This window comes from Lepisma saccharinum, chromosome 1 (genome assembly GCF_977018435.1).
Source record: "Lepisma saccharinum chromosome 1, izLepSacc3.1, whole genome shotgun sequence".
In the NCBI taxonomy this organism is placed as follows: domain Eukaryota; kingdom Metazoa; phylum Arthropoda; class Insecta; order Zygentoma; family Lepismatidae; genus Lepisma; species Lepisma saccharinum.
Window position 1 is genome coordinate 569839 of NC_139229.1, and position 144179 is coordinate 714017.

The 144179-nt window shown below is 37.8% G+C and overlaps 2 protein-coding genes across 5 annotated transcripts in view; both read left to right on the forward strand.

Annotated features, from left to right (window-relative positions):
* The first annotated feature begins 11940 nt into the window (after nucleotides 1-11940).
* Nucleotides 11941-109458, forward strand: LOC145992041 (uncharacterized). Of its 2 annotated transcripts, XM_083128166.1 has the most exons (35): nucleotides 11941-12318; nucleotides 14928-15008; nucleotides 29688-29741; nucleotides 31052-31180; nucleotides 41939-42028; nucleotides 46976-47013; nucleotides 50475-50534; nucleotides 50850-50963; nucleotides 51843-51972; nucleotides 53517-53641; nucleotides 56435-56641; nucleotides 58485-58583; nucleotides 60312-60420; nucleotides 61837-62024; nucleotides 64831-65047; nucleotides 65663-65751; nucleotides 67879-68040; nucleotides 71344-71505; nucleotides 72737-72934; nucleotides 74233-74286; nucleotides 75090-75180; nucleotides 78470-78630; nucleotides 79518-79617; nucleotides 80497-80630; nucleotides 84738-84882; nucleotides 86078-86202; nucleotides 87071-87286; nucleotides 88478-88567; nucleotides 89771-89896; nucleotides 90515-90587; nucleotides 95374-95570; nucleotides 104494-104695; nucleotides 105518-105690; nucleotides 106032-106253; nucleotides 108849-109458. In XM_083128166.1, the coding sequence occupies exons 1-35, from the start codon at nucleotides 12129-12131 to the stop codon at nucleotides 108993-108995; spliced, it is 4698 nt and encodes a 1565-aa protein (XP_082984292.1). In that variant the 5' UTR covers nucleotides 11941-12128; the 3' UTR covers nucleotides 108996-109458. The 2 variants fall into 2 exon arrangements, with proteins under 2 accessions (XP_082984292.1, XP_082984301.1); XM_083128175.1 differs by lacking the exon at nucleotides 29688-29741.
* A 32735-nt stretch (nucleotides 109459-142193) lies between these two features.
* Hrb87F (Heterogeneous nuclear ribonucleoprotein at 87F) overlaps nucleotides 142194-144179 on the forward strand; it is a 53844-nt gene continuing 51858 nt past the window's right edge. For all 3 annotated transcript variants that reach the window (XM_083128145.1, XM_083128134.1, XM_083128155.1), the window contains exon 1: nucleotides 142194-142319. In XM_083128145.1, coding sequence (XP_082984271.1) covers nucleotides 142299-142319 — 21 coding nt within the window. In that variant the 5' untranslated portion in view covers nucleotides 142194-142298. The remainder of the gene's footprint in view (nucleotides 142320-144179) is intronic.

Sequence of the window (144179 nt, forward strand, 5' to 3'; positions counted from 1 at the left end):
GATCTCCTATCGTTATGAGACCTCCTGTCCTTTTGAGACCTCCTGTCCTTTCGACACTTCCTGTCCTTTTGAGACCTCATGTCCTTTTGAGACGTTCTGTCCTTTTGAGACCTTCTGTTCATTTTTAGACATGCTGTCTTTTTGAGACTTCCTGTCCTTTTCAGACCTGTCCTTTTGAGACCTTCTGTCCTTTGAGAACTTCTGTTTTTGTGGCCTCTTGTCCGTTTGAAATCTACTGTCCCTTTGCTACCTCCTGTCATTTTGACCCCTCGTGTCCTCTTGAGACATTCTGTCTTTTTGAGCCCTTCTTTCGTTTTGTGACCTCGGTTACTTCGAGACTTTATGTCCTTTTCAGACCTCCTGTCCTTTTGATACCTCCTGTAATTTTGAGCCCTCGTGTCCTTTTCTGACATTCTGTTCTATTGAGACATCCCGTCCTTTTGAGACCTTCTGTCCTTTTTGGGCCCTCTGTTCTTTTGAGACCTCTTGTCCTTTTGACAACTCCTGTGCTTTTGATGAGGCCTGTCCTCTTGAGACCTCCTATCCTTATGACACCTCCTGTGTGTTTGAGACCTTCTGTCCCTTTGATACCTCCTGTCATTTTGTGACCTCCTGTGTATTTGAGAACTCCTGTCCTTTTGAGATGTCCTCTCCTTTTTCAAATCTTCTGTACTTTAGACTGGTCCTGTCGTTTTGAGACATCCTGTCCTTATCATAGCTCACGTTCTTTTGAGACCTCCTGCCGTTATGAAACCTCGTCTCCCTTTGAGATCTGATATCATTTCGAGACCTGTCTTTCCGAGACCTTCTATCCTTTCGAGACCTCCTGTCCCTTTGAGACCTCCTGTCTTTTTGAGACCTCCTGTCCTTTTGAGACCTTCTGTCCTTTTGAGATCACTCCTACTTAGATGTAGCTAACATACATAGACATTGTAGAAATTTTATGTACTTACTCTTTTCCGTTGACACAGATGAAAAGAAAACTTAGCTTTCAAGAAATGTGGCTGTCTTTTTGAGACCTTTTGTCCTTTTGTGACCTGTCCTCTTGATTCCTCCTGCCCTTGATGAGACCTTCTGATCTTTTGAGACCTTTTGTCTTTTGAGACCTCCTGTTCTTTTGAGACGACCTGTACTCTTGAGACCTTCTGTTCTTTTGACACCTCCCGTACTTTTGAGACCTTCTGTCATCTTGAGGCCTCCTTTCATTTGAGATGTTCTGTCCCTCTTGACTTCCTGTCATTTGAGACCTTTTGTTCTTTTAAGACTTGTCCTTTTGAGGCCTTCTATTTTTAGACCTTCTGTGCTTTTGAGGCTTTTTGTCATTTTGAGGCCTTTCTTCTTTTAGAGACTTTTCCTGCTTGAGACATTGTGTTCTTATAGACCTCCTGTTCTTTTGAGACCTAATTTTTTATTGAGAACTTCTGTCCTTTTGAAACCTCCTGTCCATTTGAGACCTCCTGTCCTTTTGAGACCTCCTGTTTTCCGACACATTCTGTCCTTTTGTGGCCTTCTGTTCTTTTGAGACCTCCTCTCCTTTTTTGACCTTCTGTCCTTTTCAGACCTCCTATCTTTTTGAGACCTCCTATCCTTTTGAGACATCGTTTTTTTAGACATCCTTTTCTTTTGATAGCTTCTTTTCTTTTGAATCCTCCTATTTCTTTTGAGACCTCCTGTTCTTTTGATACCTAATGTCGTTTTGAGACCTTATGTCTTTTTGAGACCTTGTGTTCATTTTAGACCTATTGTCCTTGAAACCTTGTATCCTTTTGAGACCAATTGGTCTTTGAAATCTTCTATCCTTTTGAAACCACGTGTCCTTTTGAGACCTTCTTTCCTTTTGAGACCTCCTGTCCTTTTGAGACCTTTGGTCATTTGAGACCTTCTCACTTTATGACCTCGTTTTCTATTGAGACGTGTTGTTTTGAAACTTCGTGTTCTTTTGAGACCTCCGGTACTTTTGAGGCCGTCTCTCTTTTTAGGACCTCTTGTCCTTTTGAGACCTCCTGTCCTTTTGAGACCTCCTGTTTTCTGAAACATTCTGTTTTTTTTGTGGCCTTCTGTCCTTTTGATACCTCCTGTCCTTTTAATACCTCTTGTCCTTTTGAGCCCTCGTGTTCTTTTGAGACCTTCTGTCCTTTTGAAACCTCCTGTCCATTTGAGACCTCTTGTCCTTTTGAGACCTCCTTTTCTTTTGAGGCCTCTTTTCTTTTGAGACCTTCTGTCCTTTTTGAGACTTTCTGTACTTTTTGAGACCTTCTGTTCTTTTCAGGCCTCCTGTCCTTTTAATATCTCCTTCCTTTAGAGCCCTCGTCTTACTTTGAGACCTTCTGTCCTTTTGAAACCTCCTGCCCATTTGAGACCTCCTGTCCTTTTGAGACCTTTTCTCTTTTGAGACCTCCTGTTCTTTTGAGGCCTCTTTTCTTTTGACACCTTCTGTCCTTGAGACCTACTGTCCTTTTGAGATTTCGTGTCCCTTTGAGACATTCTCTATTGAGACCTGTCTCTTTATATCACGTGTCCTTGTGTGATTTTCTGTCCCTGCGAAACCTTATGTCGTTTTGGGACCTTCTGTCCTTTTTGAGACGTCCTGTTGGTTTGAGACCTTCTGTTCTTTTGAGGCCTCCTGTCCTTTTTTTGCCTCCTCTCCTACTGAGACCTCCTGTCCTTTTTGACACCTTCTGTCATTTCGAGACCTCCTGTACTTTAGAGATCTTCTGTCCTTTTGAGACCTCCTATCCTTTTGAGACCTCCTGTTGTTTTGAGACCTACTGTCCTTTTGAGATTTCGTGTCCCTTTGAGACATTCTCTATTGATACCTGTCTCTTTGATATCACGTGTCCTTATGAGATTTTCTGTCCCTTCAAAAACCTTATGTCGTTTTGGGACCTTATGTTCTTTTTGAGACCTCCTGTTGCTTTGAGACCTTCTGTTCTTTTAAGGCCTACTGTCCTTTTGTTGCCTCCTCTCCTACTGAAACCTCTTGTCCTTTTTGACACCTTATGTCCTTTTGAGATCTTCTGTCCTTTTGAGACCTGTCCTTTTGTGACCTTCTGTCCTTTGGAGATCTTCTGTCCTTTGGATATCTTCTGTCCTTTTGAGACCGCTTGTTGTTTCGAGACCTCTTGCTCTTTTGAGACCTCTGTCCTTTTTAGACCTTTCGTCCTTTTGATACCTTCTGTCCTTTATAGCCGTCGTGTCTTTTTGAGGCATTCTGTTCTTTTGAAATATCGTATCTTTTTCAGTCCTAGTTTATTTTTAAGACCTTCTGTACCTTTGAGACGTCGTGCCCTTTTGATACGTCCTGTCCTTACAAGCCCTCGTGTATTTTTGAGACCTTCTGTCCTTTTGAGACTTCGTGTTATTTTCAGACCTCCTGACATTTGAGACCTCCTGTCGGTTTGCGACCTCCAGTCAATTTCTTTTGAGACCTTTTGTCATTTTGAGACCTTCTGTCCTTTGGATATCTTCTGTCCTTTTGAGACCTACTGTCCTTTAGAGACCGCTTGTTCTTTCGAGACGTCTTGCTCTTTTGAGACCTCTGTCCGTTTGAGACTTTTTGTCCTTTTGATGCCTCCTGTCCTTTTGAGCCCTCGTGTTCTTTGGAGACATTCTTTTCTTTTGAAACCTCGTGTCTTTTTTAGACATTGTGTCTTCTGGTGACCTTCTGTCCTTTTTGGACTTCGTGTGCTTTTGAGACCTCCTGTTCTTTTGAGACCTCCTGACCCTTTGAGATCTCCTGACACTTTGAGATCTTCTGTCCTTTGGAGATTTTCTGTCCTTTTGAGACCTCTTGTTGTTTTGAGACCTTCTATACTTTTGAGATCTCCTGCCCTTTTAGAGATTTGTCCGTTTGAAACCTCCTGTTGTTTGAGACCTTCTGTCATTTTGAGACCTCCTGTCCTTATGCTACCTCCTAACCTTATGCTACCGTCTCTCCTTTTTCTACCTCCTGTCCTAATACGAATTCCTATCCTTTAATGTTACCTCCTGTTTTATGCTTCCTCATGTCTTTATTCTACCCCCTGTTCTTATGGTACCTCCTGTCCTTATCCTACTTCCTGTCCTTATCCTACTTCCTGTCCTTATGCTTCATCTTGTCCATGTGCTTTCTCCTGTCCTTATGCTACCTCTTTACCTTATACTTCCTATTGTCCTAATGCTACCTCCTATTCATTTTCTACCTCTTGTCTGTATGCTTTCTATGCTACCTTCTTTCCTTATGCTATCTCTTGTCCTTACGCTACCTCCTGTCCTTTTTCTACGTGCTGTTCCTATTGTTCGTACTCTCCTTATGCTATTTCCTATCCTTATACTACCACTTGTCCTTATATTAACTCCTGCTTTATTTCTACGTCCTGTCCTTATGCTAACTTCTGCTCTTATACTACTTCCTGTTCTTATGCTACTTCCTGTCCTTGTGTTACATCTTGATCTTATGCTACCTCCTGTTCTTGTGCTTCCTACTGTCCTTATTTCCTTATGCTAGCTCTTAACCTTATATTATTACTTGTCCTTATGCTACCTCCTGTCCTTATGCTTCCCCTGTCCTTATGCTACCTCCTAACCTTATGCTACCGTCTCTCCTTTTTCTACCTCCTGTCTTAATACGAATTCCTATCCTTATGCTATTTCCTGTCTTTATGGTACCTCCTATCCTTATGCAACCTCGTGTCCTTAAACTACTTCCTGCCCTTTTTCTACCTTGAATCCTTTGCTAGTTCTTGTCGTTACGCTACCTCCTGTCCCCTGTGGTTTGTCCTTAGATGTGCTGATCGCCTCCTTACAGCCTCAGCCTTTAACTAGGTAAGGAGATTTTTAGTATGCAGGAAAAGCCATAGATTTTCCATTTTACTGAATCGGCACAAGTTTTCAGTTTTGCGAGAGATGCTACAAATCAGCTTGTAACGTTTGGAAATTGTATCAGAAACAGCCTCCATACTCTATTGTCCCATAAAGACATATTTTTGGCATTTTTTTTTTTCAAGACAATGGGACATGAGTATGTGTATTGTACAAAAGTCTTCAGCCCTCTATCCTTGGACACAATTTGTTTATCAGGAAGAAAAAGGTGACGAATTTTCTTTTAACAGGGACACTCTAACAGTGAGGGGACCGGTTCGGGTAACCTAGGATTCAGGAATTTGAATGCCAGAAAGAAAATGTTTCATGGAACCAAGGTGAATGACACAACCGTGAACTCCCGCAAGTTTAGTGAAATTCTTCTCCTTTGCACCAAGCATTTAGCCTAAATTCTACAGGTCTGTTTTTGTCAAGGCTATTGTAATTACGTTTCAAATTTTCTAAGCGACTTATTGAAATCAAACGCATACGCACACTTTGCATATAAAGCTAGAATTTTCATGTAAATGGGTGTGATTGCAAAAATTCCTTCATTATTATATTACCGCACTGTGCAGGCACATAATCCTGTATGAAAATATATTCGGTGAGGCAGTCAAACGGGACGATTTAAAAAAATCACAAAAAATAGAGAAAGCAATTATTAGTTAAGTTTTGAACATGAGTTGAAATTGCTAGTGTAACTGAAAAATGTTATTTTTTTTAATATGGTGTCAGTATGATGGGGTCCTTGATTTTGCCTACATTGTCGGAGTCTCAGAGTAAATCCTCCCATGACGGTATGCTGACATATTCGTAACCTTTTTCCTGTCTGTCCTCGATGACTATGTCCCAGATGAAGAAGCACTCTTCCAGCAAGATGGTGCAACTAGCCATACTGCCAGAGTGTCTATGTATGTGCTTAGACTCGCATTTCATGGTCGTCTCATCAGCACATTCGGCGATATTCCGTGGCCTGCCCTTTCACCCGTCTCCTGATTTTTTTCCTTTTGGGGTTACCTCAAATCCAAAGTATTCAAGGACAACCCTCCAAGAACCAGGTATGATTTGAAGGAGCGAATTCGGCAAGACATCCACAATATTCCGTTGGAGATGCTACGAAGCGTCATGGGCGGATTTATCTGAGACTCCGACAATGTGCGCAATACCTAGGACGCCATCTTACTGACACCATATTAAAAAAAATAACGTTTTACAGGTACACTAGTAATTTCAACTCATGTACAGTATACATTCATGTTCAAAAATTAACTAATATTTACTCTCTCTATTTTTTGTGATTTTTTTAAATCTTTCCGTTTGACTGCCTCACCCTATACATGTTTGCTTTCTCATTTCCACGTAGTCGTGTGGATAGACATGTGGACTGAAATTCAATAACTTAAGCACTAAATTTGCCGATACCTTCCTCTAAGTTTAAATCCATTCAGGTATCTTGCACTTTTTTCTTTTCCTTACTTTGAGCATTGACCCTTTCGAATGCCACCTGGTGCCAGAAAAAGCAACCATCCACTGTTTTTAGGGTGCTTAATGTCTGCCGAAGAGGCAAGTAATTTCACAGCATGTCTAATTACGGAGATGTCTGGCGCGTGTGCCCTCGATGATTCACGCAAAGTGCAAAGCGCATATTAACGTCAATTGCATGCAACTCGAGTGAAGTAATGAGTACAGCAGCCGCAGTAATTGCTTATGCAGAGAGGTAGCCGGTGCAGGATTAGGCCACGAAAAGAATTGCAGAGGTATTTGATCAGAACTGTCTGCATTGCCACAATAAAGCGAGTGAGACTATGGACAGCTAAGTATTATTTTTGAAACCTTAATAAATATTTACATATGTCTGTTGAAAGCCGCGCTACTTCAGTCGTTAGGGTGTCTGACTATACCATGCGAGAGACCCGGGTTCGATCCCTTGCGGGGGAGCTCCGGTGCCCACCCAGCGTCGTATAAAGTGGGTACCTGGAGGAAACTTTGGGTGGTAAAAGCGGCCAGGGCCGTGGTGTTCATCACATCACCCCCACCTTCGGCCGTGATCAAGAAAGTGTGCGCCCCTAACTCTACACCCCCTATACGCCTTCATGGCGTGGTGCAAAGCACAGGGGAGCACTTTACTTCTTTTTACTTTTTTATATCTGAACTCGAGGCGAGGTGTTACACGCATCGCATCGCAGGCCTCGGCAAGGGGGGTCGAATCGGTCCGTCGACCGCTCCTAGAAATTGTCATCGTTTATTTCAAGTTACAAAAAAGCCGAAAGCTTTCTATTTTTATAGTTAGCATAGGAAATAAAGTTCCACCAGTATTCAAACAGAATAACTAAAGCAAATAATGCTTTACATTAACAGAATGGAATATCCTATGATAACTATAAAAATAGTTTTTATTTGAATTAACGGTTCCACAGTTTACAAAATTTCAAAAAGTATAGTTTTTTATGAGAGGTCACAGAACTAAACCTTTATGAGTAAAAATTTTCCATAACTTTTGACGCGTTTTCTTGAACAAGATACGTAAATAGAATAACAATGCATTCAATATATTATTTTAACTCTATGAAATGTAAAAAGAAAAAAAAATGCTGGATCCACTCATCTGGTGGGTATAGTAGAAAAGTTTTTCCAGGGCAATAATAATAATAATAACGTAATAGTAATAAAAATTTGAAATACGATGGATGTTTTTATTAAAAGTTAGCTATTATTGTGTAATAATAACTATTAGTATTATTATTTCTACTATTCAAATTCCTGTTTTCATTTAAGGATCACTGGAGCACATCAGACACAGTCCGAAAACGCTAATTGTGTAATGATTTCCACAAGAAAACGAAGTTAGTGCATCAGGACATCGTACAACTTGAACCCACTCTAACTGGAAAATGGAATTTCCAATCACCGTAGAATGTAGTTGGGTACTCATCTGCTAGATTTCTTTGATTTGATTTCTGCCAGTGACCAGTCAGTTGAAATGGAGTAGAAAGGATCATTTCCAGTTCGTTGTCAGGTAGGGAATTTATATATCACACAATACTGTAGGGTCTATGTTTCAAAATTAGTATGGTGTGCTTAAAATATGAATTTAAAATTAAAATCAAATAGCTTTGAATAAATCTGTGAATAATGAAAGAAAAATGAGGAGAATAAATTTACACTTTTAATAATAATCGCAAGAAGCTGTAGATAGATAGATGCTCACTACTGCCATTTGCATTAGGTATTTTCCTTAAATTTTGTTATTTAACGTCTCTTGTCACTCCCTTCTTTAGTTAATAGCGGACATGTAAAATGAATGATAGGAACTGCTGCCTACCTAGAACTCGAACCCAGAATCATAATATTTAGAACAGGCTTGAGAGAGGAAAAAGGTCACACGATAATTATTTTTTGTCCCCTGAAGACTGGGCAGAAGAATCAGCTCCAGACTACGTTGATGAGTACCGTCTTGTCTGTCTGCGGTCCTTCTTCTCTTCCGATTTGCAAAGGCCGTCGTGATTCCGTGGGTGGTTTGGAGCAGAGCCAGCCCTCAAGGCAACGTCTTGTTCGATGCGAAACTCTCATTTGCCTGTTAACGAATCATTACACACAGAGTTTACATGTTTATGTGGTGTGGCTGTGTGCTTGTCAAGGCGAAAATATAACAAGCCTTCTGTGTTTTCTCGCGCGGAAGATACGCTATCATCACAATAAAGATGCCGACAACGTATCCTTGACTGGAACTTCTTGTGCCGAAAGGTCATAAAGCTATGCATCTGCCTCGTGGGGTCGTAAGATAACTGGTGTTATTGGCCGAGATGGGAGATATTCTAATAGATAGAATAACCCTCTAAGGCTCTGAAGTATGTGTATGCTTTTAAGTTCACTTTATGCACAGAAAGGCTAATCGGGCATGGACACATACTTTAACGTGGGTTCCGAATGCGTCCACCAGATACCGTACTCGTGACCCATTGATTACAAGGCAACTACGTTACCACTAAGGCATTGGAGAGGTTGAAATGCTGTGAAAGGTGTCCTTAAGCAATAGTCTTGAGTAGTACATATACGTAACAGAAACTATTGGGACTAGGTATTTGCATTTCTCTTGTTTTAACATCGCTTTTCCCTCTTTATTATAATCGTGACGATGATGATCATTCATAGAGATTCACCTGAACTCGTCACTCTGTGGCTGGGTCGTCAGTCTAGCACTTAAGAAAAAGTACAGCGGTAAATATCGTACACAGAATCATTTACTAATAACAAAAAGTTGCAGTGGGTAGATAGATTACAGTAGATTAGTTTACAGTAATGAGAGTTATGCCACTTTTAAAGAAGTAGGCACTGTATTGTGTCATATTTCTGAATTATGTATTTAGTATTTTCCCCCAGTAAATTTGAGACAAAGGTATTCATTCACCAATTCCCTTGGATAGAAGTTGTGATCGATTTATTTACATAAATGTATAAGCACTTTGCAAGTATTGAGGCGCGCCCTTTCATGAGAATATATCTACGAAGAATGAAATTACATGCTCACTCACTATGCCAGCCCCCGTGGCGGAGTGGTTAGCACACCGCCCTACGACGCCGGGTGTCCCGGGTTCGAATCTCGGCATGGGCATGGGTGTTTGCGAGTGTCCATTCGTCAATTTCATCATGTCGCCATCTTCGCAAATTAGCCAAAAGTGGCACGAAAATCGAAGTAAAATAAAGCAAATCAACCAATCAATCAATACATGCTCACTCCAAGTATAATTGCAACGTTCTAACTTGTGATTCCTTCTTCGGTTCCTTGTTGCCAATTATTCTTATTCCCATCTCAGTGAAGAAGCTTTTCTTAACTCGTATTTCATATTTTTTTCTACTTGAAGCATATCACCCAGTAGGATCCGAAACGTGCAGGCGTGGCTCGTGGAATTTCCGAGAATAAAATTTTCCCTTCGAATGCTCTGTCGTGTCCTTGCGTTACGTCGCTTGTAATAAACTGAAGATAGGAGGTGAACGTGCTCCAGTCAAGCAGATAAGAATTTACCCTTTGACACAAAATGTTGATTTGGTTAACTGAGGATAATATGAGTATTCACAATGGTGTAAAGTAATATGCACTTTTCATTCATTGCACATTTCGAGAATGTAGTTATATCATTATTATAATTAATGTAATTTTTGCTAACCGCGACGAATTATAAAAGGGATTATAGGCGGGTACCCTTGGCGTCGTAGTGGGCTGTGCTAACCACAACGGAGGTCGGATAGTTTGTTAAAGTAAATTATCTTGAATATATTCTTCTGTTTCTTTATCTGTGTTATTATTTTCCAGTTTCATTTTTCATAGTTCCACTGTATAGCATTTGAAATTCTCTCAATAAATAAGTAAGTAAAAGTTCAATGAGACTAAATCGGTAAATTGTAGAAAATGTGCATTTATTTTCAAGATGGGGTAGAGAGTTCTGTAAAACATTCAACAAATTGTACATGGGGCCTCCCCGATGGCGTAGTGGTAACAGCCTCGTCCTGTAATCAAAGGGCCATACCCGATGGAGGCACATTGGTGTGGCTCGGATCCCACCTTAAACTGTAAGTCCAGTCCCGATTAGCCTATGTGTGCATAAAGTGGACTTAAATCAACAATTTCATTCAAAAACAAATTGCATACTGTCGAAGTGTTATGGGTTTGTGGAATAACTGACACCATATCGAATCTCTACTCATTGAATCGACAATAACATCTGACTACCAGAGATCAATAAAGAAAAACCTCAAAAACAAATAAGTTGTCATCACGTCTTGAACACAGAAACACGTCCTCTTATCACCAAGGAATGAGAGACGGCAGATGCTAGCTTTTACGTAAGAGGCGTTTGATTCTTTCGGTGACAAAAACAAAACAACAACAAAAAAAGACCAACGGAAGTCTCCGTCTACCAAAGTTCTCTCAGTGAAATGACCCGGAGAGATGCTGGCTTATTTCAGCAGCAGAGGCGCTTGCATCTCTGCAACACTGGGCAGCGGCATCTCCCAGTAGAGGGAAAATCCCCGAAGGAGGGAAATTTTCATTGGAGTTGGTTTGAAGCCACATTGGGTAAAAGATCATGCTATTTTAAATGCAAAACCCCCCTTTTTTAACATTTTACTCATTTCCACTGTCTTTTAATCAAGAGGGCAATGAATGTTTGAAACGAAACTCAGTTTAAAACTAATTTCAAGATATAGATATTTATTCCTAGATGTTTGACTTAGTCGTAGAGAATAATGTTACATAAATTTCTAAAAGAATAGATGCATGCGTCTGAAATGTTTAATTTTTTAAACCATCTACTGTAAAGTAACATCGCCAATCCAGACTGAAAAATAATATTATTTTTATTTGCAATATAATATATTCATAATAGAAAGATGCACATTTATTACAGGAAAGAACTACTTAATATCAATACTATTCATTTAAAAAGAATTATAAATACGTATATCTAAAATGCTTAAAACATAGTGCCGAAACTAATGCGTAATTAAATATAGATGTGTACATTTTAAAAGTGGATATTAAACAGTTTTGTTTTAGACAAGCCTTCCTCGGTTTGAATTTTTCTTATGACTGAAAGGGCATTTTAAGGAAAATGCATTTTTTTAAAAAAAAAACACTACAGGTGCTGATCAAAGGAGTTTTATTATAAACTAAAACACTAAAAAAAAGTTAGTTTAGTTTAGTTCTCCGTCTGAAGAAAACCCTGATATAGGGTAGAAACATAACGTGTGAAGTGTTTTTAGTTTACGATAGAATTGCCTTGGTCAGCTCCTGTATGTAGAGTTTTCTTTTTTTGATGTAATTTTTTCTCGAAGTAAACTTGCCACTGAAGGCATTTTGGTGAGACATCGGGAAATTGTGTTCTCGGCGGGAATTTGTGGGAAATTTCCTTCCAGTAAGGGAAATTCTGTCAAACGATCCTACCATCACTGGCTTCCCTCCCCCTCCCCGCCCGTTTTACACCCACATCTCACCCCAAGTGTGTGTATGTGTGTATAAGATCCCCGAAGCCCCGCCCAAGCCTTCTTCCACACTCCATGTATATAAATTTTGGTTGAACTGCGGCGACCTCTTGTGTCAAATAGTGGCGCGCCGTGTCAAGAGCTTGATAAAGCCAGCAGCGGACGGCGGTAGCTAGGCTCCATCAGGCAGTAGCTACTGCAACCGCCGGGGTGCGCTGCCCCGGGTTGCGAGTTCTTTTCTGTGAGTGCGAGGAACCGGGAGGGGGTGCTCTGGTCATCGATGAGCCGATTGGCGTAACGGTGCCGCCATGTTGTTTCTGGACAGGAGACCCGGCGTCGAATCCTCGACGTGGCTTTCTAGGAACTTGTTGTTTGTGTTATTTGTGATAGGAACGCTATGCGCTTGTGCGCGTGCTCAAGATGAGGAAGGCGAGACGAACAACTATGACTATAACTATGAATACTATGACGAGTACGATGAAGACAATGGTGCGGAGGGTAAGTTGAAGGCTTCTCAAATTATAGTTCCCAGTGTGAAAACAGTTGGATCTGTGGTTATTGCTCCAGAAGTGTACTTGTGACGTGTTGCGACCACCTGTAGGCTCCAAAAGGTTTCGTCATTTTCTAGGGTTTCCGTGGGTGACTAGCGTTCTCACCATCGATGTAAACGGTCCCAGGATCGTTGCCCGAAAAAGATATCGAAGTGACTCACCTCACTGGGATGAATTGGAAGCGTTTGGAAGTGTATCATCCAGCAAAAGCCAGCTGTTGACTTGGCTCATAATGTATTTCGCGTCTAAATGTAGTGAGAATCAAATATAAAAATGAAAATAATTCCGTGTTTTCGTCAAAAAATATCGAAAAGAACTACGACCGTAACATATATTTCATCGCTGCAAGACATACAATTGAAAGCTGTTTATTTCATTACCTGCACAAGGTGAACTGGAAGAATTTTCTAATATTATATGAAAGGATGAGACAAACCATAAATTTTACATGTAGAACGAAGATAACAATAACTGTCAAGAGAAAGTGGAGAATACATATCGTTCCAATAAAATTCTCACAATTAGAAATTGTGAATGTGTGTTATTTCGATTATACATGGACGCCTAGCCAGAGAAGATTAACATTTTCATGTCATTTCTGAAGCACTAGAAAGAAATTTCAATGTACAATGCAGCTAACGATTTGCTCCACCAGAAGTCGTTATTTTTTCGAAGTAAATATTTATAATAAATGCTTTTTCATTTGTAATAAATTTGTATAAAGGACCGGTCAAAATTGTAATTTCTTTACACAACAAAAAATACTATCTCGCTCTTGGTCTCACCGCAAACCGGAACCGACCCTGGCTGATAGAAATAGTAAGAATAGTGGAACAATTAAAGGAGAAGATGTACGAATTACGTCACGAATCTTCGATTGTAATTTGTTATACTTATTTAAAATTCCATACGAATTTAACTGATAATAATATCCGCCATAGGATGTATATGTACTTCAGTTAATCGACATATTTGTGGGAGGAAGATAAAGGCCCTCCATCAAGTACCGATTCCAAACATTCGCAATTAGACAATGAAGGCCTCTGTGCAAAACCGGACAAGTCCAAGAATTAAACATTTTACAGGAGTAAAGAAAAGTTCCAAAAAATCAAATGTGCATTAATGGAAACTGGTGTTTGAGTACAACAATGAAGGTAATGTCAAGTAAATTTATGTAGTAATCAACGTTCTTTATTTCTAATGGAAGCACATTTCAATGGTGTGAAATCCACTTCAGACTGTAGGTCAAGTTCGGATTAGCCTTTCTTTCGAAGAGAGTGTACTTAGAAACAAAGTTTCCCCAAAACTTTTTCTCACCTGTCCTGCAGTCAGATCTCAACATATAATAATTTACACAAATAGTGCATAAATTGTGTGGCACAAGATATAAAGTGGATCAATTTCGACATGATTGATTAATTTTACTTCGCTTTTCTGCCACTTTTGGCTAATCGCGAAGATGAAGATGAGTGATGGTATGATGAAATTGATGAATGGACACTCACAAACATCCATGCCCAGGTAAAGTTTCGAATCCGGGATCATTCATGGGTAATCCTACTAGGAAGGGCGAAGTGCACAGCAATTGTAGGTTCAAATTCCGGATATAGGCTATCACATAAATCTTGCAAAGAAAGAGGACATTTAAATACTGAATGCAATTATATGAAACTGTTAAAAGATGAGAGAAGTCAAAATTAATAATAATACTACTAATAATAAATAATTATGAAAATAAGAAATTAGATTAACTCAAGGATGTTTTATTCTTCATATTGATGAAATGAGTATGTGATCTGACTCCCAGAAATCAAAAGACATTGGCGCCCGTTATATCACAGACCCCTCTCCCCCACCCTAAATAATTTGAATGTCAATACGTATGAGAAGAAGAGAGAAGTGAAATACAATACTAGTGTTAAAGTAAATACAATCTGTGTTGGCTTGATCTGGGAAAACGGAAATCAAAATAGTTCACTATTTTATTGTACAAAAATCGAAATATTTTGTTTTGCGAAACACTTTGATTCCATATAACTCATAAATTTGCTTTAGTGTAAATAAAAATATCAAATATTTATTGTTCATATATTTACTGTTATTACTATAATCAAAAGAAATACTTGCTTTTAAATATATTTTCCTTTGTTTTATCACATAATTTCCGAACTTCAACACATTCTTCATTCAACTTACAAACTACTCGTAAGTAGGTATTCGTCTTTTTTATAATGACCTGGGTTTCGGATATGACAAAATATATTCGGGAAAATATGCAGAAAAAAATTTGAACAAGTTTTGCACCAATGAGATACCCTCTTTCACACGCTAAAAATGTACTGGATTTCAAAAACTGTACTGTGCGAATTAAAATTTATACTTCAGCAATGTAAATTTTTAAAATGTTGGCAATTCTAATGTTAATATTAATGTTCTATAAAATTTAATGCCATATGAGAGGGCACTGTATTTTTGTACATTAGAGTTCACTCCTTGACTCTCGTGTCTCACTGATGTGTAATTTGTGTTCTTTCTTGTCTTTTTATGTTGCTGCAGAAGAGGAAGCAGCTCCATCCCCATCGCCGCCCCCAGTGGTTGCGCCGAGAAGGCCGGTAGTAGAGGAACCATCCAGACCTGGTAAGTACTTTACTCATTTTATGTAACTGAATTCTGTCGTAAGCTCGATCTGCACCACATATAAAAGAACTCGTTCTCCTGAAGACGAGAAAAGAGCATATTACGTATCACATAAGAAGCGGTGACAATCCTGGCAACTAATTTTATGTCCGTGTTCACTGGGGTCTGATAAACAGATGATCTGAGACGAAAAATCGAGTAGATTCAGGTCGGGTGACCTCGAAGGCCATGGAATATGACCTTTCCGTCGAGCGTTGGCTTTTCCAAACCTAAGTTATAATTGTTCAGTGTTGCATCGCCAATTTCCTTTTTATTTTCCTGTAGTTTACGGTTATTACAAGCATAAGAAAACAGTTTTTCTTTGTGACGTTTCAGGAGAACACACGCTCCTTTCATCAGACATTTATTTTCATTTTGACTAAAGATACAGTTATAACAATGGTTAGTAATTTTTTAAACAAAAAGAATCCGTTATATAATGGATGTTGTCAATGTTACATTGTTGTAATATAGCAACTTAACTGTGAAAAAAGCAGTCTGTTTTATTTTTATTTCAGATTTTTTTAAAATTATGAATCCCAAATATCATCAGGTAATTCAAATTCATCATTGTTTTCACAAAGTCTCTTGATGTTTTTTGTTACATTAAATTTTAAAGATGATGGCTTACTCCATTTGTGAAAGAGAAAACTCCATACTGGATCCATGTTACCATTTTCATTATTTAATTTATTCCAGTGTTCTTCTGCAATGAACGAAGCTTCCCAGACATTCAACTCTGTGTTTCCCGTTAATATTTTTAAAACCCTTCTCTTTTTAATCAAATGCTTCTCTTTGATGATATGAGTTGACAAACCTGTTCTTGGGTTTAGATTTATAATGTTGAAATCGTGTTCGTGCCATCTTATTGCCATTTTCCTTGCTGTTTGTCCCACATAATCCTTTTAACATGAACAACTTATATTATATATTCCTGTGGTTTCCACATCTGGTAGAGAGTTTCTCATTTTAAATTCATTAAATGTACATTCCAAACTTCTTGGTGATTTAAAACCAATTTTGAAATTAAAACTTCTAAAAAAAATTTGCAATTTTATGTGAGAATCCCTTGTGGAATGGAATGCACACAAATTTCTTTTCAACAGATTTTTTCATCTTTGTCTGTATTTCTCTTTTCCTTTAGTTTTCTTGCGACTTGTTTTTTTGATTTGGTTTATTCTGTTAGTGTGAAAGCCATTTTCTTTTGTTATATTAAAAAGCCTTTCTTCTTCATTTTTGATATCCTCATTATTAGAACATAGTCTTTGTGCTCTCAGGAAAAAAAATTAAAATATGTTATCCATTGTTATACGCGAATGTTCTGAATTGGCATGGATGTATTTTCCCCCTGCTAATTTTTTCCTATGGACTGATGTTTGAATTCTTGAGTCAGTTGTCTTAATTTGCAGATCAAGGAAAGAAATTACATTGTTATTCATGGGTTCGCAAGTGAATTTTATGCGACGATGTGATTCATTTAACAATTTAAATACGTCCATGATGGTGTTCTCATTTTTAGTAATAATTAGCACATCATCTACATATCTGATGTAGAGTTTGATATCCGCACCTATCGCATTAACAATTGAAGATTCTATGTAATGAAGGAAAATGCTGGAGATGATTCCGGATATTGGGTTTCCCATTGATAGACCATTACTTTGCAGATAGATTTTGCCATCAAATATAAAGTAATTGTAATTTGCACATACAGTAAACCATCAAACCATTTCCCATGATTCTACTGGGTTAACCTTCACCTCAATAAGCCATCTGTGTAATGCATCTGTGGCACCTTCTATTGGGACACTAGGATATTTGCATAACCGTAAACTACAGGAAAATAATTCTGTAATGCAAGCAATGCGTACATACAAGAAAAACCATTTCCTTTTTACGCGCTTTTACTGAACCTCCCTGTATATGTGTATGTACACATACTCACTCACTCACTCTCTCTTTCTCTCTCTCTCACACACACACACAAATTTTGGATTTACACTTGTTAGTGAGAGAATGCAAGACGATGTACTGCAGAAGATAATCTCGAAAATAAGGTAGTCAATGTTCTATTAGGGCCATTACCAAATTATTAGCATTTTTTATGAACGTTTAGGTGTGAAATAAATTGTTCATTAGAAATTTGGAATCATTAAATAATTGAATAACCAATCAGTGGCAACTTGGCTAATATTAACCCAGTAAAACAACTGCTAAATGGTGCAGAGTAAAATAAAGGACATCCCACAGCTGTAAACTCAATCAAACCAGTATCGGAAAATTTGAGCGTTAAGCTCAAAACTGAACGTTACATGAGTTCATGAGATAGCACAAAATACCTACCTTTCAATTTGCTATACTCGTATTTGTGGTTACTGCTCTTCTGCCACTTTTGCTTAATCGCGAAGATGAGGATGAGTGCCGATATTGATGAAAGGACACTCACAAAGAACACCTATACCCATGCTTGGATCCGAACCCGAGACCTTTGAACCGTAGCGCGTTGTTGCTAACCACTCCGCCACGGAGGTCGGCACATCCTCCTTTGCAAAACATAAGTTTTACTTATTTAACTTTTGTATTGCAGCAGCTATACATAACTACATAATCCCGCACCACCAAATTAAACTTACACAAATAAAGGCTGTCATTAATTGACAAAAACGCGTCATTACCTGTCAGCTCGTTAAGTGGCAAATTTGAGACTCGGCTAGATCTGTGGCCGGCGTCACGGAGGCAGTTTTCGAAATTTCATCTCCTTTCGAAAAAAAACGCTATGATATTCCAAATTCTGAATAATTGCATATGCTTAAAATTCCTTCTCTAGAGCATTCACATGAATCCTGTATGGTTTTGTTCCGCTGTTGCCTAGATACTTTCAACAGTTTAAGAGTATTACACAGCCACGTAACTATTGAGAATATCTAGGCAACAGCGGAAGCAAACCATACAGAAATTATGTGGATGCTTTAGAGACGGAATTTTAAGCATATACAATTTTTCAGAATTTGGAATATCATAGCGTTTTTTTCGAAAGGAGAGGAAAAGTTGGCGACGTCTCAGAGGGAGGGGCCGTTGTGGTTGGTGTCGAGCAGTGGCGTACACTTCATACACGCAGTGATAGCGCTCGCTACCCCTGTCTAAGGCTTTGTCCGAAGGTGCAATACCGTACTTGAAGCGAGCATCCTCCGAGTATGGTCTTGCAGAGCGGTCTTGAAAGTCTTTCGAATTGCACTTCGACTGCAGCGCCAAATACGATCAGTAGATAAAACGGAGGACACGTTGTTTTCCTCGCGTTTTAAACACTTGCTTTTCACCATAGAAATCACATAGCATTTTCAAATCTTCTTATACATACATTTCCACACATTAGATGAATTCCAATCACCAACTTGCTGGCCTATAACCAGTGGCGAAGCGTCCTAGGAGGCCTTGGAGGCCGGGCCTACCCTAATAAATTTGTCCATTACGGATTATTTTATTACTTATAATTTCATTAAACGACGCTTAATAAAAGAAAACTGAAATTCTAGGTCTTACAATAATTACCGCAACTTTCCAACCCTACCTGGAACTCTATCTGCGCATTCAGCGAGGTCCGCCTGAGAGTGCCTCAGCTGGTTCCATAACAACCTATGTGATTCGTACGGGAAAACATAATTTCAGGGACGCGTTCGCCTGTAATGTAAACTGTGAGGCCGGCCTCTTTTCTCTCTCTCACTCTATCTCCCTGACTTCCGAAGGGTGCCGATCGTGTACGAGCGCGTGACGAAGCAGGCACTGGACGTACAGAGCTTGTTGAAGCAGCGTTTCCATGGAAGATTCAGAGCTTTGTCGGGAGCGAGACACACCCAGCTGCTAACACGTCGCGAAAATATGTTGCTAACACCATAGGCGTGCGCAGACCCTATGATTAGGGGGGGGCAAAAGCCTTGAAAGTTCAGTCGGGGGAAAAAAACTTATTTTATCTTACTCTTTTAGCTTCATTGCATTGATGGGTATATGTGTATGTTGTTGTTGAGTTGAGTTGGTGTTTTAAGTCCACTTTATGCACAGTAAGGATAATTAGGACTTACAGTTTAAAGTGGGATCCGAACCACTATGTGCCTCCACCGGTAGGCTATATGTGCTTGTGTATGTGTGTGTGTGTATATATATATATATATATATATATATATATATATATATATATAACTCTCTAGCCTTCTTAAACCCGAAGGTTCATGGCTGCAGCAACACAGGCCTTCCAACTTTCCCTATCTTGAGCAAGATCTATATACTCTTTTCCATCCCTACCGATTTCCCTTAGGTCCATCTCAATGTTGTCCCTCCATCTTCGTCTTGGCCTCCCTACAGGTCTCTTACCATCAGGTTTCCCAACAAGAATCCTGTAAACTCCTCTTTCCTCTCCCATTCGTGCCACATGGCCTGCCCACCTAAGTCTTCTTGATTTAATTATTCTGATAATATCTGGACATGAATACAAATTATGTAGTTCTAAATTATGTAACCTTCTCCACTCACCTGTCTCCTCATCCCTTTTAGGTCCAAAGATTTTCCTAAGGATCTTATTTTCAAATACTCTCAATTTATGTTCCTCTTTCAATGTAAGGGACCAAGTTTCACATCCATATAATACTACAGGCAAAATTACGGTTTAGTATATTTTAACTTTTAGTTTCTTAGATATTAAACGAGAAGACAAAAGTTTATGAAGAGAGAAGTAACATGCATTTCCTGAATTAAGCCTACTTTTTATTTCCTCTTTAATATAATTTTCATTTGTTAATATTACTCCTAAGTATTTCAATTTGGAAACTGGTTCAAACGAGTTGTTATCAATAATTAGATTTTGATTATTACCTAACACTTGGTTTCGGCCTGTAAGCATATATTTAGTTGTCTCTTTGTTAACTTCCAAACCTATCTCTTTAGCAGTTTTGAAAAATATTTTAGCATTATTCTTAATTGTATTCACATCATCCCCCAGTAAGTCTACATCATCTGCATATGCTAACAACTGAGTCACACCATTTAATTTTAGTCCTTCTTTAGTTTCGTTTACCTTCCTAACAGCATATTCTAAGGCAAAATTAAAGAGCAATGGAGATAATGCATCTCCTTGTTTTAACCCATCATGAATTGTAAATTTGTCAGACATATTAATACCCACACGAATTTTACTTTCTGTTTCACTGGTGCATATTTTTATCATACTAACAAGCTTCTTAGGTATTCCAAACTCTACTAATATATTATATAATTTATCTCTTTTGACCGAATCATATGCTTTTTTGAAATCAATGAATAGCTGATGGACATTTTGATTATATTCCCACTTTTTTTCAAGTGTGTGTCTGATGTGAAAAATTTGATCTGTAGTTGATCTGTTGTGTTTAAATCCACATTGATAATCACCTATAATTTCATTAGCATATGGGGTTAGTCTTGTTAAAAGAATGTTAGATAATATTTTATATGTTGTTGAGAGTAGAGAAATTCCACGGTAATTATTGCAGTTCATTTTATCACCTTTTTTAAACACAGGAACAATTGTGGATTCTTTCCACTGTTGAGGGATTTCTTCTTTATTCCATATTAAACAAATTAATTTATGAATTTGACATATTAATGAATTTCCACCATATTTAATTAACTCAGCTGGTATTAAATCAATGCCAGGTGCTTTGTTATTCTTTAGCCTTTTAATAGCATCTTTAACTTCAGTCAAGTTAGGTTCTGGAACTAAAGGTTCTGCTGTGTGGACTCCATTTACTTCTGATTTATCTCCTACATGAACATTTAAAAGGTCATTAAAGTAGTTCTTCCATCTATTTAGAATATCGCTAGGGTCAGCTAGAAAATCACCCTCTTTATCTTTTATCAAGTTTACTTTAGGTTGCCACCCCTTTCTAAACTCATTTACACCTTTATATAAATCTCTGATATATTTATTTTTGCTGTTTGTTTCAATTTCGTTAATTTTGCTTTTCAAGTAATCTCTTTTTTTACTTCTAAACGTGCGGTTAACTTCTCGCTTTATTCTATTATAATTGTTTAGATTTGTATCATCAGAGTTATTTAACCACCTAAGTCTAGCCTGATTTCTTATTTCTATTAGATTATGACATTCATTATCAAACCATGGCTTACTTTTTCTCGGTTTATGGTATCCTATACTTTCTTTAGCTGCTGATTCTATTGCATTACGTATGTGCTCCCAATTCTTATTTACGTCTGTTTCATTTATATTTTCATCATCATTTGAATCCTGCAAAATATCAAATCTATTTGACAGTTTAATTTGGTAATCTTTCTTAATTCTTTCATCAGTAAACTTTCCTGTATCAAATTTTAGAACTTTTAGATTTTGTTGCTTATGATTTAACACTGAGAGTTTTTCTCTTAATTTAGCAATTACTAAATAATGGTCACTGGCACAGTCCGCACCTCTATGTGTACGAACGTCAATTATACTAGTATGTCTTCTCTTATCAATGAGAATATGATTTATCTGATTATGAGTTTTACCATCTGGAGAAGACCAGGTATATTTATGGATATCTTTATGTTTAAAAGTGGTACTTTTCACAATTAAATTTTTCGAGGTTGCAAAACTAATCAATCTTATACCATTATCATTACTTAATTCATGAAGACTTTCTTTACCAATCGTGGGTTTAAATGTCTCTTCTTTGCCAATCTGTGCATTACAGTCACCTAACAGAATTTTCATATCATACTGAGAAAATTTATCAAAGACCTGTTCTAACTCTGTATAAAAATCATCTTTAGTATTATCATCTTTATCTTCCGTTGGTGCATGTATGTTTATTAAAATAATTTTACACCACCTACCCTGTAAAACTGCATATGATATCCTATCATTAATAAATTCTACTGTTTTAAGAGCCGAGATAATTCTATTATTTATAAAAAAGCCTGTTCCAAAATTATGATTTTCAGTACCACCATAGAAAAAAGTATAATTTTTAGTTTTACAATTCCCTTCTCCTGGCCACCTAACTTCCTGGACAGCTACTACATCTAATTTATACTTAACTATCTCATTAACTGTACACTGAAATGCCCCAGGCCGGTAAAGGCTCAGAACATTCCAGGTGCCTAATTTAATATCCTTATTCCTAATGTAGATCTTATCCTTAGTCCAGGGACCTCCCAAAGTAGTCCCCACCCGGAGATCCGAACGGGGGACTATTTTATGTTATATATATATATATATATATATATATATATATATATATATATAACATATCGTAATAAATGACATAATGAATTCATCCGCCCCGTAACAAACCAACAGTAAAAATGATATAAAATGTCTCTGAAATGTGCGCGCTTCTTTTCCTCCAAACCAAACTGTTATTGCTGCAACTGTCTGAAGTACGCGAACTTAATTGTTCTTACTTCTCTCTGGTAATGTACACTGGCTTCAACGAGTACTCCGGCAGTTTGTTTCTTTATATAGCATATTTGCAGAAGATACAATTCAATCCACACGTGTATCAATATACGCTGTATAAAACACACCTTATTACTAACTTCGTTGTAACACGTTGGTATGAAGGATAAAATGTCTTGAGACGAGTGATAGTACCAAATATTTCATTATATTACAGTTAATTTACTTTAAATAACTTCTTCTCTATCCATAACAGGTGTCCTTCGATTGGTACGAGTAAACTTTCGATGTTAAGTACCTTGAGAATGAATTCTATCGACAAATGGTTCTAGATACGTGCTTGAACAAGTCGCTGTCATGGCCCAAGCATTATAGGCAGGTGCACAAAACTATATCAGGTGAGCTACTGTTCGGTGATCATGGCTCAAAGAATGGCTGCTACTTTAAGCAAGCATACAGCTAAATTAAATTTGTAGGTGACGCAAATAAGCACTTTATCTTGCAGGTTATTCGGCTAGGTAGGAGAGAAGGCTCACAATATATTATGATAGCGAAACCAGAGACCTGTTCATTTGTGACCTCTTCCTTTGCGACCTGTCATTTTGCGACTAGTCCTTTCGCGACCATATTTTGCAACGTGCCCTCGTGGGACCCTTTTGTGCAACTTGTTCTTTTGCGACCGATCTAAAGGCCGTATCACACGGAAATGGATTTCCAGTAGGAATGTCCTAGACTGGCTGTTACCCATCTGCTATAGTTTTCGCGTCACAAGATACTTGTTACCGAAATTGCGCAGAGCAGACAATCTAGCTGTTATTAAAAATTAAATAAGAAGAGTATGGACTAGAAATTGGGTCGAAAGAAAATGCATACTGAACAAGCTTTTTAATGAACTCGGGTATGCATATTCATACGTGAAATTCGCAGGATTCAATCATAAAAAAAATAGTATTTTAATCAACTAAATGTGTCAAACATTTAATACATTTGTAATAATAAGGATTTTCATTATCGGCTAATCATATTTGTCACTAACAAATCTCATCGCTTTTCATAAATACTGAAATATTAATGAACTGAATGCGAATGCACATCATCTTTATTATTATGTATTTTATCGAGAAGCGAACAAAACCAACCAGCACTCGGAAACCACAGACAAAAACTTTCCTTCGGCAAACTCACAGATTACCTTGACATGGCCAAACTTCGCTCTGATTGGCTGTTCCACAGAATCCAGACGAGAGAGCCAGTTGCAATTAGAAAATGGCCTAATCGTCAAAATCAGTAAAACAGTCAGCCCGGCGGTCATGATTTCCAGGTAGCCAGTTCAGCGACAATCAGGGCATTCCAACTGGAAATCCAGTTCCGTGTGATACGGCCTTAACTTTCAGGGGCTGTTAGCAGGGTTGCCAGTAGCGTGATAAAAACAGAATGAAATAAAGGTAATGTATCACGTTGCAACAATGTGAATATCAAGGCATATTTTTCTTCGAAGATGTGTCCCATCAAAGTCTTTGAAAGTCATGAGAGTCATCCAAATCCAGAAATTGTGGTGCCGCCACTAAGCTCATGTTTTGCCTGAAGTTCGAGCACAGCGACACAAATTACATACTATAAGCAGATCAATTCGAACAGAAGAAAAACGTTAGTGAATCGCAGCCAACCATCACCACAGTGATGCCTAACTGGGACTTGATCACAGTTACAGCACAATCACTTTATATCACGACGGGCATAACACGAAATTAAAACTGACTCTGTGCCTTATTTTTTCTTTTCTCTTGGCCGCAGCCATCAATTTGTGTCCGCGTGTCCTTCAAGGGGCCTTTGATCACAGGGTCCTTGACTCAAGAAGCGGCTGAATCAAAGGAAGCTCTGTTTACAAGAGCTGTTGACACGTGCGCCAATTCAACGCCGTGGCCGTCAAGGGTAGGCAGCATTAGTACATATGATACAAGAACATATCTAGAAATATGTTTGGGGGATCCGAATATCAATAACGATAATAATAATAATGATGTTTAAATTAAAATAATTATATTCAAATTAATACTAATTATGATATACATAGATGCATTAATATTATATTATTATTATTACGTGAATAGGTAAAAATACGGTATAAGAACAGAGATATAACAGCGCATATTCATTATCTAGCTTACCTGTAGTTAAGCTGGAATAATTTGTTTAAAAACAAGTGTCTTGGCAAATAAATTAATGTCAAATACTTATATGAAGAATTTAATATTTATTGAATAACACAAAGAATGTTAGATGCAGTTGGAGAAAGGTAAAGTTTGTAAATAATATTTTATTCATATATAATTATAAGTAGTAGTGTAGTCATTCACCTTGCCTTCCAATAAACAAGTATATTTTCATTATTTAATTTTAATACTTGGTAAGTCTTCCGGAGGAAGGGGGGGGATCCGGACTCCCTGGACACCTCCTTAAGACGTCCTTGCATATGAAGCATTTTCATGATCAAATGTAGAATGTTCCAAAATGTTGATATTGATCCAGTTACTGAAGGCACGGTAATGCTAAATCTGTTTATTTATGAGAGATTTCACAAATTGTTTGTGTGCGCGTTCTACTCTATTTGCTGACGTTCTGCACGCGGCGTCGATTTAACACACAGGCCAAGGACGTATTTAATTTACAGGGGGGATCCAGGGGTCCTGACCTCCCGAAAGATTTACAAAGTCCAAAATCAAATAAGCAAAATACTTGTTTCCTGTTGTATAATATGAAATTAATTAATTTCTGCATAACTTACAAAAAGGTAAGGAGTAGATTTATTTATTGATTTATTTATTTAGTGAGAAAATTTCAGATACAGCACGTAGCCATTTTACACTGAAATCAGTAACAGTGAAAGGAACAAAAATAAAAATAACAAAATAAGACACAATATTAATATATATATATAAGTCAAGATAGCACAATTAAATATTATTTAGCAACATATGTTCTGATGGTTGACCGAAAGGCATACTCTGTGGAAAATACATCAGGACTTGATGAGAGGTCGTTGTATTGAGTGGGAAGTCTGTGGAAGAGCGATCTTTTTTGAATTTCCAGTCTAGGCTTTTTGTGTAAAATAGATTTGTGTTGCGTGTTGAGCGCATAGGCACTTGAAAGTGGAATTTCTGGAGGAGCGTGTTGCAACGGATTGTGATTATACAGCTGTACTTTGACAGTGCCTGCTAAAAGTTATGAAGTGCACCCACACGTAGGCCTAAACAAAATGATCAAGGACCTTATTTCTAATCAGCTGGACCTAGCAACCTTTTTGGTATTCAATAAATAATTCATTTAAAACATTTTAGATATTAATTTTTGTGGTAGGACAGCTGTTTTGTACAAATTTTAGTAACCTTAACTAGGCATAACTATGAAGCGAATAAGATCCTAGAGTCTTCGTGTTGTTTGCATTCGCTGTTGTCTATAAATTATTATCAATAGTTAGCCATGAAACTAAGGTCATAAAAGAAGAATAAATTATATAATAATCGATTGTATGCAAAACAATTACGAAATTATACAGAAATATGTTTTATTACGAGAAAATTGAAGAAATATGTTGCAAAAACGCTAAATTGGTAAAATATGTCAAAATATGCCTTATCAAGTTCGTCTACTTCGCCTGATTTTCATCAGAAACGAAAATATCTCAATCCAGTATTCGATCCGATGTCAATAAATAAAAAATATGATTAGTGGTTAAGTCCCGGGCCCTAGTAATAAACCAATAACACTGTCAAACTTGCTACTTGAGGATCTCTAAAAGTACCACGCACATCTGTATTTTTTGTAATAAATGTAACCAACAAAATTAGAAATTCTTTTAATGCCGTTGTCAAAGTTATCCCCTTATCGTGCAGTGCTTCTCAGCGTATTTTAACCAACTGAATGTACCACTGTGTTATGTGACGGTTGAATAGCCTTTACGCCATTGGCGTAACCAGGCACAGGGCGTCGGTTCCCGCACTTCGCCAAACATTTTACCAAATCATTAGAAATATTGATCAATGCATTAAGAATGTTTACAAGATGAAGACTTATCTTCGCGGGTTAAGTAATTTTTGAAGTTTCGACAACTTCGTTGCCCTGCCTTCTAGTTCGTGTTGTGGCCTTATCGCCATGTCTTGGTTGTAATTCTTATTTTTGTCTCTTATATTTCTTTTCGCACGGCTGTTGTGTTTCTTGGGTATGGGAATCTTGAAACATTTCTGTTGCCACGTATTGCCTTTGGACCAGGAAATATGAAAAAGGTAAAGTGCTCCCCTGTGCATAGCACTACGCCATGAAGGCGTATAGGGGGTGTGGGGGTAACGCCCCACACTTTCTTGGTCCGGTCGTGAGTGGGGGTGATGTGATCAGCATCACGCCCCTGACCGCCTTTACCCCCCAGGGTTTCCCCTACGTACCCATGTTATTCGACGCTGGGTGGGTAATATGAACAATAGGCCTAATTTAATCTACTTTTAATTAACAGTAATTGAAATATTTTGATTTGGTAGAATAAACGGTCACCCCTCCAAGTGCTTTCCAGACATCACGCTGCTTGACTTCTCTTTTCATTGGATTACATTAATAAACTGGCATTTTAGATTTGTTTCTATTTTAAGTATAGGCATTTTGTGAATGCGTCTTCTTGAATCTCGTTCGCGTATGGTATTTATGGTTGGATTATGGTGGTGAGGTGGTTATGCACAGAATTTCAACCTTTCCCGTTGCATGAATTCAAAAAGCGTTTCTTGTTTTAATGCTTCTCTTATTTGAATGTTATGAACGTATCGTTGTTGCCCTGAGATTATTCTTAGCACATTATTCTTAGTAGAACGTCAAACTTCGTTTGTCTCTTTTTGGTTGTAAATGCTGAACTTTTTCCATATTGGATATAATTGCCCTGACGTGTGTTGCATTTGTCCGCAAGATTCTTAACGTGATATTTAAATGTGAGGCTGTCATCGAGTAGTATACCCAGGTAGGTTGGCTTTGAATTCTGGTGGGGGGTGTCATTACCTCCCATTCGGAGGTTTAGTGGATCACGTTTTCTCTTTTTTGCGAATAATACCGAGACGCTTTTATTCGCATTTACTCTTATTCTCCATGTTTTGAAAGTTCTTGGTAACGTTGCACGTCCGATATGTCAACAAATAGGGATGCTACGCTGTCAGTATAGGCAGATGACAAAGCTATTTTCACAAGTAGCACACATCTCCGTATGTTTGCAAAATATTTTGGCAAGAATTGACAAGTAACGTAAATGGGTTTTATACTCTCCACGACTGAATCGATATGGACGTATTTAGGAAAAGGACTTTACCTGCATCTCGTCCGGATGTAGGCTATTTCTACAGATCGTCCTCTCAATCATCTTCATTGTCGCCGTCACACATCTGACCATCCTGTCAGAACTCACGCTTCTCGCACCCTTGCGCTCTTCATCCCCGATCCTATCACCATTCCGTTCACTCGCCAACAGTCCACTCCCCCACTCTCCAGTCAGTCACCTCACTTTTGAGTCAAAATCCTTTCTCTGCTTCCTGTTATGTTCAGGATAATAGAAGACTTGTCACTTTTACCCAACGCCTTGGGTACGATACGATATACAATGTTGATCTTCAAAATCATGTTTTCATTATTTAGGTTCAAATTAAAGTTTCTAAGCAACCGAACAATGGAAAATAATCACTCGTTCAGTGGAACCAATGATTTTCACTAAATGAATGCACTACAACGCTTTGTTCTTACCGATCAGAGATATCGGATCTCCACTCTTCGGCGATTAAAGTTGCTGTGGAGAATAACGTAATGGCTAAAGAAGAGAAGTGTGGACAGAAACTTGCAGATCACAGCAGAGGAAGTGTTGAGTGTGTTGAAGTCAGGGAAATAATTTCGTAATCACAATTGAAAGATTATGCCCACTTCCATTTGGATTTTTATTATTTAATGTCAGTTTTTGGCTTCCCCGATGGCGCAATGGTAGCGTCGTCGCCTTGTAATCAAGGGGTCCCGGGTTCGATACCCGGTGGAGGCACATAGTGGTTCGGATTCTACTCTAAACTGTAGGTCCAATCCCAATTAGACTTACTGTGCATAAAGTGGACTTACAACACCATCTCAATCAGTCAATCCATGAATTCTTCAATAATTTCCCACATTTGTATCTCTGCTAACCTCCACGGCGGAGTGGTTAGCACAGCGCGCAACGACGCCGTGGGTTCAGGATTCGAATCCCGCTCTGGGAATGGGTGTTCTTTATGAGTGTACCTTCATCAGTTTCATCTTATCATCGCTCATCCTCAACTTCGCGATTAGCCAAAAGTGGGAGAAAAGCGAAATTAATAAAACAAATCAATGAATATCTACCTATCTCTATCTCCTATTCTCCGTCACTTCATGTATTTATTTTCTCCTTTTCTTGTCAATCTTTAGATTTTTTAATGTACACAGGACTTAGATTAAGTTCTAGATAATATTCCTTCTTTTATATTTATACAGGGTGTACATAAAGTCTGGTAACACTTTCAAAAATGTATTGTAAAGAAACTATTAACATTACTAAGTGATTAGTAATAGTAATGTTAGTTGAACATTAGTTGAACGAGTAAAGTCGTTAACTATTTTTTGTATTGCAGTTGTTTCCTCTAGTTCTATTTGTCGCCGCTAGATGGTGGCAAATTCAAGATTGCGCTTTCTGGAGCTGGAAGGAAAATTGTGTGTTACATTTTAATAAAACAAAAAGTGCTACAGAAATGTTCAAAGGAGATTTAGGAACAAACCCAGGAAATAAGCACCAAACAGTAAGGAAACTAGAGGAAACAACTGCAAAACAAAAACAAGTTTACTCGTTCAACTAATGTATTGTGCCAGTTAGTAATGTTAATATTTTATTTACAATAAATTTTTGAATGTGTTACCAGACTTTATTACACCCTGTAATAAAGGTTCTTGATTTGCCGGGAGTTATTTAAGAAAAGTTAAACCACAATCCGTATTATTGTTTGTCTCCTTCAACCATTTTATAATCTAGGTAATGGATAAAATTTTACACTCCAGTCCCTGAAATATTTCTGCCAACGCCCATACCTTGAATTCTCATTTTTTTAAAAAAGTATATATCGTTATAATTTGCATTATATTCCTTTTCTCACCATTATTATACCCTGAGTATTGATATTTAATATTTTAATTTGCAGCGGCTCCACCTCCTGCACCACCAGCGCCCCCGCCGGCGTCGGTCGTCGAACCAGGTAAGACATTCTGTGCGTTTTTATCCGGCTGGTTGCACGCTCTGAATGGATTTAATATTAGATAACGCCTAAATAATTCTTACTAGTTTACATGCTTTATCACATTCTTGGCTGTAGGTTCATTTGCTTTAACCATTAGCTATGATAATAAAATACTAAGCCCGTTAGGCGCACTTTTCTTTTTATCTCTGGCTGGGCAAATAAACTGGGCCTATAGTTTTTATACGAGATCAAATGCTGTGTCGATCAATCAGTTTGGATGTTCACACGAATTGGTTGTTGAGTTAGTGTTTTAAGTCCACTTAAGGCTAATCAGGACTGGACCTACAGTTTAAAGTGGGATCCGAATCACTATGTGCCTCCGGCCCGACCCTGTGGCCGAGTGGTTAGCACATCGCGCTGCGACGCCAAGGGTCCCGGGTTCGAATCCCGGTCGGGTATGGTTGTTTGTGAATGTCCATTTTCATCCATTTCATCACTCATCCCCATCTTCGCAAATTAGCCAAGAGGCACAAAACGCGAAGTAAAATAAACTAAATCAATCAATCAATCAACTATGTGCCTCCACCGGGAATCGAACACGGACCCCTTGATTACAAGGCGACGACGCTACCACTGCGCAATTGGGGAGACCCAGGCGAATTGATTTCCTCTTCCTATCTGTAGTCATGAGCGGTTCTGGATTGTAACGACACCATTGAAAATCAATGGTGTCGTTACAAGTCAGAAGTATGTGTTACTCTACGTATATCGATCCAGTTTACAGTGAATCAGGTTGTTTTTTTTTTGTTTGTTTTTTTAGTTCCCAAAGAAGTAGGAGATCCGCGGTGGTGTAGTCGGTAGGGCGTCTGACTACTATGTGGGAAATCCGGGTTCGATTCCCGGGGTGGTGATCTAAGGTCGAAATTTTCCAGGCCTTGTGTCTGCATAAAGCCTCAAATCAATGGGTACGTGGAGGCAACCCTGGGGGTAACGGTGGAGGGAGCGTGCTGCTGATCACATCACCTCCAAAAATGGCCGAGATGGAGAATGTGTGGGGCCCAGTTCCACATCTCCTAAATGTGCCTTCATGGTACGGTGCTATATGCACGGGGAACTTAAAAAAGGAAATGAGACGAAGTGGGAGGAAATAACAAAAACAGATTTCTAGGGATTTTGGCCTTCGTGAAGAGCCAATGGATGGATATGTGCAAATGCGCTCAGTCATTCTCATTGCATGATAGCTACGGAACTTTGGACGTAGACCTTAATACCTTGCATGCTTTCACAAGCTGCTTCTCAGCAAAGCTTTCTATTTGTATTCTTCACAGAACCACAACCACCTCTCACTTGTACCTTCGAAGGCAGAACATACGTAGATGGCGACACGTGGAATCCAGACTCCTGTACAACTTGCCGCTGCACGTTGGGACGAGTAGACTGTGCCCAAACATGTCCAGGTAGGCCAATCACTGCGATTCTAATTGCCTCATCACAATATTTAACAGCATTAGCTATTAAATTTAAAATTTAAAGCAGCTGATTACTATCATCATTATTATTTTCTACTGTTTTGTTATATTAGTATTCTTGTTGAAAGGTCTTATTACTATATAGGCACAATAAAAAGCAACGGAATATAAAAAAATTGGCTTATCAGAGACTGTCTTCAGGCGCGCTTGGTCTTTTGTGACGCCTTCCCGGTTCAAAGGTGTAGCAGAGTTAAGTCTGAATTACACTAGGTTACATTTCCTGCTAAATTTGCTGCTTGAACTTCGATTAGTGGTGACGTGTTTCACCCCTGCTAGTTTTCGCCTCAAGATACTCGTTGCCGTACTTGTTGGCAGACTTCTGATTCCACAAGGCATTGCGCAGAGCAGACAAGTTAAAAATGGAGGAGTGACTTGAGGAAGAAAGTTGTATAGTCGAGGCGCTAGCTACGTTAACGACCGGCTGGCTTTGGAGTCCATGGAGCGCGCCCACAAGCTGCAACAGTCACATTCAACCCACAGTGTTGCCACACATCTACTCTACGCCACCTTGTCCCTCCGTGCACCAGCACCTTCCCACGGTCTCCACATTGAAGTTGCAAAGTACGGCAACAGCGTATCCGCAGTCATGTGACTGAGACTCCACGTGGAGTAGACGAGCAGAATGACAGCTGCGCCCATTGGCTGACGGTTGAGTGTGATTGGACGAAAACAACTATTTATCCTCACCCAAGTTCGTGGCGGCGGCTTTCTTCAGTTCTTCGACGTTAACGAAGTAAACGCGTGGACTTTAGGAGAATATCTACTGCTGCTAATTTCTAACAATTGCCAAATTATAGGTTTGAGAAGAAAAATAAAAGCATGGGCTAGATAGACATTGGCTCGAAAGAAGAAATGGCAAACAAGGTACTCAAAATGCTTTTCAATGATCTCGGGTATATATTCAAACAAACATGAGATTCGCAGGATTTATTCATAAAGGGCGCCACAGGACTTTCTCTCTTTTGCTGATTCGGTGTCCTATTTATCTCGGCATCAGGGGCAACTGTACCCTTTGCAACCCATCCCCTCCTTAGCTATTATGAATGCCATTGAATCTGAGCATACATTTTTTATGCATTTTCCCCCGGATAAGAGCGTCAATACAGTATTTTTTATTTGATTTTTGTAGTTCAGCGTCGCTTTTGGTGACATGTTCGGCGTATATCGAAAGTTTTCATACAGATGGACGATGCGTTAGGTAGATGACCGATTTAGGGTTGAAGAGTGGCCAAGAATAAAGTACACTGCACCGGGTCAATTTCGCTCCGCTTAGTACTGTATGTGTGTGTGTGTTTGCATTCAGACCTAATCAGTTTTCTTCCTTGCGCTCATCCTTATTGCAAGCCGCATAACCAAGATAAATCTCTTGAGGATATTAGGCTCAGTACCACTTAACTCGCGATCTGTTCGCCATCCGGCCGATCCCACGGCTTTAGACACATTCGCGACGTGGTGGCAATGACCCATACCACTTCATAAATTCATTTGCGAAGACAACACACGAGGGACGTTGTGGGAAAGGGAACAACGATGGTGCACAAAAGCAACTGTGCATGCGACTACCATATTTTCACAGTGTGAAATCGGTACGGTTTTTCTATTTTGTTTTGTTTTAAAAACGGCTCAATTGTAGGGGTAGGGGTGTAATTCCAGCTCCGTAGCTAGATATTTTGGCGCCCTAGGCAAGATTGTGTTTTGGCGCCCCTTCCACGCACACATTTTATGTGCGTCCTTCGATATTTTCTTATTATGCCATGGTCTCTGATTTTTACATCCTACAAATTTTGAAATGAGAAAACAAAGAAAAACCTATTCAAAATAATATGGGTTACATTTATAGATTCGTACTTTGAAGTTATAATTTTTAAAATGTTTAGCATGTTTAGGAATATTTCAGTTACGTCTTAGTCTCTGAACATCTTTGGAAACGTACTATTGCTTCAACTTGTCCGTGCCTAGTCAGCCGCGCACAATCGTATAGTTAGGGAACGCGACAACAGATGGCAGCGCGAAGAAAAGCTGGGACGAATGTTGGTGGACAAAATAGGAGGATACGGAATAGTATGATATTGATTAAAACAAATTGGAAATAAATTAATATTGATTATAAAAATGTATATAGAGTATAAGAAACATAAATGTAAATAGAAATCACGATAGTTAAGGATATACCCATATGTTAAAGTTACAGCAAAGTTAAGAAGTTGAGACGCTAGTTCAAAACTGTGTTTCAATTCGATCATCGAATTGGTTTTTGATTACCTCTGGCGAGGAGTATATCGTCAGATTTTGGTTGTTTGGTCCTCGGTGGCGCTACAGTCAAGTTTAGACGCCCCAAAGCCCTACGGTTTGCGCTAGTTCCATTAGACGCGCTGGACCACAGGCAGGGGTTTATTCAGGATTTTTCCCTTGGGGGGGTGTAAGTTTGGGAATGTTAAGTGCACATTTTGGACCGTTTTAAAATGTTTGCCCTAATTCAATTTGTTCATAGATGTTTCCAGAGATTAACCCACCCCCCCTTTTCCCTTCACGTAACATTTCAGAAGAAAAGAAATGTCAAATGCTGGAAAAGATGGAAAATATATTTTTGTGACAATGTTAACATTTCAGTCTACAGTTCAGTACTTGATTTAATCAATCATCAGACAAACACAAGAGATGACATTGAAAAACACAAAATTTAAACATATTATTACTAGGGATCATTTCATGCAATTCTTAAGCTAGTTATAAAGAGATTAGGAACACTTGCGCAATAATTTTTTACTGTATTTGTATTGTTCTTATCGTAGGTGTAACTCAGATATTATCTCGGTGGGATGCCCAATTCATCGATGAAATATCGGTGAGAATGCATTGCATGGGTGCGTGCGCTCTTGCCTGTCTGAAGTAGTAGTAATAAGTACATGTATCTGCAAATATAATGACTCTTAAATAAATGAATAGAATGCGAGAGAAGCGAGCAAGAAAATTTTTAGAACTATTTATTTGCAAACTTATAATGCATATTATTAATTAAACATAGCAACAATACTTTCATTTCACAGTATCTTACAATCTTGCTTTGCTCGTTCGGTGTCCTCTTTACCTCAGCACATGCCCCCTTCCCCCTCCTGTTCTAGCTTCAGTTAGAAAATATGCATATACGTATATAATTTTGATAGTTCTATGTTGCGAGTGAATTCCAAATGCTGCTGGTGTTTCCAAATCTCTGTTTAAACAATGATTCACAAACTGAAATAAAATAATGAAACTCTATATAGAGCATGGCCATGAAGATTTTAAAATATAGTGGGAAGTTGAGATGCACGTTTGATAGACACCTGGGGCCTCCCACATGGCGCAGTGGTAGCGTTGTCGCCTTGTAATCAAGGGGTTCCAGGTTCGATACCCGGAGGATGCTCATAGTGGTTCTGATCCCACTTTAAACTGTAAGTCCATTCCCGATTAGCCTTACTGTGCATAAAGTGGACTTAAAACACGAACTCAATCTAGCAAGCAATTGATAGACACCTGGTATTGCTTTTGAATTAAATCGGTCAAGAAATTTCATATTGAAGTCTTTTTACCCTTACAAAACATTGGAAAATATGCTTGGCGATGTTGAGAGTTTATCTTTCAAATACTGAACGAGAGACTCTAGGGGATTGTGCCTCTTTGCCTTAAACGAAAACTAAATAACATGTGCAAATAAACGCATGGCATGTCAGCTGTAAAGGGAAGGCAAGGAATTTTCACTTCTAATTTGAGGTAATGCTTTATTTTAAATTATTTAAAAATTGAATAGCATTTATTTGACTTTCCAACACAAAGAGCACAATGAAACAAGCGAAATTTTTCTCTCTCCACGTTTTCCAGCAGACAGTGGCATACACTGTTGTGCCCCCACTGGTGCGTCTATGGTCAGATATAAATTTGGGACTTAATGTAAATAAAATTTATTTTTATGTTTAACTCCTTATACTTCCTTTACTTCCTCTGGAAAGTTGGAAAACAATTAATATGTCATTATGTCAGGGAAGAGACTAGATAAAAAGAGGAAGACAATTTTTACTAAATCTATATCTTTGCAAACTGATAATAACTTTAATAGTGCGCCAGTAATTTCACAGGGCTCTACGACGTTAACATTTTTCTATTTATATCTGTTTTGTTTGTTAGCCCATTTGTCCTTTGCACCCAGGAAAACCCCACGTGACACCCCCTCCCCCTTTTACAACTCTCTTTCTAATTTCTTATACAAAGTAAGAACTCTTAGGGCCACAAAATCTGTCACACACATCAACTATAGATGTGAATGAATCACTTAGGTTCTTCATGAAATTCTTGTCGCTTTATCTCGAATACTCGTTCAGTAAATTTTATATTGGTACTTTATGAATGGTTCCTTGATTTGGTGTTTTAAGTCTGGACCTACAGTTTAAAGTGGGATCCGAACCACTATGTGCCTCCACAGGGTATCGAACCCGGGGGTACTTTATGAATATCCGTTGGAAGAAATTCTGCCTACATATAGTGTCACTTCTTTTCTACTCGCCACTTTCGGTTTCTTTCTGTCTGGTTTCAATTTCTCTATCTTCTTCAGCCAATTTCGCAGTAAAGTTTTAGACATTGTTACACTAAGTAGAACGACAACACACGAACTGAGATGCTACACTGAGACTGACCTAAGGCATTTCACTGTTCTCTTCTCTACCACTCCAAAATCATCCATCTCGCCCAAGTTACAGAAAATAGTGTTGCTAACCATAGTAGCACAATTGACTACAAGAGTCAAACCTGTATCTTTGAATTTCTTCCCTTACTTTTATCGTACATTTTTCGCATGAAAGAATCATGGTCGTCCGCAGGATTTTTCCAGCAAGAGACAAGGTATTTTTTTTACAGGGGGGGGGGGCAAACAAGGGACATTTTCCTCAATAATAGTATTGTTCCCTCAAAAAACATTGCTTAAATTTGAATTTATCACATTCATGCAATAATTAACGCATATTATTATGGTTGAAATGAAATTATATGTGAAAAATATATAATTTCTGGTTGACTTTCATTTTCCGGGGGGCGGGGTCCTTCCGGACGCCCATGGAAAGAATTGAAAGGAAAATGAAACGAAATGTAAATTTAATTGACTCAGGGGTTGAATTTACAAACCTGTAACATATTTAAGAAATATTTATTTAGGTATTTAAACGCTGAACTGTCAACACTGTGTGCGGTATGTGCTCCTTGGAAGGAGGGTTAGCGGTCAGTTTGACATTTTCCAGATGGCAGTGTCCCTTCCCTAGCGAAGCCTTGTCAAGGGAGCTGGTGTTTCCAGGAAATCACCATGCTGAACATTCTACCCTCCTTCTTTGACACTTTGGTTGTAGTTGATCAAAAGACTTCGCTTCTTGTAGAGCTACAAATGGTTCCTTTATGTTGAAGTATTGTCATTCTATTGTTGATATAAAAATCCATATTTACACCCCCCCTGCAGGGGGGGGTGTTCCACTTTTCTGCTTGGGGGGTGTTCGTCAAAATTTGGGAGGGTGTTGGGGGGTGTTAGGGGTGTGTGGATAAATCACTGACCACAGGTAGCGCTTTCCTTTAGCGATCTTCGGCTGTCCCTTTTCGGTTTGGCATAGGAGGTGGCGCTATATCCTATCCATATTTGTCGCCCTTGAATCCATTGGAGCTTTGGTTCAGTTCTCGATGATTGATTGATTGATTCTTGGGATAGCAGGGCAAATAGAAGAAATAAGAAAATAGATGATGTATTCTTGAAAGATAGAAGAAATAAGAAAATAGATTATCTATTCTGCAAAGATAGAATAAATAGAGGAAATAAGAAAATAGATGATTTACTCTGCAAACATAGAAGAAATATATGATCGATGTAAATAGGAGAAATAGATGATCCATGTTCGTCCATGTGGGAAAGAAGAAATCCAAATAAGATATATGTAGAGGGAAGAAGAAACGTAACCTAACCTAACCTAACCTAACCCAACCTAACCTAACCTAACCTAACCTAACCCAACCTAACCTAACCTAACCAGGTAACTGAAAAAGATGTACATAAAACTATTTATAGCATACGCTCAAATAGTTTTGGAGTAGATGGTATCAGCACTAAAATGCTCAAACTTTCTTTGCCTTATGTTTTATCTCCGCTAACGCACGTCATTAACTCCTCTCTTTCCAGTGGCGTCTTTCCTGAAATGTGGAAAGAAACACGAATCCTGCCACTTCAGAAAAAGCAGATCGCCACTTCTTACAATGACTTTAGGAATATCAGTCTTTTGCCTGTGCTATCTAAAGTACTCGAGAAAATAGTGCATTCGCAGACGTTAAACTACGTTAACACGAATAATTTACTGCCCCCGCTGCAATCCGGATTTCGTGAGAAACACAGCACAGCCACTGCTCTTACTAAAGTTGTGGATGATATTCTCTATGCCATTGATAAACAGCAAGTCACTATTTTAGTACTTCTGGATCTCAGTAAGGCTTTTGACACTGTGCAGCATGATTTATTATTAGCCAAACTTAAATATTACAAGTTTTCTCCTTCAACATTAAACTGGTTTCAAACATATCTATTTAACAGACGTCAAAGGGTCATATTACATAATTCACCATCTCACGTGTCTCAACCTATAACGCTGAAAGCAGGCGTGCCGCAAGGATCGATATTAGGCCCCCTCCTCTTCACCCTTTACACTGCAGATTTGCAGCAAGTCATAAGATTCTTCACTCCACATTTTTACGCAGACGATACCCAGTTATATTTCTCAGATCATTACGCTTCGTTGGAACATAAGATTCAGTCACTAAATTCTGACTTGAACATCGTCAGTAACTGGTGTGTATCTAACGGTCTTAAAATAAATCCAGAAAAATCCACTTTCATAATCATTAGTTCTAATTATTCAAGGTCGTTAATTAAAAATATTAAGATCGAGCTCAAAATTAACAATTTGCCCATTGTCAGGAATAGCACTGCTAAAAATCTTGGTCTGATTTTTGACGAAATTTTTGATTGGACAGAACATGTAAAGACGCAATGTAGGAAAGCTTATGGAACACTAAGGAATCTGAATCGTTTCCGTGACTACCTCCCTGCGGAATGCAAGCTAAGACTCATCCAAGCATTAATCTTCCCATTGTTCGACTATTGTGATAATGTTTACGGCCCTCAACTCTCGCAAAAGCTCAGTAAAAAAATACAAATGGTGCAAAATGCGTGCTTCCGATACATTTTTCAAGTCAAAATATCCGATCATATTCTTCCATTCTTAAATAATAATCAGGTTCTTACCATGGCAAACAGAAGGAAGTTGCACTATCTCTGTTTCATACGCCGCATGCTGACAGAAGGTAAACCGCAGTAGCTGTTTGAGAAGATGCATTCCCGTAGGAAAATCCATCAGTATGTTACCCGTAAGCGGAACAACTTCGATTTACCCCATCACTCTACCACGGCCTACAAATCATCTTTCTCCTTTTCGGCTCCCAAAGCATGGAATGCATTGCCTGGAAATATCGCTAGTGTAAACAACCAATTATATTTCAAAGGTAAAATAAAAGATCTGCTGTTAATGGAACAATGGCAGAGTCGGAGCACATACTGAAGGTATCAAGTCACTCACTATAAGGAATTGTATTATTATTACTATTGTCTTTTGTATTTCTAGTTACACTTTTTTTGTATCCAACTAATTTCTATGTATTTTTTCTTTCTTCATTTTTTATTTTTTGTTTTATTATTATTATTATTATTTTACGTTTAGCTTACTGCTTCATAAGTTTATATCATCTCATATGTATTATCATATTGACAAGGGTTAGGTGGCAGAGCAGCCCTTGGCTGAACCTCGCCCGCCGAATAAAGAAAGTTTATTATTATTATTATTATCGCTGCCCTGCTTCAAAACAACTTACAGCTAAAATGTATGGCTTTCGTCTGTGCCCTCTTTTCAATTACCTGCGGAGAAGGGGATGGCCATGGGTCCGATGGTCGAGTTGTCCAAGGAGACCTCCTGCCGCATACAGACCTTTCCGTGGTCCTTCGAAGAAATTTCTCGTGTAGGACCACGTGTGCAGCTGTGCCATTAACCCCCGTTGTTTTTTGGTGATGAGGCCATCGATTTTATCGGTGCGTGTGCAAACGCACGTAGAGTTAGTTGCCACTGCGCGCCGGCTCCCGCTGCAATCGCTGCGTCTCCAGGGTGGCTACATACAGGGAATTCCCGGAATTATGCCTGAATTATTGGCTCCGGGAATTCTGCGTGAGTTTTTCTCCGTAGACGTGAAAAATTGCAACTTTTATTATTCCAAATCCAATTGATAATATAGTATATTTATAAATGCCCTGAGGTAAGTTTTCACAGTTTAGCTTTTATTTTTATCGAGGAAGGAAAGGAAAGCTTCGTGGAAAATAAAGCAGAATTCTCTCAATCCATTTACTTGTTAGTGTCCTTTGCAGAACAATCTATGTGACAGACGAAAGATAAGATATCTTGAAGTTGATAGGGTAAATTTCAGTTTGAAATTCTTATACAATTAACATCTTTTCGTAGATTAGTATAGCCCGCTACATTTGAGACTTGTGTTTGTGGATGTATTTCGAGTCTGACTCTGAGTATGTGAAATGGCAAATGTGAACTCCGAACCTTAAATTAAATATTTTAAATATGTCTACCGTTTAATTGAATTGAATTAGAATTTTTGGATACATTGGAATCACACAGGCCCTTTATATTGTTAATATACAAGGGCCGTACCGAAAGTAATGCAAAAGTGGTCATAACCTCTTTACTAACTGATGTAGATCGTTCAAAGTGCACATGTAGTTGGAGTGACTTCCTCTGTACAGGTGTTTCAGAATTTTTGTCTTCTTTGCACGTGAAGCAGAAGCAGAAGCAATGTCCTGTCATCGAGTTCTTGACGAAGGAGGGGTGCAGGCTCTCCGACATCCACAGTAGGCTACAGAATGTGTACGGAGATGACACCATTGACAAGAGCAATGTGTACAGGTGAATGAAGAAGTTTACAGAAGGAGAAACCAGCATTGAAGACAAACCGCGCAGTGGCAAACCATCAACTGCGACCACTGACACGAATCGTCAGCGAGTGGATGAGTTGATTCACGCGGACAGACGTCCTTTCTCCTTGATTTCCTGAAACGCAGCCATACCATCAACAGCGAGCGGTACATTGAGACACTCCATAAGCTTAGAAAAGCCATTAAGAGGAGGAGACAGCACAAGAATCTGAAAGCGATCGACATTCACCATGGCAATGCCTGACCACACACCTCTTTGGCAACAAATCACGTGATCGGCAAATTGGGCTGGTCCGTGGTCCCACATCCACCGTACAGTCCAGATCTGACGCCCTCCGACTTCTACTTGTTTGGTCCAATGAAGGACAACGATTTGATGATACAGACAAGATGAAAGTGGCTGTGAAGAAGTGGATATGACAGTGCACACAGGACTTTTTTCAAAGATGATTCGAGAGTTGGGTTCAACGATGGCGCAAATGCATCGCCGCTTTAATTGGAGACTATGTTGAGTAGCTGGTTTCTATAGAGGAAGAGTCACTCCAACTACGTGTGCAATTTGAACGATCTACATCAGTTAATAAAGAGGTTATGGCCACTTTTGCATTACTTTCGGTACGACCCTCGTATTTGTGTGTGTATGTGAGTGGGTGGTGAGAGGCAGTAATACGTAAGGTTGAAATAGAGAAACAATCTACTTGTATCCTTGAATTTTTGGAAAGTTCGTCTTGAAAACTGGGAATTATACTTGAATTTTAGCATGGTCGTAGACTGTCCACCCTGGTCTAGCTCATTGCAAATGAAACATGCAGGGTCTTCTATCATCCGAGTTGTATGAGAGATTGTGTGTAGGTGGCGCACCACTAGTTGTCTGTTGACTGCTAGGAGTTCAGTCTTTTTGCTGGGAAACAAGCCCTGGAGGTACTGCTTGTAATGTTAAGTTATGCATCTACTTTCCCTTACTGCTAAGGATTAGAAGTGGAGATACGTCAATCTGTCTCCAAACAAACCTCTTGAGGGGAGATTATTAAAACGAAACAGAAAACACCACTTTTGGAGTTACATTCCTCTGGTTCTCATACAACAACATACTTATATTTTAATAAAATAATGTATGCAGCTAATAATTAGAGGAAGTGTGTTACCATGGAAACTGATATATTTGTTTTGTACTCTTTTGCAAACATATCAGTTGCAACAAAGCAATAGGAGATTGGCAAGTTTCTAAAATGCCTCCAATCAGCTTGGTTAGGTGGGTTGAAATACCAAATGTTTACTTGCTGAAGGTTGGTTTCTAACTATTTGTAAAGTAACAAATGTGACACTATAAGCCTGGGACCCTCTACGATTTGGAAGCAAAAAGTCTATTTCTATTCTTTCACCACCTACACTTGTAGAAGACACCAAAGAAGAAATTGGAAACCAATCACCAAGGAAGTGTTGCCAACACTCTCTTGTTTGTATCTATGTACATTAAATGATAAAGTTGTCTGTGACTTTCGCAAGGAATGCAACTTTCTAAATATTGTGTCAGATGCTTTAGTGATTTAAATTATCATTTGCACCTACAATAATATGAATGTTTTAAAAATATCAAAAGTGAAAGAAAATTGTGACTTATAATATTGTTGTCTTTGTAGCCAATCCTTGTGAAGGAGTTGTCTGTCCTGAGATAGAATGCAAAACACAACAATACATTCCATTAGGTCAATGTTGTCCTGTATGTGCAGGTACGTATTTTTCTAATATACAGTAATTGATTTTGTTTGTCTCATGCATATGCATATAGTTTTTAAAATAAGATTTATTAAATCAAGAATTGAGTTTAATTATTACTTTTGCAACCTCAAAGAATTTAATTATTACTTTTGCAACCTCAAAGAATTTAATTGTGAAAAGTACCACTTTTAAACATAAAGATATCCATAAATATACCTGGTCTTCTCCAGATGGTAAAACTCATAATCAGATAGATCATATTCTCATTGATAAGAGAAGGCATACTAGTATAATTGACGTCCGTACACATAGAGGTGCTGACTGTGCCAGTGACCATTATTTAGTAATTGCTAAATTAAGAGAAAGACTCTCAGTGATAAATCATAAGCAACAAAATCTAAAAGTTCTAAAATTTGATACAGGAAAGTTTACTGATGAAAGAATTAAGAATGATTACCAAATTAAACTGTCAAATAGATTTGATGTTTTGCAGGATTTAAATGATGATGAAAATATAAATGAAACAGATGTAAATAAGAATTGGGAGCACATACGTAATGCAATAGAATCAGCAGCTAAAGAAAGTATAGGATACCATAAACCGAGAAAAAGTAAGCCATGGTTTGATAATGAATGTCATAATCTAATAGAAATAAGAAATCAGGCTAGACTTAGGTGGTTAAATAACTCTGATGATACAAATCTAAACAATTATAATAGAATAAAGCGAGAAGTTAACCGCACGTTTAGAAGTAAAAAAAGAGATTACTTGAAAAGCAAAATTAACGAAATTGAAACAAACAGCAAAAATAAAAATATCAGAGATTTATATAAAGGTGTAAATGAGTTTAGAAAGGGGTGGCAACCTAAAGTAAACTTGATAAAAGATAAAGACGGTGATTTTCTAGCTGACCCTAGCGATATTCTAAATAGATGGAAGAACTACTTTAATGACCTTTTAAATGTTCATGTAGGAGATAAATCAGAAGTAAATGGAGTCCACACAGCAGAACCTTTAGTTCCAGAACCTAACTTGACTGAAGTTAAAGATGCTATTAAAAGGCTAAAGAATAACAAAGCACCTGGCATTGATTTAATACCAGCTGAGTTAATTAAATATGGTGGAAATTCATTAATATGTCAAATTCATAAATTAATTTGTTTAATATGGAATAAAGAAGAAATCCCTCAACAGTGGAAAGAATCCACAATTGTTCCTGTGTTTAAAAAAGGTGATAAAATGAACTGCAATAATTACCGTGGAATTTCTCTACTCTCAACAACATATAAAATATTATCTAACATTCTTTTAACAAGACTAACCCCATATGCTAATGAAATTATAGGTGATTATCAATGTGGATTTAAACGTAACAGATCAAGTACAGATCAAATTTTTCACATCAGACAGACACTTGAAAAAAAGTGGGAATATAATCAAAATGTCCATCAGCTATTCATTGATTTCAAAAAAGCATATGATTCGGTCAAAAGAGATAAATTATATAATATATTAGTAGAGTTTGGAATACCTAAGAAGCTTGTTAGTATGATAAAAATATGCACCAGTGAAACAGAAAGTAAAATTCGTGTGGGTATTAATATGCCTGACAAATTTACAATTCATGATGGGTTAAAACAAGGAGATGCATTATCTCCATTGCTCTTTAATTTTGCCTTAGAATATGCTGTAAGGAAGGTAAACGAAACTAAAGCAGGACTAAAATTAAATGGTGTGACTCAGTTGTTAGCATATGCAGATGATGTAGACTTACTGGGGGATGATGTGAATACAATTAAGAATAATGCTAAAATATTTTTCAAAACTGCTAAATAGATAGGTTTGGAAGTTAACAAAGGGAAAACTAAATATATGCTTACAGGCCGAAACCAAGTGTTAGGTAATAATCAAAATCTAATTATTGATAACAACTCGTTTGAAACAGTTTCCAAATTCAAATACTTAGGAGTAATATTAACAAATGAAAATGATATTAAAGAGGAAATAAAAAGCAGGCTTAATTCAGGAAATGCATGTTACTTCTCTCTTCATAAACTTTTGTCTTCTCGTTTAATATCTAAGAAACTAAAAGTTAAAATATACAAAACAGTAATTTTGCCTGTAGTATTATATGGATGTGAAACTTGGTCCCTTACATTGAAAGAGGAACATAAATTGAGAGTATTTGAAAATAAGATCCTTAGGAAAATCTTTGGAGCTAAAAGGGATGAGGAGACAGGTGAGTGGAGAGGGTTACATAATTTAGAACTACATAATTTGTATTCATGTCCAGACATTATTAGAATAATTAAATCAAGAAGACTTAGGTGGGCAGGCCATGTGGCACGAATGGGAGAGGAAAGAGGAGTTTACAGGATTCTTGTTGGGAAACCTGATGGTAAGAGACCAGTAGGAAGGCCAAGACGAAGATGGAGGGACAACGTCGAGATGGACCTAAGGGAAATCGGTAGGGATGGAAAAGAGTATATAGATCTTGCTCAAAATAGGGACAGATGGAAGGCCTGTGTTGCTTCAGCCATGAACCTTCGGGTTTAAGAAGGCTAGAGAGTTAGTTAGTTAGTTAGTTAGTTAGAATTGAGTTTATTATTCTCTTAAATCATTATTTATTACAAGTAAAAAGGAGAATACAGGACAGTTATGATGTTTCCTGTATTCTTGTTCTTCCTTATACAAAATTTGGGGCCTGTGACTTATTCATCCAGTTTCTTTTTTTGACTCCTTTTCGTATTTTGTTGAGGAGGTGTTTAGATGTATTTTACTCATTGTGGAGCAGAAAGTTGAAGAATGCTGAATGTCTGATGAGGTAACAAATTCAGAGGGCAGTGGGTGAAATGATCATTTTTTGCAGGATTCTAGATCTTTTTTCGTGTTGTATTATTCCATTGCAACCAGCGCTTGAATTCAAATGTGAAATGTTGGCTCCTATGGTTTAACATGGTGACAACGAGACAGCTAGGAGAATGGTATGTGAACATTTTTGCTAGCTGGGAGATACCCCCCCCCCCTGCACCCCCCTCACTACAAGCACTGATATTAACTAAAATACATTAAAGTAGCAGCACAAAGAACAACAATTCATATTGGTTCGAAAACCAAGGCATGTTTCCTAACCTGACCATCATCATGCATAAAGCAAAGTGTATAGAGTGTTAATTTTGAGACAGGCTGAATCTGATTTTCTAACCTACTTGATGTGACATTTCACCATCTATAATGTAATCCCAGGGTCCTGCACCATGGCAGTGTGGTTTAAGGTGCAAGCTTTGGGCTCCAGCTAGGGGATGCACGCAGGTTTGAGTCTCCTGGGGGAAGCGTAACAACTTTTCTCCTGAGATTTCGGTCTGTGTATGGGACTGGTGGCCAGCCATCATCGTGAGGAAATTGGGGACCTACGAATGAGTAGCGTAACCCAGTCATGGAAACCTACAACAATGAGGGTGGTTTCATCGTGCTGACCACACATCACCCCTTAACTGGTTGGATAATCCCCCCACCTCTGCTGAGGCATGTGGGAGTTAGGCCGGCACTCAGTGGGTGGGTGTATCTTGGCCCCTCATGGGCTGTTGCGCCATGTGTTAATATAATCTTGGGATGTATAGCAAGCCTAGTTGATATGCAGAACAAGAATATATGTTAGCTTCTAACTTAACAGAAGGTTAGAATTTATGAAGATATAAAGATACTAATATAAAAGTCTAAAGTTATAAGATTGCATAGCAAATAAAATAATGAAAAGGAGAATGAAATTCAATTAAGTAATACTGTGCTAAAAAATTGGTAGAAGTATAATGAGGAAGAGATTGGAAGAGTACTTCAAGGAAAAGACAGGTAGTAAAAAAAGAATAACATTATACAAGCAAAAATTGAGAAATGTTTTTAACAATGAAAACTAGAAAACATTATCTCAAGCTACTTTATTTCTGTCTGTAATTCAATAGTAAGTATGGGGCAGGACAGACATAAAAATTTGATGATAAATTAACAATACAAAATTTACTGGTTATAACAAAGTTTGCGGCCGCGGTGGCTCAGTCGGTAACGCGTCTGACTACCATGCTCAAGGTCCCGGGTTCGATCCCCGGCCGGTTCAAATCCGGGAACTTTTCTAACGTTGGAAGCGGCTCCGGCACCCACCCAGCGTCGAATAACATGGGTACCTGGGGGAAACCCTGGGGGGTAAAGGCGGTCAGGGGCGTGATGCTGATCACATCATCCCCACTCACGACCGGATCAAGAAAGTGTGAGGCGTTACCCCCACACCCCTATGCGCCTTCATGGCGTAGTGCTAAGCACAGGGGAGCACTTTACCTTTTTTTTTTTTTAACAAAGTTTGCATGAAGAACCTTCACTGTTCATTTATGAACACAATCAATGCAGGTATGTGACTGGTAACTTAAATAGATTTTGCTTGATTGATTGATTTGGTGTTTCAAGTCCACTTTATGCACAGTAAGGCTAATTGGGACTGGACCTGCATTTTCAAGTGGGATCCAAACCACGATGTACCTCCACTGGGTATCAAACCTGGGACCCCTTGATTACAAGATGGCGACGCTACCAGTGTGCCATCAGGGAGGCCTCAGATTTTGCTTGAGAAAAATAAATTTTATTTGGGCATTTACAAAACCAGTATGTATGAATTATACCTTTAAATCAGGGAATTTATGGAAATATATATAGCTAAACTGATACAAAAATATGCCCCTATTTGCTGATAATAATAGAGTACTGATTCATCTATCCCATTACTAGTAAGAAATACTGTATGTAAGTATACTACATTGATTTTAGAATATCTTTTGTGCAGAAAACATGCCAGACCTAAAAAAATTGTTTCTAAAGTAAGGAAATTGCATTACTATCAGATTTAGAATGTGTATTTAATACAGAGAATACAAATGAACTAACATATTTTTTAAACTTTTACTCATACCAGAAGCTGCAGTTGATGAGCCAGGACTTACAGTATTACCTGTAAGTATTACATTTATATTACATTATCTTATTGATATGACATAGTAAAACAGTAATGTTAATTGACTGAAAAAATGCCAAATATATACCAGATGTCACTTGGATATCTAGCATTGGAGATCCTATAGATGTTGAATAGTGATCCTATGGATACCTAGATTTGGAGATCCTAGACATAACCCATGGATGTCCAGAGATTGTCCAGAAATGGATATCCAAATGTGGATATCTAATGAACATCCAACAGATATCCAGAATATCCATGGATCTGATCTGGACATTGTTAATCTTCTACGGATATCTCTTGGAGATATATCTAGCTTGGGTGGTTGTTGCTCGAGCCAGGCAACAACCAACCATCCATCACAATTTATTCAGATTTCCCACATTACTAATCACATAATAACATGTTTCTTTGCATATGTGAGAAAGGGACTAAGGAAAATGTACAGGGTGGCAACTCACTGGGAATTCCTTGAATTCCAGGAATTCTGCATGAATTATTTGGTCCGAGAATTCTGTGTGAATTCTACGTGAATTTTTCTCTGTAGACGTGAAGAATTGCAACTTTTATTAATCCAAGTCCCTTGAATTTATACATAAAACTCTCAATCTCTCAATCCGTTTACTTTTTTAGTGTCTTTTACAGAACAGTCTATCTGACAGACGAAAGATTCTTACAAGATAAGATATCCTAAAGTTGAATAGATAATTGAGTTTTAAGTTCTTGTACAATTAACAAATCTTTGTAGATTAGTATATCCCGTAACATCCGTCACTTGTGTTTGAAAATGTATTTCAAGTCTGAATGTATGGAATTGCAAACGTAAACTTTGTACCTTAAATTAAATATTTTAAACATATGTACCATTTAATTTAATTGATTTAGAATTTTTGGATACATTGGAATCACACAGACATAGGCGTGCACACAGGGGGGGGGGGGACCTAATCCCAGACGTTCGCAGATTTTTTTCATGAAGGGACAAGCAAGGTATTTTTCCATGGGGCCCTATAATAGTGTTACCCCCTCAAAAAACACCACTTGAATTTGAAATTATCTCATTACTGCATCCCATTACATAATAATTAATGTAAATTACTATGACTGAAATCAAATTATATGTGTGAAATATATACTTTTAGGTTGACATTAGTTTTCGAAGGGGGAGGTGTGGCCATCCTTGCCCCCCCCCCTTTCCAGACATTCCATGCCCCTGTATCATACTTTTACCTAGAATTTTAGTGTAGAGAAATCTTATCACTGTTATACTTGTAAAACAATATTAGCTATACTCTTAAAGAAAATGAAGTATTTTCTAGCCATTGAAAGTTCAAAGCAACTACGGGGACCGAAATCAATTCTAGGGGTGGGGGGGGGGCAAACATTAAAGTAAAAGAAAGCAAGACTAGCAGAATCTAAGAGTTGCAAGGCAAAAGGTACTCAAGATGGAATTCGTTTTCACGTCTTTCTTGCATTATTTCTTCCAGACGGCCAGAAGCACCTGCAGAGGGGAAATTGTCCCCTCAACTTCAAATATTATACAAATAAAAATACATTTCGCAAAATTTTCTTACAAACTTGCCAAGTTCAAGGGGTGGTGGGAGTTGTCTGGAACAATCTGATTGAGAAGAATTATAAAAGAGAATGCATGGCGTCCCATGAATTTTTTTCGCTCTATAAAATCAACTGTTTTCAATTGTAAAAATTTGGATCAAAAATTTTCTTCCTCGCAATTTGTTTTTTGAAATGCATTGTAAATTACCAGAGAGAGAAGTAAGGACAACTAAGTACAGGGTCCGGCAGAGTAGTTAGACGGTTTTGAAATGTGAATAACACACCTAATTTTCAAAGCTACAGAAATGTATTACTACAGAAATACAGATTATGGTATGCCATTTTAAGTTATCGTATGCCAATTTCCATGGCAATTCTTTATGACTTAAAAATTATGTCCAAGTGACTTCCATTTACGTGTACGTGAAAAAATTCATTCGAAGTCTCTCCCAGAAGTTGCGGACGGCACGTTGCAATATTTCACCATCAATGTTTGCAATTTCATCTCTAATTTCAAGCTTCAGGTCATCTAATGTGCGAGGTTTATTCACATACACTTTGGATTTGAGGAATCCCCACTGAAAAAAGTCACAGATTGTAAGGTCTGGTGACAGGGTATGTCACCAAACCGGGAAATGACATGTCCTGGAAAAGTTAACGAACAACAGCTATAAAGGATTTAGATGTGTGAGCCATTGCTCCATCTTGTTGGAACCATATGTTTGCTGATTTATCCTACGCCTACGCCGAAGCCGACGAAGTTCTGGTAAAACAAAAGTATTCATCAATGTGATATAGCGTTCGGAGTTCATTCACCGTCACACAATCCCCATCTTCATCTTCGAAGAAATACGGGCCAATGACACCAAACGCTCGATGTTGCACATGCCAGGGCTCCATGCTTACTGGGCTGACAACCGTTAAGCAGGCCAATAACTTCTCACCGGATCGCCGATTATTGATTTGAATTTATTTCAATTGTTCAAACGGACAAAGCGCTGACTCAAGATCTTACGTAGGTCATTTAAAAGGAAAGGGAAAAGGCCTTCGAATGTGTATAGAAGTAAATTGAAGGCATTTTTTTTTTACATGAACTGTCATGGTAAATAAAAATGGCATACAATAACCTGTATTTCTGTAGTAATACATTTCTGTACCTTTGAAAATTAAGTGTGTTATTCACATTTCAAAACCATCTAACTCCTCTGCCAGACCCTGTACTTCAGGAAGTTGCTGCTATATCACTTTGGTTTGGAGGAAAAGGAGCGCCTACATTTCAGACACAATTTATATCATTTTTGCTGTTGGTTTGTTATGGGGAGGATGAATCAATTATGTAATGTATTTAAATAATATATATAAATGTACATATATATAATATATACACACATATGTACACACACACACACACCACACACATACCCATCAATGCAATAAAACCATAAAACAGTGAGAAAAATGCAGTTTTTCTTTCCCGACTGAACTTTCAAGGCTTTTGCCCCCTCTAATCAGAGGGTCTGTGCATGCCTATGCACACAAAACCTTTATATTGTCAATTTATTTGTGCGTGTATGTGGGTGGGTGGTGAGAGGCAGTAATACATAAGGTTGAAATAGAGAAACCATCTACTTGTACTCTTGAATTCTTGGAAAGTTCGTCTTGAAAATCGGAAATTATACTTGAATTTTAGCATGGTCCTAGAGTGGCTACCCTGATGTATAACTATATTATTAAAGATTTCTCTTTGGAAATGTTTTGTTTTTGTTAAACATTGTAACAATATCAGCAGCTGTCACTGCTTTGTATGGTGTTGTTTACAATATCAGTCAGACAATTTTTAAAATGCAATAATAGTGACTGTTTTGACTGTTGTATTCTAACATAAATTATTTGCTCTTTTCAGTCAAGGCCAGGACCTCCACCTGCTACTGGTGGTGAAACTGTTGCCCTTCCTGGCCCAAGGGTGAGTAAGACTATTTTATATCTTCACTAGTCCAATCACCAATATAATTATTTGGTAATGAAAGATCAGTATTGTATTGTCCATGGCAGTAAACCAACTTTTTCATATATTTTTTATATATTAAGATTTATTATATGGGCAATTGCTCATTATACATTATGCAAACTATTGAAACAAGCTTATAAATTAGAATTTAAGACAATTATTTAAAGAACTTAAAGACTGGTTTATGTATATTTAATTACTTCTAATGTATATTCAATTCCATGTTTTCTCTTTAAAAATATGTTTCAATGTTTTCTGTCGCCATTACAGGGGAGTCCTGGACTCCCAGGTGAGAGCGGTCGCCCAGGAGATTCTGGTGTTCCAGGATCCCCTGGAGTTCCAGGAACTCCAGGAGTGCCAGGCCCACCTGGACATGCACCAGATGTAAGTATTTCTCATTGGTAAATGTTTCTGTAAAATTAGTTCTTCCATGATAGAGGATCCAACAATAAGATTTTCCAAGTAAATAATATTTAATTGAAAGCTATATGATATTTTTATACCTGTAGAAACTCATAAAATATATACTAAAGTTGATGATATTGAATACTTTAATATTTTTTCTAGTTTCAATGTATTTATACTTGTCATGTAAAATCAAATGCATTCTTGTTTGTAGCTGATCAGTGGTAATTTATTCACATTGAGTTTTTGGACTTTTAACCACTGTTTTAAGTTTCTATATATATATGTATGTTTCAGTTTCATCCTCAGGGTTGTGTGCTTGTCCCTTAACTGGTTATTATATGATACTGATGCCTGTTTGGGGACTACTTACTAATGACTAGTTAGAGACAAACACACTACCCTGAAGATTGAGACATAACCAACCTCTGAAATTAAGAAATATATATAAAAAAATAAGGAAAGTGCTCCCCTGTGCTTTACACCAGCCATGAAGGCATATAGGGGTTTGGAGTTAGGGCCCCACACTTTCTTGATCATGGCTGAAAGTGGGGGTGATGTGATCAGCACCATGCCCCTGGTTGCTTTTACCCCTCAGAGTTTCCTCCAGGTATTCACTTTATATGATGCTGGTTGGATCTGGGGCTGCTTGAACAGGTGGAAAAAAACCCGAACCTGGGTCTATCACATGGTAGTCAGATGCTCTAACAACTGAACTACCACGGCTCTTTGAAACAAAGGTATATAAAAACTTAAAACAGTTGTTAAAATTTACAAAAACTCAACATGAATAAAATGCAACAATACAATGAACTGGAAGGGCCAACTGTTTGATAACCACAATTCTTTTTTGTGTAGGTATCATCGTATCTTCAGCAGTTGGCTTGGTCCCAAGGTACGGGGAATGGAGGGGACAAAGGCCCAGCACCTGATCCTTTCCAGTATCTCCAAGCCCAGGTGGGACCTGTTGGGCCTCGTGGATCGCCTGGTATGCTTCATAAATCATAATTAGTTACAAAAACGTATAGATATTAGTGTCGTGGACAGTTGATAAAGGAATGATTCAATTGAAGGTGACAAAATGTGTTATAAAGGATGCTTGAGGGATAGAAGGCATGCATAGACACAGGTTGGTTAAAATTATTGAGAATATCTGGTACAACAATTAAAGACAACACGTTTGTTGCAAATGATAAGAGCAACAGCAAGAGATTGTACCAACATCGACCGAACATACATAGCACCATGGTGCCAAGGTAGGGAGGGAACCTCAGTACCAATATTGCTACCGTAGAAGAGAAAGCTACTTGCTTTGTTTAGTTTCATGAAACCAAATCTGAATAACAATTCACAAACGTTTTTGCTTAGAGTACGAGCATAATCCTCCTAGTAAGGACTCCATAAAACGTTGGCATAAGCAATTTAAAGATACAGGAAGTGTGAAGCATAAGAAAGGTGCTGGATGACCACTGGTCTCCCAGGACATTCTGGATCGAGCAAGAGATGCTTTTGTGGGAAGCCCAGGTAAATAAACTAGTCACACCTATTGTAAATAGAACTGTTCGATGTGATCTATTAAAGACAACAAACTAAATATGACGAGATAAGGCATAACTTACATACCATCATTTCACTAAGTAATAAAGTCCAGTTTCGGCATGTACTTACTGTTTTCCTCTAGCCTTCACCACATCATGTGGCTTCATCAGGAAATAAGACAAGAATAGTCAAAGTTAAAACATGGGAAGGTAAGTTAGGTTAAAAAAGGTTAAAATTGTAAAAGACAATTTAACATTTTTTTAACCCAACTCACCTCCCCACATTTTAAACTTTGTCTATTCTTGTATTGTCTCCTGATGAAGCCACATGATGTGGTGAAGGCTAGAGAAAGCATACTGGACTTTATTACTTGGTAAATATGATTACTTAGTTCCTTTTTTGTTCATCCTTGGAATGTGCTCAATAACTTATAACCACCCTGAATATTCATACGCACCTTTTGTAAATGCTACACATTTCAGGTCTGTGCTGAGTGGAGAGAAGAAACTGATGCTCTTTAATTTATAGCTAAGTAATCATTATTCCTTACTTTACATTTTTTATATTAAAGGCAACAGAACTAAAGAGATCACCTACGATCAACACACTTAGTATGCCTTTAATATAAAAATATAAAGTAAAGAATAATGATTATTTGGCTATAAATTAAAGAGTGTTATATCTCCACAAACCACACGTCCATGATAGGAAAACCTGAAAAGGTTTTTGGCTAGTCACCTTCAATAAGTATATTTTTCGAGCTTAAAAATAATTTGTTTGATTGATCATGCAACTCCGAAAGAAATTCATTAATATTTTACACACTATACTTTTGTAGGCCTGCTATTATTATTTCATCATGTTGTGAATATAATAATCTCAATAATAATGCAAATGTATTTTAGCATTAATGGCTTAATATGCTGTATGCACCATCGACCTGTACAATTACTTTAGTAATCAAAAGTATGCTAACAGAGTAACTTCTTTCAGGACCCCCTGGACCACCGGGCCCCCAAGGCTTCCAAGGAGTAAGAGGGGAATCAGGAGATGCAGGTCCCAATGGCCCTCCAGGGTCACCTGGGCCCAGAGGATTGCCTGGACTACCTGGAAAAGATGTAATTTTATTTTGAATTTATATACCTTTTTACTTTGTACATTAAATTATTAATTATATCAAATTGGAAAAAATTGATATAAAAATTACCAATATCAGTATAAAATTTATGTTGATATTGGTAATCAAGAGCATAATGTTCTAAAATAAGATTTAAATCTTTATTTTGAAACATAATATATTCATTTGTGTTTAGTTCACGTATGGTGGAAAATATGCATTTGTTCTGATACACTTATTATAAGCATTGGCTGTCAATACATACTCAAGTGAAAATTGTGCTCTTCTACTGTCTTGTCTTTTTTTATTATTATTAGAATAGTTGAGCCAATACTTACACACATGCTGCATCGATATCTATTAATAAATTACTATAATTCAGGGTGTGTACCAGTCAAAAATGTCAAGATAAAGTCAAGAAATTATGTTTGTGGTCAACAAGTTTTGCTATTTTTTTACAGTATAGTGAATTTACATTGCTATATACCTTTACTGGCATTTGATAAAATTGAATATTTGGAAATTTACAATTGTATTGAGTTGTGGTTAATATTTGTTTACTTTGTTTCTTAAGAATTACATTCTTGTATGCTACAAGGTTTGTAAAAATATTAAATAAAGTAATGTGGCCATTCCCTATCCAGGATGAAGTCTGAAACATTAATTTACACATGCATTAATAATAGTTAAAATAAATGATAATAGAATAATTTAACTCTTCTTAAAGTGCAGTGCAACTTCAGTTTCTATGTTATCTGGCCTTGTAATAGGGGTTTTTCATTGAATAAAAATATCTGTTTTCTTAATTTACAACCACACCTAAGTAGGGAAATGTTAAGAAAAAGGAAACAAGGAAAGTCAATAAAAAGTCAAGATTTTGGATTTGTTATTTTGGTAGACAGACACCCTGTAATTGATAATGGAGTGAAATGTGAAGTTTGAATTCTTAGGCCCAGATTAATCAATGTGGAGACCTGAGGCTAACATCATCGGGAGGCCCTCTTCCTTTCCTACATACAACTCCAGTTCTAACTTTTAAGGCTAATCATGTCGACTGGTTAGAGATATTTTATGTATTTGTACCACATTTCAAATATGTAATATTTTTTTTAATTTTTGGCCCTTTTTAAAGTAAATTTTTCCCATTCGAGGCCCCTTTGCAGATGAAGGACTGAGACTGTAAGCCCCCATGTCCCCCTAAATCCGGCCTGTCAGTACAAGTCAATACTTTCCTGGGCCCTCTGTATTGAACAGTTATGCTAACTTCACCAAATTAATCCAAACCTTTGTTACAATTATGCAAAATGTTCCACTTTCAATAATTTTGCACCAATATTACAAGGTAATATGAATTTCTTGACTATTATTTTATTTAATATTTTTGTAAGATAATTTATTAATGTTTTAAGTAGAAAACTGACATATTTATTTAAATTGTATAGTTACAGTGAAATTCTTATCTTTCTAGCATTCGTAACTATTTCTGAACGACTTTAAATTGTTCAAGTATCAAGTGTGCTGTTGCAAAACTAGAGTTATTCCTGCCCAGGGTGAACAAGTATCTGTTTCATATATACAGGGTGGCTCAATAAGTCACTTAACACCCCCAGTACAAGGCCACTGCAGCGTGCAACATGGAAATGGTGATGACCAATCGTTATCAGGCCAAGGGGGAACCACATTGACACCACCCACACGGTCGGCGGCCATCTTGATGTCCGCCATCTTGAATTCAACTTCAGAATTTTAAATGGGAAGGGGGTCATGCGACATATCAAAATGGGCTAGAATTTCACGAAAAATGCAATGGTGAAGGTTTTTTCGACGTATCTTTAACCAGTAAAAAGTTATGACTGAATTCTTGTACCAATTTGCTCCTTTTCGAGGTGTTAGAAAAATGCCTTAAAATTTGTTTATCGCTTTGGTAATGCATCGAGATCAAAGTGACGTCTATGGAGAGACGTTCGCATGCCATTGCACATTATTTTAATCGGATACATCCATGAAGAGATGTGCATTATGAATGGTTGTCGCGAACAATTTACAGTGTAACGCTTCCATTGAATTAAAAGTCCTTCACAGTGGCAAGGCTAATGTTTATGTTCATAAGGAAGTTTATAAACAGAATATGTGACCCTTGTCATCTGATAACTAACTTTGGACAAAAACTGGTTCATAACGTTCCCATAAGTGTTCTGGTGTTCTTCCCTATTGAAAAAACTCTGTAAAAAGTACCTTCTTCCATAAGCAAGGATGAAAAAAACTGTTTATTTAACAAATCCAAGTAGCCCTAAGCATTTAAGGTTCCGTTGATGGAAAATTGACTAACCAATCATGTTCCACACAGCACGCCACACCATTAACTTACCAACACTAACCATTCAGCTTTGATTTGTCGAAAATGGGTTATCAGATAAAAATCATTGAATATTCTGTTTATGTTTTGACAATTATAATACAAGTGCCTACACATTTTTTGACATAAATTCATTGAGTATCATTGATTTGATTGCTTAATAATTAAATGATTTCAGATTGTAATTTTAGTGCAGATCAAATCATTAATTTAAATTAGGTTACCTATGTAGTAATTATATTATGTAGTTATTATATTATGGTATTGAGTATTCTTGATAAGTACTTTATTTTCTAGTTGTTGGTTTTAAAAGATGCCTGTTGTAACTATTGTTCGAATACAATATGATGTTTGTAAATGAATAAATAAATAAATAACAACATATATGATTAGCAATGTTTTAAGTATGTAGCACCGAAATAATAATTAATTTTTCAGGGTGAGTCTGGAGACGATGGAGATGCAGGCCAACCTGGAGCAGCCGGTCCTCCAGGACCAAGAGGTCTCCCTGGAATGCCTGGACTTCCTGGAATTAAGGGTCACAGAGGATTCCCTGGTCTGGATGGATCAAAAGGTGAACAGGGACCTTCTGGAGAGAAGGGATCACCTGGGCCACATGGGCCTGTGGGACCTATTGGTCCTATGGTAAGTGCTGACAACATAGTGTAGTGAACTTCTACTTTTTTTCTGTGCATTATAAAATATCACTTAATAACTAAACATTTTACACTATAGTTCCAATCAAATTTCTCATTAAAGAGAGGTAACTGTAAATTTATGGGGAAAAAATAAAAATCATGAAAAGAAGATGAGAGTGATGTTAGGAAAGCTTCAAGACTTACTTCAAATAAAAATCAGTTTTTTCTGAGGTTGCCTTTTTAAAAATTAAGCATTGCTTCAATAAGTGTTGTATATTGTCTTATTTTTTTATTTCTAATAATAATATTTTTCACTTTCACCTGATTATTTTCTGGTAATATTTGTCAAGTTCGATGATACTCTACTTATTGTTTTTAGTATTTTATTACACATTTAATAATCACACCTTGTAATTAGTATTTGATGTATTTTTTGACATTTATATATGCAAATCTTGCAAAAAATTATTGTGAATGTGAGACAAAAAAATATTGAGCACACTACACATATTTTATTATTCATATTATGATTATATGAAATTTTCATCCATGAATCACATATTTGTTTTCATAGAAAAATGAGGACTGCAATATGATAACAGTGTTCAATAGAATAATATAAAGTAATGTAAAAGATATAAAGATTACAAAGAAATTGAATGGAAATGAATTTATGGAAAACAGAGCTCTTCACAATTATCATATGTTTCAACGCTAACAATTGAATGGAGTGTAAAAATGTGCAGCTTGTGTAGCCTTTTCTCTGGAATGCATATAAGTTGTTCGATCATTATGAACTACAATGATGTTAGGATTCTTAATGATCTCATATCAAATTTGTGTCATTTTTCATCTCATGATTGCCATAATACATTTATATGTGACTGACTGAGATGTAACTGTCAGCTCTTGAAACACTTTTTACTGTTACGCCAATTATTATTAATTTCTCATTCATTTTTGTATTTATTTTTGCAAAGTCAATCTAATAATACTTCCTTACTTTCAAAATGTTAAACAATCACCTTTTACATGACGTATTTTATGCGTATGTTTTTATTTTGTGCCAATGTTCTACTGTGTCAGCCTGGCTGTGATAAGTATTACCGTGCAAAATAATCTAACACAGTAATGTTTAGTGGGTTTTATTTCATTTTATCTGTGACGTTTCGTTCAAGTTTCAACTTTTTCAAGCTACACATACAACAACACAACCTCACATGGCTAGTCACTCTAGTGTAGAATGAAAACGTTCTGGGAAACCTGAACGAAACGTCGCAGATAAAATCAAATAAAAACCACTAAAAATAACTGTTAGATTATTTTACATGTACAAAAAGTGGTTATGCAAACCTTCAAGAAAAACATAAGTATTACCGTATTTGCCGACATATAAGATGCACCCCATTTTTCTTACACATTTTTTTAGGAAAAGTCTTTAACACTGAGTTTATAATTAATTTACAGTACTTCAAATATAAAGTAATATTTAGGTCTACTTTCAACAAATAATTTACCTAATGTAACTAGAAGAGAATACATTATAATCTTCTTCGTCACACACTGCAATGAAATCATCTAACTCAGAACAGAGAAAATGTCCAGAAATGAAGGTAATCAAACAGTGACTGTTGGCTTACAAGACGCAACCTGTTTACCACCCCTATTTTTAAAGGTAAAAGTTCATCTTACATGCCAGCAAATACAGTACATTTTATATCAATGCCTTCTTTGCTTGACAGTTTCTTCTGAATAACACTCTCCTTTGGGGAGACTTGATTGATTGATGTTGTGTGTGTGTGTGTTAATTGCATTTAATGCAATATGTTAATTGCATTTTTATTTCACAGGGACCAGCTGGCCCACGAGGGGAAAGAGGCAGAGAAGGCCCCCCAGGACCACCCGGGTTGAGAGGGATAGATGGGATTGCTGGCCCTCCTGGATCACCGGTAAGTTCTATTACTTTTATTCCCATTTGCTGAAATAGTGTGCTTGAAAATAGTAGATTTGGCTTGCTTCAGCACATCAACCATTTCAATTTAAAACAGCAGATTATGCTATAATTGGCAGCCAAAAGGAGATGTAGGCTGAATTTCTATATGATACAAACGTCCTGTCATTGCCCATTCAATTATAAATTGATTATCAACTGAAATAAAGTGTAAATTATGGAGACATAGGCAGACTAGTCCTAGATCTACATTTAAAATGCGACAAGCTATAGAAATACATGCAGCCAATAATTAGAGGAAATAAGTTGCATTACTATGGAAACATAAATGTTTTAAATACAGAGAAACTAGTACTCACTTTATCCACAAAACTTTGTTCTATTAATTTCGGAGCCACTGCCACCATCCTCGCTGGGATTTGTTTCACTGTTGCTTGGCGTGCTTCTATTGTTCCTAGCTCTCAGTCTACCGCTAGGTGCGATGTTGTCAACTTTTCGTCTGTGTCCGTGTTGTCCACTATTTCCCAGCGTTAACTGTTGTAGTAAAGGAATGCAAGTTTGGGGTGCCTGTCCGCTATGGAAGTGCATTATGACACGCGTTTCCTCGATTTTGGTGTCAACGAATGTGTGGGTGTGCCTATTGTATTTGATGTGTTTAGCAAGACCGGTAGTGGGTTGGGCTTTCTTTCTATCTGTTAGGTGTTGTTGGATTCTTTCATTGACAGATCTGAAGGACATGCCAATGTTATGCGCCTTGCACTCATACTCTCCATCATATACACCTGGGCTATTGTCTTTGTTTAGTTTATCAGCTATTTTGATAAAATATTCAAATGCTGACCAAGGCAAAATTTATTGTATAAAAAATTTACACTAAAAACGTAATGATTCAATTCATTTGATTGATTTATTGTGAATCTTCCTCTGAAGAAGACTCTGTTAGAGTTTGGAAACATTATATTTTTAGTGTATATTCTTTATACAATAAATTTTGCCTTGGTCAGCATTTTAATATTTTATTAACATGGAAACAAGGCTTAACAGTGTTACAAGCCATTTTGGCATTGGGTGTGTGCATTACTTAATAGAACAAAGAAAAAAACAGTTTGCGAATAAAGTGAGTGCTAGTTTCTCTGTATTTATCTACTACCGCGCCTCTCATTTCCCAATTATGAATAAATGTTTTGTTTTGAATTGCATTACCAGATGTAACAGCTGCAATGGCTTAGCACTAGGTAAGTTTCTGAAATAATATGATAAGTCAAAGAGAAGTGAAATAAATCTAATTAATTACAAACAAATTTTTACTCAAGACATCATGTTTGTAACATATGTACAAAGCATTTAAAATTTGTTTTAGAATATGCCAAGGTATGACTTCTCTTTTACTTATTGAATTCTGTAAACTTGAAATCAAATATTCTCTCCAACAACAAATAGTTTACTGAAAATAATACTAATTTCAAGGCTGTAGCAGAAATGTATTCAGATATTCCTTCCCAAAGATATTTGGAGAACACAAACAGTGATGATCGTAACATGTGGTTCTAGCATGTAAATGATGGAAGAAACAATTTTTCTAAACAAACTTCTCAATTTCATCTATCTCTTATTTTTCACTTTAGGGATATTGAATGTGCTTTCTTCATCGGTAACTTCTTACAAATGGATATATGAAAAATATAGCAAGTTAAACATATGCATAATTTTTGTCCATTGATTCCAGGGAGCAATTGGAAAGCCTGGCCCTCCAGGATTTCCTGGAAGCCCAGGAGCAAAGGGAGACCAAGGAGCACAAGGACCAAAGGGCAGCCAAGGTCTCCAAGGGCCAAGAGGTAAAAATACTTAATATATTGAATAAGTTGGTCAGAGCAAGCCCAAGGGAGGGGCAACTCAGGCACTCACCTGAAGCCCAACAACCAGATATAAATTACTTGCTTGCCACAAGTTGACAGAACACTGGAGCTTCAGATTGACAAACTAAGATCTTTCCAGACCATGAAATTAGGTGTAAAATTTATGTCGGTTATATTCCCTGCCTAGGGTTGGTTCTAGTTAGACTATTTTTTCCATGGTTTTTGTTCATTGCTATGTAATTAAATGCAAGACATTGAAACATAATAATTTAACGTACAAATTAGAAATAACTGTCGTGCTATTTTGCCTACTAATTAGTTGGACAGAAACTTCCAAACTATATTTTCATGGTGTAGTAATGATATGCTTTTAACAGTAATTGATCTCCTCCACAATACCACTGCACTTAAAAGCAGTGAACTTGGCAACTACACTTTTTCCCACCATGCTGTGCAGAGGCCAAACTGTGTAAATGTTAACATGATTCATTGCACAAAAAATTTCAGAGCTACTAGTTTTTCTTAATATATTGTAATTTATTTGAGAAGTCAGTTCCAGATATGTGAGGATGTCAAGTGGGGCTGAAGGTGAAATCGCATCCTCTTTCAGTGCCCAAAAACAATCGTTTATTGAGTGATTTACCTGCATCCCCAACACACACCCCTAACACTCCCCATTTGCACCCCCTGACCAGATAGGAAATTCTGGATAAACCTCCATTAACATCTAAAAGTTTGTGATTACTTCTCCCTGATATTTAAAACAAAAAATAATATGTAATGTTAACATCTTCCTTAATGTCAAAAATGTGATTGCCTCCTCCCTCACGTCATAAAAACAAGTCAGGGTTTAAAATTAGATCACCACTCTTGGATACAAAATGCCCAAATAAAAATAAACTTTCAATGAACTTAGCAGGTGATAACTGAGAACTGCTCACATGAGATAATGTCCCAAATTCACTACTAGAAAAAATTTCTACCATTAAGATCCATTAATTTATTTTTGTATTGTCGTCTATGTCTCTGTCACTGGCTTGATTTTCAGCTAGTGGGTGTACACTGCACTTTCTGTCTACCCAAATAAATTGGGTGACAAACAAGCATGTGTTCAGCTGAGAAAAACAGGACTCATGTAATACTTTTTACAAACCAATTCAAAAATTTTGAATGAATCTTATAAGTAAGCAAGTAAGTGTTGTAGAGGAAACTTAGATCTTTCCTAATAAAGCTGATACATCTTTGATAAATTTGTACCATGAACTTAATTTGATTCTCTACAAGATTACAAACAATGCTTTTCTGTCTAAATATATGTCTTATATTCCTGTTTTTTTTTCTAGACTTTTCAGATACTCTATATATGCATTTAACTTTATGCATTGACTCTTGCAGGTGAGTCTGGAAGACCAGGTCAACCTGGTGAATCGGGAGCACAAGGGCCTCCAGGTAAAGATGGTGCCTCTGGAGAAAAGGGAAGTCCTGGAGCTACAGGGTCTGCTGGACCACCTGGGTTTCCTGGAGCAAGAGGACCCCCTGGACTTTCAGGAAGCCCTGGATCTCCTGGTCCCAAAGGAAGTCCAGTACGTTGATTTTCCAAACATTATTTTTTTTTATGTGTAAAAATTGTCAGAAAGACCACAAAGGAAGGAGTTCTATTTGGAGTAAAATAATTTTTGAACAAGAGACGATTGTTACAAATGGATAAACTTGTATATTGTTGCTGTAACGTAGGAAACGCTAATGTTCATTTCCTTTAAAATCATAAATTGATATAGGGTTTAAATCACTTCAAAAATCGCCAAGATTCTATTAATTCTTATAGACTTGACTTCATCAGGGCCATATTTAGGATCTGTAGACCCCTAGGCTGAACCTTGAACCTGTGGTGTGGGCCCTATCGGGTGGGGGAAACTTTTTGAAAATAATATTTCAATTGAAAATAACATTTTAATTTTAAAAAAATATATATTGTAATTTTAAGTAAACATGTTAGGCAAATGCAAGATAAAAAAAGGACTGTAACAAGTAAGTAAATTTTACTTATATTTAATTCAAATGCAGTACTTTCCCAAACAATCAGATTTAAAATGAAAGTGTCAAATAATCTTAGTGGCTAATTGGTTTGCACCTACACTTAATACTAAGGAAGCTACTTATAATATCTTCATAACTTAGTTGTCTTAAAATATCACTTTCAATGTTGAGCAAAGCCAAAACTTTGAGCCTGTCTTCTAACATGGAGGTTCGAAGCCTGTTTTTGATCAACTTTAATTTTGAAACTGACCTTTCTCCGCTGCTGTTTGTGACCATAAGTGACAGGTACATTCTTAGAGCGACCTCGATATTAGGAAAACAATCTTTGAATTTTTTTTTCTAGGAGGAGTTTATACATCCACCTCTCCTGACTAATGACTTTTCATTTTCCCCATCATCTTTTTGAAACTCGTCGTAAAAAGCCTTGAACTGAATCAGTTCATTTCCCAATTGATAGTCTAATTCATTGTTATATGTTTCTACTAAGCTTTGAGCTGCTGCAATTATCTCTTCATTAGTAAGTGTATCCAACTTGTTGAGAAATCCAAAACGAGTATCAACTAGTTTGTATGCCTCAAGCCTCTGCCGCAATGAATATTCAAATTGATCTATGGCAGTAAGGAAATTCTGGGTTTTAAATTTTTTTGATGGGGTCAGCTCAACTTCTGGTGCTTGGACACAGTCAAGAGGTGCCCAACGCACGATTATTTTGCGCTTGTGCTGTGTTTCACTTTCACTCTCATACTCAGTGCAATCAGCTAACTCAGCAGCTTTCACCTCATATTCTTCAAAGCTATCCCGTTTTGTTCCTATGAAGCTTGTTAGCGATGTCAGTGCTGAGGCGGCCGTGATCACGTCCAATCCAGGGTTCTGCAGAGTTTCACTAGTTTTGTTTACTTGTCCCAAGATATCATCCCAAAATGCTGTGTAGAGCCCCGTTTCCATCTTTGACATTTTGTTATGCAAACTTAGAGCAGTAACATGTGATTGTCCTGAATCTTCTTTGTCCTCTGAAATTTCAAAAAGTGCATTTTTTATTTGTTTATAGCCTCGCAAGAGGGCTCTTGTAGCATCTGCTCGGCATGACCAACGTGTTCTTGTTGTCCTTTTTGGCACGAGAATGGGTTTGTCAGTTTCTGCTTTTTTCAACAATCAGTTAGAACTTTATATCTGTTAGTTGAAGCTCACGGCAAGACTGAGTGAATGCCCAGCGCAAGGTACCCATGCTGCTAAATTATTTTCTGCCAGTACCAACGCTTCAAGCCCATTGTACTTTCTGCTCATTGAAGAAGTGTTATCATAAGACTGACCACGGCAGTTCTTAATGTCTATGTCATTCTCTTTCAAAAACTTGCTCAAGCCTTGAAACATATCTTTAGCTTTGTGGCTTTGTTTAGGCTTGAATGTTACAAATCTTTCAACAGGGATGTGTTCCTCTAAATATCTGAAAATCAAAGTAAGCTGATCAATGTGACTTTCGTCTGGAGTTGAGTCTAATGATATGGAATAGTACTTTGACTGCTTGATGCGAGAGATAGCTTCATTGAAAACTTGCTTGCCAATTAGTTGCAAATCACAAATCGTCGATGATAGGTAGTTTGTGTGACAGCACCAGTGTTCTCACACCATGCCAAGCAATCGAGATTCCTCAATGCTGACTCAACTCATATATCAGCTGTCCACTGAATAGTTCAGCCGGATTAGCCCACACAACACACAAAATAACTGCGTCGACGTTTTTTATGATTAGTAGAGCACCCGCACCACAGTATTAAAATAGTCATTTTTTATTTTAGTCTATTCAAAATTAAAATTTGTAAACTTTTTTTTTTTTGTGGTGTTGGCCCGTTTGTGGTACAGGCCCATAGGCTGCAGCCTAGATTGCCTGCACGTAAATGTGGCCCTGGACTTCATTATAGTTTTTATGTCCGTTGCTCCCCTGCAGACATGAATATTTTCTTACATTGTAATTATGCATGTTATGAGAAGGATGGGATTGTTTCGTTGTTTTAAGATAATGGAATAGTTCTCCAGGTCTCAATTTATATATTTTGAAACTCACACACAAAGCCAACATACGTACATTATTACATTCCATACATAATGCAAGTGTGATTATCCTGTATCAGTACAGAATATGTTCAAAATATGCACAGAATGAGTTGAAAATGTAAATAAACCAACAAAATTATCTCTTATTTATCTTTCTTAAAGATTCATTTTGCACTAAGGTTTCTAGATAATAAAAAGTCTGAAAAATGCATGTGAAAAGCATTTGCATTGAACATTATAGTATTCAAATCTCTAATGACCTGTAAAAGTGCTCTCTAAAATGTTCTAATACTTTCCTAGGGAATTCCAGGAGAGCGAGGTTTCAAAGGCGAGGTCGGAATGAAGGGTGAGGGAGGAGCTCCTGGACCAAGAGGACTTCCAGGGGCTGCTGGAAGTGCCGGGAAACGAGGAAAGAGAGGCTTAAGGGGGCCGACTGGACTTGGTGGCCCGCCTGGTGAAAGAGGGGCCCCTGGTGGTCGAGGCCTTCCTGGGCCTGATGGTGCTCCTGGCCCTAAAGGTTAGTATTGTTAATTATGCAAGAAAACAGTTCATATTTTAAAAAATACTATTATAGGTACTCAATTGATACTTGTACATTGTGCAGGAGTGTGTTAATACTGAAGGCAAACAATTTGAATATGCAAGAGTACTTGTTAACTCTCATTTATATGTAATCTTCATTGTTATATAATAAATCTATATTGTATTTTATTACAATTTACTAGCATTGCTCACAAGATGAGATGAGACTTCGGTCTGTCTCATCTTGTAAAATGCCTTCTCATCTCGAAAATAATACTTGTCCCATCTCATTTTTGAGACGATATATGAGTCAAGATAATAAATGCCTCATCTTGTGAGCAACACTACTTTTACTTGAATGTTCCTTAACTTGATCGATGGATTGATTTGGTGTTTTAAGTCCACTTTATGCACAGTCAGGCTAATCGGGACTGGACCTACAGTTTGAAGTGGGATCCGAACCACTATGTGCCTCCACCGGGACATGTTCCGTAACTGTATGCCTACTTCATCACCCCTGGATAATGGGTATAGCCTTTCATGATTCCGTAATTATTTCATTAAACGTATAATCATTTCTTATTTCCTGTGGCATTTTTAATAATTTCAGGACAAACTGGAGACAGGGGACCCATTGGACCACAAGGAATGAAGGGATCCCAAGGCGATCCTGGAAGACCTGGCCCTCCGGGACTCCAGGTATTGTAGTTACTCTTAAATCTTTCATTGCTTTGTTCTTTAGGAAGATGTTACTTCATATAGCACTCAAAAGGTAGTCTGAAGGAAATTAGTAATAACAAAGAATATTTATTCTTTCGTATTTCTAAAAATTAAAAATACAAAATTATTTATTACTTACGTAAAATGAGTTTCAATTTTGTACACCGACAATGTTTTGGTAATCACTGTTCCCTTCTTCAGGTCCTATATTTCAGCTATCCGAAAATCCCCATAGCCTCGTCAATTCATACTCTCATCAGTAAAAGGAATTGGTACATTATGGTAAAGGTAAAATATTTGGAAAACGCTAAAATCTTTGCTTGACCCATGCTCACTGCTATTTGTTAAAAAAAATCACTATAAACCCCTTCCACTTAAAAACCTGTGCAAGTTAAAACTTTTAAAAAAGAAAAGATGCCCCCTTATCACACTATTCCCATGCGGTCTGCCTGTGCTTTCCTTATCGTAAGAGTATGAATTGACGAGGCTATGGCGATTTTTGGATAGCTGAAATATAGGACCTGAAGAAGGGAACAGTGGTTCTTGAAACGTTGTTGGTGTACAAAATTGTTACTCATTTTACGTAAGTAACAAATAATTTTGTATTTTTAATTTTTAGAAATATGAAAGAATATATATAGAAGTGAGTAAGTTGCACAAACCTGAAGTATGAAAACAAAGAATATTGCTATTGCATAGGTGCACACAGACCCTCTGATTAAAGAGGTCAAAAGCCATGATGAAAGTTCACTCAGAGAGAGAAAAATCTAATTCCATCTCACTGTTTGATTGTATTGATGGATACTCTAAACAGGGGCTTGCGAGAGGTACCGGGATCGTTGCCCCGCACCTCCACCACGTAACGAACCTTTAAAGTTCGTGGGATCTTATGAATACCTAAACTGTTAACCAATTAATCAATGGGTGATGTAAACTACTCATCATTCATCCTCTTGATGAGACCATTCGTCATTGGCATGACGAGTTATCGCTTGGCAATGCGAAAGGTACAAAATCACACTAAGGAACTTAACTACAGAAAAGACAATGGTCACTCGTTGGGTTTTATGAACCGTTGAACCTGAATCATGGCTGGGTGTTAGGACAATTACCTGTCTATCTGAAGTCTTTAGCTGAATCAAATAAGCGAAGTCCTCTGTAAGCTTCTCCAATTCGTCGACCAGAGCGTCGTTCCACTTCTGACCTACTGCCTTGCTGACCACCTTCCCTCTCTCAACTCAATCCCAAAAGTCAGTCCCCTCTCAGCTTGTCTCACCTCTATATTACTAGGCCATCGAGCTCTTCCTCTATGCCAAATCGTGTTATTTAATTGCTCCCATGCAAACCGCTGACTCTATAACCAGAAGTATTACCTGTTTCCTGAATGCTCAGGAGGTTTGCATGGCACAACACAATGCATTGTAAACATGCCTCAGAGGTTGAGACAACTGAGAAAAACAAGTGAATGCCCTGGTCAACGTGAAGCGTTCAGAGAGACTTTAATAAAAATAAATATACAATCTTAGGGATTGATACGATAGTGTGTGTCCAGACCCATCAAAAATCACTCTATTAGAAAAATTCCATCTTCCCTGACACAAATGTTCTCTGTTCCCCTCCCCTTTCTTTCTTCTCTTGGTTCAGACTAATTTACATATAAACATGATTTCATACAGCAGATTCAATACAACTATACATAATTTATTCATTTCCAATGTGTGACCAATTTATTCTGCGACCATACGTGAAACGCAACTAGGCTAGAATAAAATGTGTGAGTCTTAATAACAAGTAATTTGCTGGAGAACGAAGTGAAATAGTCCAATTACATAGGAAATAAATCCGTTTGTTGCTTGGAACTTTCATCGGCTTGAAAATACTTTATTTCTTAAAGAGAATAATATTGTTTAATGATGGTAATAAGATTTCTCTACACTAAATTCTTAAGTGAGAATATTCATTTATATGATTTTTTAGTAAAGTTGAGCCTACAAGTATAAAATTATTTGATTTTAGCACTTAAATATGCTGCACAGTTTGTTCTTTGAGTTCAATATTAAATAGATCTTTCTGTGGCTCTAACTGCATGTTGTTATTGTGCCTCAGGGTCTACGAGGTCTCACAGGAAGACCAGGGCCTCCAGGGAAAGCAGGGAGTCCAGGAGAGAGAGGCCTGCCAGGAGCGGATGGCAAACCAGGGGATCAAGGATTACAGGGAATTCAAGGACTTCCAGGTCCAATTGGACCTCCAGGAGACAAGGGAATTCCTGTAAGTTTTCTACATTTCATCTCCTAATTATTTTTAGGTATTATTGTTATTGAATTTCTTTGCAATTGTCCATGTTAATTTGGTAAACTTTTATTTCATTTGTATTTCAACTTCCTTTCTTTACACCTCTTGAGGAAGATGTACGTTCGTGACATTGAAATGTTGAGAAAATGCAAAAGTTGTACCATTGGCAAATGGAAGTTCATGAAACTATTACTGTTATTTACAGTGTCTACAAATTGTCCTTAAATTCAATTTACCTCAAAGAATGAAAGATGAATTGACATTAATTTGCTTTGCATTAAATGCTGATATAACCAGAGCTAGGAATTTTAGGTGCAAAAATTTTCCAATAAAGGTGCAAAAAAGGTGCCAATTTTTGTACAAAAAAGGTGCTAATTTTCAGATGTAAAATTTATTGTGAGCAGTGCATACATATATGATTCAACTTGTCTGGATAAACACATAGAGTATTCTCTGGTTTTAAATCGTTTAATATAACTAAGCAAAGAAATTCTCTGATACATTAGAAAGCGACATAAAGGAAAACATGCTTCTTCTTACTTGCTTAGAATTAGTCATCTAGAAAACTGTTAAAATAGATTACATTCAAAATTTCTATGTTCTTCTGAGTGAGGCTACATCTGCGGTCACTAAGCAGATACTTGTAAGTTGAAAAAGAACGTTCAAAGTCAACAGACACAAGTGGTGCGTATTTTGTTTTCAACCGGTAATCCACATCCTTGTTGGTTGCGACTTCTTGAACATCAAGGTTTTTGGCTAAACTTTGTTCTAACTTCTCTTTCCCGACCCCTTGCAGCTCTCGTTGCACATCCATCAGAACAGCCCACTGTGCTTTCTTTTCAGGACACTGCTCCTCCAGTTTTGTGATTGCAGTAGTAAGGAAAGAGAAGCCATGTACAATATAGAGTTCATCTTGCAATTCCTGTTTAAGTGCAAGTTTTTTGGCTTTTTCTACAGCTGAGGAATTACTAGGCAAAGCATCTAAAAATTTCGATATTGTATGGAAATGATTGCAAACTGCAGTTTTTAACCGTGTACCCCATCTAGTAAGGATGGGAGAGGATGGTAGTGGAAGTTTCGTAATTTCTACGTACTTCTGTATTCTAGAAGGAGCCCTTTTCAGTATTTTCTTAATGCTAGAAACAAATTCGTTCACATATGTATATTCATCTTTAAGAGCTTCACAAACTCGATGCAAAGCATGAACAATGCAGGTCACATGTTTTAAGTTAGAATACATATTCTTCAGATCAGAAAATGCAGCTAACATGTAAGATGCTTGGTTGAAGAACTAACCACACACTATCATATTTTACGCCCTCCGGCCACAATACAAAACATGCATCATTGAAACTTTGCAATACACTTGCATTATCTGTTTTGCCGAGAAAATAAGTTTTTAAAAGCATGGGTTTCACTTGATGTCCATTGAGAGGTGGCACTAAAATGTTCAAAACGTACCTGTTTTGCCTATCTGTGGTTTCATCTAGTATAAAATAGACTGGATGGTCAGCTACTACTTGACTGATCTGCGAGATTTTAGCTTCATAAAGAGGTTGAAGGTAAGATTTCCTTAAGGTGGTCTCATCTGGAACTGACTTCCCAGTATATTTTTGCAAATATGATTTTGTGACAGGATTGTTAAGTTTCGAAAGAGGTATTCCACACGCTATAAACGTCCTTGCTGTCTCACTGAAAAATTAATTTTTATTTCTGGAACTCTAAGATGCAAACGCCTCACCAATGAATTGCTGTTGCTTCTCACCTTTACCATCTCGTAGTTCTTTATTCCTGACGTGCTTCCCACTTTGCTGCACAACCCGAGTGCATTGGTGTTTGTCATCAACAGCAATAGAAATATCACACACATCACACCTCAGAACTGATCCATCACTCTGAATGCCATCACCACTAAACTGTTTAACAATGTCCTGCAGTTTCCCAACATTTACTTTATGTTTTGGCATGGTGAACGAGCAAATCCGATGCATCGATCAGTCGATCACAGACTGCAGTTACCTTGCTAGCTGAGATGGGAGAAGGAAACGAAAACAAAACAGCTTTCCTACAACAATTCGTAAACAATACAGCATAGGACCAAAAGGAGCACAACTTCTAGCAATTGTAACGCGTCATTGTTGGCACTGTTAAAGTCCGCACGCTTACTACATTAACGTCCAAGAACTGAAGAAAGCCGATTCATTGTTGTGCGGTAAACAAGAATCGCATGCCAAAAAGCCGTGCCTCGAATGTGGGTGGGGTTAAACAGCACGCGAGTTGTATTTTAAAAAAATGATAAAGATGCAAAAAGGCCGAAAAGGTGCAAAAGGTTCTGAGATTGTGAAAAAGGTGCAAAAAGGTGCAACCTAAATACTATGAGTAGAGTTGAATACGTGCTTATTTTGGGGATGAGTCACTTTTTTACCCATTTTCACACAAAAAAGTTTAAGGTGCAGCACCTAAAATTCCTAGCTCTAGATATAACATACCAAATTCATGAAATTAAATATCCGTAAACATTATTATGTTTTTTTGCTTTCTGCTTAAAAAGTGTTCAGTGCTACAGTAGGTACTTATATTTCAAAATTAGTTTTATTAATAAAGATGCAAAGTATTAAGGCTCATCTCCACTATGCCAGTCAGCAATACCAATTGGCTTTGCTGAAATCAATGAACATCCTCACAGTACTGCAGTGTAGGGACGAGCATCCGTCTGGTTCCACACCTAATTGGCAGCATGCCACGACTGATTTTTATAGTCCTGCAATCTACAGTCCCATAGAAGAGGATGACCACAGTACATTTGTATTAATGTCATAACGAGTCCACTCCATGTTCAAGAGTTGAACATGCAAGACCAATCCTTCCTCCACCTATCTAGACAGCACGGCATGTACGTGTTGGAACGATTTTCTTTGAAGTAGACTGTTGTTAGTCAGCTTGGAATCGACATGCTGATCAGCCAGTCAGCACAGACCAACAGCATGTACCCATTTGTTTGGCTTTGCCACTCGACCTTGCCAACCAGCATAGTGGGGATGTGCCTTTTTGCATTAGTACACAATGTCAGAACTCTATGAAAGAAGTTAAAGCTCTAAATATTTTCGAGATTTTGCATTATCATGTTCAGAAATTAGTGAAGAGTTTGTTGTTGTAGTACAAGAGCTTTTATCTATATACTATATAAATGAAAATATTGCTGTTTGAATGAAAGATGTATTGATAAACATAAATGTTTTTTTTTTTTTTTTAATTAATAAATGTTGTTTTCCTTTCCAGGGAGAGGCAGGTAAAGATGGAGAAGTGGGACCCTCTGGACCAACAGGACCTCGTGGTGACCCAGGTAAAGATGGTGCTCCTGGAGTGCAGGGACCCCCAGGTCCCCCAGGTTCCGATGGAGAACGAGGAGCCCCAGGCCCTGCCGGACCAAGAGGATTTCAGGTTATTGAAAAATATATATCTTTTTTTACCTCAGTTCCTTTAACTCATGTAATGTTGCAGTGTTAAGCTATTTGCCCCAAAACTTGAATGTCGTTGTACAACTGAAGAAAATTCAGTTTGTAACAAATAGGTTGTTTTGCTTTTACCTGGGTTTTAAAGCACCATGTAACGAAAGAGTTGGTTATGTGTCATTTTCGTTCAGCAAGAAACAATTCTTTTCATGTTTTATTGATGCCTTAAAGCCCTGGAGAAAGCGTAACAACTTATTTGTTACAAGTTTATGCTCATGTAAAAATCTAAGCTGCTGTAACAGGATGCATTGGTATATTTTAATGTGAAAGTTTTCAATGAAGGAATATTTCTCGTATTTTTTATATCTTTAAATAGTTGTCAGTACTACCTGGTGACATTGCAAGAAAGAATAATGCACTTTGTAAGTGGGTTTTAGCACTGAGTTTGATGCAAGTATTAGGGCCTCCCCGATGGTGTAGTGGTAATGTCATCGCCTTGTAATGAAGGTGGAGGCATAGTGGTTCTGATCCCACTTTAAACTGTAGGTCCAGTCCCGATTAGCCTTTCTGTGTATAAAGTGGACTTAAAACAACAATTCAATTAATGATGCACATAATAATATCCTGAACTAATGGTTGTCTTTCTAGAACTATTCAAAATTCCATTGCTGTAGCAACCTTTTGAGGCAAGTCATGGGAAGGGACTTTTTCTTAGTGATGCTTAATCCCATGAAAACGGACTTACTAGGTGGGAGCTTACTGCTTCTTGCTTTCAAGTAGCTTCTTACATGAGAGATGGAGGTTGGCAAGTCACTTGCTGACCAGGGATGTCACATGAACTTAGTGGTTTTCTGAAAGTAGAGGGCATGTCTTTTTTTCAGATATTGTTATACGGTGTATTCAGTCCGAATGCTCTGAAATACTAATTACATATTTTTTTATGCTTTCTGACTATTATTTGTGAAAGTAATAATGTATAGTTAATGTGCTAAAATAGTTACATTGTTTGACAATAGTTTGAGTTTAAACCACAAACACACTGTATTGTACTGCAGTCAACATTCAAGAGGATCACAACATTATCACAGAGAAAGTTTTTATTTTATAAATATAATAATCAGTGATCTCTGAAAACTTCTGGTCAATTACATTTTGATAAATATTGATTAGGCTAATTAGTACTTGCCAAAAATTAACAGTTTCCTTTTTAAATTCCACAGGGCTTACCAGGTGCATCTGGAAACCCTGGGATACCAGGGAAAGATGGCGAAACTGGATTACAGGGACCTCCAGGTATTCCAGGATCTGCAGGAGCACGAGGAGAAAGAGGGTTTCCTGGAGAAAGGGGTCCCGTAGGTCCACCTGGGGCACCAGGACCTCGGGGAGAAACAGGATCAATGGGACCCGATGGATTACCAGTAAGTGTTTTGTTCTTATTTCGTATTTGGACTTGCTTTTATGCACTACTGAGAGAGTTATTCAATAATTCATGCAATTATATTGATCAGTTTTTAAATATGCACTTTATATTTGGAAACTATGCCATAAATATTCTAATACATTAAAATCAGGAATATTGATAGATTTATTTGATTTATTTTACTTTGATTTTATGCCACATTGGGCTAATCGTGAAAATAAGGATGGATGGTGAAAAGATGAAATGACCATCACAAACAAACAAGGGCAGCATGTAACACAAGCCCCACGGAGGATTATACTGGCCATGGCTCCAGATGCCAGGGCCTCATTAATGCAATCCAGGGTATACTATATGGAAGGGAAATTGTCATTTGGGTGTCTTCTGAAGGCATCACCCTTTACACCCCAAAATGTAAAGAATTCTTACGATATTGACCAGGTCAGTTTCACACAAGCTTCTGAGCTTTAGAAAGCCAATGTGACACCAATCTTTAAGTATTCAAGTGAATCCAAAAATGTTAACAAAGTGTAAAAAGTTTAAGTGAAATAACAGCCAACAAATCAAGAATTCAAGTCAGTTTTTAATTTGGGTAGTTCCAAAATGCCTTCTAATAATGTCAAAGAACAGTAATTGTGCATATTACTCACCCACTTATTTCTTCAAACAAAGTTGTTCTCTCCTTCGGGTTCTTCATTGCATACTTTGAAAAACGAGAAAAATTATATTAATAACTTAATATGAAATAATGATCTAGCTAGTAAATGAGGTACTACATGGCTGTATTATAATAGTAAGCATGCTTGAAGAACACAACTTTTTGACATATTCCAATATTTACGTAGATATGCAGTTCATATATGATCAGTTTTTACATATTTTTCAGTTACATGTTTAACTATAATTCTAACTCAGGTAATTGTAATTAGACGTAAGTGAGTTACTAACTTTTCCCGTGAAGCTTACTTGTAGAGCTTCTATTAATTTAATAGCATTGTAGTTAGTAACTTATTTAGATCTAATTATTGTCAACCACATCTTTTATTCCCCAAACATGAAATCAGTAAATTTTAATATGTAACCTACCTCCAGTTCATGCAGGTAGACCACATATGTGTTTCAATGAGACATAACAGGACAAAGCGGCTGTAATGAGGGAGGCAAGTTTAACAAGTCTTCTTAGATTTATGGATAACATATGGATTTATATTTATAATTTTCTACAATACTAATTATTTTGTTTCTTTCTTGTCTTTGTTTTTTATCTCTAACTTTCTATTGTTGTTCCTTCTATAGGGACCACGAGGACCTAAGGGTGATAAGGGACATGCCGGACCATCAGGATTAGTGGTAAGTGTTAAATTCTATTTTTCTGATGAATATAAATTAAAAATTCCAATTTGACTTGAAAAACTGAGGTAAACATAAACAAGGTTTTCATTCCATTAAATTAGGCACACACAGGAGATGTACAGCATAGATTTCTCAGCGAATAGTTTTGCAGAGACCATTCCACACAGGTAAAACAGCGCCAGCGAAAAATCTGTCGAAACCAGGCTGGCTCGGTAGCTAAGTGGTAGAGCAATGGCACAGATTGCCAGAGACCCAGGTTCGAGTCCTGGTCGAGCCTGCATTTTTTGCTGGAAAATCTACGTAAGGTTTTCATTATTCTGACACATAATCTTTGCCTTGGTACTACAGGTATTTTTGTATGCCAACATATCAAGCTCATATTAAAAGTTATGAATTTCCTTTACATTTGGTTATACTATAAATTTACAAATAAAACAAGGATAGTCTTGTAATTTGTTAAGCAATTTATACTAGTGTCCAAAATTAAAGCAACAAACAGAAATTTTTTCCTCGTGTGATTTTTTTTTATAAATTTGCCAAATTTAACCTGTTGCTATCGTGATTTTTTTATTGATAAATCCTGGCACATTAAGGTTAGTTTATTTTCTATCTTAAACCAGTTGTCTATGACATCATAAATATTACTATCACCTGATCGTATTATGTGGTCAAATGGACACATGGGAAAGAATTTCCGTTTGTTGCTTTAATTTTGGACATTAGTATATATTACCATATTTTGAAATTGCTTTGTGATTTTTTTTTATTTCTTCATAACAAGATTACCCATTTTTACACAGGGTCTTCCAGGACAAAGAGGTCAGCCAGGGCTGCCAGGCGAGAAGGGACAAAGAGGTTCTCCAGGACCCTTGGGGCCTGAGGGTCCACCAGGTAAAAAACAAAAGTTTTAAATTTATTGCCTCCTACAAGTCATAAAAGAATTCATGCCAAAAATGACAGTTACAGATCATACAGTATTTTTTTATCAACACGGCAGGTGAATCTTTAATTATGACAGCAGGACATGAAAAACCAAACCACCTCTGAGTTATTAGGAATTGTAGATTTCCTGGAGACATGATTCAAACAAGTGTTGTCAGGTTTGCTAGCATCCAATGTTTCGAGTGCATGCATTGCTCTCATGAACAATGCTGAACAAATGTTCAATTGGAGACCAGTGCAAAGTTACAAGGTGAGGTCAATTGGGGAACTAGAAGAAGACGGGAACAATTTTTCACAAACGTGATCATATAAGATGAGCGTTACATCCCTGGATCTTACCACAGCAATAATCTTTGAACCTTCCTCTAACGTTTGGCAAAGATACAAGGTCACTGCTTCTCTATAAATATTTAAAATATCTGTTTGAAAAGGACAATGTAAACGTTACATTTTGCCACATATTTGTAACAGACAATGGGGTAAAATGTAACAAACACATAGAATATGATCCATTGTTTACTTATAACAAGAGTTATAACAAGATACACAAACGTTAAACATATACAAACGTAAATACGCTGCAGAGTTTGATATGAAGGCAAGTATAAGATAAATGTGTCTTTATGTTTTCGTTATATGATATAAACCTCAGTTTAGCAAACAGTTATCATCTAAATAACAACAGTAAACATAATGAAAACCTAAAATTAAACTTTCTTCAGTGATCAGGAACAATGATAACATAAATATGATTATAACTGCTCGCAAACAAATTAGTTTCACCTTTAACTCACTGCTTAGTTCTAAATATCATAATGAACTGTATATAGTAATGTGGAAATTCAAAAGTGAAAAATATATTATATATATGGAAAGAAGAATAGATCAAGTTCTAAATAAACTAGCAGATTGATATATAGACTAGCATAATTGGGTTACCAATTGACAAAGAAGAACCACTAAATGAAACAAAGAAAGTGCATATATTTCAATGCCAAAATCGGTAAAGAGAGAGACAGCAAATAAGGGTTATTCATAAGTCAATGTCACATTTCGGAGTTTTATATCAGCATGAATGATATAAAAAAAGAAAGACAATCTCACAAAGTTTGTTTGTCATACCTTACAAGTGCTCAATGTGTGAACCTTTGGTTACATGGGAGGCATCCATAGGTTAGTCCAATTCTGCCCACACCTGCACCAGCATGTCACGGTCTATCGTTGCTATCGCTGCTGTAATGCAAACTCGGAGATCGTTTAAATCAGCTGAAAGCGGTGGAATGAACACCCTGTCCTTCACATATCCCCAGAGAAAGAAATAACAAGGTGTGAAGTCTGGGGATCTTGGCGGCCACCGAAACAATGCGACGTCATCGTAAGTAATGCGTCCAATCCATCTTTGCGGTAAGTTCTTGTTCATGTACGCATAAGTAATGCGTCCAATCCATCTTTGCGGTAAGTTCTTGTTCATGTACGCATGCACGAGTCGATGGAAGTGGGGTTGGGCCCCGTCCTGTTGGAAAATGAAGTTACCTCTGTCTGCTGTCACTTGGGGAATAAGCCATTGTTCTAACATATCCAGATAAGTGATGCCAGTCACTGTGGATTCTGCAAAAAAAAAAAGGACCCATAAACCTTGTCCTTTGCCATGGAGCAGAACACGTTAATCTTTGGGGAGTCACGCACATGCTCGACTGTCACATGTGGGTGTTCAGTTCCCCAAATCCGCACGTTGTGACAGTTCACCTTCCCCGACAAGTGAAACGTAGCTTCATCACTGAAAACGAGTCTCTCACCAAAATTATCATCGTCTGCCATTGCTGCCTGCATGTCGATGGCAAATTTTGTGCAAACCTCCTTGTCACCTTCTGTGAGCGCCTGTACAAGTTGCAGTTTGTATGGTTTCATCATCAGTTGCTTGCGAACAATACGCCACACAGTCGACTGAGACATTCCCAGCTGCACACTTGCACGATTTGTCGATTTCCGAGGGCTGCACGCAAACAACGCACGAACACTTTCAACAGTGGTGCCTGATGGTCCCGGCCTTCCAGGTCATTTAGGTAGACACAGACACCCTGTGCGCTCAAAAGTTTCATACCACTTCTTGATGGTCCAGCGATCTGGTGGATCCTTCTGAAAACAAGTGCGAAATCGCCGCTGAACAGTCACAGTAACCTCTGTTTTCGCAAACTGTATCATGCAAAATGCTCTCTCGTTACCTGAGAACGCCATATTGTACACTGCTGCTGCCTAGTGGCCAACCGCGTCACGTGCTGTTCACGTGACACAAACTTAGAGAGTTTCTGATTCCATACGTACATGATTAGGACTCGCACGTCTCATACATCACGCACACGATGTTCCCCAAATGTGACACTAACATATGAATAACACTATTGTTGTGCCTGGCAACAGCCCTTATTTTGCCTCCTCTTCTTACTTCCTGTGCAGCTTGCACAAATACTTCTTGGGATATCTCCCACCCCTCAGTTTTCCTTTTGTAATTTTGTGCCATCTGCGAAATAAGGAGATACTACACAATGCATGCACCATAAAATGTCCGACTAATTTATTTAACAGTGTATAATTTTACGTCTGAATATTTTGACAGGAAAATTAATTTTCTATCATGCAACAACGTGTATCGATAAATGGGGTAAGTTGTAACACTGTTACATTTTACCCCACCCATTATGTTACAACTAGCCCAACACCCTCCATATTGACTAATATCAAAGTTTCAGGAACAATGCTGCACTTCCCGAGTGCCACATTTATCTGTTTTATACCTGATACACGCACGGTTTGTTACATATCTTTTGTTTCTCGTTCCCCTTACGCATTTCGATCTAAGAATAAAAGAACGAAGATTTCAAAATATTATGCACCATGCAGAAAAACTTTTTTAATTTCCACACCTTTCCAGCTGCATCCACTGGCTGTTCTAACTGTCGCACACATACATGCCTGCAACGGCTGTGAGAAACTTGTTTCTGCAGATGACAGCATAAATGTGAGGGAGGCACTGTTACAACTAACCGCTGTTACAATTGTCCCCATCCTCCCCTATCTTCAGTTTTGAAAGCCAGGAAACAACCATTTGGTAAAGACTGTTGCCTTATGGAGTTTAGTTTCTATTTCTTTTAGGGATAAATTCTCCTACATGCATGCATTTCAATGATAGTTGAGACTGAAGATTTTTCATGTGTTAAATGTTGTTTTCTGCTACTTACAGGACGACAAGGTGAGAGAGGCCCACAAGGACTTATTGGGCCTCAAGGACCACCGGGAGAGCCAGCAGAAAGAGGAGACCCAGGCCCACCTGGTCCCACAGGAGAACAAGGGGCCCCTGGAATGCAGGGCGACAGGGGACAGTCAGGGCCACCTGGCCTTCAGGTAATATTACATTCCTCTCTGAATTTTTGTTTTGTATTGAGTAAAAGAAATATTAATAGATGAATACAGAATGTTTGTAACACAGATCTGATATAATGACAAATATTTAGTACAAAGCTTCTTCAATACACAAGACTACAAATTAATTAATTACAAGTTTTTCTTCGAGAAGAAAGAAGCTAGCATTTAACACCTGACATTTTTAATTGGTACACTAAAGGTAGCTCAGTCTTAGGCATCTGGCTACTATGCGAGAAACCCAGGTTCAATTCCGGCAGGGAAGAACCAGGATTTTGTCTACCTGTTCAAGCAGCTCTGGGGCCTATCCAGCATTGTATAAAAAGGGTACTTGGAGGAAACTCTGGGGGTAAAGGCAGCCAGGAGCATGGTGCTGATCACATCACTTCCACTTTCGGCCATGATCAAGAAAGTGTTGGACCCCAACTCTACACCCTGTATACGCCTTCATGGCATGGTGCAAAGCACAGGAGAGCACTTTACTTTATTACTCTTAATTTCATTAACTTAAAACATTCAAACATCATGTAAAAGTGTACATTAAAAGAACTTGAGAATGACGTTCAGTTTTAATATATACAAAATTGATATTCAGAGAAATATCAACACACAGAAATACACACATGCATCCCACATTTTTAAATTTTCATGGTTTCAGGCACAGATCCATCCATCGCTTTTATACACTATTAAATATAGATTAAAGGTTTTGTGTCTCTTTTTAAATTTACTCAAATTTATTTTGGTTAAAACTGGATTTTCAGATAAATGCAATTTGGATAAACAAGTTTTCTGTGTATAAGTTTTATTGGTAAATAATATTGGTTTCTATATTTTCTAATAAATGGGATTTAATTATTTGACTTCAGGGATTCCCAGGGCCACAAGGAGCAGGAGGACCTCCAGGAATGAAGGGGGAACGAGGGTTGCCTGGGTTGAAGGGAGAGCAAGGAAACTCAGGAGTTCAAGGTAGGAGAGATTCTGAAAATTACAAATTGCAAAACACATAACTTTTACAAGCAGAAGTTCACAGTTGATACCAGGCTGAATAAAAATTACCAGTTTCTTAATTCACTTCCTTTCTTTTTAATGTAATATACAGTGAACTAAAATATGAATTTTATATGGAGTTGTGAATCCTTTGGTACTGGATGCAAACTTTATTTTCTTCTAAGGACCACTACCTTTGTGTCCATATGGTACATTATGCCGTAATCTTTGCTAATGAAGGCAGTGGTTCTTCAAAATTAATCAGAAAGCCAATAGAAACTTCAATGCAAATATTCAGAACTTCACCTATGCAATAACAGATATAGTTAAAAACATTAATTTTTTGCACATAAAAATGCACAGAGTTCTTATTTAGGCTCAGTGGCCGCGGTGGCTCAGTCGGTAACGCGTCTGACTACCATGCTCAAGGTCCCGGGTTCGATCCCCGGCCGGTTCAAATCCGGGAACTTTTCTAACGGTGGAAGCGGCCCCGGCGCCTACCCAGCGTCGAATAACATGGGTACCTGGGGGAAACCCTGGGGGGTAAAGGCGGTCAGGGGCGTGATGCTGATCACATCACCCCCACTCACGACCGGATCAAGAAAGTGTGGGGCGTTACCCCCACACCCCCTATACGCCTTCATGGCGTGATGCTATGCACAGGGGAACACTTTACTTTTTTTTTTTCTTATTTAGGCATTATAATGGTAGTAAAAATGGCAGTAGCTAATGCAAAATTGAAAATCATTAAGTCAGGATATTTGTCTGTCAATGCTACATTTGTTCCAAGACATTATTCCATGAATATAACTATTTATATGGGTACTTGTAATTGATAACCACCATTGTTAATTGTAGGTAACCCTGGAGAAGCTGGTCCCCCTGGATTGATAGGATTAACTGGAGCGAAGGGTGCGAGAGGCGAGCCTGGTCCTAGAGGAGAAGGTGGGTTGATGGGACCACCAGGCCGACCGGGAGAACCAGGGCCTCCGGTAAGTTGTGTAGGCCTAGATCTAGGATTTCTTCTTGGATGTGCACTGAATACACTGTGAGCATACATGGTGGTGTCAAAAAGTTTCGAGGCTAGCTCTGTAACACGAAGTCACAGGGAGCACCGACCTTCCTAAGTCAGCCTGGAAAGAGACATTGTCCTGTGCACATCAGGAGCTGTGCAACTGGTGCTATTCTCACCACGTGCGTTACCACATCTGCGATTTCATCATGGACAGCAAGTTAGAACAAAGAGGGAATGTGCATGAAACTTGGCAAATATGTCACAGAGACACTTGACATGATTTGGTAAGTTTACGGCGATGCTGAAGTGAGTTGTTCGAGGTGTTTTGAGTGGCACGTGTGCTTCAAGAGGGAAAGAATATCACTGGAAGACGACAAATGACCAGGAAGACCTTCAACGAGTGCAACCCCCAAAATGCCAAAACCAGTTGGCAACATTTGCATGAGGATCGTGTGAGAACAATCCACAACATTGCTACCAGGTTTTAAGGCATCTGAGGGAGGATATTCGACAAAATTGACCAGATCTGTGGTGCATGAAAAACTGGATTCTCGACGACAACAATGCACCCTGTCACTCAGCTTTCATCACATATTAGTTTCTTGCTGAAAGAACACGATATCACTTCTGCACCCATCTTACTTGCCAGATTTGGTTCCTGCGGAGTTTGCCCTCTTCCCGAAGATGAAGATCCAGTTCAAATCGCAGAAGGTCCTCAACATGCTTCGAAAAGAAGACTTCGAGGACACATTCCAGAGTTTGCAGGAACGCTGGAGTGTGTAAATGTAGATACATTAAGTACTTTCTTGTAAACAGGGCTAGTCTCGAAACTATTTGATACCACCTCGCATGATAAGGCATAACACTGAAAATATCATGTGCAGATTTTTCTACATATTAAAAACTAGGATGATGATATAAAATTTACTGATACCGATAACCGATATTCTACCGATCTGATACAAAATTCCAAATGCTTAATAAATGTATATTACCAGTTGAACCAAGCTTTGGACTGCAAAAGAAACTGCATATTTACATTTACTTAAGATAAAGTATGGAATGAAGATTAAAAATATATTTTGGAGATTAATGTATTCATAAAAATTATAAGAAAATGGCAGAATATTGCATTAAATTGTAAGATATTTATAGATATATTGTATTGGTAAAATTATCGGTAATTTTACCGATAAACCAATATACTGATAGAGTACCAATTATTCTGTCCCATCCCTGTTAAAAACAACCTCATATGCATAATATTCATTTGAAGACAATTGCAAGGTTCATTTCTGGTCCAACTTGTGGTCAGATGAACTAATCGGCACTGGGCCTTCAAAGTGGAAACCAAATCACTGTGGCACAGTCACAGATTCTTCTGCATTGTAACAACCCAATTGACTTTCAATGGGATCATTACAACCCACAAGTGTTCATTCCTGCACAATTTGCTTCCACCAGGAAATGAACCCAAAGATTATCAGGTGATAGCATTATTAGATTTTTGTGAAATAGAAGTAGCTCTACATTTTTAAACTATGGTTACAGAAATAAATTGATAAGCTTGAGAAGCATTTCCTCAAGCGAAACTGTCACTAACAAAGGAAATATTTGGTGTAGAATGCTCTCGCTTTGTGTCCAATAGTTAATGTTTCTCCACGGTAAACAGTATAAGGTCATGCATTATGTTGTCCATTTCACATTCTAGTATCTGAGTGATAATAATATCTCATGGTGCTGCAAGCACATGTCCACACTATCTCAAGAAAACGAAATATTCTGAGTTTGTTTACCATATATTTCCATCCAATGAGAAGTTCCGAAAAATTGGAAGAGTAAATCCTATTGAAAATACAAAATTTCAGGTTGCTAACATTTTTCACTATAATATTACGAACGTGATGTCAAATCCAAATTACTAGGAATTACACCACAGAAGAGACTGAAGAAAGGCACCATTCCTACATTCATAATGATGATGACAGTGTTCGTACATGATGTGTGAAGTAGGGATGGCCAAATCCTTTTTTTTTTCTTTTTTTTGTATGGAGTAGATACATGATCGTAAAATGAGGAAGATGAAACTTTGTTAATAAATTCTACCTGAAAAAGGGAAAAATTGTTAAACCTCTCTCACCCAAATTCAGATTGCCTCCAAAATTCGGGTAGTAAAATTTCCAAATCGAGATTTTTACATTTTCCGGATTCTTGATATTTTTCGTCATCCCTAGTGTGGAGGTGAGATGTGTTAGGAAAAATGTTCTCTCTGAGTAAGTATGTCTGTCACCTCAAGAACAAAAATCTTGATTAGTCTTGTCATTTGTAAGCATAGAAAACAGAAAACAACAGGAATTACTTCGTGTTTTGTAAAGCAAGAACGTTTTTCCCGAAATCGATATTTGAACTGCAGTATCCAAAAAATGAAAAGGAGAAATACTATGAAGGAAATACAATGGATCCAGAACTGCTCTTTTCCAGCACTATCCGTGGGTAAATTTATGCTTTTGCTCACTTATATATCTTTCTATGCACCATTACTTTCATGTATTATGTGTGTGTTGCGGTGTTCTTCAATATGTGTTTTTCTCTTAAAAACAAGAAGAGCATTGAGTGCTTTACAGAGCTGGACATTCTGAGAAGTTTCATCTTGATGACATCACAGAAACCTTGCTGTGGTTGTAAACACGGGGCTCTTATGACAGACCTACAAGAACGGCAGTCGAAGGACCTTGGATTCGCACATTTTCTGCGATGACCTGGGTCACCTGACACCATTACACTCAACAGGAAATGTAGTGGGATGGTTGGGCACGGGGAGATAGAAATGGGCTCTCCTTTTGATGTGCTAAACTTTAATGAATTTCTTGCGTGTTTCTAGCTGTTTCATGGTGTCGCTTGACTAATTTTGAACAAATAGGCAAATATTCTGACTTATTATTTTTACTTCTTCTCTAAAATATTTAAAAAGCAATATTTTTATTATTTTGGTTTGTCATTGCCGCATCTCCCGATGACCGGACACCTCACCACTGGTAACAATACTTTAATAATATTGGGAATAACTAAGTATTATCAATATCAATATGTTTATTCATCATTAAGTATTACATTAATGCAATAGATGTCGCCATTGGTACTAATATAAAACATAATACAAGAGTAGTATAAACATACAAAAAAGACATAATTCAAGAATAATATAAACATACAAATATAAGACATAAAACAAGAATAGTATAAACATAGAAATATAAGTCATGATACAAGAATAGCATATATATCTAAATATAAAACTCTCTACCAGAATAGCTTAAACAAGCCTACATAAATAATAAATATATAGGGTGAGTATGAAGAGGACAGTATTACATGTATTACGAGTTCTAGAAATTTAAATCATCTTTTGAGTGCAGAATAAATTCATCTATTGAGTAGAAAACCTTTTCTCTCAGCCAGTCTTGCAGCACCCTTCTAAATTTTTCAAGAGGTGCACAGTGAGCTGTCCCTGGCAGCTGGTTGATGAGTTTTATTCCCATGTGTTTGTAATTATTTTGTACTTTGCTTAGCCTGGTTGATGGTGTGTCCAACTTATAACTGAATCTTGTGATGTGTCTGTGTATAGAGTGTCTTATGTTGAATTTATGAATATTTTCTTTGATAAACATTAGGCAGCTAAATATGTATAGGCATTGAACAGTCATTATTTTATATTGCTAAAAATGAGTACATTCAGTAACTAGAATTCATAATAAATATTGTCAGAAACCTGTGCATTTGTACCCAACTGTACATTTTTAGATCTTTACAAATACTAGTAATAATAATACATATATGTGGATCCAAATGTTGCTGTTACATTCAAATAAATTACAAATTAAATGTAAGTTGTCATATCTGATTTATGTGATATACTTTTGAGTTGGTGTTGTAAGTCCACTTTATGCACAGTAAGCCTAATTGGGACTGGACCTACAGTTTAAAGTGGGATCCGAACCACTATGTGCCTCCAATGGGTATCGAACCTGGGACCCCTTGATTATGTGATATACTGTATGCTATATGTGAATGTTGTGTATTTCAGGGACAAGCGGGTTCAACTGGCCAACCAGGCCCTTCGGGCATACCTGGAATTAAGGGTTCACCTGGAGATACAGGAAGACCAGGAAATCCTGGACCTCAGGGTCAACCAGGTGCACCTGGTCCAGAAGGACAAAAGGGAGACTCAGGTACTTTCTTCCTTCAGCTTTATTTGTATTATTTTATCTACTATCGATGTTAAAGTATTAATTTCATTAACTATCCAGAAAAATTTCAAACTTCAAACTGTAGTTCTTCCTTGGTAGTTTCAAATAAATATGCCCAAAAGTTGAAAATTGCTCAATAGCTATAAATGGTAGAACAGTTTATTACTTGATTCACTGGAAACAATTTAGACAAACTAGGTCTGTCTTATTCAAATATGAGAGGTAGCATGTGATCACTGATGGTGGTAATCAGTGGTGTAGGTGTAGGGGAACAGGACTCACTGCTGGTGGCATCACAGGAAAGGCAATCGATAACACAGAGAATGAAGAGTGCATGACAATGCTCATCCATGTACATTCCATTACTTTCCTCCTACATCGTTCTTACTCTCCAGATATAGTTCTCTTACATTACTGATATCAATATTCTAAAGATCCGATATAAAATTCCAAATGGTCCTTGAAGAACCTGAATAGTTCATTGACCTTAATGAATATGTGTTTCCAGGTGACTGGAGTGCAAAAGAAGTTGCATATTTAGACATTTACTTTAAAAGTAGAGCTTGAAGATTATCCATAAAAATTATAATGTAATGGTATCAGTTTGAACTAAATTATAAGATATTTATAGATATATATCGGATGAGTAAAATAATTGGTAATTTAACCGATACACAAATATGCCTATATCGGCCAATACCAGTAGAGTAACGATTAATCGGTCCCATCCCTAATTTTCATCTTCCTGGTCCTAAAATGCTCTTAGAAATGGTATTTGACATTTTCTTTCAACTTCTTTTCCTGAAAAATGTATACTACAATTTGTATTGTAATTATAAGTTCACAATGAAAATAAATTATAATTTTATTCGTAAAATATTAGTCATCTACACAAGTATTTAGAAACCTACCATTTTCTAAAGAAATCAGCTTTTGGCACAGAAAATACAATTGGAATGGAATTTCACATTTACCATTTTATGTTGTATTCAAAGTTAATGGAAGTTAATAAAGGCAATGGAAACCTTTCTTAGGGAATTCTTTTCTGTATTGTATTCCAGTTAATGAAAACAAAATAATATAATATCGAACTTAAGATTGTTTTATATTTCTATGTGTTTGAAACATTTGCTTCATGATATAGTACAATACATGATTTGTTTGTTTTGTTATTCAGGATCTGAAGGTCCACCAGGACCTACTGGACAACCAGGTCCTCAGGGACCGCCTGGAGACAGAGGCCTACCAGGTCTTCCAGGACCCACAGGACCCATAGGTGCAAGAGGATTAAGAGGAGCACCAGTAAGTTATTAATACATTAGTGTTATCAAATGTGCCACTTTGAACTGGAGTGAATGATTTGAAGGGCTCGGGAGTAAAACATGGTAAGTGACATTTTGGTCATTATTGAGTTACAAAGTAAAAAGGTTAATCCTTTAATTTTTCCATGTAATTGCCATGTCATCCAATTTTCATTGGACTCATTTAACACTTCTGAAATTGGTAAAGAAAATACGAAAATAATTTATCTACAGTGTAGCTTCTAATAACCTTTTTTCTTAATGAACTCAATAATGAACAAAAAATCCCTTACCATGTTTTACTACCGAGCCCTTCATTTGATACAAGAAGCTTTCTTATGCGTTGTGCTGATAAGTACATTGGTGGCTTTATAAGATGTAACATTTCAATTTCTTTCCTTATGCAATATTAGAAAATAAATTGCAACTTCTTTCCTAATCCAATATTCACCGGAGCATTGTCTATATACATTATGTGAATGTTTCAAGTCTTTTTCAAAAGTTGCATAAAAAATCATACATATATATTATGTAAATATTCTCCATGTAACTTTTGAAACGCACATGTGAAATGTATCGAAACACTTAGTATTCAAAGAATATATATATATATATAAAAACTATTAAGAATATAGTTTTTATTGTTTTATTACTTTTCAGTTTTAGTAAATGTAATATCATTACTGTATCAATATCAGTCTGTCCTTACTGTATTGTCTAAGGTCTATACTGATTAATCAACATAATTCATATTATTTTGTCTATGCCATACAAGTAATCAATAAAATATAATTTCTCAAAATTACACTTTTTTTTTTACTTTTCTTGCGAATTTTAAGGATGACTTACTCGTTTTATTTTTTTTCCAGGGAGAACCAGGGCCCACAGGCAAGTCAGGAAATGATGGGCCTCCAGGTCCACAAGGCATATCTGGGCCACCAGGACAAACAGGGCCAGCTGGTGAACCAGGACCCGAGGGCCCGTCAGGTAAAATTGGGCCACCAGGAATAGCTGGACGACCGGGTGATAAGGGACCCACGGGACCTGCAGGAGTACCAGGGCCTGGTGGACCTCCAGGGTTGCCAGTTAGTAGCACTTTCCTTATTTCTGATATGTACGGAAGAAGATGGATTTGTGAACTCTTTGCCCCAATGCCATCACTTCTCATACAAGAGAACAAAATGATTTTGTGATTTGTTTCCCTTAGGTCTAATATTAAACTCATATGACACATCAGTACAGTATTCACATTTGGAAAGGTCTATGCTGTAAATAGATACATTAGACATTTTTTTAACTCTGCTTATATGCATAACTTTAACAGATAGAAACTGCCTTGCAATTGTAACTATCAGTTTCAGTGATAAAACAGTGATTAGGATTAACACGGATGAAACAACACAAATGCGTACATGGTGAACACTGTCCCGCCATGCAGACTCTCCTTACTCCCTCACACAGACTACTCACCAACTGTAACTATTATCATACTCAGCCACTAGGTAGTAGTACCAGTCAAACAATCACGTACAGAATACAGTGTTTCTATTTTTCTAAACAGTCGCTTTTCGATAATATATATAAATTGTCATTGTATAAGCCTATTCAAGAAAGTGTGGGGCATTACCCCCACACCCCCTATACGCCTTCATGGCGTGGTGCTATGCACAGGGGAGCACTTTACCTTTTTTTTTTTTATAAGCCTATTCAAAGTCTCATCAACCTCTTCCTCACTATGCAATGCATAATAAGAAGAGGCCCTGAAAAGTGAGAACCCACAAATATTTTGAAATGTTCGTTTCACTACTTACAAATACGATAGAGCTGTTGCCATTGGTGTAGAAAAACAGATGAAAATGGTAATAGACCAAATTACTAAACATAAACAGGCTGTTGACCCTGAATGGGATCTTGCATTACAAAGACTGTTCTTTTATTAATGCAATTTTTTCACAACAGCTCAATTAACTACATTTAATAAAATTGCAATGTAATATTTGTGTTTTTCACATAAAATGTGTGTACTTCTGGATCTTATGTCAGCAGTAGTAAATAAATACCTATATGAGTACAAAAAAGTGCTAGCAAAAACAGTACATACAGATATTTCAGACGATTTGCCTTGAATTATTTCCTCTGGTAAAACCTATTACAATAAGTTTAAGGCTGGAATAAAACCAATCCTCCTTAAATTTACTTCCCCAACTTCATCCTTTCATACCCAGCACTTCATGTTATTACTCTTAATTCATATTTCAAATTTACATATCTTTTAGGGACCTCCAGGACCACTTGGACCACTGGGACCAGCAGGAGAAAGAGGACCCAGAGGAGAAACTGGACCTCAAGGTGTTGAAGGCCCTCAGGTAAGCCTTATTTTTTTTATTAATTTACAATTCTTTACCATTCAGAATCGGAATTAAAATGGAAGGTGCTCTCTTTCACCTCCCTGTTAAGGTTTACAGCAGCAATGGCATTTTACAAGGATGAAGTTATCCTGAAAACTCAAGCTCAGTAAAAGACAGTTTTAATGTTTTAAATAGTATTTTAGAAACATATTTAAATAAATATAATTCTACATGTAATATAAAGAGTAGCACATTATGGTGCTTATGCATTTAAAACATCATTTAACAGAAGATATTAGTTTCCACTAATGTACTAGAACCAGAAGTTTAATAAATAAGATACTCAAAAACGTTTTCTTTCAAAGCCTTATTGCTGGACATGAAAGATACAGTGTAGATAAGAGCTGCAGTACATCAGTTGGTAGATCATCTGACTACCACACAGAAGACCCGGGTTTGAATCTCGGGGGGTCCTACACCAGGAATTTTTCCAGTCATTTCCCTGCTTCTGCGTGGCTCTGAGTTCCACACAGCCTCGTATAAATGGGTACCTGGGAAGTAAAGGTGTCTCGTCTCAACTATGGCCAAGATCATGAATATGTGGAGCCCTATACTTCCACATCACCCCATGTCCATTCATGGCATGTGTGCACATGCAGGGGGGGTGCCTTTACCTTACCTTTACAATACAGATATTACACATACGAATTAAATAAGGAAAGAAAGAAAAACAGCAAACGTGGGAGAAGATTAGGACAGGAAGAATTCAAACCAACCTTTAACCATTGAAACATCTCATCTGACTGAAACCTGGGTCTCTGGGACACTGTGCCATTGTTTTACCAACTGAGCCAGCCATCGTTTCACCTATTTTTTTTTCTTCCGCTGTTTTACATATGTGGAATTCTTTCTGACAGTGATAGTGAAATGGAATATGTTGCCTTTGTAACAGTGATGGCATCAACAGTGCTAGATTCTTCCAATACAGAGCTGTGTATTAACTCAAATGAACATTTTTCACTCAAATATTGATGAAGTTACATGTATTATGTATGTGTGCTGACTCTTCAGTTAATACACAGCTCCAATCTGGGAGTTTGAAGGCACCATCAATGTAAGAGGGCAAAGGTGAGGAGATAAGATAAACATCTCATTATAACTTGTCACCAGTAATAGTGTATTAATTGGAAAGTGCAGTTAATTTAATTCTTTTCTTTCTAGGGATCACGTGGAAAACCTGGTCCTCCAGGCCCAGAAGGTACAAAGGGTGAAAGAGGAAGTGAAGGGCCAAAGGGTTCAAAGGGACACAGAGGTCTCATTGGATTACAAGGGCTTCCAGGTCCTCAGGTAAGTTAGATAATCTTCACAATTAGCCAAAAGTGGCAGAAAAGCTAAGTGAACTAAAACAAATTAATCAATCAAAGGCAAGTTAGATAAAGTTCTTCTTTGAATCAGAGTGATTACCATTTTGATTTTCTACCTGGGTTTCTCCTTTATCCTCTGCCTTCTTTTGTTTCCCTTCTTTCTGACTCCCTCCCCTGTTGATCTCTCAAGTATATTTATTTTCCTTTCTTTCACTTCCACACACACACACACATAAACTCTTATTTCTTTACCTTTCCTTTATTCACTCTCCCCATATCACTTTATTTCTTTTTTTCTCACCCCTCCCTACCCTCTTGCAACATTTTATTTTTTCAGTGACCTATAACCAGGCCATCATGCTGTTTCAAGTGCATGTCATACTTAACCAATTATTGTATACCTCACTTAAGTCCTCATAAAGTGTTTACTTCATAGAAAAAGTAAAACTTTATTCCAAGGACCATCAACAACATACTTTTCCCTTGAAGCTCTCTGCAAAATAAAGAATGCTGGCAGAGTCGCTTTGCATGAATTGATTATGAATCATTGTTAGGATAAAATAATTTATATGTTAACTAAACATTTCTTTGTTGATTTCAGGGGCCACCAGGAGAAAAGGGAATGACTGGGCCAACAGGTTTAGCAGGAAAGTCAGGGGAACCTGGCTCAAGAGGTAAAGTCACTATGTCAGTGATATCATTAAGAATTGCAATTATTATTATTATTATTATTATTATTATTATTGCAGAAGAGGTGGTGGTCTAGTCAGTAGGGTGTCTGACTGCCACACGGAAGATCTGGGTTCGATTCCCAGGGTGCATGATCTAAGGTCAGAATTTTCCTTACCTTGTCCCCACATAAAGTGGCTCTGGGGCTTATCCAGTCTCAAATCATTGGATACCTGGGGGCAACCCTGTGAGGTAAATGTGGCCGGAGCATGTGCTGATCACATCACCTCCAAAATTGCCAAGATCGAGAATATCTCCTAAATGAGCCTTCATAGCACAGTGCTACATTCAAGGGGAACTTTGCCTTTGAATTTGAATTTGAATTTAAAATTTTGGGTGCGTCAGAACATAGGCTATTTTGCACCCTTCACTTTATACGGGGTCAAGCCCTTACCAGAACTAAAATAACATAACTGTAATGTGTCATAACTAAAATATTAAAATATTCTGACTGGTTAAAAGCTGAGGCTGTTAAGAGGCACTCAGCACACACAAGGACAAAACATAGGACAACACACAGAATTATACTCGTCATAGGGCCAGCTGCCAGAGCCTTTTACCTTATTATTATTATTATTATTATTTAATCAATGGTTAGACAAAAGGTAGTGACATTCACTGAGAAGTTATTTAGACACATTGGTAAATTCAGACACATCAGGAAATGCAGACAAAGCAGAGAACCAGAAGATAGCCATCCTTCCATACATTGGAAACCTCTATGGAATTATGAGCTGTATTCTTAGAAAACATAATAAGAAAACCATTCACATACTACCAATGAAAACCAGGAGCCTACTACACAATCCCAAGTGAAATTTGGGACTTAAAATACCTGGAGTTTACCAGATTGCTTGCAAGTGTGGTGAAGCATACATTGGTTAAAATGGCAGGACAACTGAACAGTGCTGCAGAGACCACCAGAGAAGTCGGAACTAGGGGAACATTCAAGGAGACCCATAGAATGGATTTCAGCAACATAAATTATCACCAAATCATCAAACTACTGATACTGCATCATCAAAGAATCAATAACCATTCATGGACAAAACGGAATCTTAATCACAACACCAGCTTGCATTGGATCCAGCCTGGCTAGCAATAGTCAACCAGCAGCGTGGATGCAGCAGTAATGACTCCCGATTGGTCTGCCATCTTCACCAGGAACCTTCATCTGCGAACACAAATAAACTTTCCACAACTCACCTGGCCGATAGCCGGAGAGAATCTTTTCATTATTTTGACATTTTTATTCAATGCAAGATCATATTTCTGGATGAATGGCGGCATGCTCCATTGCAGAATTGAATGCTGTCCGACACATTATATGGAAGTCTCAAAGTATATTTTCTTATCTACGTAGAAAAGCACCACTAAATTTTACCTGGACAAAGAATGTATGGGAGCTCACAATATTCAAACTTGAGCGTGGAGGAGTATCAATGCAATATTCAACACTGAGCAATTCAAACATGGGATAAAAAGGTTTTGAAAATAGCATTTGAACCCGACAATGTGTATTATAACTTTTTGTGCTGTTATAGCTTGATTCGCTCCCAAGTTCTATACATTACAAAATAACATGCTTTGTAAATATGTAATTTTTTAAGATCCACATAAATTGGACAATTGATTTTAATTCAAAGCCTAGTTTCATAAAAATAAGAATACACCTGCTCACCAAACGCGAGGGCCAAGAAATCAATGCTTAACAACTATCCAAATTGAAACATCCTGATGCATTGAAGCTAGCTTAGTTCTAATTTAAAGAGGACATTTAACACTAGAAGTGCCAGGATTTTTTACTACCTAGAAGTGCCACCTCCGGTCAAAATGACCGGTATTTAAAATTTGACCATTTCTCAAAATGGATATTGCCAATAATCATCATATTACTAATAAAACAAAATATTTTGTAAAAAAATACAAAAATATCATGAAACCCAGCGAATTTTATTTTCCATGCACTAATTACAACAATAAATATTCATTTTCTTCAAGGAAATAAGTTTCTGTCATGAAATTTCACATATTACATTTTTTGCATTTCAGTACCTTTTCTACACCAGAAACACATTTTCCACAAACATTTCTGTTGCACATTGAACAAATGTCACTTGTTTTGTTTTCATTGCACAATGCCACCTGGCATTGGCGTCTCTTTCTGGAAACAGAGCCACTTACGTTCCATGCATGTGATATTGATGTTGACAATATTTTATTGGGCTTTGCATTCAAATGTCCTTCTCTCAGTTCCTCAGCTAATTCTATCAAAAAATCCTCCCCGTGATTGCCTTGTAAACTACCCATTCATTTATTGCTGCCAGATCTAAGATATTGTAAAACACATATACCGGCTATCTACGTGATGAAGCACGGACTGAATATTTGCGTGCCATTTGATCAACAACATCAACACTGCATTTAGTTTTGTTGTAATACGAGGCGTATTTCTTAAGTAAGAACCGTTTTGATATGTACAAAAAACAAGTAAACTTTTTGTAACAATTTTATTGTTACATGAAAGACCACACTTTTATCTACTTTTCCACATAATTGCCACCAATATTAAGGCACTTATCATATCGAACAACAAGCTTTTGTATTCCGTTGTCATAGAAGTTTGCCGCCTGAGTTGACAGCCACTGCAACACGGTCGTTTTGAGGCTATCGTCGTCATCGTGGCGCTGACCTTCGAGATGCTTCTTCAGTTGCAGAAACACATGGTAGTCACTGGGTGCTAGATCGGTGCTGTATGGAGGATGATCAAATTGTTCCCAGCCAAATGATGCGATGAGATCTTGACAAGAAAAGTCAAGGTGCTACCTAAACGTTTGCTTTTGTGCGCCTCAGTTAACATTTTTGGTACCCCTTGTGAGCACAATTTTCGATAGTTCAAGCGTTTGGAAACAATTTCGTAGATAACACTTCTTGAAACTTCAGGAAACTTCTCTGATAGTGAAGAAATCGTGAAGGGTTTGTTCTCTTTCACTTTTTCGTCGACTTTCTGCACCAAATCAACAGTGATTACTGTGGGTCGCCCAATCCGTTCCTCGTCATGAACATTCTTTCGGCCATCTTTGAAAGCTCTTACCCATTTGCATACCATTCCATCACTCATGATGTTTTGTCCATACACTTCACAAATCTGACGGTGAATTTCAACTGCTTTCACGCCTTTAGCACTAAGAAAACGAATAACAGTGCGTATTTCACAGTCGGTGGGATTCTCAATCGGCGGAGGCATTTTAAATACGCAAAAGCAAATGTATACAAAATTGTTTGTTGCCGCAATGGCATCTCTGGCTTGCCAACAGATGTAGGTGCACATTGCGCATGCACAGGATGCCGACCGCATCGCTGCAGTGTCGGAACTTCAAAACGGTACTTACTTTAAAAATACGCCTTGTACTTGATTGTTTCTGGAAGTTTCTTCTGGCTTTGCAAATCTACTTCTACATCTGAATGCACGGAGCTTAGGAGTAGAACATTTTTGTTTGGTTTAGCTTGGTATGCACACAATGTAATGTCCCCCTTTTTTAGCAAACATGTTTCATACGCTTGTGTTCTAATGTTCACAATTTCATTAGGAATCTCCTTTCTATTTTTCATCATAGTGCCAATTAGGCTTGTCTTCTTCTCCTTTAGCTTCTCAGCGAGTTTTAGAGATGTGAAATAATTGTCAGTAGTTACATTTCTACCCGCATTTAGATAAGGTGAAGTAATTCTCAATACAACATTTTCAGGTACAGTAACATTATCATTCCTTGATTCATCTTTTCCAAGGTATGGAAAGGCATTGCACATGTATTTGGAATGTACGTCCAGTAGCATCCAAAATTTTATAGCAAATTAGTCTGGTTTGTTTGGCATTTACTCTGTAAATCTACACCTCGCTTTCGAAGGAAACAATTGTTCGGCAACTGTCAGATTTTCCCCTGGAGTGTAGCAACTCCTACAATTAGCTATAAATTTGTCCCAAATATCAGAGCACAGTGCAAATTTATCAGTTTATAATCGTTCAAATATGGATGATTTTGAATCGAATCTAAGATATTTCATTATTTCCCTGAACCTGTTTCTTGACATTGTTTGTTGAAAGAAAGGTGGCCCCCAAGTAGTTTTTCATAAAAAATCGTAGTCTATAGAACTGCACCCATACGCTCCTCTAGCATATAAAATAGTCAGGAAAGCGTCAAGTTCTTGTAATGACAAACGCCAGTTGGGTTGTTGGTTTGGAGCTGCTTCTTCTTCCTTACACTTCAGTGTTCAAACGAAACTGAGTCCTCACTTTCTCCTTCTTATCAGCTTCAACAATACCCCAACATATATGGGCGAGTCCAAAAGAGGAAGGAAGAATATAGGTGGAAACTGTAAGTGCAACGATCCAATCGAAAAGTGGTTTTCCATTGAAATACATTAGCGGTCAAAATGACCAGCAACGGCGCTTCTAGGTAGAAACATAAATATTTCCATTAGTATTATTTTTTTTTTTGTAAATAACGTATAGCAGTAATAATATACTACAAATTTTAGGAAAAGTCACAAAATTTCAACACACGAAGAAAAAGGTTTCTGTACAAAGCAGAAACTGCAATTTGAAAAACTGTCAAAATGACCGGCTTGGCGCTTCTAGTGTTAAAGACTTAAAGTGATACTTTAAAATAAGTAATTTTTCCATATTTCTACTGGTAAAAAAAAAAAGAAACTGTATGGCTTTTTTTCTTTCAGGACCTCCTGGTCGTGATGGCAGCCCTGGGCCGCAAGGAATTGTAGGGCCCCCAGGACCAAGAGGATCGACAGGAGAAGAAGGAAGGAATGGACAGGCAGGGCCTCCAGGACCTCCAGGACCACCTGGGCCACCTGGGGAGCCTCTTGGTTATGATGCCGCTGCCATTGCTGCTCTTCTAGGTCAAGGTCAATCCAAGGTCAGTACGTGTCAGTGGACTGTCTTTAATATTGGGTTGGCAACTAAGTTCCCGCCGTTTTTTAAGGAAGGTGTTGAAAGGTTAGTTTTCAATAAACAGATACAAGTAGTTAATCAATAATGTATTCTCCTGTGTTGTTTACAACGTTTTGCCAACGTTCAACAAGGTTTTCAATACCTCGTCGGTAGAAATAACGTGGTTTAGACTCGAAAAAGTCATCCAACCAAGCTCTCAATTCTGCATCAGTATTGAACGAAACTCCCCGCATAGCATTTGAAAGAGATCAAAAGAGGTGAAAATCCGTTGGTGCCAAATCTGGAGAGTATGGTGGGTGTGGCAGCACTTCCCAACCATGAGCTTGAATGGCGTCCTTGGTCATATTGGCGATATGAGGGCGGGCGTTGTCGTGCAGCAAAAGAACACCATGCTGCCGATTCGGTCTTTTCTCTTGAATAGCCGTGTTGAGTCGTTCCATTTGTTGCACATAGAGTTCCGCGTTGATCGTTTGGTTCCTTTCAAGCAATTCGAAATGGAGAATCCCTTCCCAGTCCCACCATACGCGCAACATCGTTTTACGCGGATGAAGTTCCTGTTTCGTGCGTGGGGTCGCTTGTTTCCCAGGGCTCAGCCATTCCTTACGCCGCTTCATATTCATGTAAAGGCACCATTTTTCATCGCCAGTAACGATTCGGTGAAGAAATCGTTCCTTGTGTCCATGGGTTGCACGGTGCCGAGCAAGCAAACCAGCGGAGATTGTGGCTCGTTGATTTTTGTTGGTGACACTTAAAGTGTGAGGCACCCATGCTCCACACTTCTGAACCTTTCCCATCGAGTGAAGATGCTTCTCTACAGTAGTGTGGGAGCAACCCATTGTCTCTGCCAGTTCCCTTGTTGTTTGACGCGGATTTTCATGCAACAGGTGGTTCAATCGCTCTTCATCGAACTCAACTGGACGGCCAGAACGAGATGCATCTTTGAGGTCAAAATTTCCTTTTTTGAACTTCGCATACCAATCACGGGCGGTTCTTTCAGCTATAGCACCCACTCCATACACAGCACAAATGTTGCGAGCAGCTTCTGCGGCCTTAGAACCTTGATTAAAGGCAAAAAGGAGGAGGTGTCGAAAATGCTCATTCTTCTCAACTTGACATTCCATTTTAATGATCTGTAAATAACAAGAAAATGTGTGTTAGTAACAAAGAAACATAAATTTAGGTAGAACAATATATTCTCTTTTGCATGATGTACACCTTCGTACCAAACGTATTTAATGTCATAGAGATTTTTCCAATTAAAAAAAACGGCGGGAACTTAGTTGCCGTTGTAGTGAAAGTGAACGGACGTGTTTTCGGAGGTCTCCAGAGTGCAGCGAAGCGGAACAAGATGGGAAATTCCGTGGGGCAGTGGCGGCAGGCGATCGGCCTCTTTCGCGCAGCTTTGTGCCCAAACATCCGAATGGAAAAGGAAAGTGTTTTTCCGAAAACTGTGTACCATGCTTATGGAGTGGTTCTGCTATCATTGCTTATTATAGGCGGCATCGAGCAAAATCCAGGCCCCCGCAACAATGTTGATTTCTCAAGCGAAATTATGGAACTGAAGCAAGTTATGCTTCAAGTGAAAAGTTCGAATGATGTGTGAGGTGAAGCAGTTGACCGTAACTGTGAACAAACTCGTTGGAAGGATTGACGTGATTGAGGCCGAGACAAGCAAGATTAAGTGTGACATCGGCGAGCTTCAATCGTATGTTCGGACTCTGGAAGATCATCTGGACGATCTCGAAAACCGATCGAGGAGACAAAACCTCGTTTTCCACGGCATGCATGAAAAAATGAACGAGACATGGGATGAATCGGCTAGCGCAGTGCGACAATTAGTCGAAGAAAGACTTCATCTTTCCCTACCAACGGACGCAATCCAGAGGGCTCATCGTACCGGAAGCACGTGGTCCGGAAAACCTCGTCCCATTGTGTGCAAGTTCCTCCGCGATACGGAAAAAGAGAAAATTCTTGGAAGTAGCAGCAAATTGAAAGGCTCAAATATTTACATCGAGCAGGACTATTCATTTTCTGTTAGGCAACAACGACAGAGACTTAAAAAGCATCTCTTCGAAGCCAGACAGCAAGGATGTAGAGCTCATCTGCAATATAAATATCTCAACGTCAACGGCAGAAAATATACAATTTGGGACCTGGAAGACAACCATGGCGACTTTCAAGAATGCATCGAGACCCGAGAACCTTCAGCTGCATCCAATTCCCAGAAACAGGCTTTCCCTCCACCCCCCACCAATGGAAATGTGACGTCTCAGGGAGCACAAGTGACAACGACCGCATTCCAGCCATCTTCATGCGGTGATCTGTTTCCCCCTTCCACCTCCAACGGGACAAGGAAAGAAGAGAACAAACGGATATCGCAAATAGGTCACCAGTTTCCCCCTCCCTCTACTCAGCGATATCCCAAGCGCCAGGGAAGCAACCAAGGATCGAGAGCCTGAGGTGAGGCCAGATTTAAAAAAGTAAGTGGTAATGGTCACGTGACCAGCAATTATGTCGATAAAGGAACTGCAAGTGTAAGTGTTTCCTACCAAAATGTGAGGGGCTTAAGAACTAAACTCAAAACATTCTACCTGAGTGTATTAAGTAACAATTTTGATGTAATCATGGCTACGGAAACATGGTTAAATCCATCGTTCAGTGACAGCGAAGTAATTGACGATAGATATATTCTGTTTCGGACAGATCGCGATGCACAATCTTCTGACAAAGGCTTGGGGGGAGGGGTACTTCTGGCTGTAAACAGGGCGTTTCGAGCTATCGAAATTGAAACTCCGGTAATTGACCCTCTGATAAATTACTTGTTAATAAAAATTAGCGAAATAAATATGCATATTTGTGTAGCCTATTTCCCCCCAAATACGAATCGATCTGTATACAGTTCCTTCTATCAAACTTTAGAATCACTTTATGAGCAGGGGTCTTCCCTTATTATTGCAGGGGATTATAATTTCCCTGAGATAAAGAGGGCGGATCACAATCTCTTATTTTCAAACGAAGCTTGCGTAGAATTGAGTCATTTCATGTCACTCCACCTACTAAACAGCTTCAATGACATAAAAAATGATAACCAACGAACGTTAGATTTGATTTTAAGTAACGTTAATAGCATAACAGTCACAAGGGAATCCGATCCTCTCGTACCAGAAGACATTCATCACCCAGCTTTAAATATTGACATTTCCATGACTAAATTTAAATCTATCACGAAAAATTCAATTCAAGCAGAATATAACTATAACTTTAGGAATGCAGATTTTTTAAAAATGTATAATCTTATGAGAGCTGTAAATTGGAATGATCTGAAGAAATACACTAATATTAATGCCGCTATTGATAAGTTCTATGAAATGGTGTATGACATATTTAAAAAATGCGTACCTTCAACGAAAACTCAACCGAAGAAATTTCCGAGCTGGTTCTCATGGGAAATTATAAAGAATATCAGGAAAAAAGCATATCATAGGCAAAAATGGAAAAATAACGCTCCCCACGCTGAACGTCATCATGAGAAATTTAAAGAACTTCGGAATATTGTTAAACGAGGGATTCAAAAAGCATATATGCATTATATTTCAAGCACAGAGTATAACATACTTCATACCCCTAATCTCATCTTCAGCTTTGCCAAAAATATGAAAAAACAAAAAAGAGCAGAACCTTTTCAATATCAAGGTAAAATACTTTCTGACACTCTAGAAGTAACAACAGCGTTTGCTAAATATTTTCAAACGGTGTACCGGCAGGATGATGGAAAAAATAAGACTTTGAATATTCAATCTTACAGTGAAATCGATAAACTAAACCTATCAGATATTAGTCTTAATGAAATCAAAGATGCCATTAAAAATCTTAAACCGAAAAAATCTATTGGTTCCGATAAAATTCCACCTTACATACTTAAAGGATGCGGTGAGATACTCAAATACCCCCTGCACACGCTGTTCAATCTTGTACTTTCCACCTCAACATTTCCAGATATTTGGAAATTAGCAAAAATTACCCCGATACCAAAAACAAATAAGCAAAATGATGTAGAGAATTACAGGCCGATAGCAGTCCTGGCAGCACCTGCCAAGCTCTTAGAGCAAATTCTTTACAAGCACATTTCTTTTCACATACGATCAGTGATCTCTCCTTATCAACATGGTTTCTTATGTAAAAAGTCTGTCTGTACCAACCTATCAGAAATAACTCATTTTATCGCAACCGCGATGGATAGCGGAGCTCAAGTAGATGTAATATATACAGATTTTTCGAAAGCGTTGATACCGTAAACCATAGAATCTTAATAGAAAAACTGAAATCATACAATCTATCGAATCCGATGTTACAATTGTGTCAATCCTACTTAACAAACCGCAAACAGTTCGTCACGTTTCAGGGAAATACTTCCGATGAATTTGAAGCTACATCCGGAGTTCCCCAAGGCTCTAACCTTGGTCCCTTATTCTTTCTCATGTACATAAATGATCTTCACGAACATCTGAATCAATCGAGTAAACTACTTTTTGCGGACGATTTAAAAATATACAAAAGAATTTGCAGTTACAGTGACTGTACCGAGTTACAAGCGAACATAAACAGTCTTGTGGAATGGTGCGAAAGCAACAAACTAATCTTAAATAGCGAAAAATGTTACCAAACGTCATATACTCGAAACACTACATCAATAAAATACGACTATTGCATAAATAAACAAAAATTAAAATGGGTAGAAACAATCAAAGATCTAGGAGTTCTGTTTGATTCTAAACTTACATTTCACGTGCACGTTAACTTTGTAACAAACGAGGCTTACAGACTTCTGGGATTTATAATGCGTACATGCAAAGAGTTCAAAAATGTCGGAAGCTTAATGATGCTTTATAATGCTTACGTTAGAGTGAAAATTGAATACGCAAGCATAGTGTGGCACCCTCAAACCCAGCAAGATATAAACAAAATAGAACAAATTCAAAGTAAATTCTTAAGACACTTAAAGTACAAACTAGATGGTATATACCCTCAAATGGAATCCCGTGAGAACCTTCTCAGATATTTTAACCTAACAACTCTCAACAACAGACGCATCATGCATCAGCTCATTTTCCTCCACAAAATTTTAAATAATCTCATTGAAGCTCCTTTCGCCCTGTCACAGCTCGACTTCTACGTCCCCTCAAGCAAATTACGACCAAGAAGGCAACTCTTCAGCCTCCGTCGTAATAGAACCAACGCTCTGACAATATCCCCAATTTGGAATATGTGTAAAACATTTAATGATACCATCAAAAGTGAAAACAGTGTGGACTTATTTTGCCCGACCGCAATTTCGAAAAGGAATATACTAAAATTACATAAATTACGATAGAACCTAAGATTTATATGTTTGTTAAATGTTTTCTGTCTATATACTACATTCATCTGTGCAATATTTCAATAATGTTATCACAAAATTATTGTATAATGAACGCCATTAATGGGTAATATACCTGTTGCGTTCAATTTCTTAAATAAATAAATAGTTTGCATGTTCTTCATTCACTTTTGTACTTCCTTAATAACATATTGGTTTCGTGCGTGTTACTCACTATCTATAAACAAAAATACGTTAGAGTATTCAAATTGGTCTACTTACGCAAGTGAGTATGTATTCTTACGTGGACGACGTTTCGGAAGCTTTACTGCTTCCTTCCTCAGGTTGTCGTTTTCAGCTCGGAATATCAAGCCATGTCAGAGAAGTGTCATGTAAGGATACTGGGTGAAAGGTTCGGGTTAAAAACACTTCATAGTGCTTGACCTATACAGAATTAAAACCCCTTTGCTAAAAACCCCTTAAAACTCACATTAAAACATGTAAAAACCACCGCTACGGTAAACTAGAGTGGCCGTTGAGAGTCCAAACTCCCTGTCAAGGTGAAGCGAGCAGGCAGATGGCGCCGCGCAGCGGAGTGGTACTTCCCCTCCCACGAGAGATCCCTCCCCTCTCTTTTTCTTCCCCTCGTCACCAATCCAAGGAAAATTCCCGTTCCACCTCGGCTGCTTTCCTTACTTCCGATGTGACATGGAAGCCCATCGGGGCCCTTTTATTATTCAAATTGTCCCACTTTTTAAAAAAGCTAATCCATACGTCATCTAAATTGCCATCGTCCCGGTTCAGTTTATTTCTGTTTCCCGCGCATATCAATGCCGTTTCGTACACGTTCCTATCCAATTTACTATTACTTTTTTTGATAACCTCTCTTTTTATTATTTTATGCCCACTGTTTATTATATGCTCTGCAAGCCCCGTTTTCGGATCCCTTTCTTTGATGTTCTTATCATGTTCGCCCCATCTAATACGCATGCTCCGGCCGGTTTGTCCAATATATTCCATCCCGCAATTGCATTCAATCCTATACACCCCTTTTTGTTCATCAGGGTTATCTCGAATTTTTACCCCCCTCTTATAATCCGTGAAATGCTTTTCAATATTTCTAGGTGCTCTCGTCCCGCATTTCACACCATACTTTTTCACTGTTTTTTCAATTTTCTCGGTGAGCCCTTTACAGTACGGTATCCCAACATAGTTAACTTTACTATCCAACCCTCCCTCCTCTTTTTCCTCCTTTTCTAATCTGCTATCAGAAACGGGGTTCCCCTTTGAAATATTCTTCCTTGCTCTCCTAGCTAACACATTCATTTCATATTCGGAAAATCCATTCTTCATTCCTACCCCTATTATCCACGATATTTCCTTTTCTTTTTCTATGGCATTATTGCATAACCTCTCAGCCCTTATGAAAAAGTTTAAATAAACATTCGATTTGACCCTACTTGAATGTTCCGATGCCTTATTAATATAAAGACTGCCTGCTAGGGGTTTGTGAAACACCCCTGTCTTTATCCCCTTTTCAGATTTGGTAATACTTAGGTCCAGGTAGTTGATTTTACCTTCCACCGAATTCTCCCTAGTGAAGCTTATTCTGTCCTCTTGTTTTCCTAACTCCACAAAAACAGTGTTAAGATCTTTTTCTTTTCCAACTACAAGGATATCGTCCACATACCTACAGTAATATTTTATGTCTACTCCCACCCTTTCCATAACCGCTTTTTCTAAGTAATGCAAGAAAATGTTTGCCGCAAAACCCGATATCGGGTTGCCCATCGCTAACCCTTCTTTCTGACAAAAGATCTTATCGTTTACGCGAAAATAATTGTACCCAGTTACAAGAAAAAACCACCTGACATATTCCCATGCTACCAATATATCCACGCCATGGTCTAGTAGCCATCTTTGAAGGCAGTCACCGGCTTTCTCTCTCGGTACACTAGGGTACAAATTTGTTACATCAAAGCTGCTAATTTGGTCATCCCTCCCGATTTCTAAATTTTCAATTGACTCTTTTACCTCAAAGGAGTTTTTAACGCTATACTGGGTGTTAACATTAATCTTCTTCATTCTTTTAATTAATTCCTTTGCCAACCCATACCCTGGGTGTTCATAGGTGGGGATTATTGGTCTAAGTGGGATCAGTGCTTTGTGCGTTTTTGGAATGCCGAATGCTGTGGGGATATTCCCCTCCTTCACTTCTTTAATGAGCTTCTTCTTTTCCCCGCTGCCTAAGGTTATGCTGGTTTCTATCCCACGTCTAATCTCATTCCTAATTTTACTAATTGGGTTCCCATTAACCATTTCGAAATCATTATTTAGAAAGCATTCTTCTAACTTACTTTGATATACGCCTTTTTCTATTACTACCATCTTATTTTCTTTGTCAGATCGAATGAGATACACATTATTATCTTTGGCCCATTTTTTCACAGTGTTTAAATCATCCCTAATTCTCCGGTCATTTTTCTCTTTTTGCGTTCTATTCCCACCCCTGGAAATACACCCTCTCCTAATTTGACTCAACATGTGTTCATCAATAATCTCACGTACATCCTGCCTAACTTTGGACTTATCTTCTTTCTCGTCTAACTTCCCGATAATTTTCTCCGTGGCGATAACAACCTCCTCTTTCATAAACCGTTCGTTCTTTACAGCGAATTTATGCCCCCTGCTCAACATATCACCCAAAGCTTTTGGGGGGTTTAATTTTGTCAGATTTAAAAAGTTTTCGCCCATACTATCGATATTACCCTCACATATTTTAGTTTTATTAGTCTGCTTACCGATGCCTAATTTTACAGTTTTTCTCCTTATGGTTTCTAAATCTTTAATTTTTGCATTTTCGATGGTTCTAAAATGCCGCTCTTCGATGCGCCTCCATGTCAAATCGTCGAGTTTTTTCCCTATCTCCAAATGTAAATTATAACATTCATAGTTCAGTCTATCCACCTGCCCGTAAGCCTCCCTTATGCATTTCCCTAACATCTTATGTTGCAATTCTACTTTTTGCGACCGACAGTTATTGCTTAAAGGTTGATATCCCCATTTTAAAAATCCTGGCAAAACTCCCATCCTCTTACATTGTTTAAAAAAGCCTATCCTAATCAAGGTTTTATTAAGTCTTATCCTTAACTTCTCGAATGCACGCACTTTTCTCCCCGTATCGGAGGTCAATAACATATTGGTTTCGTGCGTGTTACTCACTATCTATAAACAAAAATACGTTAGAGTATTCAAATTGGTCTACTTACGCAAGTGAGTATGTATTCTTACGTGGACGACGTTTCGGAAGCTTTACTGCTTCCTTCCTCAGGTTGTCGTTTTCAGCTCGGAATATCAAGCCATGTCAGAGAAGTGTCATGTAAGGATACTGGGTGAATGAAAGGTTTGAAAGAAAGTTACAGATAAAGGGAATATATAACATTTGGAAACTATGAACAGGAAGAAGGGTTGTTGAGTAAGATTATCGATTGCTTATGTGTGAAAATTTAGTAAAGTTTACATTATTTTGCAGGGTCCTGATCCACTGAGTGGAGACGAACCCGCAAGAATATTTGCAAAAGACATCACAGAGGAGGAGAGAAAGGAATTGGTACTGAAAGCATACGAGCACCTGAAGAGTTCCTTCGAGCGTTTCAAGAAGCCTGATGGACAGAAGAGTTCCCCAGCTAAAACTTGCAGGGATCTTTCAGTTGCTCATCCAGAACTACCCACAGGTAAGCATCAGATAACATGTCTCTGTTTGGGTTGAAACAGGCTTCATTATCATGCTTCAGATTGAGAATGAATTTTAGTAAATATGAAGTAGTACTGAATTATTGGACCGTTAACAATTTTGGAATCTAAACCCACTATCTCCAATCCAAATACTTTTTTTGTAGTGTTGATAAAGAAAGAAAATTCATTAATTAAAGAAATTGCTAATTTTATTAAATGTTTTGCAGTGTTTAAAATTATTTTCCAACAATGATATTTCCCCATACACAACAGGGGTAGACAAAATTAAAATTATTCAGGCACCAGCCCCTTTATCTCAGGAGCCAGTTTCTTTTTCCAAAAGTGGTGTAAGAAAGACATGAATCCAACTAAGATAAAGCTACACATTTTGAAATGTGGCCTTAAGACATCTAATTTATAATTAATACAAGATTGGATAAAAAGTAATTAATTCTTGCACCCGAGTGGCCTTCCAAAAAAAGAATCAACCTGTAACAACTGTACCATATCTCTGCAGATTTGAAAATTCAGCTAGCAACAGTGTAAAAACTTATAACAGCATGTTTATTATTCTGATTTGATACCCATGGTAGAGAAAAACACAGGAACATTAAAAACATACTGTACTAGTTATTTTTTTAAAAAAAAGGTAATGGAAATTTCGATATGCAAACTCAAAAATATTAAAAAAAATATATGTATAAAGATGAATTTCAAATTCAGGTGCCAGGTGAAAAAAAATTGCAAGTGCCATGGTACCTGGGCACCCTGTATTTTTGTACCATTATGCACAATAATTTACATTATAATGTTCCTTGCAGGTGAATATTGGATAGATCCCAACGAGGGTGATACAAAGGATTCGATACTTGTTCATTGCAACATGGAAACAAAGGCTTCATGCTTGCTTCCAAAGCCAGACAGGACAAAGGAAATCACTCACATTGGGGAGGTTCAGGAGATGTGGGTCAGTGAAATGAGGGATGGAATGCAGGTAAGTTGTTACTTGCTGTGACTATTGTTTTGTTGGAAGAGCTTATCTTTTCTAATCAATAAACTTAATTTAAGACTTCACAAACTTTAGAAATAGCCTAAATATCAGAAATGGGATGTCATATGGAGGTCCATCCTGTAATGATTGCACAACATGATCCTTTTTTTATTAGTATTCTTTATGTTTAATATTATTGTTGTTTAATGCAATGCAATTCTTTAGTGGATACAGTTTTCGGTACGACTTGCTGTAGCGTACATTAGCATACACGCAATCCTTAAGACAATGGTAACTATTTAATGAAAACTTTTACCCTTCACTCATTTACTATTGTCTTACAGCTTACTTACAAGGCAGACAGCAATCAGATTGGGTTCCTCCAACTTCTTTCCAACGGTGCAACTCAAAATCTTACATATAACTGCAAAAACTCAGCTGCATACTTTGATGCTGTAAAGAGAACTTATCGGAAAGGCATGAAGCTGCTTGCATGGAATGACATGGAGATAACACCCAGAGGAAACCAACGTTTCAGATACGAGGTTGTGGAAGACGAATGCAGGGTAAGTGAAAGCTTATATAATGTTTCAAAAATTAAATTGTATTTTTAGTAACTGATGTAAGAAAATATCAAAATAGTCTAGGATCACAGAAGGAAAGTGGGAAGAATATGACAAAAGGGTCTAGATAGTTGTGCAAACTTACATCAAGGTATTTAGTATTCAGTCCAGTTTAAGTGTTGAAGAGGTTTTCTCGGGATGTGAACCAGGGGATTTCCAGAGAAATTTTCCACCAGCAAAGCTTCAAGAATTATTGTTTAAGTGTGTTTTGTTAAGAAAGGCATACAGGAAATGAAGAAATTAGTAGTTTTTCAAAAGTAACTATGATAGAACAATTTGGTACCTGTCTGAATAGTTTTACACTAGTATGAAATCTTATTGGGATATTATCCATTTTCTAATTTTTACTTATTGTAATATTTTGAGAGATCATTTCTTTACTCTTATTCAAGGCAATATGCAATATACTTATTAGTTAGTAGATGAAAAGTTTGGGATTATTATTTTAAAAAACACTCTATTATTAAACTACGTATTTACTAATTACGAACAATTACACACATGTAATGATTTTGTGTCTGTGTGTGTTAGGTCAATAAAATTATTTTGCACCATATTTCTACACTTATTGAGGGTGTAAGGGAAGACCATCTGAAAAGACACTCAATTAGGGGGGGGCAGGGGGCATTGCCTCATCCCCAACCTTGATGGAAATCGATTCTAGGGGGCAAGGGGGGGCAACCATGGACGGCCAAGGGAACCTGCAGGGGGCACAGAGGTGCAGTTGCCACCCTCGATTACAAATTTTATGCAAATAAGAATAAATTTCATAAAATTTTCTTGCTCGAAATACCTGCTTTCCTTAGTCGTAGCTAGGCAGTGACGGGAGTTTGCCCTGGTGGCAAAATGATCTAAATGAAAAAAAGTTGTAAAAGAGAGAATGGCATGGCGCACCGTGAAATTATTTGCACCCTATTAAATCAATGGTGTTTTCAGTTTGCAAAAAATTGGATCTAAAAATTTTCTTGGTCACTTCACCTGCAATATATGATTGTTTTCTGTAAGGCAAATTGATTTTGTCTTAAATGCATGAACAATTGTTTGGAGGAAAAGGAGCGCACACATTTGAGGGACAATTTGTATAATTTTTGCTGCTTGTTTATTATGGGGTGGAAGAATTCATTATGTAATGTATTTAAATAATATATGTATTAAAGAAAATTTGAATATGTACACAATATAATGTTGGCATGTTGCATATGTATTTTCTTATTTTATGTCGCTCCATGTTGAATATGTGTAAAACATATATTGTATGTACATGAAAGTAATACATGTTACATGTAAAAAATAATCACATTCGGAGTGCATTTATCATGCATTTTCTGTCTTTGTGTGCTTGTTTTCCATTAATAATGTAAAATTGAACGTTTTGAAAAAAATATTTCAAATTATTTGTTCCAACATCGACACAAACTTCTACCCCCTTTTTGCGTAATTTACAAGAATAATAACATCTTTGATACTGATACTACTACTACCAATAATAATAATAACAATATTATTAGTAGTATTATTGGTACATTATCCAGGTACTCCCACACCCACCTAGAATTTGTGGTTGCGCCTCTGCCCTGAGCTGCAGGCTAAAAAGGTTCTGGCGCCTTGACCCACAGCCAGAATAATCCTTTCTTGAGATTAGTGTTGTGTCATCCATTTTCCACCACCCAAGTGAAATACCTGTCAAACTAACTTCTTGAAGGTAAAACCTCCCCAGTGGTTTACTGGTAAAGCTGCCAGCTTGAAATCAAAAGGGTCCAGGTTCAATCCCCGGTACAGACACATTGCACAATGGTTTGAATCCTACTTTAAATTATGGGTGCAGTCCTGATTAGCCTATACTTTGACCTTCTTCAAGGAAAGAAAATAGTCACGAAACATTTGATGGTCTATGTGTGTGTGTTTAAAAATTAGTATTCTTTATTGCAGGATAGGCTCTTTACAGGCACGTATCTAGAAATACATTTCGGAGGGGTCTGAACCAATCTCTCAGAAATATTAATATAAACGTTTAAATTAAATCAATTAAATTATCATTACATTAAATTAAAATATTAATGAAGTATGTAAATTAATTAATATTGTATTGTTATGAATAGGTAAAAGGACGGTATCAAAATAGAGATATAACAACACCAAAATTTACATGAAAACAACAACAATGAAGGGACACTGAAAAAGAACAGCCAGCCCCTTGTGTCATACTCCATCACAGAGGCTGGCAATTTTTAAAACAAAAACAGAGCAGGAATATTTATGTTAGTCCCTTCATGAATTTCATTATATCATCACTCCTCCTCATCTTCATAATTAGCCAAAAGTTGCAGAAAAGCGAAGTAAAATAAACCAAGTCAACCGATCAATTAAATTTTTCATAACTTTTCGATCAGTTGTTTCTATTTTTCCAATGAGTTAATAAGAGGCTTACCACAAGCTGGAGGTTTTCATTTCCATTCTAATTGTGCTGTTTGGGTAGAAAACAATGTACGTGATGTGAACTTTATTTCATTCTCATGTTCTTTTGAACCTAAATTTCAGTTCAAGCGAAATGAATGGGCGAGGACAGTGATAACATATGAAACAGATAAACCTCAGAGACTGCCTATTCTGGACGTAGCTGTTAGAGACATTGGAGCTGAAGATCAAAGCTTCTGGATAGAAATTGGACCCGTATGTTATACATGATTTTAACTTTTCTCCATCAGTGTTAAAAATCAAAGAACTTCTTCCATCCATCGCATACGTTACTATGAAGAAGCATGGGACCAGTTCCTTTTGTACATAGCATTTCCTAGATTTATCTTTTGCAGATGCTCCAAAAAAAGTGTTTTCAAATCATTAACAACACAAAGAAGCATTTCTTTAGATTATTTTATCTTGTACAACGACTCACTGCCATTCCTTGTCTCAGTGTGTTCATTTTATTGTAGAATTTAAGTATTATACATAAAATAATAACTATCAGAATGTAAGTTTGTTAATAAGCTTTACTAGGAACAGTTTGATATATCTTTCTTTTTTAAAAAATGTAAACGCAGATTGAAATAGAAATTATTTATGTTAAAGTTTTATACATTGCATTAAAATACATGTTGTGGGTTACATGTTTGTATATTTTTCCTGTGAAAAATAAAGTTTATCAGAAACATGTTAAATGTTTTATATACATTATATAATTAGGATATGTTTGTTTAGTGCCAACAAATACCCCTAAATCAAGTTTTATTATATGAAATACACGAATCCTAAATAACAGTTATACATTGGACTGTTTTTTTAATTTGAACTCCAAGGGGACATGAAAAAAATTGAATTAACAGAGACATGTATTATTGAAGAAAAATCAATTAAACAAAACTACTGTGCTACATTTTGAGTTTTTTTTTTACTTTTAATCACTGTATTAAATCTTCATGTACCAATGTTTCGGAGACTGATTCTATCTCCCTCTTCAGGGTAGTGTGTTATCTAATAAATCATTGTTCAATCCCTGGACACATGATGTGTTTGGGGATGGCATCTATCAGAAGCGTGGGGTAATGAAAGGCGGAGTAAGCGCTGCTTGCGAACAAATTAGTAATGAACAAATTAGGTTATGAAGTTAGTCTGTTAGAACCGTTTGTATGGTATTTTTAAGAAATAAAATCACCAGCCAATACTTGGACATATCTGTCATGTGGTCAGTCAGTAACTTCAAAATATAGAGGGGTATGTAACACTGCAAACAGTGAAGAAGAGGGCACATTTGGAAGCGTGGGAGCTGCGGATATGTGTTTTCTTTATTGTGGCCATCATCCTGTGTTATTCTGTTCTTTCGTGGGGTGTTTTTGCCATCTTGTGTTACATTGAAAATACCTCCAGGGCTGACAAACGAGCCCCTAGTGGTGCATGTAAGAACTCGATTAGGGATCATCTTTGCAAACCATTCAGTTAAAGAACTTGTACTTAAAAGTTGGAGGTTGTGAATCATGGAGAGACCGTGTCCTGAACTATGCATAACCAAAATAAGTAAGAAAAATGAGAAAGTTTTCATTAAGCAATTAAAAGTGTCTCAGTAAAAAAAAAATATTATGTTTGAATTTGTTTAAGTCCACTTTATGCACAGGAAGGCTAATTGGGACTCAACCTACAATTTAAAGTGGGATCTGAACCACTCGACCGAGTATCGAATCCGGGGACCCCTTCATTCAGAGACGTGCGGTGACGTCGACACTTGGGGTAGCAGTCAGTGGCATGCTCAAGAGGAGAGGGGTTGGTGTGGGTCACACCCCTCCCCCCTTTAGGGCCCAGTATTCCTAAAAAAAGAGAAGAATGTCAATAACAGGAAAAGATTGCAAAATGTTGAATGAGTACTAAAAAAAAGTACACGTAACCCCCACCCACATTCGAAAAAAAACCTATTTGATTTGACTCTAAGCCAGAGATCCTGGGTTTGAATCTCGGCTTGGCCACGGGTATTCTTTGCGTGTGTCCCTTCATCAATTTTATCGCACCAAAAGTGGTGGAAAAGCAAAGTTAAATAAACCATTTCGAGCAATCAATCAATGATTTCATTTCAGTTTTGTTACTTAGCATCGCTTTTTTGTCACATTTGGTTAATTGCGAAGATGATGCGATAAAATTAATGAAGGGACAAACACAAAGAACACCCATGCCCAGGTCGGGGTTCGAACCCAGAACTCCTGGTGTCGTAGTGCACTGTGATAACCACTCCCCCACGGTTGGTTGATTTGGGGTTTTAAGTACACTTTGTGCACAGAAACGAAACAGGTAACAAAACACAAAACACTTTTTTGTAGTTTCTTCAATGATATTCATTTGACTTTTTGAGTTCTGAGATACATTTTTCATTCCAAATTATTTCAATATTCACTGCAACACATAGGACAAGAATGCCCACTCATCACAGGTTCGAATCCTGGCCTGAGGTCCCTTCATCAACTTCATCATATCATCACTCATCCTCATTTTCACGATAACCAAATGTGACAGAAAAGCGAAGAAAAATAAACCAAACCAACAACAATATGAATGCACGTTCTCTTGCCCAAATAAATACATCCTATTTATGACTGTTAGAGGCAAAGCATAGTATAATTTAATGAAACTACTTAAACGAGAGTGAGAGAGAGCCTGAGCACATATTTGTAATTTAATCATTATAAATTCCATATTTGATAAACTAAAAAAGAAAGAAAGCATTATTGTCTGCACATAACACGTTCCCATTTCATAAATAATAAAACTACATCCCATATCATACATACGTGCATATTGTACAACGTGTAAAAGGTTGTGTAAATACAGAGAACATAAGTACTGCAGAAAATTTTACCCTGAGTTCTTTAGAGGATTTACAAAAAAAATCTATGAGAAACCAATCCCCTATCTGTCCTATAGGAGACAGATTGGGGGACCTGAAAGCCTGGGCTTTCAATCATTGCAGCGGGGGGGCGATGGGGCAAGGGAGGTAGAGGTAGAAATATTCCTTTTCCTTCGGCCGGCCGATTCTACCTGGAAACTGGTCAGGTGGTGGAAGAGCGAGCTAGGGTATCCAGCCAGCTTTGCCTGCGGATCACACCAATGGACGAGAAGCACGTGGAAAAGAAAGTGTTGCATATGAACTGTGGCTTTAACAAGAGAATAAATATTGTGATTTGAGTATAATTCAAGATGTGAGATTGATTGATCTATCTCTGCTAGAGTAGCTACTACTCAGTGCACGTCACTGCCTTCATTATAAGGCAACGACGTTACTTATTGTGTGGTTATGTCGTAGCAATGTTATTTTTAAATCATTTTGTTGGAACATGGAACTTTACAGGCCACAATGACTTCAGTAATTTCCATAATGCAATGCAAAGACATGAACATTCCCAAAATCACACTCGTGCTTAACGTACCAAAAGGATTAATGGTGGGGGTTATAACCCTCCTTTTGGCACAGTATTCCTAAAAAAAAAAAAAAGAAGGCTAAATGGAGGAAAATTTGATAAAATACACATTGTAGGGGACATGTTACAAGGGGAAGCAAGAGCCTCCTTTACAATCCAGCCCCCAATTCCAATTTGTATACCCCCAAACACACCCAACAACACCCCTAAAAATTTCTCAATAACCTCCTAAAATTTTTCACCAATGCCAAATTTTTGGTAATTTTGGCTTCAAATGTATCCTTACCCCCCCCCCCCCATATTACATTTGAAAATATAATTAGCCGAAATGAAAAACTGACCCATCGCTTGCCTATCAGAAAAATTCATGACACGCCCCTGGCATCTATATTATGGTCGGCGACCCAGGCTTCACCTTGTCAGAAGGTTATGGGTTGATAACACTGGGGAACAGTGAAATTGCGGCACAGTGTTTGAGAGCTAATTTAGGGCAATTTCATGCTGCTGAATAACGATATAATAATATATTTCCTGAATTGGCTCTAATTTATGAAATAAATGCAACTAAACCAAAGACATACATATAAATGAACTTCCAACAACAATTTAATATTTCTTTTTGTGATTACAATCATTATTATAAAAATAAATTTATATAGCCCTATGATCATAATAATTAAGAAATTTATGTACACAATGAAGTAACAAACTATATGAAACGTTTTCTATACAATTTCCTGTGCTGTATTGCTTTTAAGGACAATCCCTCTGTAAGTTCCAACAGTAGTCGGCCATCATGCAGCGATCCCACCATCCCTGGTACCTTTCTTCCATAATCCTTATATCCTGATGGAACCTTTCTCCCTGTTCTTCACTAAAATGACCAAGGTTCTCAGGGAATCTGTCAATGTGGCTACGTAGAAAGTGTATCTTCACACTCATATTAGCTCCCAATTTCTCAAACTTTTTCAGCATATTTCCAACTATATCAGGGTACTTTTCTGCTCTGTGATTCCCCATAAAGTTTTTGACGACGGACACAGAGCTCAGCCAGGCCTCAGATTCGATGTAAGACATGTAAGTTGTAAAATTGGCATCATTTATAAGTGTACGAAATTGTGGTGGTCCATCAAATATTCCTGCCTTCAATTTTTCAATACTTAGTCCTGGAAAAGTGTGTCATATATATTTGAAACAATCACCACTTGTATCTAAGGCCTTGACAAACTGTTTTATCAACCCAAGTTTAATATGCAGTGGCGGAAGGATGATTTTGTCCCTATCTATCAGCGGTTCATGAATTATATTAGCATTCCCCACTAATATTTTCCCTTGGGGGCCAAACTTTTATCATCAAATGCTTTTCTCTAGCACGACTATCCCACAAACATAGGAATACTTTGTGTACCCACTTTGCTGTCCTAGTAAAAAATTCACCATCTTCAAATCCACACACACGAGCCACTTATGTTCAGCATATTAAATTTTTTTCTAAAACCATTTTTATGTTTTGGTATTCTTCCTTAAGCTATGTTGAGTGTCCGATATATTGCCTAGCAATGCTTCATAAGTTGCCTAGCAACAATTTACAAATAAATAAATAAGTTTCTTAATGGGAATTTCAGCCCAATATCAAATTTTGATATTACCGAGAAAAGCGTAGAGTAATTTTACCTCCTACATTTTCCATGGTGTGTTTATTTTTATAACTGGAGTCAATTCAATTGAACCAATCATACAATTTGCAATCACAGCTGTTTTGTGTGCTGAAACTGTTATTAAACTTTATGCCGCAAAATAAAATCTTCTTTTTGTTCCCCAGTGTAATCTTAGTAATCAACCAGAACATTTTTAATTAATCTCCTTCAGTGCTGCTTATGTGCAACTGGCAGACCATGAATGGTTGTGGGCATACTGTTCTTGCAGTGTGTGTAGTATAGTGCATCTCAACCTTAAAAGTCAGTATGGGTTAAATGGAGCGTGGCATTGCCAGATCAACAAACGGAGGCGCATCAAGTCGTTGTTAATCGCTAATGATTGCAACAAATTCACTTCCTAATGTCGTATAGGAAATCTCCAAAATCTATGTATTTGATGCATTTTCGGAAAAACGATAGTTACCTGAAGATTTGCATATAAAAGTGTATATTTCGACGTAACTGTTTACTATTTTACATTTGCATTATATGTTTAATACATGCAACTATTGTTACTTCTTTCATTGAATGTTGTATCCTTTACATAAACAGAATTTAAAAGATTCCAAAACAAACATTAAGTTATATTTTTTATGGAAAATAAAGTATTCTGTATATAAGACGTTCAGAACACTCCGTAACATCAGCAGTTGTCTTAACCGCCTTCCTGATATTCATTGACTTTAAAAAGCGATTTAACATGCGCATAACTATTATGCGTTCTTTACCTCAAACTTTACCAATACGGCATCTTTTTCCAGCTTCTCTATCCATTATTAAACGAAATATGTAACTTACATGCAACCACAATTATCACACAGTACACTACACTTCCTACGAACCAGGGCACCTGCCTGTAACTGAATTGTAACCTCGGTGGCGCGGCACGCAATACATTTGATACGTGAGAAAGCCCGCGTAAATAAACTACAATTGTGCAAAAAATAACAGTGCTGTGAAGTAACAATGCATTCTAAAAATAACTTCAAACAATGGTCAACACTTTTCTCGCTTGGTCTCCACGTGTATTGCAACAAACCGAAAAGTTTCTCCCTAACCAACTTTTTCATGTTACAGTCTGATGATTTATACAAAATATCCAATGTATATATACGTATATAACTCTCTTCGTAAGCAAATTAGTTCACTCAGGCGAAGAATATCATATCTACAAACACCTTAGATCCCATAGAAAAAAAAAGCTGCTTAGTTGCTCAAGCGGTTTGATATTTATGGTTTTTGAAGTATTTACTAGAAAAAATTTAAGCGTTTTGCAAAATTGCATAATTATGGAAATTTCAGATCATATGAATTTATGACAGGTTATATAGTCGTCAGTAAAAAGAGCATAAAAAAACTCTACAGGATAATGATTTCACTGTTTGAAATTAATGACTTTTACATTTTGTAAATTTTGTAACATCTGGCAATGCAGTGGTCATAGAGAAGGACAGAGCTATTGACAAAATGCATGTATTAGAGAGAGAGAGATCCATTTACTTCCATACTGACTTTTAAGGTTGAGACAGTCTATACACTGATCTCATTTGCAGTGGCATGCCCAAGGGGGGTTGGTGGGGGTCATAATCCCTCCTCTTGGCCCAGTATTTCTAAAAAAAGAACATCAAAGTCATAAAATGATGGCAAAATGAGTGCTGACTACTAAAAATGTATACATAACCCCCTCCTCTCAAAAATCCTGGGCACACCACTGCTCATTTGTATGCTGACTGGCCAAAAACAAGGTTGGAGATGTATCTGTAAAGTGATACTGTTACTGTATCACTTTACAGATACACTTTATCTGTACGGGGCAGCAGAGCTAGGCATTCATCCAGTTACAGGTTTACCTGTGGTAAGTATAACCAGGCCAGTAGCTAGAATTGATCTCCAGGGGGGGGGGGTCTCATGGGTTATCAGGGAAGGTTGTAAACCAAGTCCATTTTCCAAACGTTTAACAGTGTTAAATGAAAGTAAATTATTTGTGTGTGGGGTGGGTCATTAAGTTAATGTAAACTTTAGAAATATCACACAAGTAGTACATTTTTCTATAAGTATCTTCTAAAACAACTCTTGAAGTGTTAATTGCTATTGACATCATCACCCATTACATACTACACACTACTTTTGATGATACAGATATTTATATCATACAAAAAAAATGCATAATATTCAATCATAGTGCCTACCGTACATTGCACCCCCAGCTGAAGGAATATAACTTCCCTTCGTTCCCAAAACTTAAGAACTGTTGACCTTTGATGCTGATATGGAAGGAATGTGGATGATGAAGTCAAAGTCACAGATTTCTGTCTAAACTGGAGACCACAACAGGGGCAGAAAATTGTACGGATAAAGAAGCTCATCTGTGAAAGAACATTCTAGTCTAGAGAATCTTCTAAATAATTGCCGCTACTTCCACTTCAGCTCATAAACAAGATGAAGTTTATATTCTGTGAATTTATCCTTCACCAAGTTGTGAGCAAAATAATATCTGCTGTCTACATTTTCACTCTTCACTGCAAACAAATTATACAAGATAGTTTTACCTAATGTCAAGGGGCAGCTCAGCCTGGCTACGGCCCTGCTATGCAAGAACTTTCTAAACTTTACACAACCTACTAAATACAGGGTGTCTACAAATGATTGAAGCAGTTTCACGATGTTACTGTACGTGTACTTTCAGTTTCAGTTCAGTTCCAGAATGAAAACTCATTGTGAACACTTTTGGTTCGCACCCGAACCTGAACTGAAATGTTTCGCTATATTCCGGTGCACCATAATCCTCCATGTAGTTTCAGTTCCAGTTCAGTTCTGAAATGAAACGTCGTTGTGAACATTTGCGGTTCGCACCCGAACCTGAACTGAAATGTTTCGGTACATTGTGGTGCACCATAACCCTCCTTGTACTTTCAGTTTAAGCTTTGTTTCAGAATAAAATTTGTAGTGAACAATTTTGGTGTTTTGGGGCTACCAGATCCGAATATTTGGAAATAGATAAGATCTGAAATGTCATTAAGGCAGTGTTTCTCAAACTTTTTGCCTGAGAGTCCCCCTTGACATAACTGAATATTTCTGTGTACCCCCTGAATTCTCAATATTTTATGTCCCTAAAAATTGTGTGAAATAAGTGTGAAAAATGACACCAAACACGAACTCATTGCTTCCAATACGCTACATAATAATATGGATACGTAGTTATTACTTCTGAGTGGCAATATGTTTGTAATTTGCATATTTTGGCCGTGTTTGGTGTCATTTTTCATATTTTATAGTCCAGATTTCAATTATAACAAAATAAATATAATATTGTTACAACATAAAAATAATAACATTGTTGTTTCAAATAGTCAGTAGGTGACTCACTAGTCACTACGTCCGTCTGGTCCAGTTTCTATTGCGTCACCGCTTGCAGGAAGGGAACAGGAAGTATGTAAGATTTTCCAACAGTGCCTTACATCGCATTGCATTTCCGTTCCCAACCAATCACCTGACTTCCTACCCGACTACCATGTCATCAAACTGTTTGAATCCAGGTACTATAAATAACCCTGTTCATACAAGATATTAACCTTTAGACCGCCGAGCGGGTTTTCGAAAGTAACCTCTCTCTGGCCGCCTCCTTTGCGCGTGATTTTTAAATTTTACACTTATTTCAGAAAAACGTTATATCTCGGAGACTTTTTGAGCAATTTACTTCGGGTAACTTTTGTTTTGCAGCTAGAACATCAGGGCATGCAACCGTGCAAGAATCAAAATGCCAAAGTCAATAAGAGGGGTTAAGTGGGCCGCAGCCCCTAACTTTCAGTGAAAAAAAATCATAAAAATGGGGAGTTTTCACATATCCGATAATATAATGCACACAGGAACATGAAATTACTTTCATTCGGTTGGGAAAGGACCATTCTTTGAAAATAAGGCTAAAGTTTACCTCTCCTTCCCAAAATAGCGGGGAAAGAGAGGCAAACTCCCCATTTTTATGATTTTTTCATTGAAAGTTGGGGGCCGTGGCCCACCCAACCCCTCTTATTGGCTTTGGCGTTTTGTTTCCTATACGGTTGCATGCCCTGATGTTTTAGATGCAAAACAAAAGTTACCCGAAGTAGATTGGTCAAATAGTCTACGAGTTATAACATTTTTTCGGTTTCGCCGGGCCCTTTTTGCGCGAATTTTAAATTCGTACACTTATTTAACAAAAAATGTTATAACCCGTAGACTATTAGACCAATCTACTTAGGATAACTTCTGTTTTTCAGATAGAATAACAGGACATGCAACCATGCAGAAATCAAAACTCCAAAGCCAATAAGAGGGGTTGTTTGTTCCGCGGCCCCCAACTTTCAATGAAAAAATCATAAAAATGGGAAGTTTTTTCACATATTCTATAATGTAATGCACCCAGAAACATGAAATGACTTTCATTCGGTTGAGAAACGACCATTATTTGAAAATAAGGCTTAAGTTTGCGTCCCCTTCCAAAAATAGCGGGGGAAGAGGGGGCAAACTCCAATTTTTATGATATTTTCATTGAAAGTTGTGGGCCGCGGCCTACCCAACCCCTCTTATTGCCTTTGGCGTTTTGATTCCTGCACGGTTGCATGCCCTGATGTTCTAGTTGCAACACAAAACTTACCCGAAGTAGATTGGTCAAATAGTCTACGAGTTATAACATTTTTGTCAAATAAGTACACAAATTTAAAATTCGCGCCAACTTTCATACGTAACTCTGGAGTCGGGGGAGGGGGTCCTGGGTGGGTGGGTTTTCTTCCACATAACATTTCAAAGTTTTATCTGAACATCTGTCAGCGTTTACAACCTCACATACAAGTATGAAGGTCCTAAAAGCACATGAATGTTGTAATCGGCACCATGGGTTATATATGACCCATTGGCTGTTTTCGTCTATACTTTCTATGGGTCATATATGACCCATTGGCTTTTGTAAAGTTGAATGGATGCTAATAAATAAATCAATCAATCAATCAAATCCACATTGGAATCGTATTTTTCACCACAGCTGCAGCGCAATTCAAGAAACAATTCTCATATCGACATTGTCCAAGAGTGGTGGTCATAGGTTGTGCTGTCACGAAAGAAGTTTGATTGACTCACTGTCGGCTTAAACCACAATACATTTTCTGTCATTGGGGAACTGTGGAAGGCAAGTGTTCTCAATGGTGTAGAATTGACGGTAGACTCTCTTCTGATGTCACTGGTCAAACTGATCGTTGAAAATGATCGTCCATTTTCCATAATCGATGATGCTGGGATGCAGGAAATAATTCAGCCCATTCTTAATGCAGTGCCACGCGACGTACGACGACCAATTACTTCACGTACTGTGAAGAATGACGTTGTGAAGCGAGCACAAATAACAAGAAATAACTTGTCATCAGAGTTCATGGGGAAGATACTCTCTTTAAAAGTCGATGCAGTATCACGGCTCGGAAGAGGATTTCTTGGAATTAACGTGCAATTTATTACAGATATGACAGTACAGCTAAGAACGCTCACCGTTAAAGAAACATTTGTATCTCACACAGGTGAGAATATTAGAAGACTTATAAATGGTGTGTCACATGATTATCACATTGATGTGTCACAGATATACTCCCTCACCTGTGATAATGGCAGTAATATGGTGAAAGCAGCCACCCTGATCCATGGTGATCAGTTGCGAGGAGGGGAAATAGTAATGGAATTTGAAGAAGAAAATAACTCAAGGGCCAAGACCTAGATAAGGAAAACATCAACAATGGGTCAGTCCTTGACGAAAATGAAACTCAGGAGGAAATCATTATGTCGGGATTGGAGGAATGTGCCACAAGTGGCTTCGCCCTGAGTTGCATTCGTTGTGCTGCACATACGTTACATCTTGCTGTGGCTGACACCTTGAAATCAACCGACGTGTCAGGACTAATACAAAAAATGAGGGTCTTCTGCAAACGACTGCGCACATCAAAAAATATCAGATTGATTCACGCGTACAAACTCAATATTCCTGCACTTGACTGCCCCACAAGATGGAACTCATGCATCTCAATGCTCGAGTTTTTGCTGCCACTGCAGAATTTTTGTCTGGACAACTGGAATCCACATGAGATAGACATATCCAAGGATGATTTCTGTGCCACCAAAACAATCGTTGACTCTTTACAACCAGTCAAGGTGGCTATGGCTTCCTTTCAGCGTGAACAGCTCCTCAAGGGAGACCTTTTGAGAACTTGGGTACAATGCAAACTCCGTACAAAGCGCATTCGTTCCCAAATCGCCAAACAGCTTATGCTGCACATGGAAGAAATGGAAGTTAAGCTGTTCCAGAACCCTCTTTTGTGGCGTCTGTTTATATCGAGCCAACATATCCCTGTGTTCTTTCCGAATCAGCCTGTCTTACTGCAGAAAAACAAATAATGAAATTGTGGCTGCAATGAGAGAAATGCAATACTCTAGAAGCTGATACTAGACCCACTGAAGATGTGACGGCAGATCTGGACGAGGAGGATGAACTGGAGCTTCTTTTAAAGAAAAAGATTCGAGTCGAATTACTGCAGACGGAGGTCAGTCGAAGAAAAATATTATTCCCTTGTTGAAGGTTCGAGCTACGACGCCACGATTGCCAAGAAACGACAACGTATTAGAATTCTGGGATAGGAGAAAGCATTCCATGCCAGAACTTTATTCTGTTGCCATGGTGGTTTGACTCCACCAGCCACCCAGGTATGCGTGGAGCGGTTGTTCTCCGGTGTGAAGTTTGTATTATCAGATTTGAGGTACAACCTTTCCTATCCAACACTTGATGATCTCATGGTCTTGTGGACGAATGCTTTATTCCAAAAGCATTCTGATCAGCACTTGCCAGCCTTAAACCAAGATGAAAATTCTTTCAATTCCTCTATTAGCTCCAGTAGTGCTTAAGAGTTCGACGAGGAGGAAGGTGAATACTGTCTGGCTGCCTTAGCTGAGACCATGAACGGAAGTGCGCATGCGCCAACTGGACGTGTTCATTGGCAAAATAGGGGTGACTGCACTTTGGCCAGGAAGCGGGTTCCGTGAAAATGATCTGCTGTGGAAACAACAATGAAGTTTCCAACGTAGTAACATCCAAAGTTTACGAATTCTGTAAGGGCACAGAATAAAATAAAATAGCCATCCATATACTATATACGCAAACAGAAAATTATTCATTACTTCACATTAGTAGATAAACTTACTATTTGTAAACCAGTAACTTTATTTTGGACCATTCAATTAAAATGATCTCCTTAGTAAATCTTATAATTAGCACAAATGTACACAGCAGTAATCAGGATAGTATTCACTAATAATACTTTTATTATACATAGTATTATAAATATAATAAAGAAAATGTAGTAACTACATGGTTTGTGGCATTGTGTATTATATCGAGGGCGTTTTGTAGAATGGGCAACAGGGACTAAAACGTCACACTTTTCTTTGTTCCACTTTGAAACGGTTTGTTACGAATTATTGTAAGACACATCACAAACACAACCCAACACAGCAAGCAGTAATAAACACAACAAGCGAACCCATACATGCAAAATGCCACAGGGCGGTTTGGTGACGTTCTACCTGCTTCCCCTCTCGCGTTTGGAATCGGACTTTCCAGCTAGTTTCGTTTCCCTTGGCCGGACTGTAGTCGTCTTTCATGCTCACATGTTTGCTGTCGTTTTTCATAATTCTCGTTTGGAAAGACATTTAGAAGATTAACATTGTAAGATTTATGTATGACCTAATTTCCTTTTTTATTCAAAATTTAAATAATAGCTGTTAAAGTGCAAATACTACGTTACATACGAGGAGGAGGAACTCGTACTACAAAATTATGACATGTATCATTTACAATCAACCATGGTTATTTGTAGGTGTGAAAATATCCATCGAGGATAGATGCTTATTGTGTTTTTCATAAATTAACAGTTCATACACTATTTTATTTTAATTTTCTATTTTCAGGAATTCAGAAAACGAAACACAATTATGTAATTACATACAAAAGAGTAAATGCCATTTTCCATGAATTGGAAAATTTGCTGCCATAGGAACATCTAGAGTGTATTAATCTTATTAATGTTGTAGTTTTGCGGGAAAATGGACACACTAATGAAGCTAGCCACAGCTCACATAGAATTGTATCTGCTTTATTAACTACAATTTGGTTACTGTACTGTGATGACATACGCTACTTTCAGAAATGTATGTTTGATTAACTACAATTTGGTTACTGTAATGAAGATACGTAACTTTTTAACAGTTAATTTTCATCCCATTGTTTGATGCCATTTTGAACTGAATCAACTGCGGTAAAAGTGATGCGGTGAATTCATATAAACTTTTCGTTTTCATTTCACAGATAAATTCAAAAAAGTACATTGGCCGCGGTGGCTCAGTCGGTAACGCGTCTGACTACTATGCTAAAGATCCCGGGTTAGATCCCCGGCCGGTTCAAATCCGGGAACTTTTCTAACGGTGGAAGCGGCCCCGGCGCCTACCCAGCGTCGAATAACATGGGTACCTGGGGGAAACCCTGGGGGGTAAAGGCGGTCAGGGGCGTGATGCTGATCACATCACCCCCACTCACGACCGGATCAAGAAAGTGTGGGGCGTTACCCCCACACCCCCTATACGCCTTCATGGCGTGGTGCTATGCACAGGGGAACACTTTACTTTTTTTACTTTTACAATTGTCATTACAATGTGAGATACAGTTCTTAAATAAAGAAAATGTAAAAGTTACTCAGTATTTTTCTCGATCTCAAACATAGCAAAACTCTCCCAGATACTTAACATATCGGTCTGGAAACGGTTTAAGTTCGAGAACTGAAACTGAACTGAAAACTTTCATTCCGGGCCAATCTGGAAGTGAAAGTTCAGACCATCCAATCCAATTACAGTTCGGATAGATATACTCCGGTTTCGTTCCAATTTTAGTTCGAGAACTGAAAATGAACAGAAGGGTTTCATTCCGGGTCGAACTAGAAGTACAACCTCAGATCATTCTAGTTACGGTTCGGATAGATATGCTCCGGTTTCATTCCAGTTTCAGTTCGAGAACTGAAAGTGAACCGAAAGGTTTTATTCCGGGCCGAACTGAAACTATAACCTCAGATCATTCCAGTTACGGTTCGGACATATATATTCCGGTACCATTCCAGTTTCAGTTCGAGAACTGAAAATGAACCGAATGGTTTCATTCTGGGCCGAACTGGACGTAAAATATCAGATCATTCAATTTCTGGTTCGGACATATATACTCCGGTTTCATTCCAGTTTCAGTTCGAGAACTGAAAGTGAACCGCAATGTTTCATTCCGGGCCGAACTGAAACTGAAACTGAAAGTAGGTTTCAACTGCAGTCCCTGCTTTCAAGTGGCACGGAGATTACACACCGAAGCGACAAGCAACGACCCCTTATTTTAAAGGAAACAATCCACCTTGCATACGAGTACAACAGACCGAAGCGACACAATGCATAGTACTGAGAAAACAGACCAGTCCAAGCGACACGTGCATTTTCTCGTGGTGACTTGGTTCGAAAGGGAGCTTTCAGACTGAAGCGATACGTGTCCCTTGGAAACCAACATTAACAAATAAACAACACCTTCCGAATTAAAGCGACACGGCAAATTGCAGGTGTTGCTCTCGCTTTCATCGCTCGGACTGGGCCGTTTTATCAATACTGTGCATTGTGTTACCCCGGCCTGGTATTTGAGCAAGCGTGGTGAATGGTTTGCTTTAGATCGAATGCTTATGTGCGAAATCTCGATATCGCTTGTCGCTTCAGTATGAAAACTCCCTTGTTGTTTGAAGTAAATTCGTGCAAGTGAAAGTGGCATGCCATATCATAGGTTCTCCCTAAATCCCTCAGGCGGAAAGGCGAAGTTGAAAGCACACATAGTATTTACTAGCATTTGCATGTGTCATTACTTCTGCAGATTTGTTGACAAAGATTCACTTAAGCATAGCCTACTTTATAATATAACAATATCACTAGTTTTATAGAACTCTCTTTCCCTCACTTTTCCATTTACAAAATAATTGAATATATCTAAACTTTCGTACGTTTTCAGTTCGTCGTGCGTGTACATGAGATACGTAGTTATAGTATGCTATACAACTGGCGGCCACAAAGACACGTCATGTTTTAATAATCTGCTCTGCAGTTGATCATCCGACGGATTCTTGACGTCCACTTCTTCATAGTAGAACTTTAACAAATACCTTTTTTGACTATAGTCGCACAATTGATGAAAACAAGCGCTCATTTCTTACTTCGTATGCCGGTGAATCTGTACTGGAAACAACGGGAACTGGCCTAAACCGGAAGTTCCGGGGGGACCGGGCAATATCTCACCAATGTTTATGTTTACATTTTTAACACGGTCCATATTATGAAGCTGAATATTAAAATGAACTCAAAATCTATTTTAATTACTTACATGCAATTAATCGTATGACCAAACATGATATACCATATTTACCTCCTTTCCGAGAATAGTAGCTACTTTTTCATTCTTTCCTAAATATATTTATTCTCCGTAATTTTTCCCTTTGCAGCTTGTATGCTAGTTGTTCCATTGACTAGTTTCATCCACAGATCGCGTGTAACTTTTTTTTGTCGTCCAGCGATTGAGCTAAGATGATCTTAAGCCGCAAGTTGGTAGTCACGTGTTTCCTCTCAGATGCATCATGCAGTTGTCTGGCTCGCCGAATGGGGCTACTAATAAACTTTTAGAGGCTTATTTGAAAATATGCCAAGGAGATTGAAAAATACTCATGACTTGCTTCATTTTTGCTTGCTATGACTACAACGGAACAAACACATGCATAGGATACTAAAGCAGCTTCTATTTTAGGTTAAGATCATATTACTTGCATGTTGTAATATGCAATTCACAAGTTGCAATTATCGCTGTCTCACTTCAATACCCAACACACTACACTCAATATGACGACATAGTTCTAATAAGTCGTAACGTGACACTGCAAGATAGTGTTTTCGGATGAAAATAGGTATTCAAAAAGGGGTGTGGAATAGGGCGTGAAAGAAAACGAAAGGGTGCGGAAGTACCCCCTTTGCCCTCTCCCCTTCCTGGCGCCGACCATGCAAGGTGCTGTCATGGGGAACTTTACGACCTTAAACAAATTCTAAACGACTACACTTTTACTGAATCATACATCCCTAGAGTAATGTGTGGCAAAATAAAGTGTCTTAATATTTCCGGATTTTTCAAAACAGAAGAGGAAATGATGCCTCTCGCTCGAGCGCGACCGTCTCCCGATTTTTCCCCGTTTACTTCTGAAAGAAGTAATCAATTCCACTCCTTCTCCGTAACTATTGGACTTACGACCTTCAAATTTTTATGGGACACTTTTCAAAGGTTTATTTCATAATCTATTCATTCAAATTTTCATTATCACAAATGGTTTGATACTTGGTTTTATTTACATTAAATTTGGCAACGTTCTTTCCAAATGCCATAAACAGGCGAAGTCAACCTCGACCCTTTCCACGGGACGGGGTCTTTCCCGGCGGTTGGAGGTTGTTTTTTTTTCCCCCTCATTTCGGCAGGACCGCGAGGGAAGGGAGGGGTGCTAATGGCCTGCCTGCTTTTGACCACGGAATACTTGAACCTCCTTTCAGTGTGTTTTATGAAGCAACGGGAGTTTGTGTTATTTGTAACAAGTGCCAAACCTTCGTTGGAAGAGTAAACCTTCAAGAAATGGAAGATCGAAGAGAGAAAAGGCGCAGAATACCATATTCAAAGGTTCCAAAGAAGAAATCTCGGCACGGTGCTCTTCTTCGGAATTACTGGAAAAACCGCAGAGAAGCTGAAGCACACATGTAGGCAGGCAATCATGTGTTTCTGACATTTTTCCTGAGTTCACAATATTTTTTATTTGCTTTATTTTTACTTCAACTTTTGTGCAATTTTGGCTAATTTGCGAAGATGGGGATGAGTGATTATATGATGAAATTGATGAATGGACACTCACAAACATTTATGCCCAGGTCGGGAACCCGGGACCCCTGGCGTTGGAGCGTAATGTGCTAACCACTCCGTCACGGGAGCCGGCTGAGTTCACAATAAAAATTGTTTGCATGTCCGGGTAAAAACAAATATTTAATTTTGATTTTGTGGTTTGATTGAATTGGTTTATTTTATTTGCTTTTCTGCCACTTTTAGCTAATCGTGAAGATGAGGATGAGTGATGTTCTGATGAAACTGATGAACGGACACTCACAAAGAACAATCATGCAAAGCCCTGGATTCGAACCTTGCATCCCTGGCATTGTTGCGCACAGTGATGACCACAGCGTCATGTAGGTCGGCGATTTGGTGTATTAAAAATAAACAGAGAATCCTTGTGTATTAAATCATTCTTAAGCGAAGTGATAGCAAGGGACACCAGATCAGCAAAAATAAAAAAATAAAGACAAAATGAAATAAAAATAAAGAATATGGCTTCGGTAGTCTACTCGGTAGGGCGTCTGACTGCCACGCGGGAGACCGTGTTTCGATTCTCGAGGTGGGTCGGAATTTTTCCGGTCTTGTCACCACATAAAGCGGCTCTGAGGCTCACCTAGCCTCTAATCAATGTGTATCTGGGCGCAACCCTTGGGATAAAGGCGGCCGGATCGTGGTGCTGATCATATGACCGAGACCGAGAATCTGTGGGGCCCTACCTCACATCCCCTAAATGTGCGTTATGGCACGGTGCTATATGCACAGGGAACTTTGCTTTACCTTACCTGTGAAAGTAATGACGTCCTATACAAAAATTTATCCACGCACCCCTAACGACTACAAAATTTCTCAACTCTCACCTAAAATTTTTCACTGAAGTCCAATTTATGATTATTTTGGCTCTAAATTTACCCTTACACCCCCTATACGCCTTCATGGCGTGGTGCTATGCACAGGGGAACACTTTACCTTTTTTTTACCTTACACTTCTGTAAAATTCTAGGTTGACCCCTGGTCATATAAAATTAGTATCGTTCGGCTTGCAATTGCAAAACAGTGATAGACTTTTTGCTAGATTCCTAGTAATACAAACTTTCTAGTAGAACCATATCAAATTCTTACTTATTATACTTGGAAAATATTTCTACTTAGTAACAACTTTTCTCCCGAAAATTTTGGCCAGGGTATGAGGCCGGAGGCCACTCACCATCGTGAGCAAATTGGGGAGCTACGAACGATTAGCGTAACCCGGTCGTGGAAACCTATAACAACAACTGAGGGTTCGTCGTGCTAATCACACGTCATCCCGTAACTGGTAGCATGACAGAGGCGGAACCACGAATTTTTTAAATTTTTGTCTGCGGGGGGGGGGGCAAGTGCCATAATAAACGTACCAATAATAATAATGTTATTATTATTGATTTTCTTCATTTTCCTTTGCTTCTTGTGCCACTTTTGACTTATTTGCGAAGATGGGGATGAATGATATGATGAAATTGATGAATTGACACTCAAGCCGGGATTCGAACCCGGGACCAACATTATTATTATTATTATTATTGGTAGTAGTAGTAGTAGCGGTAGTAGTAGTTTGTATCAAAGACGTTATTACCCTCGTAAATTATGCAAAAAGGCGGTAGAAGTTGGTGCTAAAGCATTTGTTTTCGAACAAACTATCTAAATTATTTTTTTCAACACATTCAATTTCACATTAATAATGAAAAACAAGTACTCAAACTATTTTTGAAATATAGTAATGCTTGATAAATGCATTCCAAATATAATTCCCTTTTACATTAACATGTATAACTCATGCACGATATAGGCCTATGTTTCGCACATATGCAACATGGAGCGACGTGGACACTAAATTGTGTATGTATTCAAAGTTTATTTAATGCATATTATATACAATATAATATATCTGATTTAAATACATTACACAATAAATTCATCCATCTCACAATAAACCAACAGCAAAAATTACATAAATTGTGCACGCTCCTTTTCCTCAACAATTGCTCATACATTTAAAACAAAATCAATTAATCAAAGTGTTACTCTCTCTCTCTGGTAATTTACAATGCATTACAGAAAACAACCTGCGATCCAGAATATTTTTAGATCCAATTTTTTTACCGACTGAAATCAATATTGATTTAATAGGGCGCAAATAATTTCACGAGACGCCAACGCATTCTCTCTTTTACAACTTTTAGCCTCCTCGATGGCGTAGTGGTAACGTCGTCACCTTGTGATGGAGTCCCGGGCTCGATACCCGGTGGAGGCACATGACAGTGCTTCGGATCCCACTTTAAACTGTATGTCCAGTCCCTATTAGCCTTTCTGTTCATATAGTGGACTTAAAACCACAATTCATCTCTTTTCACTTAGATCGTTCGGCGCCCAAGGCCGACTCTCGCCACCCCCAGCTACGGTTCGGAACTTGATAATACTAAGAAAAGGAGGTGCGAGCGAAGCGAGGAAGAAAATTTTACGAAAAGTATTTTTATTTACATAAAATTTGAAGTTGTGGGCTGTAATTGTCTCTTGCAGATACACTTGGCCGTCAATGTTTGCCCCCCCCCCTAGAACTCATTTCCGTCCAAGGTTAGGGTAGGGGGCAATGCCCCCCTGTAGTTGCGCCACTGTTGCATGATCTCCCTCTGCTGAGGCATGTGGGAGTGATGCCGGCAGTATCTTGGCCTGCTTGGACCTTTGCGCCATGGGTTATAATTATAATTATTGTTTACAGGGAGACAGAAATTGTATTGTATACGTTTCATCATCCTCATCGTCGCGATTAAACTAAGAGTTATAAAAGCAACGAAAATAATAAAAACACAGTCAGTTTATGTGAATTATAGGACTCTTTTTCCCATCAAAGTTGATCTAACGGTGAGGTGAATATCAGTGTAATAAACTTACATATATTGCTCTTTATATCATTAGATTAAGAAAGACGAGATGGAGGAATAAAAATATGAAACTGGGAGGAAGAGCCTCCATTATGGTACCATCTTAGAATTTATCCGGAGTGATTAAGTACAAACTGATACACGTACCTATATTTTCTACATTTAATGGACAGCCTCAGTGGCCAAATGATTTGAGTTATCGACTCAAAATCTCACCACCGAAGATTCCAGGTTCGGACATCGTCCTCGGTAATGTATACGTTTTCTTGAAAATTCTATTAATGTTTGAATTAGTAAGATTTCCGGACAGATTTCATTAGTGTATATCCCACGACATATATTGATCGCTGATCATATAAATTAGAAACTATCTGTTGAAAATATAAATTACAAATTTGCGCTATCTGGGTGTCGTTCAATTTGTCTTTCGAACATGGATTCGTATAAAGTGTACGCAATTTAGGCTTTTCAAATCTCATTTCACAGTGGATGTCTTTTATGTGGAAGCAATTCTGTGAAGACTGGACTAAATATAATCTAAAAACTAATTTCTGACATAAGCACAGAAATAAGCATAATATTTCTAATGACGCCTTCTTTGACGAGATCCCAAGAGAAGAAATGGAGGACCTCTTCAACCTGGACATTAACGATAGGTTAATTATCATCTCCTAAACATGTAATTCAATTTCTGTAACAGTGCATTAATTATTATAATAGGCCCGAACCCAAAGTGACATTGGAACATGCTCTTCACAGGATTGGATTGATTTGGTGTTTTAAGTCCACTTTATGCACAGTAAGGCTAATCGGGACTGGACCTACAGTTTAAAGTGGGATCCGAACCACTTGTGCTTCCACCGGGTATCGAACGCTCTTCACAGGAATATTAGAAAATGGAATCCAAGAAGTTAAATGAAGATAGAAGTGTATTAGTGTTCCAAGGTATAAACCTGCAATTTTGTGACTGTCTTCGTTTGGATATCACTTTAATTCATTCCTGAATTAACAAACTTACAGACAGAAAACGGCAACAAAAGTTGCACTAGAATAACTTACAAAAAAAGAAGCTCAGTTGTAATAAAATAAGCCAACTATTTTTTTCAGCGAGTTTGCAACTGCTGAGTATTTAGATTCAAAATAAAATATTAGTGTTGAACTAGTGTTTATTGACTAAATTATATATTTTGCACATGTACATATTTGTTGTGTGTATATGATAAGAAAGGGTTTCGCCGATAAGTTGTCATTCTTCTGCTGCCTTCCTGCTTAACTGACTTCTATCGTGAGTACAGTTTTATTTGAAATTATTGATTTGATTTGCTTTCTTTTACTTCGCTTTTTTGTGCCACTTTTGTATAATTTGCGAGGATGCTGATGAGGAATGATATGATGAAAATGATGAATGAACACTCACAAACATCCATGCCCAGGACCCCTGTCGTCGTAGCGAGATGTGCTACCCACTCCGCCACGGGGGCCGGCAGTTTTAATTAAAAGCAACACAATTAAAATCGATCAATTTAATAATACAATAATCAATTTTATACAGAATAATATTATATATTTTTGATCAGAAAGGGGTTTGTCAATAATAATGAACATAAATTAATTTAATGATTTTGGCCTGAGGAACTTATATGCTATAATATTGCATTGGTCCAGTGATTGGTAACTAATTTAAATGTATATTTGTCAGTTTTTATGATTATACCATACTTTTCAATTGTTAGTATGAACTATAAAAAAATTGAAAGGTATTTAAGAATAAATTAGTTGGGACTGGGCATCGTCCTATAAAAGGAAAAAAAATACTAGGCCGCGGTTTCGAAAAGGTTGAGAACCACTGCGATAGAGTAACCAACCTACCATCTGCTCTGTGCTCCTATGGTCACAAGCAAGTGGAGAATAGAAGCTGCTGCGAATTTTGTCACGCTGCCCCTGCCCATGGCTATAGTAAATGGCCGAGGCTATTTATTCTGGAGGAGGCAGTTCACTCCCCCCTCCCCTCTTTCTCAATCCCTCCCATCGGGCGAAACACTAGAAACCAGGGTTTCGGAGCGGAGCGGATCAACGCTCCGGCTGTTGCCCACGCTCCGGAGCGAGGAGCGAGATTCGGAAAATTTCTCGCTCCGCTCCGGAGCGAGGAACGAAATTTTAGGAAACGGTTCACTCCGTTCCGGAGCGGAGCGCTACCTTGACAAGTGAGAGAAGTGAGTTATTCCGGGATATTGGTTCGAGTAACACTGGCGAAACTACTGCAGGGAATCCATTCGACCTTCTAAAGGCCAGGAGCACGCAGAGGAAAGGCGAAGCAACTTGTACGGAGGAAAATAAAAGGCAGACAGGTGTTCATGTCAAACACTCGCTGGTTATGTATGATACTTTGAATGTAGCGAAAGGGAAAAGTTTAAAGTAATTGGAAATTCAGGTTGCTAATTTAAACTTTTCGATTTTTGAATGTATGAAGTTGAAAATCGGAATCATGCTTATTAATGTTAGTGGCCGCGGTGGCTCAGTCGGTAACGCGTCTGACTACCATGCTAAAGGTCCCGGGTTCGATCCCCGGCCGGTTCAAATCCGGGAACTTTTCTAACGGTGGAAGCGGCCCCGGCGCACACCCAGCGTCGAATAACATGGGTACCTGGGGGAAACCCTGGGGGGTAAAGGCGGTCAGGGGCGTGATGCTGATCACATCACCCTCACTCACGACCGGATCAAGAAAGTGTGGGGCGTTACCCCCACACCCCCTATACGCCTTCATGGCGTGGTGCTATGCACAGGGGAACACTTTACCTTTTTTTTTTTTTTTTTTACCTTTTTTAATTTGAAATACAGAGTTTTCATATCTAACTTTTTAAAAATCCTGACACTAGAAAGTTGAAAACCGGCTTAACCAAAAATGTAAGTTCCCACATTTGGTTTAATTTTATGAAGGTATAAAGTCGAAAATCGGAATGCTGTTTGTATACAGCCAAACAGGGGAATTTAAATAGCATGAAATGCAGGGTTGTCATATCGATTCTTTTTCCTAATTTTAAAGGCAGGAAGTTGAAATAGGTATTTAATGGTTACATACGTATACTACTGCAAAAATTACAAAATGTCTGGTTGCCATATCTAACATTTCAAGTTTGTAAGCAGTAACCTGGAAAGAGGCATGGTGGTTATAAGAAAATTGCAAAAATTTTAGAAAAACGACGAATGGAATGTTGCCATATTTAACTTTCTGAGTCTAGAAAACCAGAAAATGTATACGTATAAAATTGATATTTTTTTGTATTAAGTACGTTGTACACAGCAAACTGAAAGCAAGTTTTCAGTAATGAACAATGTGTAGTCAGCAGATACATTCATTTTGGAAAACAGGGCTGCGAGCAATACGTGCCTTCCTCACTGATGGCATTTGATTTGATTTTTGTTACTTATCTTTGAATTTTGGCTAATCGCAACGATGATAATGAGAGAATTGATAAACGTGTACTGATTTTTTTTTTAAAAAAAAAGTAGCGCGCTGTAGACCGATAACATAGTGGTAACAACGTCGCCTTGTAATGAAGGGGCACTGGGATCGATACCCGGTGGAGGGACATAGTGGCTCGAATCCCACTTTAGGTAGGATTTAAACTGTAGGTCTATTGTCGATAGCGTATTGGTGAGTCTTAAATCCACCAAAAGTCCATAACAAAAGGCATTGTTTCAACGTATGTTGAATGTATAATTGCAATGTATATTGTGATAAATTAATCCTTAAGCAAATATACATTTGTAATTCTGTTTAACAATAAGACTTCACTTTCCTTTACATCTATTCACAAGAGCATAAAAATACAACTTGGAAATTAATTTCCAAATGAACAACCTCTTATTCATATCTTTTACGTACGTGTGTGTGTGTGTGTGTGTGTGTGTGTGTGTGTGTGTGTGTTTTCTGAAATCTGGCAAAGTCCTAATAATATATTCACTTCATAAGTGTATATTACATAACAGTAAGCATCATTGGGTATTCAATATCAGACGAATAACGTATTCCATGGGAATATTTCTGCGAGTTCGTGGATGTGAGTTCAGCTCTCAACGACAAATGGTGTTGGTTTGACCCGCGTTAATGTCATTGGTGTTTCCTTTGTGTTTGTTTCTCTATCACAGTATATTTCTTTTCCATAGTTTCGGTGTCCTATCTTTTTGCCGACTTATCTAGAATTTGTTAAAATTACGGTCATTGTTGATTACAATTATAGAAATAACTTTATCGAAATACTTGGTTTTCTTTTACATACATATTTGTAATTCTTTTTGTGCACCATTCCATTCCTACTTGAACAGGTAGACTATAAATAAAAACTCGGCATGGTTTCCTTCAGTTCATTATTACAGTATAGATCTTCCATGATTCTCGTGGCTTATGATGCATAGAATTAACACTTACGGATTTTTCTTTGTTGTTCTTGTATATTGATTTAACCAATATAGTCACCTTATAATTCCATTAACCGAGACTGGTTTAAAATGATTTCTCCATTCGCATGGACGTCCGAAAGGGAGGGGGCCACGCCACCCGGAAATGAAAGTCAATCAAATAGTACATATTTCACGCATATAATTTCATTTCAGTCACAGTAATATATGTTAATTATTGCAAGGGCGTTGCAGGAACATGATAACTTCAAACTGTAGAACTTTTTTTAAAGTGAGTAATACTATTTTGGGGAAATTCTGCCTCATTCTGGCCCCCTCCCTTGGAAAAATACCTTGCTTGTCCCTTCCTGGAAAAAATCCTGAAGACGTCCATGTATCAGCGGCGTTAAAAATTTCATTAAATGTCCATACACCACCGTTGACAAGCACACATAATATGCATGTAATGATACAAGAGAACACAGCTTTTAAAGGCTTCTTTTTATGACAGTGAAGAGAAGAACAACACGCGCAAGTAATACTTTTAAAAGAGAACAATCTAGCCAGAATTGGTGTAGCATAATTCTAATACAACTGGCAACACTGGATCTGTCTGGCAAAGGCGATGTCTCTACCATGTACGGATAAGTCGAACGCAACGTACAGCGCAGCGAACGAAGTTCTCAACCCCGAAAGCACACACAAACACCCTCCTCCCCTCTTGAAACGGGTACAAGACCAATGCGCTGGCCGATTGCACTGAGTCACCTGCAAGGAACACGGAATACGGCACAAAACGAAGCTGTCTGTTGTATGGGGGAGGTGGGTCGGATAAATCCGCAGAGCAGAAAAACTGATTGCTTGAAATTATTCGTAACCCATTCAACACATAACATTCAAACTCTTATATCTAAGAGTCACAATACAAAATAGTACATCTCAATACAGAAATACTATTTACGTAATTCATATTTCAACTTACATCAAATGAACAATTTACGTACTATAGCTCGCTCTCTCTCTCTCTCTCTATCTCTCTCTATTGAGCCAAAACAATATTCTTGTATTGTTTTACGAATGTTTATTGTGCATGATTGATTGATTGATTTAGTTCATTTTACTTCTCTTCTTTGTCGCTTTTGGCTAATCGCGAAGATGGGGATGATCGATGTTATGATTAAATTGATGAACGATACACACAAAGATTGTACACTCGCCTCACTTAGTACTCCGGCAGTTTGTTTCTTTATACAGCATATATTCAGAAGATACAATTCAACATACAAGTGTATAAAACAAACTTATTACTAACTTCGTTGACCCTGTACAAGCCCATGCTGGGATTTGAACCATCCCACGGATCCCTGACGTCATAGGCTGCTGTGCTGTAGAGCGACCACAAAGAAAAAAGCTTCGGCCAAAAGTCCCCCGCACCTCCTCCTTCACCCGTTCGACTAGAGCCATAAGGAAGCATGATCCACTCTGTCCCTCCCCTCCAAGCAGAGGCGATCATACAGACAAACAACTAGAGTACGTGGAAACAGGACTGCAGGCTCCGTCACGGAAGTCGGTTTTAATGTGCACATTCCCATTATTCATAGTTGCATTACAGCATTCGTGTAAAAAAAAACTCCTAACCGGATCGGAGCGTGCTGTCAAAAGCACCACGCTCCGGAGCGGAGTGTTGTTGTCTCACGCTCCGCTCCGGATCGGAGCGTGCGTCTAAAAAATCTGAACCACTCCGCTCCGGAGGGGAGTACTGCTGTATCACGCTCCGCTCCGGATCGGAGCGTGTGTCTCAGAACGCCGAACCACTCCGCTCCGGAGCGGAGTGCTGTTGTATCACGCTCCGCTCCGGATCGGAGCGTACGTATCAAAAAGCTGAACCACTCCGCTCCGGATTCTCAGCGTACGTCTCAAAAAGCTGAACCACTCCGCTCCGGAGCGGAGTGCTGTTATATCACGCTCCGCTCCGGATCGGAGCGTGCGACTCAAAAAGTCGAACCACTCCGTTCCGGATCGGAGTGCTGTCGTACCACGCTCCGCTCCGGAGCGAGGAGCGGAGTAGAACTGACGCTTCGAAGTCGCTCCGGAGCGCTCCTTTAGTACGCTCCGCACTCCGCTCCGAAACCCTGCTAGAAACCACTGCCCGCTCGGTCCCGTCGATTCTCGCAACCTGTTTTGTTTACCCTCGCTGAAAATGAGGAAGAAAACGGACTCGGAAAGTTAGAAGCCGACCATTCAGCGAGGCAATTGTACGCTGTTGCCAAACTGAACGAGCAAAGTCAGAGTAAATAATAAGTTGAATGGAATTAATTTAAGCTTTTCTTTCAACTTCCTTAACTTTATCATTGGAAAGCGAAAGGAATTTCCAAAGCTTTTGAAACAAAAACTGTGATCTAATGCCCACTTGTATGCTTAACCTCTTCGGGTCCCACGTGTCGTATACGACACAAAAAATTAACGTTTTATAACTCGTAACAGCTCCACTGTGTCTTGGAATTCAGAAACACAAGTAGTTCTGTCGTCACTCCTAGATGTCAGGAGCAGCCGGAAAATGTTTTGTCTAAGTTCCATCAGTTTTAGCGGGAAACTTTCACTATTCTTTGTCATGGTGTGTGCTGGACAGTGGGAAATCATGGCGCGCTATCGTAAGTATTTTTTTCTATTTTCTAATAAACTAGTTAGGCAATTTCTGTTAGTGAAACTTTGTTCTTGAAAGATCATAGAAAGAATTGAGCTGATTTACATTGTTTGCAATTATTTGGTTTGACCGTTATGATGTCTGCATTTTGCATGTGTCCTATATGACACAGTGGTTCCTAATGTATAGAAATTTCCAAATATCCAAAAACATTCTGATGTATACATAATAATATAGATACACAAAAGAATATTTGCTACACAAATTAATGAAAGACTGATGATTGAAATGACTTATTGTAACTTTTATGCCAACAACACATAAATAAAATGCATTAAAAATTGTACATCAAAGTCAAGATTTGGGCTATTTGTAGTAGAATGCATTTTACTTTGAAGGGATATAGGGTTTTGGATTGAGGCTCTAGATAATCGTAATTTAAGCAGTAGTAGAGATAGTGATTTGATTTAGTTATTTTTAGGGCTGAGCGGATACCACTTTGAACCGATACCAATGCCGATACTCTTACCGATACCGATACTTGAAAATTTCGATAATTTAAATTTGTTCAAAATATTCATCAATATTGATGTGTACATTTTCTTCTCCAATTGTATGCATCAATTTATAAAGAAATTTGTCTTATAATATTCAAGAATTCCATGACAATATTAAAATGCATATTATGTAATCACAAAATATAGTTTTTCGTGCAAAATTGGTGCGAGACAGAAAGAAAGTTTGGATTCTGCATAATTCCCAGGATAATTAGACTCCGCGAAAGTGTCGCGTGCCATTTTTAGGGACCTCGCTAAGACCGAAATCCCGGACAAGTATCGGCTGGTATCGGTAGATGAATTCCAACCGATACTTTCCGATACCGATACATCGGCATCGGTATCAGCTCAGCCCTAGTTATTTTACTTCGCTTTTCTCCACTCCCCTAATCACGGGATTAGGATAACTGATGATATGACGACACTTATGAAGGGACTCGTTCCGAAAAAAGACCCATGCCCGATCACAGATTCGAGCCCAGAACCCCTGGCATCCTATCGTGACATAGTACTTTATATTCATTTTCAAATTGAAATTTTGAAAGTTTTTTGCTTGTCTGACTACATTCCTTTAGGGGGATACTTACAATACTTTTTTTTTTCCAGTGAACCCAGATGACATTGTCCGAGAAATTGAACTTGATGGAAATATTTCCGATATTGAGGGCTTCGAAAGTGACGATTCTAACGGGACTGGTTTTCCTATAGAACAAATGAGTGACTGTTGTTCACCAGAAGGTGAACCATCGGATGATGATACGCCAACATCACATCTAGAAAACAGTCAAGGCAGTCAGAGGGTTCTACCGTGGCGACATACAGATAACTTTGAACCTTTACCGGCGTCTCCTACATTTGAGGAGGAAGTATGGATTGGCAGTGAAAGAGACGTAAATGAATATTTTTCAAAATATATTCCAGACAGTGTTTTTGAACTTATGTCCTCTTGCACAAATCAAGTGAGTATTTCACGCTTAGGTAAGTCACTAAACACGACACCGCAAGAAATGAAAATTTTCTTCGGTTTATCGATTGCTATGTCATATTTGGGTTACCCAAGAATTAAAATGTATTGGGCTTCGGTCAGCAGGGTGCCTAGTATTGCTGACAAAATGTCTAGAAAACGTTTCTTTTCTATCAGATCTAATTTGAAGATAGTTGTTGATGAAGAAGTGACAGAAGATGTGAAATCCTGTGACAAATACTGGAAAGTTCGGCCTCTGATTAGAACCATACACGAGGGTTGTATGAAAAATCCAAGAACAGTAAAGGTTTCCATCGATGAACAAATGATCCCTTTCTGGGGTCAAACAAGAATGAGACAGTACATACGAGGAAAACCAAATCCGGTGGGCCTGAAGAACTTTGTGGCTGCTTCACCAGATGGTCTACCTCTCGATTTTTTCCTGTATGAAGGAAAAGGAGATACTATCATTGATGGTTATGATTTTCTTGACATTGGTGGGAAAGTGGTGATGCGGTTGTCAAGATCACTCCCTCCTGGATGTCACATATACATGGATCGATATTTCACATCTGTTGTACTCTTAGACTGCTTACATGCTGACCGTCAGTGCGAAGGAACAGGAACCATCCAAGCAAGTAGAGTTCCTAAGGAAGCCAAAATGAAAGCAGACAGTGACATGAAACGAAGTGGACGTGGTTCAATGGATCAGTCTGTGCGTGGTGATGGTCAAATTGCAGTTGTGAAGTGGTTTGATAATAAACCTGTAACTTTAGTTTCATCCACTGAGGGCAAAATGCCCACAAGTGAATGTCGCCGTTGGTGTAAGAAGAGGAAGGAGTTTATTAGTGTTATGAGACCTCAAAACGTTCTTCAATACAATGAGAATATGGGGGGCATTGACTTCCTCGATAGAGTGATATCGATGTACAGGATGAAGTACAAAACAAGAAAGTGGACTGTACGTGTAATAATTCATTTCTTTGACTTCGTGTGTGCTGCATTTTGGATTGAGTACCGAAGAGATTCAGCAGCATTGAAGAAGAAAAGCCGAGATATAATGGACTACTTGGATTTTAAAAATGCAGTATCTGAGTGGTTACTTCATTCTGGAGAATCTACAGAGTCAGGGGATGAGTTTTTGCCAAATACATCAAAGAAGAGGAAAATATCAGTGCCACACCCAAGTACACCAAAGCGGAAGAATGGAGCACAACACATGCCAGAAATTGTAGTGGATGGAAAGAACCATAGATGCCGTATGCCTGGTTGTAACAGTGTAAGAGCAAGAGTGACCTGCAGTAAGTGTAAAATTAATTTATGCCTTGTTGCAAACCGAAATTGCTTCAAACTTTACCATGAACTGTAAAATTAACAAAAAAAAAAAAGATGTATTTAAAAACTGGACACATTATAATGTACCATCAGATTTAGTTTATAAGTTTGTTACTTACATATATAATTGTGTGTACAAATTCTGTAAAAAAATTGCAACATATAGAACCAGTGTGTCATATATGACACATGCCTTTTTATGAAAAGTAATGTTGAAAATCAAGAAATTCATATTTTTTTGGTGTTAACAAAGGTAAATAAACAACATACATAAAAATATCCCCCCAAAAGTTATTTTCTCTGTGAGTGGTTCCGAAGAGGTTAAACAGCCAGTAGGCTTAGGAGGCTTTATGAGAGGCGCAAAATTTTGCAGAATATGATCAAGATTGGAACAGGATTATGGGCCTCAGGGCTGTATCCCCTGCTTTGAAAATGTGGTGCCACATAATGAAAAGAAATAGATACTTGAAATGTGGCAAAAATATAGAAATATAATTAACTGTCTACCATAACTTGGCCAAAAAGTTATAACTGAAACTGAGTGTAGAAGGGGTGAAGTGGAGTTGCTTGATGTTGTCAACTCCGGGCTTTCGGCCTGGGTATGATTAAGGTAATCTGTTAAATAAATAAAAACCTCTTCTTCGCGTTGCTTCCTCCAGCAACACACAAAGTTGTTTAGTTAGGTCTATATTTAAATATATATAAAATACTTGAAAATATATTGAAATACTAAGACAAAGGTAATGTGATATGTCCCTTTCATCATCACGATTTTATATACCTGTCATTTTCTAATTTCGATTTGGTATCCAAAATAAAGAAAATAACAATTTTATATTCGTTCTACTAATAAAAAGCAATCACAAAAATAGATTTTGATAAAACAGCTCTGTAGGTTTGTAAAATAGCTGCAGAATTATTGACTTGATAATAAGTTAGCAACCGTATTTAGAAATCTTCTTATATGAGTTGTTGTTTTAAGTCCACTTTATGCACAGCTAATTGGGACTGGACCTACAGTTTAAAGTGAAATCCGAACCACTATGTGCCTCCACCGGTTATTGAACCCTGGACCCCTTGATCACAAGTCGACGACTCTACCACTATGCCTTCAGGGAGGCAAGAAATCTTCTTACAGATACATTTTCCCTACCAGCTATGTAATCATGTGATTTTTCTTGTGGGTAACTAACATAGAATAGGGACAACATTTTAGAACTTTGTGCTTCATAACATAATACATACAATGTTATTTATTTATTTATTACTTTTCGGTGATATTTTGCCAAAATGTCCTTCTTTAGGTTTAAATTATTATGTATTAGTTTTAATGTGTGATATAATTATTGTTTAAACAATGTTTTTCATTTTATTGCAAGAGCTTTTACTATTCATACTTTTCAGTAAGGGATTTACCCCCGTATTATGTGAGGGACTCGATTAGCCATTTAGAAATAAATAAATAACAGTCTGCTTGCATGGGCGTCCGGAAGGGGGGCAAGAGGGGTCCGTGGCCCCCCCTGGAAAACGAAAGTCAACCAAAAAATATGTATTTCACACATTTCATTTTAGCCACAATAATATGTGTTAATTATTGCATGAACACCATAAATTCAAATTTAAGCTATGTTTTTTAGGGAATAACACTATTTTGGGGGAAAATTTGCCTTTGTTGGCCCTCCCCTGGAAAAAAATACCTTCCTTGCCCCTCCCTGGAAAAAATCCTGCGGACGTCCATGTCTGCTTGTGAAACAAGGTGGCGAACACACTACAGGGTGAGTAGTAAGTCTCCATACAAATGGTGAAAACAGTGACTAATGTTTATTTTCCTTTTCAGGCAGGTGAACCAATGAAAAAGAGATGCCATTTTTCACAATTTAGAAGGACAGGAGGTTTCGTTACTGTCTTTGGTGTTCCAGGCCTGCTTTCGTCGGCGACGGAACCTGTCCTTCTGAATTTCTTGATAAGTTTGACGACGGTGTCATGGGTTATCTGCGTTCTGTGGGTTGCATTGAATGTACGTGCTACATGACGGGTGGTACCACTCCCAGCCAACAGAATGATGTCAATCCGTTCTTTCTTCGTTAGTGGCATCTCTTTTTCGTTGGTGCACCTGCCTGAAAAGGAAAAATAAACATTAGTCACCGTTTTCACCATTTGTATGGAGACTTATGAGTCACCCTGTATGTTTGACTTTCTCAGTTCATCGATTTCATCAACATGTCGTACGTGAATCTCGCGATTCACGATTATTGGTACTGCACGACACTCTAAACAAGATGGGTATATTTTAAAATGAATAGTCTGCAATTTTAGTCCGCATTTGTTGGTAATTCTTTGTCCTCGCCAGTTTGTAAATGCTTGTAAATACTCCTTACATAAATAGGTGTGCGCACGGGGTTGCCAAAGGTACCTGGCTACCCAAAATGTGTTCCAAAAAATAAAAAAGATATGTTTAACTACCATTAAAATAATGAAAATAATATACGTGGTAAAAAAGTAAGGAATGTTGTTTCATTTGAGATGACCAGCTCGCTCTCTCTGAATCTCTTTTTCTCTCCCTCTCCACAAAACAATGTGACATTCCTTTACTATAGTAATCAGTAATCACGTAGTAAAAAAATTATATTTTCTTTTGTAAATCGCAGAGTCCCTTCACACATATCGGCCCGAACTTATTCTTTTTCCGAGGACCGACTTGTTTGTTAATGCAACCTTCCAACATTTCCAATAAGACTTTCATGTTCAAGGACTTTCATGAATGCTCTATTTTCCTTCTCTTTGAATGACAAGTGTATCAATTTTCAGATTTTTGCTTGCATCTGAATTCTACGGTTTAAAATTATATATAACACATGCCATTAACTATCGAGTGACCAGGTACAGCAATATATTTTATGAAGTAATGTGCATTATAAAACATGGTAAAGCTGAAACTTCATGAGAGTGATTCAGCTGATAGCACCTGTAGATATATAGCCTTGTATTGATCATTTTCAATTGTTTCCTTTCATTACTTAAATATCGACACAGTGATAATAAAACCTGTGCTAAAGTGATAAGAAATACTCATTCTATAATGTTAAAATTTCATGTTCGACCACCCGGTCGAAAATTTCTGGCGCCGCCCCTGTTTGTATGAACTTTCCAACCTGATCATTACCAATGCGTACTTAGAGATCGGTTAGTTGAACTCTCCAGCCTAATTATTGCCTATTTTTGTGGGAGCAGGAAAAGGTTTACAATTACAATTACAATATCGAACTCATAGCCTGTGCTCTGGGTGGTAAAGGCAGCCAGAGGGATGGTGCTGATCACATCACCCCCACCTTTGGCCGTGACCAACCACTATACGCCCACATACTAGAAATGGTCTTGAGCCTTTCGGACAGGGCTTGAATGGCTGGCGGAAGTCCCTACATGTCCCTTCCCGTTAGATTTGACAACATGGTACTTCGATAAGAAGAACTTGGCAACCTTGCTAGGAGGAGTCGCTCTTCCGGCCATTTTGTTGCAACGTGGATGGGAAGCGTCATCTTTCTACTCTTGTGAAGGTGAAGTTTTGTCCCTTTTTTGAACGGCTGGTTACAAAATGGTGAAGATGGACCCTGACGTAAGTATAAATGTTGAACTTATCTTTGATTTTAAGACCAATGAACTTCAAAAGTGATACTTATGTTTAAGATAATGCATAATATTTTCTCGTTCTTCATGCTCCCGCTACCGGTCGATTGAGAGCGTGGCATTTTTTTTTTATTGCATACTCGCTCTTGAAATTGTGAAAATACTTATTTTCAGTAACTTACAATGTAAGGAATTTCATTTCGGAAATTAATAACAATTGCAACGTCAGTGTATTTTTTATTTCAATGATTATAATAAGGAGTAGTATTGCTTTCAGCTCAACTATGTTATTTCTTCTCTCGTATTTTGTACAAATTTTCTTTATTTTTTGTTTAAAAATCATTAAAACTGAATTAGTTGTGCATATTTTTGCAATGGCAATCATATTTGGCGAGATTGACCAACAGAACGGCAGACTGTAATACTCCCAATCATGGTTAAGGCACTTGAGAGATTTTTTTTTTTTAATGGGATATGAACCCTAGAAAACTAACGTGTCCTGTGCCAGACGTTAAAGTTAACCATTCGTCTGCTAGACTACTGATTTCTAAAGTATTAAAACTAAACGAAAATTTTCCAAAATAAACTATTTACCACAAATATTAGGGTAACTATTTTTTTCAAATTATCATAGCAGAAAGACTAATTATCGTAGAATTTTGGAAATCATTTTGTTAACTGTTCAATTTTTCCCCCCCCCCCCCCCAGTTTATCCTAGCAGGAAAACTAATTATCGTAGGATTTTGGAAATCATTGTTACATGAAATTAGAACCTTTCTTAAAGTAATGAGCACTGTTTGGATTTCAAAAAAGTTATTGGTTAAATCCGGGAAACGTCTGTAACTCGTTTATTCTGTAATTTTTGACATTCATACTCTATTCTTTATTGCGAAAGATTGTTTAACAAAGGATTTCGCTTCTTTTAATGAAATTAGTATCTATTGTCGACATATCGAGGAATTATTGTTCGTTCTTATATAGCCCCAAAAGTCATTCACGATAGCCCCACGCACCATCACGATTAGGTTAAGTTGCTTTAGTTTGGGCAATATAGTGAAAAAAACTGTGTGTTTGGAAACGCTTCCCGGGGATTGTGTCATCAGATGCTCGCAACATCAAGTACATGGATGGAAATGCAAGCAACAGCTTTCGTGCATCGGACGGACATTATCAAGCAACAGCTTTTGTGCATCGGACGGACATTATTATAGAAAAATACATGAATTAGCTGCCAAATACATTGAAAAAGGCGAGAAAACACTTCTACGACCTTCCGAAATTCCACAGAAACTCAATTCTGTAAGTACTTTTTTCTGTAAATTTGAAGAAATCAGTTTCCTGGCTTTGACATTTTTACCAAGTTATTTAATTTGAAAAAAAAAATTACCTTACGCAAACATGCGTTCCTCCCATGGACATTCTATTTCCCATTTAGAAACAACTGTAAGTGTTGTAGACTAGTGGGAATTAATGTAGAAGTAAATTGAAACCTTAGTAGAATGCATTTTGGGAGTTTATTTTAATGCTAATAACCAAACCTGGCCTGCCTAACATAACTACGAAAGCATATATTGGACAAAATCTTAAGTAATCGCTAAAACTCTGCAGTATGTGTTAACAGAAGTAAATCTAAATGGAACCATGTTTAAATTGCATTCGTAGCATGATGAAATCTGAATAAAACAAAAGGAACTTGGGGCCATCATTTTCATACAAAATTTAAACCTTCCATCCATAAAGTAATGAGCACTGTTTGGACTCGAAAAAAGTTTATATTGAAAAAAAAAAAGATTAAAACTCCGCAGCATGTGTTAACAGATGTAAATCGAAATCGCATTAAAACAAATGG

Excerpts from the sequence above, each read along its gene's own strand:
- LOC145992041 (XM_083128166.1), top strand. The coding sequence starts at position 12,129 with ATGTTGTTTCTGGACAGGAGACCCGGCGTCGAATCCTCGACGTGGCTT. Across the intron at positions 47,014-50,474 it reads CAGGACTTACAGTATTACCT|TCAAGGCCAGGACCTCCACC; the intron begins GTAAGTATTACA and ends TGCTCTTTTCAG. Across the intron at positions 56,642-58,484 it reads TGGGACCTATTGGTCCTATG|GGACCAGCTGGCCCACGAGG; the intron begins GTAAGTGCTGAC and ends TTTATTTCACAG.